This window comes from Rhinolophus sinicus, chromosome 14 (assembly GCF_057876585.1).
Source record: "Rhinolophus sinicus isolate RSI-liver-muscle chromosome 14, RSI-T2T, whole genome shotgun sequence".
Lineage (NCBI taxonomy): Eukaryota > Metazoa > Chordata > Mammalia > Chiroptera > Rhinolophidae > Rhinolophus > Rhinolophus sinicus.
In genome coordinates this window covers 18574098-18715276 of record NC_142514.1, presented here as the reverse complement: position 1 = coordinate 18715276, position 141179 = coordinate 18574098, and the positions used below count along the sequence as shown (strand labels likewise).

General features: G+C 47.3%; 6 protein-coding genes across 23 annotated transcripts; 3 read left to right on the top strand and 3 right to left on the bottom strand.

Annotated features, from left to right (window-relative positions):
• Positions 1-139: 139 nt before the first annotated feature.
• On the top strand, positions 140-4061 carry CD164L2 (CD164 molecule like 2). 4 transcript variants are annotated; one of them, XM_088790686.1, is made up of 6 exons: positions 140-319; positions 765-932; positions 1032-1103; positions 1644-1685; positions 3056-3200; positions 3476-4061. In XM_088790686.1, exons 1-6 carry the CDS (start codon positions 232-234, stop codon positions 3489-3491), a joined length of 531 nt encoding a protein of 176 aa, XP_088646812.1. In that variant the 5' UTR covers positions 140-231; the 3' UTR covers positions 3492-4061. The 4 variants fall into 4 exon arrangements, with proteins under 4 accessions (XP_088646812.1, XP_088646811.1, XP_088646814.1 ...); XM_088790685.1 differs by having other exon boundaries at positions 141-319; positions 1641-1685; XM_088790687.1 differs by having other exon boundaries at positions 142-319; positions 1641-1685; positions 3751-4061.
• Positions 4062-6547: 2486 nt separating this feature from the next.
• On the top strand, positions 6548-11682 carry FCN3 (ficolin 3). Its single transcript, XM_088789762.1, is given in 10 exon segments — positions 6548-6580; positions 6669-6870; positions 7161-7254; positions 8406-8460; positions 8953-9071; positions 10175-10268; positions 10270-10321; positions 10395-10468; positions 10470-10525; positions 11345-11682. Coding segments are annotated over 10 exon segments (1017 nt in total). The 3' UTR covers positions 11583-11682.
• A 486-nt stretch (positions 11683-12168) lies between these two features.
• MAP3K6 (mitogen-activated protein kinase kinase kinase 6) lies at positions 12169-24420 on the top strand. Its single transcript, XM_088790668.1, has 30 exons — positions 12169-13043; positions 13134-13682; positions 14989-15128; positions 15214-15237; positions 15515-15705; positions 15823-15991; positions 16338-16444; positions 16865-17035; positions 17123-17235; positions 17615-17774; positions 17981-18140; positions 18237-18344; positions 18463-18512; positions 18602-18697; positions 18854-18941; positions 19022-19155; positions 19524-19651; positions 19873-20009; positions 20314-20419; positions 20913-21070; positions 21173-21365; positions 21473-21611; positions 21910-22069; positions 22210-22386; positions 22650-22755; positions 23013-23175; positions 23267-23379; positions 23479-23549; positions 23831-23907; positions 24115-24420. The coding sequence occupies exons 2-30, from the start codon at positions 13322-13324 to the stop codon at positions 24203-24205; spliced, it is 3891 nt and encodes a 1296-aa protein (XP_088646794.1). The 5' UTR covers positions 12169-13043; positions 13134-13321; the 3' UTR covers positions 24206-24420.
• Positions 24421-24588: 168 nt separating this feature from the next.
• SYTL1 (synaptotagmin like 1) lies at positions 24589-32942 on the bottom strand. 4 transcript variants are annotated; one of them, XM_088790671.1, is made up of 16 exons: positions 32805-32902; positions 32568-32632; positions 30478-30700; positions 29349-29497; positions 29058-29130; positions 28930-28975; positions 28404-28473; positions 28059-28156; positions 27808-27921; positions 27419-27585; positions 27047-27143; positions 26586-26744; positions 26190-26268; positions 25995-26094; positions 25016-25221; positions 24589-24818 (listed from the first exon to the last, which is right to left on the bottom strand). In XM_088790671.1, the coding sequence occupies exons 3-16, from the start codon at positions 30660-30662 to the stop codon at positions 24679-24681; spliced, it is 1683 nt and encodes a 560-aa protein (XP_088646797.1). In that variant the 5' UTR covers positions 30663-30700; positions 32568-32632; positions 32805-32902; the 3' UTR covers positions 24589-24678. The 4 variants fall into 4 exon arrangements, with proteins under 4 accessions (XP_088646797.1, XP_088646796.1, XP_088646795.1 ...); XM_088790670.1 differs by lacking the exon at positions 32568-32632 and having other exon boundaries at positions 32805-32942; XM_088790669.1 differs by lacking the exons at positions 32568-32632; positions 32805-32902 and adding an exon at positions 31668-32552.
• A 3626-nt stretch (positions 32943-36568) lies between these two features.
• On the bottom strand, positions 36569-47932 carry TMEM222 (transmembrane protein 222). Its single transcript, XM_088790683.1, has 6 exons — positions 47692-47932; positions 41558-41642; positions 40395-40426; positions 39012-39108; positions 38799-38929; positions 36569-37661 (listed from the first exon to the last, which is right to left on the bottom strand). Exons 1-6 carry the CDS (start codon positions 47883-47885, stop codon positions 37574-37576), a joined length of 627 nt encoding a protein of 208 aa, XP_088646809.1. The 5' UTR covers positions 47886-47932; the 3' UTR covers positions 36569-37573.
• An 8543-nt stretch (positions 47933-56475) lies between these two features.
• On the bottom strand, positions 56476-118785 carry WDTC1 (WD and tetratricopeptide repeats 1). 12 transcript variants are annotated; one of them, XM_088790677.1, is made up of 18 exons: positions 118361-118776; positions 117728-117868; positions 116204-116326; positions 103059-103206; positions 101571-101654; positions 76645-76691; positions 75964-76075; positions 73045-73232; positions 70267-70449; positions 69463-69557; positions 68940-69055; positions 67564-67639; positions 66835-66940; positions 65882-66055; positions 62578-62813; positions 60897-61074; positions 59720-59954; positions 56476-58459 (listed from the first exon to the last, which is right to left on the bottom strand). In XM_088790677.1, the coding sequence occupies exons 4-18, from the start codon at positions 103104-103106 to the stop codon at positions 58262-58264; spliced, it is 2076 nt and encodes a 691-aa protein (XP_088646803.1). In that variant the 5' UTR covers positions 103107-103206; positions 116204-116326; positions 117728-117868; positions 118361-118776; the 3' UTR covers positions 56476-58261. The 12 variants fall into 12 exon arrangements, 10 of the variants coding, with proteins under 10 accessions (XP_088646803.1, XP_088646799.1, XP_088646808.1 ...); XM_088790673.1 differs by having other exon boundaries at positions 66835-66943; positions 118361-118775; XM_088790682.1 differs by having other exon boundaries at positions 59762-59954; positions 118361-118774.
• Positions 118786-141179: the final 22394 nt, after the last annotated feature.

Here is a 141179-nt window from a genome sequence, read left to right as displayed (position 1 = left end):
CCACCTGCCCTCGCCCACTAGCCCCGCCCTCATCCGGCTCCGCCTTCACCTGGCCCTGCCCTAGATCACCAAGTCCCGCCCCCCTGGCTGAGCCACTGGCCCCACCCCGATGTGACCACGCCCACCGACCACGCCCCCGATGCCCTGGTCTGGTTCCCCACACCCCAGCGGAGCCGAGTCCTGAAGGGACGCGCCACACCAGCTCTCCGCAGACCCCGAGTCCCCGCCCCCATGGCCTCGCCGGGACCCCGCGCCTTACGGGCTGCGCTCTGTGGCAGCTGCTGCTGTCTCCTCCTGTGTGCCCAGCTCGCTGTAGCTGGTAACGCGGGCCAGGGTCTAGTTAGGGGCCCGGGCAGAGGCAGGTGGCGTGTGCCCTTCACCCAGCGGCTTACCCAGGAGCAGTCAGGGTTTGGGGGCGGGGCGGGATGGGGACTTTACAGACCTGTGCAGGGTTCCAGAGGTGGGTGAAGGATCCAGTGTATGTATGGAGGCTCCAGGTGTGGGGGATTAGGGAGCTTCAGCTGTGGGGAGGAAACAGCCTCAAATGTATCTGGGAGCCCCAGGTGTATGCAAAGGGAAGGGACCTGGGTGAATGTCAGAGAGGTTCTAGGTGTGCGTAATCATGTGTTTGTGGAAACTCCAGGAGTGTAGTGGGGATTAGGGGATCCACTGAATGTGTGCATGTGCAAAGGGATGTGAGCCACAGTAGTGCAGAAGCGGGGCAGCAGTTTGGGTTCAAGGAGTTGCTCCTACCCCACTCGCAGGTAAAGGAGCTCGAGGCTTTGGGCGGGGAGCCCTGCTCCGCATGAACATCTGGCCAGCTGTCCAAGGGGCCTGCAAACAACTGAAGCTCTGTGAGCATTGTGTGGAGGGGGACAGAGCACACAACCTCTCTGGCTGTGTGTGGGAACAATGTCAGCCGGAGGAGCCAGGTATGGAGTTCAGCCCTCCCCAAGTCGAGTGCCCCAGGTCTGAGCCTCAGAGCCTTGGCCCCTTTCCCCAAACCTCTCCCCTGTACCTTCTCCCACCAGGACACTGTGTGGCCCAAGCTGAGGTGGTCAAGGAAGGTTGCTCTGTCTACAACAATTCAGAGTCATGTCCAGGTAAGGGGACTCCCACTGGCCTAAACCAAGTTGGGGATAGGGGGCTGAGGTGTCCCCAGCCAGCACCTGCCCTCCGGGAAGGAATCTGTGTCTGTCAGGGATCAGACCATGCCCATGAACACTGGGTCCAGTGTCAGTTCTGCCTTTCGCTCACTGAAAACTCCCTTCCCCTCTCTGGCCTGTTTCCTCATCTGTAAATTAGTACAGCTGGAGCATCCAGGATAGGTATGTGGAGGGACTGGGGGATTAGCTCTTCTAATTTAAAGCATAGTGAGGACTTTGGGAGTTCAGAAGGGAATGGGGGGTGGGGGAACTTTCTAGAGGGGGTGGCATCAGAGATGACCCTTAGAGATAGAGATGGAAAGAGGGCATGTCTGGTGGAAGGAATTGTGAACTAAGGCTTGAACATATATAGGGTGGATCTGAACCTGAGACAGAGGACCTGAGCTGAGTCAGAAGTCCAGCTGTTGGCCTTGGGTCTTGATGGGAGTCAGGGCATGGGAGGAATGGTTTATTATTGATTCCCTGTCTCTTTAGCAGCCCACCACCACCCCACCTATGAACCGAAGACAATCACAACAGGTAGGTACTATCTGGGGCGGGAGGGGGGGCGCTGAGGTGGTGGGAGGACTAGAGGTGCAGAAAAAAACAAAGCTGAGCTCAGGCACTGATCTGCTCTGTGACCTCAGCCCTGTGACTTCTACTTTTGAGCCTGTTTTCACATCTGTAAAATGGGCTGGATACCACCTCACAGAGTTGCTGTGAGAATTATATGCGAGGGTGTATAGCACCTAGGTCAGTGTCTGATGCAAGGAAAATGATCAAGAAATGATGGTTTCCATTCCTTCTCCCCAACACTTCTGAGAACTCAGGGTGACCTGGCCCCTCAGGAACTGCTCTTGGTGCTGAGGGTGTATGGCTCAAGTTGCCAATGAGATCAGTGGCCACCTACTGCAACCTCCAGGTTCAGAGAAGCTCACACAGGGGTTCCCGGCAGGACAGAGGCAAAAGCCTCACCCCTTGGTCTCCACTGCCCCTCAGGGCCTGGAGGTCAGAGGCTTGGCAGGGATGGCTGAAGAGACTCTTGGTTAATTAAAGCCAGAAACGTGATCTCGGAGGCTGAATTATTGATGGCTCAGCTCCCTCCAGCTCGAGCCCCAGATCTGTCTTGTGTAACTCGTTTCTTCCCTCTTCTGCTCCTCTTCCCCCAGTGTCCTTCTCTGGGGCTCCCTGAGCTGCAGCTGAGACCACTGTTTGCCCTTCATATTCTCAGACCCCCTTATGCAAGCTACACCCTCTGGGAGGTAGATCCAGCTCCCAGCTGGGCCCCTGTCCACTGCCCCATATGATCTCCCACCACCAGCCCTGCCCTGGGCTCTGGGCCCAGAGCCTGAAATCGAATCCCTGGTGAGAGTTGATGGCAAACGTGGCACAGCTGGGAGCCACCCAGACAACCTGGGGCCCTATGGTGGGGAAGGGGTCAGGGGACACTGTGACATGCAGTGACCCCAGGGTCTCAGAACTTAGGAGTCCTGAAAGGGGACCACATCATCTAAATCTGGGCTTTGAACCCCAAGACCCAAGGTTGAAAGCAAGTTGAAGGGATCTGATGCCCAAGTTCTGGGTCCCTCCTCATCCTATTGGGGAAGTGCGGGAGGGGGAGCTGGAAGGGAGCTCAGTTGCCACTTGGTCACAGAGGATGTGGGAAGTATCAAGCCATGAAGCAATTTAGGAGCAGAGCCAGGGCTGGAGCCAAGGCCCTGCCCTCCCCAGCTGGGCACTGTCCCTCCCACCAGGCACCTCCCAACTGCCCACAAGATCCAGGTGAACTTTTGAGCCTGCTGTTCCAGGCTCCCGGAGTGAGGACTGGGGCCTCCAGGTGACCTATGCCAGTTACTGGGGTAGGCCTGGGATGCTGGGCCTCAGGGGCTTGCTATGATCTCACCCTGCAGGGATCCCCTCTGTCCCTGAAGCCCACAGCCCTGGCTTTGATGGGGCCAGCTTCATAGGAGGCATCGTGCTGGTGCTGAGCCTGCAGGCAGTGGGCTTCTTCATCTTGCGCTTCCTCAAGGCCAAGGACAGCACCTACCAGACACTGTGAGTACCTGGCCAGCCAGCAGAATACCGGCTCACTTCCCCACCCCACTTTTGCCCCTAGGGTCCCCTTAAGTGCCGGTGTACTGTCTTAGTGGGATAGCCCCAAGGGCAATGACTCCTTCCCAATGTTCCCCATGTGAGACACACACCCCTTCTCCCTCCTCCAGCTGCGGGGTTCTCTGCTGGGTATTAGCTGGGGCCAGGACTCAGCCTGGGCTTGTTGTCTGAGAGCTCAGCTGAGCCCACCTGTCTTTGTCCCCTCATGCTGCCAGCAGGGAGGAGAACCAGTAGGTGACAGCCAGGCGAGACTTTGGCCTGCAGCTGTGTGGCCGCGGGCAGGACCTTGGCCATGTGTGCGGTTTGGTTTTGCTCTGAGAAGGGGAGCTGCTCAGAGGCCCCTGTGTGCCGTGTGTGCTGTGGGGCGGGTCACTGCAGCCTCAATTAAAGTGTTTGCTCTTCCAGCTGCTGCCTGCTCTCTGGGGGTAGGGGTCCTTAGCCTGGCTGAGGCAGGGCCACTGCCCTGACTGCCCTCTCTATCTGGCCTCTGCAGAATCTGACCCCCTTCAGGCCTGGATTCCACACTGAGGGGAAGAAGGATGAAGAGGCTGCTTTCTTGCCCCCCTTGTGGGCACTGGGGGTGGGAAAAACTTTAGGCACCAATTTTTGTCCCCTGCAAGCACCGAGCAATCCCAGTGCCCAGTGCTGACTTCCCCTCCTGCCCTGGGCCTGGTACCTGCAGCTGGCAGCATCCTTCGACCACCTCCTGCCTCATCCGTCATCCCTGCGAGCCTCCTGCTTGGCACTGGGTCTCTGCCTGCCTGGGCACTACCCCTAAATAAAGGAACTCTTTCCAACACTGTGCTTTGTGTCCCATGTGGTTTAGATGGGGTGGAGGTACGCGCACTGTCCCTTCCTTAATGGGAATTCAGCCTTAGACTGTCGCTGTCACCTTTTAAAATACTTTCATCTGTTATACATATTTAACCCCCTCCCCGCCCCCTTTACAGATGAGTGTACGGAGACTCAGAAAGCTAAGTACACTTGCTCAACATCACAGCGCTGGGTCAGGGCTGGGGTTTGAATTCAGGTTTTTCTGGCTCCAGAGTGAGCAGAACTTCAGAACTCCCCTGCAGAGGTATCTCCAGACTCTCTTGGCTCCTAAAGTTATGTCTCTGCCCCAGTGCCAAGGTGGAGACACCCCTGGGGCTCCCACAGCCATTTCTGTGCTTCTGGCCTTTTTCACTCAGGCCCTCCTGGAAAGCCCCACCCATGCCTACCTTTCACCCTTCGCCTCTGATCCCTGGGCCCAGAAGTCTTCCCTGACTAATAACATCTCCCACCGAGGGGGCACTTGCTAGAAACCATCTATGTTGCTGAGTCTGACATTTAATCCCAGGACTGCCCTAGGAAACTGAGAAGCCATAGAGAATAACAGTTGCAAGTTCAGCCTGTGGAGCCCAATTGCTCTGCATGAACTGGAGCGAGTGATTTAACAGCTCTGGGCCTCAGTTTCCTCATCTGTAAAGTGGGATGTGGGGAAGGTTCAGAACAGGTGCGTGTGCTCCGTCTGCTTCATGTCAGGGTACCCATCTACCCTCCCAGCGGTGCAGCTTGCAGCCAAGCTTCTGCACCTCTTCCTCCCCGAGGCCTAACCTCCCTGCAGGGTCTCCAGCTGCAGCTGGAAGGGCTCTGAAGAACCTTGGGGTCCACAGGGAGTTCCAGCGACTCCTTGGCCTCACTGAGGGCTCACCTGCTTACACATCACTCCACCATCAACAATACCAAATAGTCTACCTCCTCGCCCCTCCCTCTCACATTTCCATCAAAGCCTCCCCTCCTCTCAGAAAGCCTCCCCTCAAGCCATTTCTCTCAACTACTTGGATCTACCTCTTGTTACCCAGCCTGCCTTGCTGTCTCTGCTCCAAGCCTTTTTACATGCAGTTTCTCCTTCTGGATCACCCTCCCTTGGCTTCTCCAACCAGCACTTAAGCGCTGGCAGGGATAACGCCCATTCTCTTTGGGGCCGAGGGAGGAAATGCCCCTGCTTCTTGCTGGCTTTCCACTCAGTTAAGGAAATTTCTTTAGTGGATGTTTTCTTTTTCAAAAGTAGTAAAATTCTGTAAAGAACAAAAGGACTATATAGAAGTTTATATAGTGAGAATCACTTCCCCCCTGGTCACACTCCCCAGAAATAACTGTGGTTCATAGTATATTTCAGACCATTTCCTGTGAATTTACAACGTTTAGCTGTTTAAAAATACAAAGTGGGATTGTATTATACTTTGTCCTTTTCATTGTCGATCAGATTTGCCCTATGACTTGTCCACATGGTGATAACTTATTTGCCTGCATCCCATCAATGTCCAGTTATTTCCACGTTGATTATTATACACAGCACCATGATAAACAGGCTTGTCCACAGATCTTGGCACACCTGTGGGAGAGTTTGCGGAGGACAGATTCCCAGAACTGGAATTGCATGGCCTTAGAGCGTCCATCCCATGGGTCCATCTTGGTTGGCAAACTCGGCCTCCACCTTTCCTGATGTCCGCTTGCACCTCAGCCCTCCTCACCCCCATACGTTTTGAGCCTGGCATAGAGGAGGCCCTCAGGGAGGGTTTGATGAATGAATTAATGAACAAATGAATGAACGAATGAGGCTTCCCTCTCCTCCCCTATCACGTGATGTCCCTCTCCAGCTCAGATCTCACCCCTCACATGTGTTCATGGTGCTGCCTCCTTATTGGCCTCCCAGCCTCCAGGCCTGCCTGTCCCGGCTGCCCATGCCATCGGCCTATATTAGCAGCTGTTTCCTAGGCCCTGCCAGGGACTCCCCAAGGGACTTGAGGGTGGGCATGAAGTCACTTTGCTAAGGATGCCTCTCCCTGGTGGTGGGCATGGGGCTGGGGCAACAAATCTGCGGCTCTGGGGATATATAAGTGCCAGAGAGCGCACAAGTCATGTCCTGTCTCTGGGCCTCAGTTTCTCCTGGTTTATTCCTTCATTTGACCAATATTTATTGAACACCTGCTTTGTACCAGGCCTATAACCCAGGGACAATATTAACGACCATGAGCAGGGCTGTGTAAGGGTCAGAGGCGACATACTAACTGAACCCAGCGTGACTTGTGGAGTGCAGTAAGTGCCCAACAAGTGGTAGCAGTGGTCATTAATACTGTTGCCGGGACGGGGAAAGATTCCTAGTGGAGACGCCATTAAGGTTGGACCTTCATGGACAGGTGGAGCTTGTCAGTAGAGATGAAGAGGAGGACATTTCAGAGAAAAGGCACAGAATGAGCTAAGTTTCAGAGGGGGAGAAATGCTTAAGAATGCAGCGGCCTGGAGCGATGGCTCAGGAGCCCTGGAGGCCAAGATCAGAAGTTGGACTGCATCCTGGAAAGGGCAGGGGTAATGCCCATTCTCTCTGGGGCTGAAGGAGGAAGTGCCCCCACCTCCTGCTGGCTCTAGCTTGCGTGGGGTGTCCCTGAGGAGGGACAATGGACAGAAGTCTTGCTTCATGTCCTTCCACCAGCCTGGCCCCCTTATAAATTGGCATCTTCTCTCAGGGGCACCAGCAAGCTGGGCTTCCTGTGGATCCCACTTTCCATTTTACTCCTCTTGCTCAGGAAGCCTGCCTGCCTGAGGACCCAGGACAACTCCAGCTGTCCAGGTAGGGGCCGATGCTGTCCTCCCCGCCAACCCACCCTCATATCCTCCCTGGGTGTCCTCCCACCCAGGCTCACTAGCCTCAAGGAGCAGGGTGGGAGTTTGATAATCTGGGCTCTGCACGTAAATAGATGCAAATAGATGCAAACAGTACAAAGCCTTGAAAGCTCTGGAGGCAAAGGTCCTGACAACTACAATCTGGGAGATAGAAAGAGAACTGCAGAGGAGTCTAGGGGAGACATGCTTACTCCCCCTATAACCACTCTGCCCACCCAGCCCTGCATTTCCCTGCAGAACCCAGGGAACTGGAAGCCAGCAAAATTGTCCTCCTGCCCAGTTGTCCTGGAGCCCCAGGATGTCCTGGGGAGAAGAGAGATCCAGGTCTTCAAGGGAAGAGATATCAGGGGTAGGCAGAGACCTGGGGTAAACTGGGAGGCTGGGTGCCGCATTAACTGTCTGTGCTGGACAGCCCAGTGGCTCAAGCAGTTGGAGCTCTGTGCTCCTAACTCCAAAGGCTGCCACTTCGATTCTCACATGGGCCAGTGGGCTCTCAACCACAAGGTTGCCAGTTCAACTCCAGCAAGGGGTGGTGGGCTCTGCCCCCTGCAACTAACAATGGCAACTGGACCTGGAGCTGAGCTGCGCCCTCCACAACTAAGATTGAAAGGACAACAACTTGACTTGGAAAAAGTCCTGGCAGTACACACTGTTCCCCAATAAAGTCCTGTTCCCCTAAAGTCCTGTTCCCCTTCCCCAATAAAATCTTTAAAAAAACCCAAACCTGTCTGTGCTGAGGGGTGACGACAAAGGGGCAAGGAACCAACCATGTGCTGGGCTTCAGGCTGGGTACCCAGCATCCTACATTGACTCTGTGAAGTAGGAGGAGAGCTTTCTTCTTTTCTTTTTTTTTAAAGATTTTACTGGGGAAGGGGAACAGGACTTTATTGGGGAACAGTGTGTACTTCCAGGCCTTTTTTCCAAGTCAAGTTGTTGTCCTTTCAATCTTAGTTGTGGAGGGCGCAGCTCAGCTCCAGGTCCAGTTGCCATTTTCTAGTTGCAGGGGACACAGCCCACCATCCCGGGAGTCGAACCAGCAACCTTGTGGTTGAGAGGACGCATTCCAACCAATTGAGCCATCTAGGAGCTCAGCGGCAGCTCAGCTCAAGGTGCCGTGTTCAGTTTTAGTTGCAGGGGGCGCTGCCCACCATCCCTTGTGGGAGTCAAGGAATCGAACTGGCAATTTTGTGGTTGAGAGGACACGCTCCAACCAACTGAGTCATCTGGCACTGGCCCATGTGGGAATCGAACAGGCAGCCTTCAGCGTTAGAAGCACGGAGCTCCAACCGCCTGAGCCACCAGGCCAGCCCCATCCCCCATTTCACTGAGGGACAAAGTGAGGCTCTGAGAGGATAAGTCATTTGTCCACAATGACGGCCAATTAAGGGTGCAGCTGGGATTTGACTTCTGGCTCTGAATCCTGTTGTTTTTTTGGCCCTGTGTATGGGGTGGGACTTATGGTGTCACTACCTCTGGGATTTCAGGGCAACCTGGACCACTGGGCAAGATGGGTCCCAAAGGTGAGCCTAGTGAATGTGTGGGATCAGGGCCTCTTCTCTTTTTGCTCTGTCCCTGGGCTAGAGAGGGGGAGGTCTCTGCTCAGCTGCTGTTCAGCCATTGGCTGTGACTGCCCTCCAAAAGTGGGAAGGAAGGCTGGGAGAAGTGGGGAGGATTAGAAGGTCCTGGGCACCCTCCCCTCTGGTGGTTTGCGGGCATCCCCTTGGGGGTACCCAGACCTCAGAGCTAACACTCAGTCTTTCCATGGGGTAGGATATCCTGTGAATCTGCTCCGGTGCCAGGAGGGTGAGGCAGCCTTCGCAGGAGCCAGGAACTTGGAATCAGGCAATGCTAGGGTGTTGGTGGACCACCAGGCATTGCCTGGTCCTCCCTAGAACCCCTTTCAGGGTTCTGAAGGAGCCAAGAGGGCTCCTGGGGTCCCACACTTAGCCTGTCTCATTGCCCATGGGGTGGGGGTTGGGGCATAACTTGGGGGCCCCCTCAGTTCATCTCCCCTTTCTTAAGACCCAAGAGCTGCCAGGAGCTGCTGAGCTGGGGCACCATCTTGAGCGGCCGGTACCATCTGTGCCTACCTGAAGGCAGAGCCCTTCCAGTCTTTTGTGACATGGACACCCCAGGGGGTGGTTGGCTGGTGAGTGTCAGGGAAAAGGGACTCATAGGCCAGGCCCAGTGGACACTTCTGCTCCTTGGCCCCTAGGGGGAGCCAGAGCCCACTGGAGCCAAGGCATACCTTAAGAGTAATTCACTTGACAAATGTTTACTGAGCTCCCAGGGAGTCTGGCTGAAGAAGTCTGAGAAGGCTTCATAGATGAGGTGTCATTTGAAAGGGTTTTGAAGGCTGTGTAGAAGTTCTCTAGACAGATGAAGTTCAGAAGGGCAGGGAAAGACAAATGCAGGAAGGCAGGACAGCACAAGAGGGTTTCAGGGGACCATGTGAGTGAGCTGAGAGCAGGTATAAGTGGTTGGCTGAGGTCTACTGGTGTGAGTCAAGCATGGATTTAAGGCCTCTGCAAAGGCCAGTTCATGGAGGGTACAGAATGGCTGTGGAGCATGGAGGGCAATGGGGAGCCATGGAAGAGTTTTAAGCAGAGAGTAACCAGGTCAGACTTATATTTGACGAAGATGATAACACGGAAGATGCATTGCATTGGGGACAAGAGCAGAGGCAGGGATGTGGCGTAGGAGGATGCAGAGGTCTGCGCAGAAGCAGACAGTGGGCAGTGGCAGCAACAGGAATAGAGGCACTTGGGTGGAGAGATATTTAGGAGGGAAACTCTACAGGGCCTGGGGACTGCTTGGCTTAAAGGAGGAAATGGGGGGGAGGGGTTGTTAGGGGAAGGCCAGGAGTCTCGCTTGGGCCTCTGGAGGTGACCTCTCTACTCTAATATCTTGGTTCTTATAGTAAATTAAAGAAGGCTATTCTGAATCTGACTCCCAGCAGGACTGGCCATCTCTGGAAGGCAGGAACAATGTTTCCATCATTTCAGTCTACCCCAGGGCTTCCAAGGCTTTGGTGTGAAGTTGAGTGTCAGTATAAGTTAATAAGAGAATCTAGGGTTCATCAGTATACGCACAGGCAAAGCTCACTTGGACTCACAGTTTATCAACAATCAAATAGAGGGGGAGTGTCCCCCCGTGCCTCACAGTGCACCCACTCTTGCCACTGGCCCTACTTCTCCTCATCCCATGCCCAGCCTGGAGTAATGGCTGGTACGCGGACCTCTGTGTCCCTCGGTGTTCCAGAGGTAGCAGGATGGTTTCGTGGATTTCTTCCGCTCCTGGTCCTCGTACAAAGCAGGTTTTGGTAGCCAAGAGCCCAAATTCTGGCCGGGGAAATGAGAATTTGCACGAGCTGACTCTCCAGGGTGGGTCCCAGCAGAGTCAAGGGACCCTGAGGGGTATTCCTATGGCATTTTGGGGTCTGAGGATTCCTCCTCCTTGCCCCCTGCTCAGATATCTGGGAGCTACATGACTTTAATGGCAACTGTAACTTTGCCCATTACAAGTCCTTCCACCTCGTTGGGAAGGCAGGTCACTCACTACCAGCTGGTACTGGATAAGTTCTCAGAGGGCAGTGCAGGTGAGTGACCCTAAGGTGGCTCTGGAACAGGGGAAGAAGGTGAGAGAGACTGGTTCTTTCCCAGCACTGCCATTGCCTCCATAATGACCCAGGGCAATTCCTTCCCCTCTGTAGGCGTCCGTGTCCTCACCTGAGAAACAGCAACCGTGAGCCAAGGTGGGACAGGAGTGAAGAATTTGGGCTCTGGAGGCAGACCTGAGTTTGAACCCAGCGCCGTTGTTTACTATGTGACCCTGGACCAGTCTCTTCCGCGTCAGAGCCTCAGTTTCCTGACCTGTAAAATGGTCAAGGAGGCAGGGAAGGAGGCCATGGGAGCTATCTGAGGCTCTACGGAGTGTTAGCATTATCTGCTTCAGAAGAGGAACCAGGGAAGACTTTTTTTCTTTCAGAGAAACAGCAACTGTTGAGGAAAGACTTGAAAGAGGGAAGTGGTTATGAGGAGTTACCTCAGGGGAGCCCCTTTTCCTGCCCAGGCATCTGAGAAGTCCCTCCCAGCTCTCCCTGACAGAGTTGCTCAGGCTGCTTGCTGATGGGAGCTGGGGAGAGACAAAGGAACTAAAGGGAAGCTGGGGATTCTGGGAGAGGACAAGACAAGGGGAGGAGCTGGCGGCTTTGGAGCCACAGTCCTGAGTTCAAGTCCCTGTGCTCCTGTGACTAGTTGAGTGACCTTGGGCAAACACCCTGGCCTCTTGGCACTGCTGTTTTATCATGGGGCTTGATAACACCCACGTCTCAGTTGCTCTGAGGCTCCTGTAAGATCATCTCTTCAAGGGTGCCAGACATGGCGCTGGCATCAATGTGTCTCCCATCCCCTCCCTGCCAGCGGACTCCTGAGTTACCACAATGGGAAGTCCTTTACCACCTACGATGATGACCATGATATAAGTGGGAGCGACTGTGCGGTGACTGTCCATGGTGCCTGGTGGTGCGGATCCTATCAATCCAATCTCAACGGGCGCTATGCGACGTACCAGACCACTGCCCTCACGTGTGGCATTGACTGGGTCTCAGGCCTCGGTGTGGGCCTCCCTTACCACAGGGTTCGCATGATGCTTTGCTAGGCCACCCTGGCAGCCAGCATCCTTATCTCTCCTGTACAGTTTCCGGACCTTTGGCTACCCCTTCCCATTGCTAACTGCTTCTGCTCTCCTGTCCACATTTAAAAATAAAACCATTTTAACCCTTTCCTGGCTTGCAGGATTCTTCCAGTTCCTGGGAAAAACTCAAGAGGATAGAGTAAGGACATGGGTTTTAGCTCCATTCAAGGAAGACTTTCCTTCCAGTCTCATAAGGTAGTGAGGCTTCCATCTCTGGAGCTGTGCAAGCCAAGGTCAGAGAAACATTTTGTGAAGGACTTGGAAGGGATTCAAGCATCCACTGACAATGCCCTTGGGACCTCCAGGAATTGCAAGTGGATGGTTTTGTGGTGAGGATTATACAGCTTTCTCACCCTTTCTGTTGCCCGTGCCTGTCTCTTCTAGGTTGTCTGTTTTCCACCCTAGCCTCTGTAGTAAACCAAGTTCTCACCCTCTGCTACTTCTTGCCTGTTCTACTAGGGGCTGGTTTGAACACAGGGTCAAATGAAGGAGGTTACATTTTTCTTCCATGGGGCCACAGGATAGTAAAACAGCAGTTATTGAGCTAGCATTTATTGAACAGTTAATTTGCCAGAGCCACATTCTAGAAAGTAGCAGAGCAGTCAGTAGTTCAGAGTCTGATATCCGCAGTCTGACAGGGAGTCCTGGGATTGCATCCCGCTCTGTCATGTGGCTGAGTGATCTTGGATGAGTTACTCAACATCTCTAAGTCCCCAGTTCCTGATTTCAGAGTCCACCGAGGTTTACACCAGATTGCTGCCTCATCAATTCACACTAAAAGGTCAGGGATTCTTGGGAATTTGGAGCTGGGCAGCTCAAGGGCTGGGGTTCTCCTTCAGGTGGGTAGAGAAATGTTTGTGTGGGGACTCTTCTCAGATCCTACCGTCACGTTCTGGGTGGAGGTCAAAGGTCAGTAGATTAGATTCTGGGGAAAGCATGCCCCTGGCAAGAGGGCAAAGGTGGGGGCTCAGATGCCAAGTTGCATACTAGGGATGATGGCGTCCTTGCAGGTAGAGGGGCAGACTTCCCCCATTCCAGTCCCTCCCTGGAGAACCCACTCTTCACCCAGCTCTGCACACCCTGTCTCTGGAGATCCATTCATTCAACAGATCCTGCAGGGCAGGGCCTGCAATTCATGCTCTTCCCTAGCCTGGGCACACCTTTATGATCTCCTGCTGTGAGCAGTCCACAGCGGTTGGCCTGCACGGGGGTACAGGCTGTTCCGGAAGCGGCTGGACTCAGAGATTCTAGCAGGAGAGGAAGGAGGGGAGAAGCAGAGTGCCGAGCCGCTAGGGAGCGGTGCAGCCCCAGGGCCTAGGGTGGAGCTTTTCCAGTCCGCCGGGAAAGGGCTGGGCTGGCCTACATGTGTGGACAGGAGAGAGAGACGGAGGACGCTCTTCCGCGGAGTTTTGCGTGGCAGACAAGGTCGGTCCGATTCCCGGGATCTCCCAAGTGACTCTGAGCCGCGGATCACTGGATGTCCCTGATTCCTGGGACCCAATTCCCGATCCTCAGGACCTTTCAAGTCAGAGTTCGGATTTCTCCCTGGACTCCCGATTCCGGGCACGGGACCTCCAGCCGGACTTCGGACCTCCAGATCCCTTAGGAGATTCCCGGTCTCCACCGGATTCCTGATCTCGAGATCCCTGGATCCGTCGCCCCTAGCTCCTGCCCCTCCCTGGGTCCCTAGAGTCCGGTGCCCGATGCCCGAGCGCCCCCGCATGGCGGGGCAGTGCTCGCGGCCGGGGGCTCTAGAGCGCGCTGGCAGCTGCTGGCAGGACCCGCTGGCTGAGGCGCTGAGCAGGGGCAGGTCGATCGCGCCGCCCCCGGACCGGGGTTGCATGCGAAGCCGGCCGCTCAGCGTGGTCTACGTGCTGACTCGGGAGCCACAGCCCGGGGTAGAGTCGGAGACCGGAGCCGAGGCGGAGCCACGGCCCCTCCGCTGCCTGCGCGAGGCCTGCGCACAGCTCCCGGGACCACGGCCGCGGCCGCAGCTGCGAACCCTGCCCTTTGGGAAGCTGGCGCTGGGAGACACCGCGGCGCTGGATTCCTTCTACAACGCGGGTGAGTGCGCACTGGGGGCGGGGTCGGAAGCCAGAGTGACTATTAGGGCCTTGGGCGGGGCCGAAGGGGGCGTGGCTCAGCGACTTCGGGGGACTCAGATGGTTGCGAGGTCTAGGAGGGTATAAAACTGAGCTAAAGCTGAGGAACTCGAGTTGGGTCCTGACAAAAGTGGAATTTAGGGGATCTGGAGCGCGGCCGGGCTCAGGCCGGGAGTTAGCAGATTTAGGCCCAGCTCCGGGGTTCAGGGTTGGGACTTAAGCACTCTGGAGTCGGCACGGTGCCTAGGGAACGTGGCTAGGATTGGGCCAGCGCTGGAAGCGGGGCTGTGTGCGGTATCTCGGGAGTGAGGTTGCAGAACTCCGCCTCGGGATGATTTTGCGCGGAGTTTATGAGGGCGGATCCTGGGAGGTAGAGCTTGGACCAGAAAAGGAGCCCTATATGGGGAGCTGGAGTTCAGGGGTCCTAGTATACTATTTCCGAGGCTAGAGAAACAGAAAGGGAAGCGATGGGACCTGACGGACTGGATTCTGGGCGACGGAGCTTAGGTGATGAGGCCCCAGTAACCGAGACAATGGGCGAGTCTAGTGGCCGGGCCAGGTCGCTCGAGGGCGGGGCCAGAAGGCGGCTATTCCCGCGCGGGTCACCCCTCCTTTCCGCCAATTTGACGTCCCGCCTTGGATACTTATTTGTTTATCCAAGAGTCCCGGCACAGTGCTTGCCGGAAGTCCATAAAATCGCAGCCTAAAAATGAAGGCTGACTCGCCCTCGAGGACACAGACACATACAGAGTCATAGACAGACTCACAAATCACATATATGTCAATACACAGGCCCTCACAGACGCTGTCACAGAGATCCAGTCACAGTAAGCTACACACACACACACACACACACACACACAGCGCGTTATCTACACACACTGCTGGTGCTGGCCCCTTTGAAGGACTGGGTTGAGGACCTAGGGAAGGAGACTTACCGTGTTTGCCCAACTCTTGCCTCTCAAATGGCCTGGAACAGGCTCTGGGCTGGGGCACAGCCTCCTGTCCTTCGTGCCCAATGCTCACGGGCTGTGAACAGTGGGATGAGGGTCCCAACCCATTGAGCCCAACTCCTCTCCTGCAAAACCACAAATACCAGTTCTGTGTAAGAGCCAGAGGGACCCTAAAAGGGGGAAATTGAAGCCAGGAGCAAAACTGGATGCTGCTGGAGTCACAGAGGAAGGCAGGTGGAATCAAGGTGAATCCTCAGCCTCCTCCCCCACCAAACTGGGCTTCAGAGCTTCGGGCCTCCACATGTGTGCCCGCAGACGTGGTGGTGCTGGAGGTGAGCAGCTCCTTGTCACAGCCTTCCCTGTTCTACCACCTTGGTGTGCGTGAGAGCTTCAGCATGACCAACAACGTGCTTCTCTGCTCCCAGGCTGACCTCCCTGACCTGCAGGCCCTACGGGTAGGTGGCTAGGTGGCTGGTGGGGGCAGGTACAGGATGTGTGTGGCACCTACCCAGAACAACAGTATATGTCTGTTCTCTGCAGGAGGATGTTTTCCAGAAGAACTCAGTGAGCAGAATCCACCCCTCACTCCAATGTGCCCTTTGACCTCCACTATGACCTCTGACCCCTCACTACCTTGTCTGTCCTCCTCAGTCACCTCTGATCTCCCTAATACACCATGACATCTGTATGACCCTCTGCTCTCTGTTGCCTCCCTTCCTGAAGTGTGCCCCTTACCTGCTATTTCAGTCTCCACTGGTGCGGACCTCTGACCCCCTCACTACCCCTCTGTAACCTGGTGCTGACCTCTGACCTCTACTGATTCCTGCCTCCCTCCCACCAGGATTGTGTTGGCAGCTACACGCTGATCCCCTATGTGGTGACAGCCACTGGTCGGGTGCTGTGTGGTGATGCAGGCCTCCTGAGGGGCCTGGCTGATGGGCTAGTGCAGGCCGGGGTGAGCACTGAGGCCCTGCTCACACCCCTAGTGGGCCGGCTTGCCCGCTTACTGGAGGCCACACCCACAGATTCTTGGTAAGGGACCCACAGAGAGGGTGCACCAGGAGGAGGCTGGAGAGGGGGTGCAGTGGGCTGGGCTGAGGGACAGGCCCCACCAGTCCTTCTCCCTACCTCCCCTGTTGCGGGTATCAGTGGCTATTTCCGGGAGACCATTCGGCAGGACATCCGGCAGGCCAAGGAGCGGTTCAGCGGGCAGCAGCTGCGGCAGGAGCTGGCTCGCCTGCAGCGGAGACTGGACAGCGTAGAGCTGCTGAGCCCCGACATTATCATGAACCTGCTGCTCTCCTACCGAGATGTGCAGGTGTGCTCAGATGGTAGTCAGGCCATAGCATTTGGTGTCAGACAAACCCAAGGTCAGCTCCTGGCAGTGCTGCTCAAATTGTCTGTGAGTCTCAGTTGGTAGTGGGGGTGATCATGTCACTGTCTCCCAGGGCAGTTGTGAGATTGGGGCACACAGTGGGTTCCCCGTGTAAGGTGTGGTGTCTGCACTACCTGCCGGGCCTGAAGGAGGTGCGCAGAGGATGGTGCGGAGGAAGGTGGGGTGTCAGGGGTGGGAGAGGACCCTAGCTCAAGGTTTTCCACAGGATCTAAAGGCCTATGGGACCCACTGAAGCCATCATGTAGGTGTGTGCTGTTCTCTCCTGCAGGACTACTCGGCCATCATTGAGCTGGTGGAGACGCTGCAGGCCTTGCCCACCTGTGATGTGGCTGAGCAGCACAATGTCTGCTTCCACTATACATTTGCCCTCAACCAGTGAGTGGCAGAACAGGGCATGGGTCATAGCCACATGGGAACATGGGTCCCTGCTGTGCGAGATCATTGCTGTGTGGGATCGTGCTGTTCAGGGAATTTACTGACTAGGGTCACGCTGATGCCAGATGGTCCTGTTGTTCTATTACTGCTGCCCAGGGTGGGGTGGGGTGGGGTGATGGTACTGCCCTTGGAGAGGTCACAGCTGTCCCAGGTCACCTCTCCTCAGAGTCACTGCAGTTAGGAATCACTTCCATGTGAGATCAGTACCTCTAGAAAGGTCAGTGCTGACCACGTCACTGCTATTCTGGGTTCATTACTATCAGGCCCCTGGAAAGGTCCCTGCTGTTCAGCGTCTGGGGGTCCCTAGACAGAGGGGGCAGGGCCATCAGGCAGGTTTCCAGCCCATCTCCTTTCCCCTAGGAGGAACAGGCCTGGGGACCGGGAGAAGGCACTGGCTGTGCTGCTGCCACTGGTACAGTGTGGGGGCTCTGTGGCACCTGACTTATACTGCATGTGTGGCCGTGTCTACAAGGACATGTTCTTCAGCTCTGGCTTCCAGGATGCTGTTCACCGGGAGCAGGCCTATCACTGGTAAGGGGCACAAGCAAGAGGAAAGTGGGCTGAGGGGTGGGGCTGTGGGCATCAGTGTAGCCCTGCATCCCTCCCCCTGCCCCACAGGTATCGGAAGGCTTTTGACGTTGAACCCAGCCTCCACTCAGGCATCAATGCCGCTGTGCTGCTCATTGCTGCTGGACAGCACTTTGAGGACTCTGATGAGCTCCGGCTCATTGGTGAGCCCCTATCCCTCACCCCGGGCCCCCCCAACAGGGGCTCAAGGCAGGGAGAGAGAACACTAGACTAGAGCTGGGACTGAGCTTATCCCCTTTGGACTTATTCTGCCTGAACCCACATGTGGTCCTCATACCTGTCCTGGGCCCTCAGGAGCCCTTAAACCCACAACTATAGCTAATCCCACACTTGTGTTCCTTCCACATACTCTTGTTTCCAAACCCTCACCTGTGCCTGAACTCCTACTCCCACCTAAAATCATGCCATACCTACATTTTCACCCATATCTGTGTTCCTGCACACATGTATATTGTGGCCCACACCTGGGCTCTGTCCACACCTGCAACCACACTCATTAGGGCCCATGCCCCTCTCTCCCAGGCATGAAGCTGGGCTGCCTGCTGGCCCGAAAAGGCTGTGTGGAGAAGATGCAGTATTACTGGGATGTGGGCTTCTACCTGGGAGCTCAGATCCTTGCTAATGACCCCACCCAGGTAGCACTGGCTGCAGAGCAGCTGTACAAGCTCAACGCCCCCATATGGTAGGTGGCCCCCTCTGCAGTCTTGGCCTGGTTTGGGAGTCAGCTTCTATACCTATGTCCACTGGCACTTTAGACTGAGCCCTGAGCCAGTGACCTGGCCCCTTCCGAACCAGAGCCTATGACACCCACTGCCCATGTTCAGTCTACTCTCCCTGGCTGTGCTAGCTGGTGCCTGGGCTGAGTTGAAGGCAAGGCTGTGCCTACAGGTACCTGGTGTCCATGATGGAAACCTTCCTGCTATACCAGCACTTCAGACCCACGCCAGAGCCCCTTGGAGGACCCCCACGCCGTGCCCACTTCTGGCTTCACTTCTTGCTACAGTCCTGCCAGCTGCTTGGTTCCAGTCCCCAAGAGAACCAGTGCTCCGTGAGGACCGGGGGTGGCGGTGGGGGTGCAGGATCTGGAAGAGGGGCAGGCCCCTTCTGACCTATGTACGTCCCCACACCTCCTTTTCATCTGCAGGTCCTGGTCCTAGAGATGAACCAAGTGCTGCTGCCGGCGAGGCTCGAAGTTCAGGGCATGAATCCCGTGAGCTCAGTGACCCTGAGCCTGCTGGAGTCTGAGACCCAGGTGAAGTCACCACTGAGTCCGCCCACTCACTGCTAGGCACCCCTTCACTCAAGACTTTCTTCCATCCCCAAACCCCTCTTCTGCTCACTGGCATCCCCCTCTAACTCTCTTCTCACAGGATGTTCCTTCCAGCTGGACCTTCTCAGTCGCCTCCATCTGTGGTGTTAGGTGCGGGGCGAGGCCTAAGGCGGTCCCGGGAGAGGCGGCTCTGCGGCTTGCCGGCCTGGCGCTCACTTAGGTTCTTCTTGCCTTCCCAGCGCCTCCAAGAGGGACGAGCGCTGCTGCTTCCTCTACGTGCTTCCCCCAGCTCAGGACTTCCAGCTGTGCTTCCCCAGCGCAGGGCACTGCCAGTGGTACGCGCAGCCTCTCGGGGTGGGGGTACTCTGAGGGCCAGATGCCTAGGGGAGTGAGGAAAGGAAAGGACTTGTACCTTAGGTGCTCTCGGCACAGGAGGGGACAGTTTGCGACCAAGGTACCCCTCCTGCTGGCCTGATCTCTCTCACCCGCAGGTTCTGTGGCCTGATCCAGGCCTTGGTGACCAATCCGGATTCCACGGCGCCTGCGGAAGAGGCGGAGGGCGTGGGGGAGGTGCCAGAGGTGAGGAATGGGGGCTGGGAGCTCGGGGAGGGGGAAGGGCTGCGAGCCCTGCTAACCCCCCATCTCACCCACCCTTGCAGTTTGATTACGAGTACACGGAGACAGGCGAGCGGCTGGTGCTGGGCAAGGGCACCTACGGGGTCGTGTACGCGGGCCGCGAGCGGCACACGCGGGTACGCATCGCCATCAAGGAGATCCCAGAACGGGACAGCAGGTGCAGTGCGCCCTTGCCCGGCGGAGGGCTAGCGAGGGCCCAGGTGGGCGGGTCAAGTGGGCGGGACCACGAGTTGGGAGTGCTGTGTGGGCGGGGCGGTAGGCAGGGAAAAGCTGATGCCCTAGTGGTTGGGCCCAAGTGGGCGGGCTCATGGACGCGAGAGTCCCAGCCCAGTGGGCCTAGGCCTACAGGCAGAAAGTCCGGGACCAGACCGGCGGACTATGGTCTGGAGGGGCCTGTGGGCTGGGTAATAAGGTGAGGAAGGTCGGAGAGAAGCTTGTGGGCGGGGCAGATCCTGGGGGCGTGGCCTGGCTTGTGCCAGAGTTGAGTAAGCATCTCTGCCCAAATTGGCCTATTGCTGCCCATAGGTTCTCTCAGCCCCTGCATGAAGAGATCGCTCTGCACAAGCGCCTGCGCCACAAGAACATTGTGCGCTACCTGGGCTCAGCTAGCCAGGGCGGCTACCTCAAGATCTTCATGGAGGAAGTGCCTGGAGGTACTTGCCCAGCTGGGAATGGAACTAGAGGTGTGGGATGTAGGGATAGAGCCAGGCAGGCGTGGAGAACCCTTGGGGAAAATGAACCCTAGCGTGTGTGGGTGGTGTAGCCCAGAATTAACTGACAGTGCAGTTGGGTGATGGAGTCTGGGCCATGGCATGGATGTGCTTGGGCAGAGAGCTGTGGGCCGCTATGATAACTTTGGACTGCACCTGCCCAGGCAGCCTGTCCTCCTTGCTGCGATCAGTGTGGGGACCCCTGCAGGACAATGAGAGCACCATCAGTTTCTATACCCGCCAGATCCTGCAGGGACTCAGCTACCTGCATGATAACCGAATTGTGCATCGCGACATCAAGGTAAGCCCTGTAGCTGGCCCACTCTGGCTTGCTGGTAGGGGGGAAGGAAGAGCTATGGCCCCAGACAAAGGCTGGCAGTTTAGACTTAGTGGGCAGACCCTTTGCAAATGGTGGGGAATTCATCAAGAAGATTTCCTAGAGGAAAGAAGTTCAGATCTGAAGCCAAACCATGTGCCAGCTCCCAGAGGGGCATAGTGGGATGGCAGGGTGAGACAGGGTCAGGTTGGGATTCCCAGGAGATGGGATCCCAGGATAGGGCACAGTTCTGGCATCAGGAGCCCAGCCTGAAGTTCACTCTACTCAGGGGGACAACGTGCTGATCAACACCTTCAGCGGGCTGCTCAAGATTTCTGACTTTGGCACCTCCAAGCGGCTGGCGGGCATCACACCTTGCACTGAGACCTTCACAGGTAACGGGGTGGGGTGGTGAGTGGGGATGTGGACTTGGGGCAGAAGAACTTTTGGGGCCTTCCAGGGAATGGTGCTTCTCCTGGGCATGGAGTTAGAGTCCTAATAGGGGATAAAACCCAGGGCAGGTGATTGAGCCAGGGGTGAGGGGATGGAATCTAGAATTGGAGCTTGGATAGCTGATGACACTGAGTTTAGTACCTGAAATGGAGCACAGAAGTATTGATGCAGGCCGAAGTGGGTGATAGAGTTCAGAGTGGATGATGTAATCCAGGATACATGATGGCACCTACTGTGGGTGAAGGAGTCCATGAACGTGATAGAGCCTAAGATAAGTGAGGAAACTCAGATGGATGTTTGATGAGCAGGGTAGGTGATGGGAAGTGTTTCGGATAATAGAGTTCAGGGTGGGTACAGCCAAAGGGTGATAAAGCCCCTGCTACCTCCACATTGATAAAGCCTAAATGAACGTTATTGCCATTGCTCCTGTCCTAGGGACCCTGCAGTATATGGCTCCAGAAATCATTGACCAGGGCCCACGAGGGTATGGGAAGGCGGCTGACATCTGGTCATTGGGCTGCACTGTAATTGAGATGGCCACAGGTTACCCACCCTTCCATGAGCTAGGGAGCCCGCAGGCTGCCATGTTTCAGGTGAGACCCCCTTAGGGCCTGGCTCCTAAGGGGAGGTGGGGACAGACTGGGCCCTGGATAAACCTCTATGCTTGACCCTTATTGTCCTGCCCCCCTTCCCAGGTGGGCATGTACAAGGTGCATCCACCAATGCCCAGTTCTCTGTCAGCCGAGGCCCAAGCCTTCCTCCTACGAACTTTTGAGCCAGACCCCCGCCTCCGAGCCAGTGCTCAAGCACTGCTGGGGGATCCCTTTCTGCAGCCTGGAAAGAGAAGCCGAAGCCCTGGCTCCCCCCGACATGTTCCACGGCACTCAGGTACTGTGTGGGTAGAGGGAGTGAGCACACAGAGGTGAGGGCAGAGGAGCTGTGGAGATGAGAGGCCTGAAGAGGTGCCCTGATTGACAGCCTTGTCTCTCCCTCAGACGCCCCTTCAGCCAGCCCTACTCCTTCAGCTGACTCAACCACCCAGTCCCAGACATTCTCGCACCCTCAGGCACCTTCTCAGTACCCGCCAAGTCCCCCGAAGCGCTGCCTCAGTTATGGGGACCCCAGCCAGCTCCGGTGAGAGCCCAGGGTAGTGGGGTGGGTTCGCTTCATCTGTTTTGCCCTTGTACTCCCTTCTGAAAAAGCTCTCCTTAGAGACCTGGGCATCTTGACCAAAGGATGACATTTGGTGCCTACCTCCCAAATATTCTCACTTGTGTTAAACGTGCCCCCCCCCCCGTGTCGGCTTTATTTCTTTTATCTCTATGAGGTAGGCATAAAAGTCAAAGAACCAGGATTCAAACTTTGGGGCGGAGGTGGCTGGATAGTGTTGTTGCCCCCCCCCACTTTATTGGCTGCTCTCCACTACACCCAGGGTGCCTGAGGAGCCCGGGGCCGAGGAGCCCGCGTCCCCTGAGGAGAGTTCAGGGTTGAGCCTGCTTCATCAAGAGAGCAAGCGCCGGGCCATGCTGGCCGAAGTGCTAAAGCAGGAGCTGCCCACACTGGCGGAGAATCTGGGCCTGGAACAAGAACAGGTGGGCGACCCGCCCCAGCGCCCCCTGGTGGTCGAGTATGGACAGGACTCCTCCTGGCCTCCACTGCAACCCCAGCCCCCAACCAGCATCTCTTTTGGCTCAGGTGGGAATACCGGCTGACGACCCCTCTTCCTTCTCAGGGTCCTCGTCTGGGCAGAAATCATGTGGAACAGCTACTGCGCTGCCTCGGGGAGTACATCCACACTCCCAACCGCAGGCAGTTGGCCCAGGAGCTGCGGGCCCTGCAAGGGCAGCTGCAGGCCCAGGGCCTTGGGCCTCTGCTTCTGCACGGACCACTCTTCTCCTTCCCTGATGCGGTAAGGGAGCTTTCTCACAGGGCTGCCCAAGAAGAGGTAATGAGCTCCCTGTGCTTGGGAATGTGCAAAGACTTGATATTGAAAGATTCCATGTCTTCTCCGTGAAGATAGAGCCATCAGGGAAGGGACATCTGCTCAGTCCCAGCTTCCCAGCCCCTCTGACCCCAAGCCGGCCCAACTTGCTTCAGGCAGAAGACTTTCTAGGCCTTTCCAATTCAAGCCCCACATCTGAGGCTTAGCAATCTCCCGTCGTTCCTCTCCAGGTGAAGCAGGTCCTCCGCAGGCGCCAGATCCGCCCACACTGGATGTTCGTGCTGGACTCGTTGCTCAGCCGTGCTGTACGGGCAGCCCTGGCAGTGCTGGGCCCAGGTAGGCTGGGGAGTGGAGCCTGCCTATGGGCGAGGGTGTGGCCCTTGGGGGCGTGACGAACACAAATGAAACCAGCAAGGGGCGTGGTCACCAGGCTTGATTAGGGCAGGAAGGAGTGGGTGGGGGCGTGACTAAATGAACGTCTTCCAGACTGACACTGCCTAGCCAGTGCGCAGAGCTCCGTGCCCTCTGCCCGTGTCTGGGGGTCCCAAATGGGTATTGTCGCCCTGTCTAAGCTCACCCTACTTGGTTGGTAGAGGTGGAGAAGGATATTCTACCAACACCGGAGGCGTTGAGTAAAGAGGAGTCCCAGCCAAAGCATGAGACCCCGGTCCAGCAGAACCTGCTCCCAAGGGAATCCGAGCAGGGCTCCCCACCTCTGATGGTGCAGCTGGGCCTCTTGCGAGCAGAGACTGATAGGTAAGCCCCCTGGAACCCACCCATAGCTTCTGGTGAGCTTCATCCCCAATACTCCCACCTTTCATTCTACTTGCTTTCTGCCTTTCAACAGGCTGCGAGATGTCCTGGCTGAAAAGGAACGGGAGTGCCAGGTCCTGGTGCAACAAACTCTACAGCTGGTGGATAAAAGAGCCAGGACTTGTGCCCTGGCCTCAGAGCCCCCAGGTGAGCAGGACCTGTCATCTGGCTGGAGAACATTAATGGTGGTGTGAGACAGCTTTGGGCAGAAGGCACCCCTGGATTTACCTGGTTTTTCCTTGATAGCTGGTGCAGTGGACCAGGGCCTGGTGCAGTGGCTACAGGAACTGAATGTGGATTCAGGCACCATCCAGACGGTGAGGAGGAGAGGGCTGGCTTATCCCTGCCCCCCACCAACCAAAGGCCACCTCTGCCCATCTTTCAGCTCTTCTTTTTCCCTCTGATGCAGAGAATCTTAACATAGGAGTTTAGTATATGCCTCCCATTGTACAGATGAGAAAAACGGAGGCCCAGAAAGGGGTGTGGTCTGCCCTAGCATGTTGGTAATAGAACAGAACTAGCCCCTGGGTCTCTGGACACATCTTTTTCTGATTTTATTTCTCCCTGTTTCTCTGTATGGGTCTTTGTCCACAACCAGCTGCTGAACCACAGCTTCACCCTCCATGTTCTACTGACCTGTGCCACTAAAGATGACCTCATCTACACTCATATCAGGTATCCTGGGCCCTCCTGGGATGACCCATTCATATGGCCTCATGCCAGATCCTGACCCCTAGCTACAGGCCTGCCTAGGTTTCTCTTTGGAAACTATAGGGACACCAGGGTCCCTTGGGGACAGAGGGGGCATCAGGCAGACAGTGGATACCAGAGATAGCCCAAGGCCTTCTTCTGGCTGAACCACTTTGAGCCTGCTACCCCCAGGGGAGGGATGATATGCCGAATCTGGAGAGCCATCTTGGCACAGCGAGCAGGATCCACGGCCATTATCCCTGGCCTCCAAGAGGCTGAATGAGGGCATCAGAGGCAGGAGGCCAGACCCAAAGATGGATGAATGGAGAAGACACCAGCAACTTATGACATACCTGCCCTAGAACCCAGGGGTAACTAGAGGAGGCCCGGTGGTTGGGGGCTAGGGCCCAGACCTAGCCCCAGTGGGGCAAACCAATAACAGAGATACCTCAGGCTCACTGAGCACCATCAAAGACTATTAAACTGAACACTATTGTACTCTTGGGTCTTGGCAACTTCTGAGGTATTAGGAGAGGGTGGTCCTGGGACCAGCTCTTTAGTTTTTATGTCTGAGTCTAAAGTGCCTTCACCTGGTTTCTTTAACGTCCCTGGTTTTTTCTTTCCATCACCTCATCCCCCCTACCCTAAGCAGACATCAGCCCATTATTGCCCTTAGAATAGACTTTACTGACTTTTGCCAAGGGCAGGCCCTGAGATGGGGTTCCAGAGAAGGGTTTGGTAAGGCTTGTCAGGCAGCTATGTCCTGGGTGCCAGGTTGGTTCTGAGGGGCAGAAAGCCATCCACCCATTCACACGGTCGCTCCAGGAGTGTCTGCCACAGCTGCTTCTCCTCAGGTGTGGAATCCATCCAGGGAACCTGGAGCCCATAGCTGCTGCCTGGGCAGGGGTGAAGGGTGTGGTCACGTTGGATACCCCAGGTCCCAAGGAACAACTGACTAGTCCCAGATTATGCACTGACACCCCCAGTTCTCAGTGGACACCAACGCTCACAAAAGGGCAGATAAATGCCCAAGGCCACACATTGAACCCCTGCCTCCTGGCATTGGCTCACCCCAGGGCCCTGCCCTACTCACCAGTTCCTAGGCTGAGGCGTGTACCCCCCAGCTGGCGGTTGGCCAAGGCTCCATGTTCCCAAAGGGAGATCTCAGCACAGGCCTGGCGCAGGTCAGCAGGCCCAAAGCCATCATAAACCATGGTGTGGTTGAATACAGGGCTGAGGCTCTTTCGTACCACCCTTGTCCGTTGGCGGCTGGCCCTGCTGTCATCAGGCAGCACCGAGCTGTGGGGGAGGTGGACTGGCATCAAGTGGCCACCGCTTCACATTCCCCAGAACCATCCAGTCATTGGTTCCTACCTATACTCCCTCACAATGTCCATGTCCTCTGGCTGCTGCCTGAGATCTGGCCTCAAACCCTCACTACCCTGGGACCTTTACACCAGCCTCCTCTCAGGTCTCCTGCCTTTAAAAGTTACAACTGCTATTCACAGGACCCCAGAGTAATATCTCTGAAATGCAATTCTGCTACTCCCCAGCTCTGTGATCTTCATGGGCACCCTGTTGTCCCCCAGAGTAGTTTCCAATTTTTTTTAAAGCCTTGGAGCCCTTTCTGCAAGATAAATACTGCTCAGAAGTACAAAATCTAAGAGAAAAACAATGTCTGGTTGAATCATGGCTGGAAACTCAGAATCTAATCTCAGGGTGAGGCACCATGAGAGGTCCCCTGGCGCTTACTTTGAAAACCACAGAACTGCATCCCCCACAGCCTGGCCTTCCAGGTCTTCCATGGAAGGGCCCCTGTGACCTCCCAGGTCTCAGTCTCAGCTCTGTAACAAGTCCTATAGGTGCCAGTCACTCTGAAGTGCAGCTCCTCAAAGGTGTCCTCAACTCTCCCGACTCCAGGCCTTTGCTCAAGCCATCCGCCTCACCCCTGCTCTGTGGTCAAAGCCCAGACTGGGGGATCAAGGGTGAATGACTAGAAGGGGTTTGTCAGAGGTGGGAAGCTCCACTACAGGCGTAAGGAAGGGAAGCAGGGAGGTCCCAATGCCCCTCACCATTGTACGTAAGTATCCAGGGATCCTGAACGAAGAGGAACGAGGTCCTGAGCTTCCTTCACCCAGAAGTGCAGCTCCCCGCTCTGGGGCAGTCCGGCGCCTGCGGGAAAAGCTCGGCTCCAGGCCCCGCCCCAGACAGAGTCCCCCCATTTCCCAGGGCCTGTCCAGGTTGGCCTCTCGTGTGCGGTCACTCACCCTCGGAGCCAGCTGGGATGTACTTGAGGGACAGAGAGAGCTGACCACGGCTGGGAAGGTCGTCGGGTGAGGGCGGGACCTGTGAGAGGCGGTCTTGTCAGGGGGCGGAGGCAGAGCCCAAGGGAAAAGGGCCACGAGGGAGTGGAGTCCACAGACACAGATAGGCAAGAGAGCAGGGTCTGTGGGCGGGGCCTCGAAAGAACGGCCTGGGGGATCTGAATGCTCCCACGAAACCCGCTGTCCCCGGCCAGCCATGGCTTTTCACCGGGTGGTAAGGTTGTGAGGCCGAGGGGAGACTGCCAAAGGCGAAGTGCGAGGGGCGTGGGGGGAAAGCCCGATGGGGTAAAGGAGGGAGATATGTGCCGCGTGTTCTTCCACGCGGGCCAGCTGCCTCACCCGGGGCTGCAGGGGGAGCCAGATGGCCTCGGAGTCCCAGTCCCAGGTATCCAGGGGCACTTCGACTTCGCCCAGAAAGATGTTGCGACCCAGGCTTTCGCGGTGCCACACGGACAGGCTCAGCACGCGACCCCGGATCTCAGCCTGCGGGACGGAGTACTGGGGACAGGAAGTGCGCTTTAATGGAGCACCGCTGATGGCCCCGGTTTCGGTCCTGCGGAGTGTTGACTGGGGCTTGTCCTACTACGCTCCTTGCAGGATGCAATCCTGGGAAGCCCCGAAGGGCATTAATGGGGGTCTGGACTAGCGCCGTGCCGACTAGACTCCCTGTCGTTCCTTGGGCAGAATGGAGGAGCGGAGCGACGAGTAAAGATATATTATGACTGCCCCTGCCACCCGGCCCCCGCAGGAAGGGACGTCCGGTTCATGAATGGAAGTCCGGCCCGTCCTCGCAGCCTCACCCGGAGAATCTCGTTGAAGACCGGGTTCAGATTCCGTTTCTTCACTGCTGTCTTGCGCTTGCTCTGCTTATCCGGGAGGAGGTAGCTTTTGACGTAGCTGGGGCAGGAGAGGTAAGGACCGAAGATACAGGTGGAGCCTCTTCTGGCGCCTCCTCCCTTGCCCAGGGGCTTCCCCAACACTGCCCGGATCATAGCTTCCCGTGCTTGGCCTCGTACAACGCTTTACAGGAGTCATCTTACTCAACCCCACTCCTCCCAAGACCGCTGTGACTCCCATTTTGAAGATGGGGAAACTGAGGCCAAGACAAGTGGTGGGGCTGGCCGGTGAGAACGGCACCTTGGAGCCCCCGCCCGCCCGGGTGGGGCACTCACGGGTCTGAGCGGCGGCGCCGCGTGGCAGCCAGGCCCTGACACTGTATCACGTGCACGCACAGCTCCGCTGCGTCCGGCTCGTAGCGTAGAGCGAAGTGCACGGAGCCGCGCACCTGCACCGCGCCCGCCTCCGGGTCCCCGGACAGGCTCATCTGGCTGCCGCTCAGCTGCGGGCGTGGCGGGAGGGGAGGGAGGTCAGGGCTGGGTGCAGGCTCACGTCGCGGGGTATGCGGGGCAAAGCGAGGTGACGAGGTTAAAGGCATTGCCAGGTAGCTTGCCTGGGAGCTGGAGTGTCAGGTCCCGGGGCGAGGAAGGGGTCAGACAGGGTCTACGCGTCGGGATACGGGGAGGTGACGCCCTGTCCCCCACGCTGTCCCTCTCCCCCTCACCGTGGAAGAGTTGAGACTGGACACGGAGGAGCTGCTGCTAAGCATGCGGTCGAGCGAGGGGCCGGGCCCCAGGGCGTCCTCCCCGTTCTCCAGGATCTCGGACGCCGCCTGGATCTGGGGAGGGGGGGAAAGTGACAGGGGCATCCCCTTTTCCCAGCCCATTCCCCGACCGCGCTCGATCCCGGACGGCTCCATCCCTGCCCAGAATCCGCTCCGGGTCTTGAGAGCAGCCGCAGGCCGCTACCGCCTACCTGGGCTGGGGGGGGCTGCGGCTCCACCTCTTCCCTAGACCGCGGCTTGGGCTCCGGGTCCGCCTCCTCGTAGACCTGTTCACCCCTTGGGCCAGGGGCTGGGGTGGGTCAAAATTTGTTGAGCCAGCCCCTTCTCTCCTGCCCTGAGCAAATTTGGAGGGACTGGTTTACAACCCCTATGGCCTGCAGATTGGGGCCCCAGTGCTGCCCTGGGCTCATCCACATACCTCTGCTGACCCCCAACGCAGGGGAGGAGGAAGATCACCACAGGTGACTGGGTCACTTAAAGTTGCCTCTGATCCTCACAACCTGTCTGTACTCCCCAACACACATCCTCCCACTTACCTTCCGGGGCCTGGGGCTCCTCATGATCTGAAGACTTTGGGGGGACATATGGTGAGGGGAAATCAGGTCCCTGAAAGAAGCATGGGGTAGAGGTCACAGTGGGGACTAGAGATGAAGGGGTAAAAAGTAATGATGGGGTCAGAGGTCATCGGTTCCAGCTGGCTGCTCCAGCTTCAGATTTAGTGCAGCTCTCAGGGCAGGGCTGGCAACCAGCTGCAGGACCAGTTGGGCTTGTACTTCACACCCTTTCACACTTCAGCGCCTGCCTTGCCTGACTCCCAGGTGGGGGACAGTAGTATGTGAGTCCTGTTCCTCACCCAGCTCAGTCTCCACTTCATGAGTAATAGCCGGATTCAGAGATTCCCTTAGAGACCCACATTCCCATGTGACAGAAGAGGATGACAGAGGCCCAGACCAGGGTCTCCTGATTCTTGGTTCTCAGGCTGAGGTTCTTTCCCCAGCACATCCCACCTCTACTCCAGGGGCACTGTGTGCTCATTAGTTCATTCAGTCACTCGTTACTCACCTCAGCATTGCTGAGCGTCTCCTGGGGGGCCTCGTCTATGGGGAGCCTAGGAGTAGGGAGAGGTAATTGTCAGGGAGGGGACCCAGGTGACTGGTAGGTACGCTCCGCTCCCTGCCACACCTCCTCACCTGGGCTCCAGCTTCTCTTCAGTCTCTTTCCCAGCAGTCTCAGGCTCCTTATCGCTGTCTAGAGCCTGGTCTCCTGAATGCAGGTGAGAAGTTCTGTGAACCCCCTTCACAGGAAGTGTGACCCTGGGAGATGCTACCCACCTCTTGTAGCCCACAGAGGGGTGGTCCCACCCAAAGGAACATGGTACCAGGGGCAGCCAGGACTGGAACCCATGGGCTCTGTCTCTGTCCACATACACCCGGTACCCCAGGGCATGTGAGGCCTGCCCCGTTTTGAGGATCTCCTCTCACCTCTGGAACTCTTCTTCCTACGGATAGAGGCTCGAACAAGGTCAGAGCCAAGGTGGGTATGGCGGTGCCGTTGGGCACGTGCTTCCTGGAACCAGTCCCCCGTCAAGATTTTCAGCTGCCCAGGGTCTGCCAGTGAGGCCCGGAGCTTGCTGGAGGATAGGGGAGGCCGTGGCTGTCACCACTCACCCAACCAACATTCCTGCCACCCACTTAATGCCAGGCCCTGTATCTGGGGCCAGGGACACAACAGCAAAGCAGACCTGAACCCTGCTCTGGAGGAGCTCAGGCTGGTGGGGAGACTGAGTCCAGAATAGACAAGTACACTATAGTGAGGTAGGTGCCATGATGGATGTAAGAAGGGCCAGCTTTGTCTGTGGGAATCCAGGAGGGCTTCCCAGAGGATGCAGCATTTGAATTGCTTCTTAAAGGACAAATTGGAGTTCTCCAGGTAGAGGAGAAAAGTTATTCATTAAAGTGACGGCTATGCACAATCCCTCCTAATTCTATAAGGTAAGGCTCCATTTTATTAGATGAGGAGAGTGGTGCTGGGGAGCTCAGTGCGTTGCCCAAGGTTACATAGCTAGGAGGTGTCTGTCTGTCTCCCAGCACTACTTGTAAGTCCCATACTCTGTCACTGTGCTCTTCCAGTGAGAAGGAATGACCTAGAAGTGAAGGGTGGGTGTGTTCAGGGACAGAGGCAGGTGGCTGTGGTGGACACTGTGTACATGTGTCAGGAGTGGGGGTTACTGTGGAAGATGAGATGGGGGAGGCTGGCAGGGACCAGTCAGGGAAGCCGTGTGGACCTCACTTAAGAGCTTGCCCCTAACACGAGGTGCTGGGGAGCCATGGGGGGACGGTTGTTCAGCAAGGGATAGTAAGGACAGATCTGAGGAGCTCCAGCTGCGGCATGGCAGGTGAACTGGAGAGGGGAGGAGGCTGGCAGGGAGCTGATGCAGCCTCCCTGGGAGAGGTGATGAGCTGAGTTGGCCAGGGGTGGAGGGTACCAAAGGGCAAAACCATGAACTACCCAGATAGCTGACAGTCCACACGTTGTGGGAGCAGGGTAGGGGCCACCTCAGCCCTCCCAGTGCCTGAGACCTCTCCTCCTGGGCTCCCTGCCCTGCCTCACCTGACCCGCCCCTCTTCCAGCTGGCGCAGGTGGGCATCTCGCTTCAGGACTTCAGCAATGGCCTCCTGCTCCTCCTCTGTTAGGAAGCTGAGGTCCAACAACCTGTCAGGCTCTGGCTCATGTGCCATTCGGAGGCAAGGTGGGGCCCAGACCCCCTCTTGAGATGGGTAGCCCCTCTGGGGCATCAGTTGGGGCAGTGCCCCCACTGGGCACACATGGATCCCTGAGGGCAAACCAGGGGTCAAGTCAAGCCCTGCCCAAATGCAGGGCACATCCTGGAGCCAATTGCCCTTTCAGCCCAAATAAATACCAGTGATGAGCCAGGTATATCCCCTGGAAGGCTGAGGTCAAGTTGGCATAAGATGCCCCCGTGGACACATGCATGTCCTAGTCCAGAAACACACTCAGGGTCACACTCGGAGACATGCAGGCACACACACTGATACACACGTGGACACAACTCCCCACAGTGAGACGTACACTTGGTCACATATACATACTGATAACTGTATAAAGACAGGTACACACACACCTGCTCCTCCATGAAGGGCCCCATTCAGTCATAGGCCTAGGTCCATGCCCAAACCAAGAGAAGGACCTAACATATTCTTAAACCTGCATACAGGCCTGTACACACAAATGAAGGCAGGACACATCAGGTGGGTTCACCTGTACAAGATAAATCCTGGAACAAAGACCTGTCCCTAGATATACACAAATCACACAGACTTTGCACATGCACACTGCCCCTTGCCAACCGGACTGTGAGCTCCCTGAAAGCGGGGACAGGTCCTCACCCCCAAAGCCAGTACATTGCACACAACAAATGGTTGGTAGAAGTTTGATTAATTAAAGACAGAAATACATCTGCACACACCTCGGGAATGCACACACACAAATGTTCACCCAGACTCACAAGCACACATACATATCTGCTCACCACCCTTGCCCTGGAACCTCCCAAGCTGGGTCCCCCTCCCTCCACCCTTCACCTCCACCCTGCCCTGGCCCATTTGGCCTTCCTGTCTGAGGCAACCTCCTCCCCAGCCCGTACCCCCAACTTCCTCTCCCCCTCCCCGAGGTAACCGCTGCACCCACTCCCACGGGCCTCAAGCCCAGGGATGCCCTCTTATCTGAACCCCTGGGCCCTTTGCTTTGGCCACATGGGTCCCCCACCCCCGACCCAGGACCTGGCTGGAGTCCCGGCGGTGGAGGCCCAGTGCTGGCAAAGCAGCTCCGGCTGCTAAGGTACCACGGTGACTCCGGAAGCAAAACATTTGCCCAGCCCTGAGGGGCGTGTGGGTGTGTGGACGTGGCAAAGGGCCCATGACTGAGCCATGGACAGAACAGAACCGCGGCCTGAGCCCACTGGGAGGTCTCTCCTCTCCTCCCTGCCCCTCCTGTCCAGGGCACCAGGCATGGCTGCGATGGGAAGGCAGGTCCTGGCTTGTGCGTGCCCCCTGTGCCCTGTGCCCTCCCAGCTGAGTCAGTGTCCAAGCCCAAGCGAACCCTCTCCCCTGCTGCCCCACGCTCACCCGGGAGCCTGGGGTTCCTGCAGGTTTCCATCATGTGTAGTGCTGTGTGAATGCCTGCATGCTTAACACTAACATTAGTTCCTGCACACCCGCTGGGTGTTGCAAATGCAAGATTTGGGGCTCTTCTGTGGCTGCTGCGTGAGCCTAGGGTGATATCCCTTGAGCTGTGCCATTTCCAGAGCCGGTCTTGCAGGCATGTCTTTGTACTGTGGATCTATGAGTCTATATTTTAGGGGTGTGACTATCATAGCACTGCATGTGTCTGTGTGTGTCATGTCACGGTGTGATGCTGCATGGACGACTATCTGTGTGGTGTGTGCAGTGACTTTCTGGGCGACAGCATTGTGTGGTATGTGCTCTGTGTGTATTTCCTCCTGTGCTGATGTGTGACTGGACTGTGTGTTGTGGTGTGTCCTCTGGTGCCCAAGGGCCTCCAGCTGTATGTGTGTGTGGAGGTGGGGAGACATTCTGCAAAACTGACCCTGCTCTTGTCCTGCAGGTCTGCCTGGGGCTGGGCTGTGGGCTTCTGAGCCCAGAGTCCCCAGCAGCACCCACCTTCCTGAAGTCACCTCTTCCAGAAGCAGAATCAAGTGTCTGGTTTGTCCTGCTCTGTTTCAACACTGTGGGATGGACTCATTGGTCAACATAAGGGTCTGTCCATCTGTCTGGCTGTTCCAGTCCTAGACACTCCCGCCTGCCCCACCCCAAGGTCCCAGAGGGTGTTCAGGATACCAGGTGGCAGTGCCTGCCCCTCGGGACACTGGCAGGGGACCCCATCCCACGGTGTGTTACCTGTAGGGGTCCAGTATGGAGGGAACACCTTCGTAGGCTGGTCCTGGCTCCCCAGGCAGTTGAGTTTCAGGGACCAGAAGAGCAGTGAGGGACTAAGGCTGACTCAACCGGCAGCCAGCCGGGCAGAGTAGCTGCCCCACCAGGAGGAGGAAACACCTTCTCAGCAGGGCCTGATACAAAACCAGGCCTGGATTTCGGCTGCCCAGGGGTGCACCTCAGCCTCTGCTTTCAGAAAATCTAGAGCTGATTTGCTGGGTGGGAGATGCCTGAGGCCTGGCCCCAGCTCCACTGCAGACTTACTCTGTAACTCCTGTCACCCCTCAAGGCCATGGCTGCCCCATCTCTAGAATGGGGTGCAGCCCCAGCCTGCCTGCTGAGGAGCTGATAGGAACTTGCTTTGAAAGCAAAGTCAGAAACCTTTCTAAGAACCAGGGTAATGGAAGGATTGCAGACTGCAGGCAGACAACCCAGAGTGAGTTCCTGCTCTGCCACTGTGTGACCTTGAGCAGGTCTCTTTGCCATCCTGAGCAGCAATTTCCTCCTATACAAACTGTAGGCAGCAGAGCACGAAGAGCCTATTATAAGGGAAATGAAAGTGCCCGGGGCACAAGCTGGAATAGAGTGGGTACCAGGTGTCCCCTCTCCAACATGGTCCTTTTTGACAACCACTGCCCCGCCATGTCCATATTCACCTCCTGGGAAGTGCTGGTCACAGCAGAGCTGCTCTCTGTGCAACCCAGGGCCCCGTCTGTTTGAGGAGGCCTGGACTCTTCCAGGGCCAAAGTGAGGCTCCCACACCCTAGGGAGCCCCTCTGAGCACCCCATTCTGCTCCCAGATCCTGCCCCATCCTAAGAATGGGTTTGGGCTTTAGATTATATTTGCTTTGGAACATGAATTGAAGCCATACCAAATCTGATTCCCCCAAGTCTGCTTCATTCCACTCTGCCTGTCCTGCTGGTCACTCTTCCAGCCATGGATTAAAGATCAGAGAAGCTCCCAGAGGAGGTGGAGCAAGTAGTGGCCTCTAAATGAAGCCCCTCTCTTCCCCCCCCATTGGAACTGGCTCCTGAATATTTCCACCACTCTGAGCACCTGAGGGTCCCTCCTCTTTCCTTGACCCAAGGTCCAGCTTTCCCCATTTAGTTTTTTTGTAAGTCAATCTTATTTTCTGAGCCTCATTTTCCTCATCTGTTAAATGGGGGTAATAATCCCTCCTCAGATGGTTTTCACTACAATTCCATGAGATCCCCGCAGGTCCTTCATAAATATACATACGCATTTGCATACACAGTATCAGTGGCTTGCCCATGCAGCAGGGGATCCTGTGATGCCTGCCTCCTCCATCGTCTCCCAGAATGGAAGGAGGGTGGCCAACATCATCCGCACCCCTTCCCATCCCGGTCCCAGCTCCTCCCAAGGATGCTTCTCTAACCCCCAGCGCTACACCTCTCAGCAGCCCTCACGCCTGAAAGGCATGACATTTTCTTCCTTACTCTTCCAGCGTCTGAATTTCCCTTCCTCTCTCTGATCTTCTATCTTTATAGCTCTGACTCTCCTTGACTCTGATATTTCTGTCCAACTCTCCTGCTGCCAACTCAACCTCAGCACTGGCCCTTCCACATCTGAAACCTTACTTTCAAGTTTCCACTTCTGTGAACAGCCCCCATGTCCCGGTCCCTAGGCCTCCTGCTGCTTCCTGCCAGTTAGCAGACTCCCCCCACTTCCCTGGGGGGGGGCACTTTCCCATCCGTCGTCCCCCAACTCCCTTGCCCTTCCACTGCCTGGGTCTCAGTCCCTGGATGCTGCCCCCTCCCTGTCTCCTGGACACCACTTTCAGCCCCTCCATCCCTTTATTGCACAGCTGTCAGAAGGCCCTGTTAGCACCCCACTTTGTCACTCAGCTCCAGAAGGTGTCAGCAGGCAAGCAGGGTACAAATCTGCTCCAAACCAGTGCAGCTTCCATTAGATACTTCCACTGACAGAAGTCTCATCGTTTCCCAAGACAATCTATCCTCCTTTTGGGCTGACCCACCCCTCAGCCTGACTCTCGGGACCCCACCTGGCTCAGAACACCTTTGTTGGCTACATCCTTGGAGCTTTACCATACCGCTCCCTGTCCCTTCAACAGCCCAAGCCATCTGTGCTCCCTACTCCACCACTGCACAACGCTTTCCCCACCTGTTGCCACCTGCTGAGGGGGGCCTCAGTGCCTCTGCACTGTGGCCAGTCTCTAGGCAACTCCACAGGCAAGAGGCCCCAGATCTGGGTTAAAACTGGGGCTCTGCAACATGGCCCCCTGTGGCCTTGGATCAATGACTGTCTCTTGAAGCCTCACTCTCTCCCTCTATAGAGCAGGGACAATAACGGCCATCTCACAGGGCTGTTTTCAGGTGTGTTTCCTTTTCCTGGCCTCCAGCATCCCTTCTCTTTTTGTTGGTCCCAGGGCCCCAGTCCTTTGGAGAAACAGCCCTTCCCCTTTCCCTCCTTGTGCTCCAGCGAGGCCATTTCACAGGGTGGTTCCAAGCGTGGGCTCCAGAGTCCCTGTAAGCTGCTGGGTTTGAACACGGTTCCCCTCTTTCTACCTCTGTGACCTTGAGCAAATCAGTTTACCTCCCTGTGTTTATTTCTTCATTGGTAAAATGGGGATGGTACACCTACCTCACAGGGCTGTGGTGAGGATAAATGATCGATACATTATGACAAGGCCTAGGACATAGTAAGCACTCTAATTGTTCGGTGATTTTCACGGCACTTATTTATGCCCTGTCTCTGCAAGGCTAATTGAAAGTTCTGGAAGGCTGAAGCAGTCCTTAAAACTTTTCTATCCATTTTGCTGTGGTTGTCCTCTGTAGTGGAACATTTTCTTTCCCCCAACCAACTCTCAGACAGACCCCAATATGCAAAACAGATTTTTAGAAATGGAATTGCTGACGTGGGGAGGGCACACTTGTCTAGAGAACCCCCAGGCCTGGGAACCACAGTACTGCAGGGTCTGTACTGTGATGAGCCGACAGACACCGACCAGGGCGCTGAGGGCTAGCAGCTGGGGCTGTCCTCACGGCATACTCAGGAGAAACACAACGGGCCCTCTGGATTCACAGACCAAATCCTTTGCTAGTTCAACTGTGACACCTGGCATAGGGCAGGGTGAGGAAAGACTACCAAGGCAGTGGCTTTTAAGCTGGGCCTCGGGAAGAAAGGCCACGATGCTAACAGGTGGAAAGCAAAGGACCAGAAGTGGGAGGTGCTACATCGTCTCACTGGAGAGCTGGGTGTAACGAGAGGAGAAAGCCAGAGAAGTGGAGGCGCCGTGGACCAGGACAGTGACCCGATCAATGGGGCTCAGCATGAAGAACTTGGCAATGTGACCGACTTGTGGTGGGGGCCAGGGGCTGGGGCAAGTCTCTTGGCTTATCCCACGCTGTGCACTCCTGTTTGAGGGCAGGTCCGGGGCTCTGGTCTGCCCAGCCCCAACTCCCAATCCTACTGCCAAGTTCCTCCCAGCAGGGACTACGGAAGGGGTTTCAATACTCACTTGCCTCAAGGAGAGGAGAAAGCTTTGGGACGGTGGATGAGGAATGGTGGGGAACTCCTAGAGCCTGGGCCCAGAGCAGGATATATCTGAAGGATGCTGACATCCCTGTAAGCTCCAGGTACTGAACGAGGACTCAACCAGATCCCTTGCCGGAGGAAGAGGTACCCAAGGAGATACAAACTGAAGAAATAAGGGGACCACTGAAGGAAGAAAACAAAGACAAGGCACTGACTGGAGTTAAAACTTTATTGTCCTGCCCAGGAAGCCCCGCACAAAGGGATCCATGGAGCAGGGTGAGGGGGCAGCACAGGCCCTTCCCACAACTTGAAGAGAAGGGAGACGTGGTGGGTGGGAGGAAACAGCTGCCCTTCAACTCCCTGGTGGCGCTGGCTGCTCTGACGGCACCCAACCTCTTGGACCCATGGGGTGCCATCACCAGTGCAAGGCCCACACCGGGGGCCGGGGCCCAGCTTTGTTTATATTGCTCTGATCTACAGGGGGTTACTCTGGACACATGAGCGTCACTCATCTCTCCAGCCTGGCTGGGGAAGCCTAGGCCCCCACTAGGGGGAGAAGTGGGCCCAAGTGCTCGGAGGCCCTGGGAAGGTGGACAGAGGTGGCTGCGTGGGCTGGAGGACCCCAGGAGGTGGGGCACAAACTACCCATAGTGCAGCTTCTGGCAAACATCAGAAATGGGGGCCCACCCAGCCCTACTGAACCATTCTAGAGGCCAGTGGTAAAAGCCCCAGGGCAGCTTAGCTTATGGGGACTCCTTAGTGTACCCCACCCACCCCAGGACCGGAACCCTGGCAGGACAGGCTCCAAATCCAGCTCTGGCCCCTGTGTTGCCTTGTCTGGTGGGTCCAAATGTCTTCCCATCCCCCACCAGGCATTGGGCTGAGGCAGAGGGAGCCCAGCACAGTGGCAGGAGCAGCTCTATAAAGGAAAGCTAAGGCCTTTCCACCAGATGAACAAGGAGGGTGCCCTCAAGGCTGGGGTCACAAACCTGGGAAGGAGGGACAGGGAACTTCTGAGTGACCAGTGAGACACAACACACCAACGCCCCAGCCCCACGCTCATCCTCAGTCCTGTTCCGTCCCACCTAGCCCACACCCTGCGTCAAACCCAGCAGGTCCATCCCTGCCTTTCGGGGTAAGGAGAAAGGATCTGGAACCTAGAGGGGCGGCAGGTGCCTCCTCAGGAGGCTGGTGGGTCCAGGGCCAGGGGCAGCCATCACCGCAGGTTAAAGACCAGGCTGACAGTTAAGATGATGCCCAGGAGGAGGATGAAGGGCAGCCAGGTCTTCACGAAGGCTCCGAGACTGTCAGAGGAGAATGGCGGGAAGGCCCCGTCGGTGGGCGTGCCACCCAGAGCCCCATCTGTCCAAAACCGGAAGGGGCTCCTGCCCCTAGGGAAGTGCCTGGAACCACTCCCTCTCCCCCAAACTTGGTCAACCAATGGACTGGGCCAGGCCTGGCGCCCACTATGATCCTGGGCAGGAGCTAGTCCAGGCTCCTAGTGGAGATATGACACCTCTCTGGGTGGGTACGGAAGACATGCCCACCTTCTCTAGGCTTTATTGGCTCCATCCACAATCACCCCTCTCTCTGGGGAGAGGTCTCCAGTGAGAGGACCAGGAATTTGTTGGGCATGGAAGCCAGGAGCACTGTCTGCCCACAGCCCTCATGTGGGCCCACTGGGAGGCGACGAGTAAGCAAGAGTTAGCACAGTGTTAGGGCTGGAGTCAGGGCTCTGGGTTCAATCCTGCTTCTCCTCAGGCTGTGTGGCCACATTACAGTCTTCTCAGGGGACCTCTAAAAGCCCTGGACTAAACAAAGACCCCTGAGAGTATCCTTTTCAGAAGCTCTAATGATGAGAGCAGCTAGAGGAACGCTTGGCGAGGTGGCTGGGCTGCCCAGGTGTGCTGGCTCCCACGTGTGCGGGTCACTCCACCTCTCTGAGCTGCCTTTACCTATGAATTGGGACTAATGCCTTTGATCTCACAGGTTGTGAGGCTGTGGCTTCAAAGGTCCTCCCAGGTCACAACTGGGGCCCACCTGACCGGAACCCCACCTCACACAAGGGATAATGGGAAGGGACCCTGTGGGGCAGGCTACTTGTTCCTCTGACCTGAGCACAGGGCTCAGCACTCAGTTTCCCCGAGGAGCCAGAATCATTAGCAAGGACATAACCAAGAACAGCTTCAGCTTAGAGAAGCCAAGGCAGTTACCTTACATCTCAGGGTGAGCCAGTGACAGGGCTGGGGAGGGACCCAGGTGGAGTTGGACTTCGGCACAGCTACCTCCCTCTCCACCAGGAACTCAGCTAATTGTTCTAGAACCTTCATAGCTCCAAACAGCATCTGTTTTGTCCCTGCTGGCTGAAGGACTCCAGAAACAGCCCTGCTCGGATCCTTGGGAGAGCAGCCCCAGGGGAGGGTGGTGGGCGGGAGGCTTACCTGACGTACTTCCCGTAGAGCAGGCAGAAGAAGCAGAGCGTCACCATGTTCCAGTTGGTGCTGTTGTTGTAGCGCATCAGGTTCAGAGCCAACGCCACGTGCGAGTGGCAGTTGTCACAGCAGAGATTATGCTGGAGATGCAGGAAGGGCGGGGTCAGGCTGGGCTCCCCCACTGGTTCCCGCCCTGGTGCCCCTCAGGAGCGGCTCACCCACCATGCGGTGCTTGTACTCCTCAGAGGCGTCATGCACAGCTGTGTCCCATGCATTGGGCCCGCTAGCGTATACGTGAGCAGGGTCCAACTTCCAGTACCTGAAGGGAGAGTGTGGTTCTGGGCACTGGCTCAGCCCCACGAATGTTCCCTGATGCCTGCTCTGTGCAGGTCCCTGAGCTGGGTGCTGGGGATGCAGGGGTGAGCCAGGTGCAGGGAAAGAGCCACAGAGCAGACAACACAATGTGACACGTCCAATGCCGTGTGGATCCTGGGAAGGACAGGAACTAACTCAGCTGGGGGGTGTGAGATGCTTCCTGGGGGTGACACCTGAGTCTACTCTGAAGGAAGAGGGGTTAGCAGGAACAGGGCAGGTAGTAGGCATTCTAGGCAGAGGGAATAGCTTGAACACAGGAAGAGGCACAAAACTGTAGAGCACATAACCGCGAACTGCTGGAGGGAGGAACAGGGTGATGGGATGCCAGAAGGTGAAGCTGGAGATGCAGGTGGGGCCAGATCGTAGTGGACTGGAATGTCACCCTGAGGAGTTTCTCCATCAGAAAGCATTCTCCTCATCTCTCCATATGGGAGACTAGGCTGAGTGGGAGAGCAGCCCGCGGAGCCAAAGCTCAGAAACCTCAAGCTGGGAGAGACCCCAAAGGTTCTCAGGCCAGGGAGAGCTGGGAGGTCAGAGCGCCCTCTGGCTGCGCTGAGAGGAATGGCTTGGTAGTGGAGCCTAGAGACCAAGGACCTGTGAGAAACCAAAGTGGCCTGAGCTGAAGCTGCTCAGGGGGTTCCTGCCTGGAAACAGGTCCCCTTAAAACTGGCCTCAAAAAGCAGCCTAGCAGCAGACACCCAGCCCAGAGGCCCTTTGCCCACATTTCCACTTGTCCAAGGAAGCCAGCAGGCTGTCTCTGCTGTGTGGGACACCAACTCCTTGGGTCCCATCCTCCTGGGCGTAGCCTCTGATAACAGAGCACCTGCTGCTGTTCTGGCACTGTCACCAGAACCACAGCTAAGGTGGGTCCCCCAAGACAGAAAAAATAAAGTCTCCAAATCCCAAGCACACCAACCATAGCTCCCAGAGGGCTTGAACTTTGCAGCGGAGTTCCAAACAATGCCTGCCTTACACCATAAATGGCACTTTACTCCTGGAGGGGCAGGAGAGAGAGTCTAGGTTTTGGAGGGAGACAGACGTGGGTGTGAGTCCTAGCTCTGCCACTTCCTATGTGATCTTGACAAAGTCTCTTCCCTTTCCTCACCCTTCCAATGGAGCTGAAAACACGACCTTGCAGAGCTAAGGCAAGGCCTACATGGCCTGTGGATAAAGGACCCCGCCAGGAGGAACCTGGCCGTACGGCCGGTCACATGGGTGTTCATCACTTACTTGGCAGGCTTCCCAAAGGCCATGTTGTCTTCCTGTTGAGGGACAAGAGTAGAGGTCAGTGGGGAACCTGCATGTTGCCCAGAAGACAGAGCTGGGTTGGTGGTGGAAGTGCACTGACTTAGGAGGTATGTTGCATGGGCAGAAATGGCCCCAGGCCCTGCTCTGGGATTGGCTTGGTAACTGAAGTGCCAGCAGCAGCTTTTCTGTGGACAGAAGGCAGTGTGGCAGGAATGCACAGAGCAACAAACTCTGAGACCAAAGACTCCGGATGCCAGCCAGGAGTGCCCCTTGGTATGGCTCCTAGGTAATTCTCTCACCCTCTGGGACTTATTTTCTCCACGTTCTCTGATCAATCGCTCATCTTTGATCCCAGGGAGGCAATTTCCTCTGTGGTATCAATGAGGACAGCCTCTGACCTCCTGACCCGACAGTGCTGTCCACACGGAGAGCCCTTCTCTGCATCTGGCAGTCTGACTGCATTTAGAGCAGGACAGGGAAAGGGAGGGGGGCTTGAGAGGCCTCCCGAGTCCTAGACCTGCCACATAGGATGTGGGGTATGCTGACAGAGCTGGTCAAATTATCATAAATGTATATGCCAGTGAAAGTAATGGATATGAAAAGACATTTGTCATGTTAAGAGGATCATGACGACTATTAATATGACAGGCTGGTGCTACCACACCTTCATTCCAGCCTTTGATGATGATGCCTGTGCATCTGGAGCGAGCCCACTGACCCCATCTTGGGCACAACCCCAGGAACAGACCTGAGGACACAGCTGATCCAGTCTAGAAGGCCCCCCCCAGGGAAGCATGTCAGCCTCCCCTGTGCCCCCACATTGTGACTCCCACCTTCTGAAGGTCCAGAGATGTGGTTCCTGGGTGGTCTGACTCTCCACTCTTGCCTCTAACCCCTACCCATGTCTCGGTACCCAAGGGGTGGGCAAAGGGCTGGGTCAGTTACTTAAGAATCCTTCTGGCCACACTGCCCTCCTGGCCTGTCCTAGAGGCAAGAGAAGGGGTAAAGGGGTCAAACACTGGTGAGGAGCAGAGGGCCAGGGCCAGGGCTGCGTGCTGTCTGCATTCTCTTGGCTTCGGGGGAGATAAGGCCAACCTTCCATGTAAGGCTGGGAACCCTCCAGAGGGTGTGGAATGGGGACTCACCGAGACAAAGTAGGGGCCAGCGAAGTCCCGAATGACTCCTGTGGATGTGCAGATGCCCATGTGGCCGATGATGGGGAAAAACCACCTGTGAGGAAAAAAGGACAAGGAAGGACCAGAGCTTATGGGGGTCTTTCAGTCGGTTAGATAACACTGGGACACTCTGTCCAGTGTGAGGGCCGTGACTGTAACATTGTGTGATGAATGCCATTAGGGTGGCCGGAGGGGCTGGGGAAGCAAATAAACAGCGCAGTGGGCTGCCCCCTCCCCTCAGTCCCGCCCCCACCCCCAGAATGCTGTAACTGAAAGGACGGAAACACCGAGGAGCAGCTGGACCTCTCATTCACTGCTGGTGGGAGTGTAAATTGTTTCTGCCACTTTTGAAAACTGGCCGGGTACTCTATGCCTCAGCAATCCACCTCAGAGTACACACCCAAGAGAAACGAATGCTCACCAAAGGCCTGCACAAGCATGTTCATAGCACCTTTGTCTAAAACAGCTGGAAATGTTTGTCAAAACTCATTGACCTGCACACTTCAAATACGTGCACTTTATTATATGTAAATTGTATCTCAGTAAAGTTGATTTAAAAAATAGCTGGAAATAATCCAAATGTCCAACAATAGTAAAACGAGTAAGTAAATTGGGGGTACAGCCATATAACGAACTATCAAGTAATAATGAAAAAGAACCTTCTGCTACACACAACACAGATTCTCACAGATATAAGTCAGTGAAAGAAACCTTACACAAAGGTTCATATATATTATTCTATTTATATGAAGTTCAAGGAAAGGCAAAAGTACTCTATGGTGCTAGAATGCAAGCGGGGTGACCTGTGTGATAGAAGTGACCGGGAAAGGGAGCCCTTTGGGTACCAGAAATGTTCTCTATCTTGAGCTGTGTGAGGTAAGTGCACACATATGCAAAAATCCATTGCGCCCTATACTTAAGATTTATATGCTTTATGATATATGTTATGTATCAATAATTTTTTTTTTAAGGTGTGGAAGGCATTTAAACCAATCTATGGGTAGGAGGTTGGTTAGGGGGGAGTTCAGAGGTTTCCCTGAGGAAACAATGAAGATACAAGATGTGCAAGGGTAGAGTTCAGGACAAAAACACGGCGCATTCCAGGAACTAAAAGTTCAAATTCTTAAAAGGCATGGGGATTTTTTAAAACCCAAATCTCAGATGGATCCCAATATACAAAACACCCAGGAACCCCAGATCTGTCTGTCGTCTGAGAACCATGGCTCGAAAGACCTAGGTGCTGGAGAGGCTGATCCATTTAAGGATTCACAGGGCCGGTGGCCAAGTGCTGGTCTGGTCTCCAGCCTACACCCTGCTAGGGAGGTGGAGGCAAAATCCAGAGAGATGCAGCTCAAGAAAGCTATTATGGGGGGCTGGGGCAGTCAGCAAAGACTTCACAGAGGAGCTGACTTTTAACCTTGACCTGTGAAAAAACAGGATGTCAACAGGCAGAAAGCAAAACTCCGAAGCAGCCAAGTGCTGCACGTGCTTGGAGCATGGGAGGGGGGACGGGAATGGCGGGAAGGAGGGCGGCCAGTTCAGAGGCTATTCTGGAATACTGGTAAGAGATGATGGTGGTCCTAACTAGAGTATTGGTGATGGGGTGGTGAGAAGCAGATGATTCAAAAGGTCTTTAAAAGAAAGACTGGGCAGTTGTATGACTCTCTATAAAGACAGGTCTTCCGGGTTGGCAGCTTGAGCACTTGAGAGGATGGTGGGGCCAGAGTGGTCTTTTGAGAACATAATTCAGATTCCATCATTCCTTTGCTTAACATCCATTAATGGCCTCCTATTATACTCCTAACAGTTTGACCTTGAAATCACCTCATGCCTCCAGTTAGCTACACTGCCTGCTTCTGGTTTCCCAGACACATCAAATGCTCATCCCATTTCAATGCTTATTTTGCATTTGCCTCAGCCCAAAACACACCTCCCCCAGAGCTTTCCAGTACTGGCTGTCTCAGTGTTCAGACCTCAGCTCTACTGTAACTTCGGAGGTCTTCCCTGACCGTGCCTTCTAGAGTAGCCACAAACAAGCCCAGGCATCTCAGATCCCATTACTCTGCTTTAATTTCTTCAGAGTATCTACTACTTCCTACAAAGATCTTGTTTACTTACATGGTTACTGTCTTTCTTTCCCTGCTAGTATGTAAGCTCCAAGAGAGCAGGATTTTCCTCTTATTAGAGTATCTCCCAGGGCAGTGCCTGGCCCACAGCTGGAGCTAAGTATTCACTGACTAGATCATGAATGGATGAATGAACGAATGAATGCCCTGCATTTAAGAGTAGAGGAAGGCTCTGAAGTCAGACCTGGGTTGAGTCCTGACTTTGTTTTAAATGAGTTTCTCATTCCCATCTGTCAGTAAGAGGTGGATAATAATTAATTATCTCAATGGGGGCTACTGTGAGGATTAAATAGGATATGCTTGCAAAGTGCTTTGCACACTTTCTTGTACTTGGTAGTTGTTCAATGTTGTTATGAGATGTTCAATAAATACTTGTTATTTGATTGGCTGGACTGGCATAGAGTAAGTTGATGAAGACCCACAGTGGCCACAGGATGGACTCTCAGAATTATGGGAAATTAGCTTCTCTGGCCCTGACCTCAGGACCCCTCCCCCACCCTAATTCCTTTCATCTAGTTGGGGAGGTCTGGGTTTGACCAGTCTTCCACATCTCACAGCTGTGTTGGCAGCTGCTGATGGAAATTAAGAGTAAAGGCTGGAGGGGCCGGCCCGGTGGCTCAGGCGGTTAGAGCTCCGTGCTCCTAACTCCGAAGGCTGCCGGTTCGATTCCCACATGGGCCTGTGGGCTCTCAACCACAAGGTTGCCAGTTCAATTCCTCGAGTCCCGCAAGGGATGGTGGGCAGCGCCCCCTGCAACTAAAATTGAACACGGCACCTTGAGCTGAGCTGCCGCTGAGCTCCCGGATGGCTCAGTTGGTTGGAGCCTGTCCTCTCAACCACAAGGTTGCCGGTTCGACTCCCGCAAGGGATGGTGGGCTGTGCCCCCTGCGGCAACTGGACCTGGAGCTGAGCTGCGCCCTCCACAACTAAGACTGAAAGAACAACAATTTGAAGCTGAACAGAACCCCCCACAACTAAGATTGAAAGGACAACAATTTGACCATTGCTCCCCAATAAAGTCCTGTTCCCCTTCCCCAATAAAATCTTTAAAAAAAAAAAAAAAAGAGTAAAGGCTGGAGACAACAGCAGGGTCCTGTGCCCGGGGAAGCCCCAAAGAAGAAACTCTTAAAGTACGTATCAGTCTGGAAGCTTCCTGAAGGTAAGCTTCATGAAGGCAAGCTGCTTTGTGGACTACTGTCTATGCACACGTAGGACATAAAAGAATGAATGAATGAATGAATGGAATTACTGATCCTGGAACTTCTATCTGGAAAGGTAGAATATCTCAGTAGAAAAAGCCCCATGCTGGCTTCTAAGCCTTTATTTTCTCATCTATAAAGTGGGGGTGACAGTATCTATTTTCATTAGGTTGATGTAAGGACTGAATGAGATAGTGCATATAACATGTATGGCCCAGAACAGAGTAAGTAGCCATCCAACCTTAGCTGTTTTGATTAGCAACAGTAGCTATTATCTGGCTTTTCATGCAGAATTATTGGTATCTCTGAGGGGCTGGACAGACCTTTGGATTCGGCTCTCTTCTCTGATTCCCCCTCCAAAGACAGAAGGCAGTTCCTTGTGCCACATCTTTCCCTCGTATTGCACTCTAGGTCAGCAATCATCACGATGCACGATGATGGTTAGTTTACATGTCTCTCTCCCTCCGGCTGGAGGGCAAGTCCTTTGACAGGAACATGAGTCCTTTGACGGGGTGCTACTATGAACATCTGTACATAGATCTGAATAGAAATGGGGTGTGAACTTCTTTAAGCCCAGATGAATGGGGATGTTACCAGCTTTCTAAAGAGCAGAGGGCTCCATAAATGTGTTTTTGAGAATATGAAAAAACCAAAGAGATGTTAGGCTAACAAGACAGGTTTTAGCAAAACCAATGCATTCTCTATCCCTCCCAGTTATTCATTCTTCCATTAACATTTTATTTTCTTCATAGCACAAACCACTATCAGAAGTTCTCTTATTAGTTTACTTGTTTACTATCTCTTTCCACCATGATTTAAACTCTATGACAGCAGGAATCATATCTTCTTTATTCACCACTGTATATTCTTATCACCGAGAACTACTCTGGGCACATAGAAGTAACTTAGCTAATTCATTAAGAGAACATTGAATGAACTAATGAACATACTTTCTTAAAAAATTTATTTTTAAAAGAGTCAGATTTGGATGTTTTTAAACAAATGCATAAGCATTTGAAAACACAAAACAACTGAAGTATTTTAATATAAGACAAAAATTAAGGTCATTTTAGGACTGGCAGCATATAAAGCCAAAAATAATCCCTTCTCCACACCAATTGGCTGCTTTTCATAGAGAAAACAAATCTATCCCATCAGGTGGGAGGGGACAGGATGCAGTCAAGAGTGCAAGTTATGGAGTCAGAAGACTGAGTTTGCGATGCCTTTGCTTATTGGTGTGTGAACCTGATCAAAACATTTAATGATAGAAGAAGCTCAGCTTCATCATCTAAGATAATTCCTACCTTAGAAAGTGGCTGTGAAATTCAGAGAAAATGGGTGTGAAAGAGATTGGCCAACTGTCCAGCACTATGAGGAGTGGTTATTATCAGCTGTCAAGGCTGAAGCAGGAGGGCAAACCAGCTCCCCTGCCCAGAAGCTCCTCGCTAAAAGGCAGCAGCACTACCTGAGCACCTGCTTTGTCTCCTGATAAAGGCTAATGCATTGTGTGTAGACCACCCCTGGAAGCTGTTAGAATGAGTTTTGTGTGAGCAAGACTGACTCCATATTGAATGCAAGAGTAACTCCATTTTGGACATGTGCAGAGAACTTAGCAGACAATGCTCAGGGAGCTGCTTGGTTGCCCTGGTAATTGGGTGTAACCAGCTACACTCCAAAGGTCTGCTACTGAAGATAAGAGGACAGTCAGGGTCTCCGGCTGGCTGCCCTGAGAAGGCGATGTCAGAAAGGAACTCAGAACTGCATTTAGAACTGAAGACATTTGCAGCTCAGACAGCTGGTCTGGACTGAGAGGTGACCACGCTGTCACTCTGCTCTGAGAACCCTCCACTCTGCTCTGCTCTGCTTGTACAGAACCTCTGCTGGACTGACCTCCCAGACCAGCCATTCTTCCTCGCTCCACCAGGACTCTGATTGACTTTGGGACTGGTTTGTTATTCTATTTGACCCAATTATTGTATTACTCTGTGTGCTTTTACTGTTTGGTGTGTTGATGATTAATGGCTAAGTAAAGAACATACTGAAAGGCATTTAAGATCTTGTGTGCTCTGTTCTTCGCTTGTGCCACAGCTACTGCCGAGGCCTCAGTCAGTGCCAAGTAGATCCTGAGGGTCTGGGAGTCTCTTGGGGGTTAGTCCCCCTGACTTGCAGGAAGAGACTGCAGCATGGACTGAGCCTAGCAGTCGCTTGTGACACACAGAAAGAACCTTGGTCTGGGAGGCAAACATCCTAGGACCTAAACATGCTTTGCAACTGAGATGAGTGTAGTCTCCAGTCTCATCTGTGAGACAAAGGGTTGGACGCGCAGATCTCTGGGGGCCCTTTCAATGTTGACATCCCAGGAGCCGGTGTGGTCCCAACTAAACTCCTCCCGAATCGGCAGGACGTCTTATTGCTCACTTGCGTTTAGGAAGTGATCAGCAAGCATTTGCTCAATGAATGAATGAAACCAGTGAATGAATGAAGATGTCTCCTCAGACCGGGATAAGGGCCCCTCTTCGGTAGGAGCTTCCCAGCCAGAGCCTTTTCCGCAAGTCTACAACTGTCTTTCTCCCTGACTAGCCCTGTGCAATGAGAGCGGGGAGCGTGTCCCATCGTCAGGAGAAACTGGCACCGCGCGGGTGACTGGGCGAGGCCTACGTGTCGGAATGAGGGACGGGCTTGTTGCGCGTCGGGGCCGGAGGCTGGCCCGAGGCGGGCCGAGGACGCCGCGCGGGCCCGGGCTCTCCCAATTCCCGGGCAGACGCCGGAGGAGACTCACGTGAGCACCGGGATAGGCGTCCACACCACGCAGTAGGGGAAGCGGCTCCGCTCCACGTCCATGGTGCCGATGCCGGAGCAGTTAAACTGCTTCTTGTCCGTCTCGGCCGCCGTTGGTGCCTCCACTTCCGCCATTCCGGGCGGGGGTGGAGGCGGCGGCAACAGGAGCGGCGAACTCCCTTCCGCTTCCGCCATCCCGCGCGTCCCGCTCCGGCGGCACCTACTCCGGCGCCACTTAATCCGTGGCGTCACTTCCCGGAGGTGGAGTCCGCCTGGCTTGGCCTTCCCCCCGGGAATTGGAGCCGTGGGCCTCTGGGCCCGGCCTGCTTGTCGTTCTGCGCCCCCCCACCCCGCCCCCGCCAGGCTCCCCCGCCGCCCTTGTCGCCTGCCAGCACCGCGCGGGTTTGCGCCCACACTGCGTGGCTGCTGAAGGGATGCCCTCAGGCAGCGCACAATCTAGCGCGGAGACCCGCCAAGAACTCTGTACTTCAGTACGCTGAGGGGTCCTAAAAGGTGTGATGCAGTCTCTTTATTGAGCACTTCTTCGGTGTTTTTAATGCCCATAAATTGGTTAGACTTGCGAATTTAGGGATTTCCCCCAGGTTACAAGTAAGCGATTAAGGCTCCGGGTGAGGTGAGTGGCCACGACACAAACCCAAACCTAAGTCTGTCTTCCTTGTGCTTTCATTTTGTGATTTCTCACGAGATAGTGGTCGCATAAAGTAAGGACAGACTAAAATATTGTGTGTGGTGTGTGTACAGAAGTAGGGGAGAACTGCCCTAAGATATCTGAGCTGAGTCTTAATGTTTGCCAGGTGGCACGGTGGTGGGAGTGGAGGGCTGCGTGCAAAGAAAGGCCTTGCCCAGCTCAGTGTGTGAATATCACCGTGGCTGGAGTAAATCACGAGGTCTACGTGTGATTCGATCTCTTCTCATTATACAAATGGGGAAACTGAGGCTCAGGGAAGTTAAGTAATTGTCTGAGACCACACACAACCATATAAAGAAGCCAGTCTCAAATCTTGGATTCTTTGGGCTTTTTAAAGGATGCCAAGATAGAGAAAGAAAATAGAATCTGCTGGGGTAGAAAGTGAAAATGGGGGGACAAATAGGAAGGCAGCAGCTGAAAATCAGGCCGGAGGGAGATACTGGACAAATCCATTCAGGAAGGTGAGAGCTATGCCTTGTTGGGAAGGTCTTTCTTCCACTGAAATACCCTCCCTCAATGCCTATCTACAGAAAGGCTGCTGTCCTGTTTTTAGCACCTAATATTTTAATGCATTGGGGGGGGGCATGTCTGTCTCGTTTATAAAACTTGATGTCAGTAGCTAGCATAGTTCCTAGTACAGAGCAGATGCCCACTAGATGTTTATTGGTTTATTGAAGGATTGAACGGATGTTTTATAAAGACCTCATAGATACCACAGCTGAAAATGATTCTAACCCACTCAAAATTCTTTGAGTATGTTTGTGCCTCTTCTGTGACCCATGTGTAATGTATGATCCTTGCAGGGCAGCAACCAGCACCTAGCACAGTGTTTGGAATACATTAGGTGTGCAGTATATGTTTGTTGAATGAATATATTACTTACCTATTCAATCATTATAGCTGTCCAATCTGAATCACAGGTTCTGAGGAAGGTTTATGCCTTAGACATTCCTCTACCATCACCGTCAAACCATAGTTCTAACACAGGGCTATTGGGTGCCCTTTAAACACTGTGTGTATGGATGAATAAACAACCTAAGTTTTTCTTAGGGCCTCCCACTAATTTGGTAATACTAACACAAGTATTGCATTTAATCTGACAACCTTCAGTGGCTTCCCATTACACTTCAAATAAAATACACAAATCCCTGCTTCTGGACCATGCCCTTTTCTTATTTGTTCACTGTTACAGCCACCCTGGCCTTTTTTCAGTTCTTCCCGTGTGCCATGCTCTTTCATACCCCAGGAACTTGGCACACACTGTTCTCCTCTGATTGAAATCCCCCCTCCCTCCTGCCCCCAACACCTAACTGGCTAGCTTCCATTTATCCTTCAAGTCTCATATTAAATGTTGCCTTCTCAGAGAGCCTCTCCCTGGCTGCCAATCTAAACTAGAAAGTCCCTGTTAATCTCCCTTGGAACAAACACCCTGTTCTTTTCCTTCACAGCACATTTGTAGCTGTGTATTGTTAGACTCCCCCACTAGGCTGGAAACTCTTTGTTCACTTCTGTAAACCCAGTGCCTAGTAGTGTCTAGCACATAGCATTTGCTTAATAAATATTTGCTAAACTGAATGAATGGCAAATACTTACTACCTTGGTGTCACTTGCTGCCTACAGAAATTCTAAGGGCAGGAACCTAGCTTTGTCATCTGTTGCCTCTCAGTGCCTCAGCTTTTTTAAAGGGCCCATGGAGGTTGGTGGGCACAGGGCTCAGGAGTAGGGTCTGACCAGACAGCCTTAGCTTTCTTACCGATGGCCTCCACCATCCTACCCTTGGCCTAGGCGGGTGCAGAAGCAGGCACATGAGGAGGGCCAGGTCCCTAGAGGGAGAAGCCAGTTCCTCCTCTTGCTCCTCTGGGGCCCCTCCCCCAGGCTTGTTCCCCACCACATACACATCACCTTGGTTCTCTCACCCAATGTAAAAACCTTCCTGGCCTGTGCCCTTGCCTCCTCTGCTGCCGCCACCCCTATCACCCACAGACAGATGGGAAATCTCCATCAAAGATTAACACTTCCTTCCAGGCTCAGGATCACAGCGGGGTCCTGGAAGAAGTTCCTCTAACAGAGAGCTCAGGATAGGATTGATAGGGCTCATAGCTACCCCTCCCCCCAACACACACATACACCACCGAGACCTAAAATAGGAATGACCATCTGGATCCACTCACAGGGCTGGCTGGGGGAGGGAAGGAGGGCAGAGCTGGAACTGTCAAACTGGGAAAGCTTCGAGGGTAAGATGTTGCTTGTCTGAAGGGTGAACTCAGGGCACCCCCTCCATTGGCCCCATGTATGAATCCCCAGGGCTCATATATCACCTTCTTCAGGCCATCTCACTCCTCATCCTGGCATTCAAGGCCCCCATGGTCTGGCCCCAAATCCCAACCTTCTTTTCCAGCCTCATCTCTCACTGTCTTTCTCAGGACTTCACCTCACTGTGATGTCTGCCCTTGAGAGAATGGAGCCCCGCGCTACATACCTCATGTCTTTGCTCACACTGTTCCTTCAGCAGAATGCCCTTCCCCTACTCTCCTACACCACTTTCAAGGTTTCTGGCAAATGCTCCCTCTCTGCTCCCAGAGCACGGAGCCTGTGTTTCTACCTATTGAATATTCATGTGTACTTGCATTAGCATTAGCTGTTTACATGTCTGTCTCCCCCAAGGAGACTGTGAACTCCTTGAGAAGGGGACTGGACCTATAGGTCCCTGTACTCAGCACAGCACCTGGAAGAAAGGAAGTGCTTAGGGAATGTCACTGGAGCTATTTGTTGGCCCTAGATTGTCTCCTTTAAGGCTCTGGGGAAGAATCACCTCAATCAATAACCCGGGAAGCAGGGCTGAGTCAGGGCAATCACCGCTGCAGATTGGCGGAACTGCTGGGCGTGATGTAGTGTGTGTGGTGTGTGGGAGGACCGTGTCCTCTCTCTTGCAGCCTTCCTGCTTCTGTTCCATTCATTGCCTTCTCTGGCTCCTGGAGACTGGCGGTCACTCCATGAAACCCTAAACTGTCTTCCAGCATGGCTCCAAACTTTCTGTGATAAAGAGGGGACCATTTGAGAACAGACCTTCTGACCCCTTAGACATCAGAGTTTACAAAATGACTTCCTTTTCCATTCCATTTTACAGATGGGCAAACTTACCCAAGATTATCGAAAACACAGCGAAGCCCAGAATCTAAGTCTCTTATTCCCAGGTGGGCAGTAAAGCACCACGGTTAAATAGGTGAACTCATGAGTGAGCCAGCAAGCCCAGAGTTTGAACCTCTGTCAGTGGTTGTCATACGTTAGGAAAGTAATTGAACCTGTTGGGGCATCAGTTTCTTCATCTCTAAAATGGGAAATGGTAATTCACGTCTTGTGAATAACAGTTCCTGGCCCAAAATAAACAGTCAATGTTAGCTATTATAGCAGTTAAAACCACACATTTCCATTGTAGGACTCAAAAAGCACTTTGATGTTCATAATCTCACTGTGATTTGGAGCCTCCTTACAATGTGGTGAAGTAACTAGAGCAGGTATCGTAACACCCATTTTACCGATGAGGAAAATGAGTCCGAAGAGGTTTAGAAACTTTCCCGAGGTTTAAGCACGGATTAGGCAGAGCTGGAGTTCTGAAACTTCACCCCGGGTTTCCTCCGCTGGTGACCTCTTTTTAGGGCCATTAAAGAGTGAGGAGGCCAGCCTGAGATTCTGTAAATCACCATAAAATAGGTGCAAACTATGGCCTCATTAGGACCAGGACCTATTTTGTATATAAAAACAGGAATGGCTTGGGAGCAGGAGGCAGAAGAACAAGGCCAAACAATAGAAAGTCTCATGCCTGCCATTGTGTCCCTCAGAATGCCTTCCTCCCACCTGCCTCCCCTGCCAGACAGAGCCTGGCACACAGCTGGGCACTAGATGGCAGAATGTACAGGGGAGGACTCAGTTCCCAGTGAAATCCAATGTGCAGGGACCATGCACAACCTCCATTATTTTCTATTCCCCATCTTCCAGATACGGTGCATGGTCCAGGAGGGCAGGTCTGTTGTGTGCATTTTCATTAAGCCAGAGCCAGACATGTAGGAGGAGCTCAAAAAGTATGACATTAAATGATTTTTAAGGAATTGGACCAGGACTCAGATTAGGGATCCAGTCCTGGTTTTGCTTCTAGTTCACTGGGGTCCTTAGGCAGCCCATCCCTTTTTCCTGCCCCTATTTGTACAATGCGGGATAGGACTAGATCGGTGGTTCTCAGGCTGTGGTGGTAATTAGAATGCGATGCTTAAAACAAGGGATGGAAGCCTGGGCCCCACCTAAGACCAATTAAAACAGACTCTCTGGGGTGGCGCATGGGTAGTTTTTAAAGTATTCTGGGTGATTCTGATGTACAGCCAGGGCTAAGAACCTTTGAGCTAGATGATTTCTAAATGCCTTTTAAGTTCTGCAAACACATTTCTAAGCATAAAGACCACCAGCCGCAGGCCTCTGGGGCCACACCTGCCCATCACAAACATAGGGTCCCAATTCTTATGTCTATTTTGCTGTACACTCACTGTGTGGGTTTATCAGAGCCCCAGGCTCCCTATCAGCATGGCTGGTGAGAACTTTGGATGAGTCACACATGCGGAAGCACATTAAAAATGGAGCATCACGGATCTTTTCAGTCTCTACAGTATTGCCATTTCCAGAATGTCATGTCATGGGAATCAAATAGTGTGGCTTTCAGACCAACTTCTTTCACTAAGTAATATGCATTTAAGGTTTCTCCATGTCTCTGTGGCTTGAGAGCTCATTTCTTTATCATTAAATAATATTCCATTGTATGGCTGTACCTTTTGAAGGACTTCTTGGTTGCTTCCAGATTTTGGCAATTATGAATAAAGCTGCTGTAAACATTCGCATAGGTTTTTACGTGGATTTCAAATTTTCAATTCATTTAGGTAAATACTAAGGAGAGAGATTACTGGATCCTATGGTAAGACTATATTTCACTTTGTAAGAAACTGCCAAACTGTCTTCCAAAGTGGCTGTACCATTTTGCATCCCACCAGCAATGAGAGTTCCGGTTGCTCCACATCCTCACCAGCATTTGGTGTTGTCAGTGTTCTGGATTCCAGCCATCCTACTAGGTGTGTAGCAGTATTTCATTGTTGATTTAATTTGCAGTTCCCTAATGACATAATGGCTGAGCATCTTTTCATGTTTATTAGTCACCCGTATAGCCTCTTTGTGAGGTGCCCATTCAGATCTTTTGTCTTTTAAATTGGGCTGTTTTCATATTGTTGAGTTCTTTGTATTATTTTGGATACAAGTTTTTTATTTGGTATGTTTTGCAAATATCTTCTCAGTCCTTGTCTTTTTCATTCTCTTAACAGTGATTTCCTAGAAGATTTTTATTTTCTAGATGATGTGCTTTTTAATTTTTAGACCATAGAGCAGGTTTTTAATGAAGTCCAACTTAACAATTTCCCCCCCATAGATTGTGCTGTTTACATTGTATCTAAAAACTCATTGCCAAACCCAAGGTCACCTAGGTTTGCTCCTGTTTATCTTCTAGAAGTTTTATCCCTTTGTGTTTTACATTTAGGTCTATGATCCATTTTGAGTTAATTTTTGTGACTGGTGTAAAGTCAGTGTTTAGATCCATTTTTTTTTTTTTTTTTTTTTTGCATGTAGATGTCCAGTTGTTCCAGCACTACTTGTTGAAAAGATTATCCTTTCTACATTGAATTGACTTTGCTCCTTTGTCAAACATCAGTTGACTATATTTGTGTGGATCTACTTCCGGGTTCTCTATTCATTCCATTGATTTATTTGTCTATTCCTTTGTCAAGACCACATAGCCTTGATTATTGTAGCTTTATGGTAAGTCTTGAGGTCGGGTAACATTAATCCTTCGACTTTGTTCTTCTTTGACTCTGTTATTTGCGTTGGCTATTCTGGGTCTTTTGCCTGTCTGTATAAACTTAAACATCAATTTGTCGATATTCACAAAATAACTTGCTGGGATTTTGGGATTTCACTGAAGCTATAGATCAAGTTGGGAAGAAATGACTTCTTAATAATACTGTGTCTTCCTATCCATGAACATGGAAAATCTCTTCATTTATTTTGATTTCTTTCATTAGAGTTTTGTAGCTTTCCTCATATAGATCTTGTACATATTTTGTCAGATTTAATCCTAAATACTTTTTTTTGGGGTGGTGGTGGTGCTTATGAATGCTGAATAGGTGGCGGACGGGATTTTTAGGGCAGTGAACTCTTCTGTATGATACTGTAATGGTGGATACATGACATTATGCATCTGTCAAAACCCACAGAACTGTACAATACAAAGAGTGAACCCTAATGTAAACTATGGACTTTAGTTAATATTAATGCATCAATATTAGTTCATTAATTGTACCATATACCCCACGAATGCAAATGTTAATCATAGGAGGAAACGAGCCAGGGACAGAGGAGGTATCTGGGACTCTCAGTACTATCTGCTCAATTTTCTGTAAGCTTAAAACTGCTTTAAAAAATAAAGTCTATTACTTAAAAAGAAAAAAAAAGGGGGTACTGACTCCAAATGAAAAGGAGCCCTTGGTGAACTCTTCCAATGGCTCCTCCTTGCTTACAGGATCAAGCCTACAGTCTCTGACCAAGCACAAGGAGTCCTCCACAGCTTGGGTGCCCCTTCAATCCACGGGCCACCCCACCCTCTACAACGCAGATGAACTGAAGGCTCCGTGAGGGATCTGGGACTTTACACTACTCTCGGCCTGGAACATTGTCCCTCCCTTGCCTAATCTGCAAATGTTTTGAAAAACCTTCTGCAGACTTCAATTTAGGAACAGAGGAATGACACCAGCCCACGGCACCTGCATCATACCACCACCTATTCTGCTTCTGCCAGGGCCTCTTTCCTGTCTGTCTCCTGCACTAAACCGAGCATATCCTGCTGGCCCCAGTCTGGTTCTTTCCAAATGTACAAACAGAAGAATCACAAAGTTTCAGTAGTGAAGCTATTGTTCCCACAGTACTGAAACACAATTCCCAAACGGTGCATCAAGGCACCTTAGGGTGCCACAGCAAATTCACAAGGGGCGCAGTAGGATATTTTAAATTTGAGAGATATTCAGCATCTGTTGGCTACTGAGAGAACTACTAGCTCAAGGTAGTTCACAGTTTCATCATTAGGTTGTACTACATTCATTTGATTACAGCACCTCAAAGAAGCTGGGTTTTTAGTGGTTTCTATGACAAAAAGCAAATGAGTCAATGTGGAACAGGAAATGAGGGTGTTGGTTTCCAATCTGATTAGAAAGTTTGACAAGTTTTTCAATGCCCCACAAGCACACAGATCCCATTCGTTACTGTGGTTATTTAAGAAATAGAAATATTGTCTCTTCTAATTTAAGTGACAACTGACTTAACGGGACGTAAATTCTTATTAAAAGATTTGGGTTTAACTACTTACTAAATTGAACTGTGAGGTATTTCTTTTGGCTTAGGGGCTCCATGAAAAAATTACTGAAGACACTAAGAGTGGGGTGAGCGCTGTGAGCTGAGAAAATCTGGGAACCTTTGGTCTAAGAAATCCTCTAATCCAGGACATATAAGAAAACTACACGTTGTGAAATCAATTTTGTGGGTCATGACCAGCATTTTTTCTCCTTAATAGAATGGTAAATAGAACACATTGCATGTAGCAAGAGTATTATTGTGTAAAACTTATGTTCATTATATACATACAAATAAGTATAGGTATCTTGGGTCACAATGTAAAGTGTGTCCATTTCTTACTTGGGTTCTGATTTAAAAGTTTGAAAAAACCACTAAGACCCCAACCTCCTTATTATATAGATGAGAAAGGAGCCTGGAGAGTGAAAGCTGGTTATGATAAGTCATCGCCACCAGTGCCAGATCTGGACTCAGTCCTACCAGGCTGGGGGGCCACCGCTCACAGGGACCCTTCTAAGGCAGGCCTCGTTCTGCCTGGTCGAGATATGGTTACTCAAAGTCACAGAACCACAGAGGTGAGGTATCAGGTACCCTCACTTCGGTCCCAAGACCCATTTGTACCCCACAAATGCCACCAGCCACACCTAGAACAAAACGGTTTTAATCAATTGCGTCACCCTCACTCTCCTGGGAGCGGAGCAACAAAAAGGCTCGGCTCCTGCCCCCAGAGAACAGTAAGGCTTATGTGTCTCTCCACACTGCAGGGCTCGGGCTGGACAGGCGGGGGGCGGGAGGCAGGGAGGGAGATGGGAGGCAGGGAGAGAGGAAATGGCGGGCAGCTCGAACACAGGAAAGCAAAGGGGCCCCTGCTGGTCCTTGGGCCCCAGGGCCCAGCCCCAATACTCCAGCTCTCCCCTCCCTGGCTAGAGAAAGGTCATGGAGAAGAGACAGGGGAGCAAGTCCCAGCAGCAGGAGAAGCAGCAGCAGCTGTTTCCTTCACCAATAAATATACTTCATTACCAAGCGAGAAAAGAGGGGTAGGAAGAAGGACTGGGGTGGGGGGAAAGGGGGAGAAGCTGCCACCTGTGTTGCTGGGATTAAAGCAATGAGGAGATGGTGCCAGACCCCCCACCACTATCCTCACCCCTCTGTCTTCTTAAAACTGTGAAAAAGCTTTTAACATGGCCCTCCTGTCTCCAGGGCTGCTCTGAAGCCTGACTGAGAGGAGGCACCTGGCAGAGACAGGGCGGAAGGAAGAAGGGAGGGAGGAGGGGGGGAGAAAAAGAAGAGGGAGGCTGCTTCTCCCCAGAGGCTGCAGCTGGAGGGCTGGAGCCAAGTAAGCACTGAGGGGAGGGAGAGGGGAGGAAGGATGAACCATCTACCAGGAGCAGCTCCTGAGCTGAGAGCCAAGGGGGCAGAGAGGGAGGCCTGGTGAGTGGTGGGGCTGCATCCAGTGTAAAGCTGAGGAGGGAGGGGGCTGAGTTGAGGACTTTCCCATCTAAGTGGCTCAGGAGACTCACCCTCCTCCCCCCAGAGCAGCAGGGGACAGAGAAAAGCCATCACTTCTTTGGTCTTTGTGGCGGCTCTGCTTGTGGGGTTGGAGGGAGGGCAGAAAGGACGAGAAGGGCCCTCAGCAGGGAGCGCCACCTCAGCAAGAGTAGGCCTGGCTGGGCGCTCTGGCAGAAAGGTCACAGTGAGGCCAGGAACGCCTGAGAAAGGAGAGTGGCTGTAGGGGCTGGCTGGCAGGGGAGGGGTGCAGTGGGGTATGGTGCGGGGCCCCACCCTCTGCCAGGGCCCAGGAAAAGCTGAGCCCCCAGAGGCGGCTTAGGGGGAGGGTGCCCCACTGCAACCAGGCAGTGGCCTGGACTTGCCCGCTCGCTCCGCTCCGGGGCTCCCATCCTTCCTTCTCCTCCACCCTGGCACAGTGGCTCTGGAGGGAGGGTGGGACCCCATCCTTTTTCAGAACCTTCCCTGAAGACCACAAGGGAGTTAGCCTTGCCAGTCCGGGAGCAAGAGTGGCAATAGATCAAGGCTAGCCCTTACAGCCTGGGAAGCCCACTCCCCTTCCTGCTGCCCACTGAAAGGCAGGGCAGTCCTGGGGGACAGTTTCAGCCCTTGCCTCCCCACCTGAGGCAGGCCAGAGCCCTCCAGGGACCGGAGGCAGGGAGGCAGGAGCTGAGCGGCAGAAGGAGGGCCTTCCCCTCCTGTTCTTCTGCTCAGGGCTGGGCTCAGTCAAGAGGCAATCTGCCTAAAAGTCTGAAAGCCTGCAAGTTTTAGCAACCCCCACCCCAATGCCAAACTAACAAACAAAACAGGGGAAATGAAAAAAATGGGGTGGAGGGGAGACAAACCAAAACAGAGCCCCCTGAACTCCTGCCCAGAGTGGAAGGTCCAGCCAGTAGCAGGGGCTGGGGACGAGGGCTGGGAGGGCCTAGCTGGGCCGGCACTGCACCTGGCCCTCAGAGCTGTCCTCGTCGTCGGAGGCCCCCGCGCCCCCGCTGCTCAGGCCCGTGATCCGGTAGCCCATGTTCAGCAGCATCACCTCCAGCGGGTCCGCGTTCATGCGCCGCTGGTTGGCCTGGGAAGCGCCCTCCATGTCCTCCACCACGCGGCCTGTGAGGTCTTCACTCTGTGGGGAGGCACACAGACTGGTGGGATACACGTGCGGGGCCACACAGACGGAACTGCACATATGGAGGGGGCCGTGAACACCAGCTGTATGTGGGTTTATATCGGTTTATCCATATGTGTACACGGGTAGAGGGAAAACACATACTGGGATACGCACAGGACACCCCCCCATCCCAGGACATATGTCAGGGAGACCACATACCACACAGGGGCCCAGGGTAATACACACTGGGAGGGGACACAACATACAGGGATATGTCAGGGATACACATGCTGGGATAGATATTGGGGGGAATACACACACCGGGTTACACATGGGGTGGGGAGCCGCACCGGAAAATGCTGGGGACATACCACACCAGGACCTGTACACAGGGACCCAGACATGGCCCATGTGAGGGAGGACACACACCAGCCTATGTTGGGCACACGGACTGGATAACACGTGGGGTGGGGGGCTGCAGACACAACTCCCCCACCCCACTCTTTGCTGTTGCCATTCCCAACACCCCTTCCTTTATCCTTCTTTTCCTCCCCCTCAGGGAGGGCTGAGTAGGATCTCTCTTTAAAATTCGCAGCAAATTGCCTTTGGAATTAGATACACCACTTGCCTTCTGTTTTGCCAGCTGGGAAGAGGGAGGAGGTGGGGCAGAGGGCACAGGAGGTGTCAGGCTGGCCCACCTGGCGACCCACCCTGGGAGTGAAAGGGACCACACTGTCCTAAGTGTCCCTGTGGCCAGACACTGCACAGGCATCATTTCTTTAATCCTCAAAACAACCTTTTATCATCCAGTGCAGAGACGATACAAACCTCAGGCAGTGAGTGAAGGGACCAGGATTGAAACAGGCCCACCAGACTCCAAAGTCTGAATACCTCCCGTGTGCCTGAGGGGCCAGCCTCTGGGTCACACCATGGTGGTGCAGGAGGGGCAGGGTGCCTAGGGGACCTGAGGTCCCATTCTCACGACGTGCTGGAGCGGTCTGGTTCCCTTCCTGCACCCGTCCTTGGTCACTGTGTCCTGTATGCGTCCCGTCTGCTCAAAGACATGCCCCTCGGAGGCAGAAGCCAACTCTTGTCCCCAGAACTGCTCACTGCATTTGGAACTTTCAGAACTCGATGGTCCCCATCTTGACACAGCCTTGGGCCCTCGAGTGAGAGCTCACTTCCCCTAGCTGCTTCTACCCTCCTTGTGACTCGTTTCCCTCCCGGCCCTCCCAGGCTCAGCCAGAGGAGGCCTTGCGTAGGGCCCATGCCTACCTCCTCCCCGTCTGGCTCTGGCCACCTTGTCTGCGCCCTCACCTCTGGCCGGGGATTCCAGAGCCGCACAACGGGGTCGATGCCGCTGGTGGCTAGGAAGCAGTAGCTGGGGTGTGGCTGCAGGCAGTTGACGATTGACTCATCCCCCTGGAGCACGCGGACCAGGTTGGTGGTCTCCTTTTCCCAGATGAAGAAGGAGCCATCGTCAGAGCCACTGACGATGTATTGAGCGTTGCTGGCGGGGGGGCAAAGGGCAGGGAGGTCAGGTGGGGTACTGCCCTACAGCCTCAGGTAGAGGCTGTGTGGCTTAGGGCAAAGGGGAGCAGGGAATTCTGGAGCCGCCAGCTCCCCAAACTTCAGGGTCTTCACTTGACTCAGCACATGGTGTTCCTCTCCATACCGCAGAGCCCTGGTCACTATTCTACCGGTCTCTTAAACTGAAGGTCAGGGACTGCCTGGGTCTTCCCAAGATACTTTCCCCCAAAGTACATCCTAAGCTCCTTGGGTGCCAGGATGGAGTCTTGTGTCTCTTACGTCTCTGGGAACACCCATGTCTAAGCCATCCCTCAGGAGTCCTAGCCTTCCTGCCTCCAGACCCCTAACTCCTACAGAGCACCTGCCCTACACACCGCTGACAATTAGGGGGATCTTGGTGGATAGATTCTTGATTCATGTCCATGCGTCTTACCCACCCAAAAAACATGCAACATTTGCAAGGGAGGGTTGAGGGTGATGGTATCTGAGACACAGCTCTTTCCGTCAGTACCTGGGGCACAGTTCTGGGCACACAATCGATGTGCTAAGATTGCCAGCCTCTGAGGGCCTTTGCCTCATACCCCCAGCAGAGGGAGGCTCCAAGCACCCAGATAATGAAACCAAGCTCCAGCACATGGAGACAGAGGGTCAGAGGAGGTGGGGAGATGAACGAACAGTCCAGGGACTGCACTGGATGCTTTAATGGATTACGTCATTAGTCCTCGTTATGGCTCCATGAGTGGGGGTAGCTGCTTTCATTTTATAGATGAAGAAACTGAGGCCCACAGAGGTGAAGCCATTTGCCCAAGGGTACAGAGGCAGAGCTGGGATTTGAGACCTTTCTAAAAGCATTATGCCCCCACGCCCCCCAACCTCCTGCTGGCAACCAGGCTGTGCCCTCCTCCTTTTCAGGGCCTCAGACCTGCCAAAGAAATTGGCCTCCTTGATGTCCGTAGTGGTGTTGCAGTGGCCACAGTAGCGGAACTGATAGTCGTAGCTTCGTTCCCGCAGCACCATCTCATCCTCTGAGATGGAGTCCTTGCGGCTCGTGCTGCGGAGGCGGACTGCGCCGCCGCCACCACCAGCTCCCTTCTTCTCCTCTGGGGGCAGAGAGCAAGGAAAGGTGAGTCCAGTCTCTCTCTCCTCCCCCATCTGTCACCCACCCTTGGCCCTGTTTTCAGCCCAAGTATTAGCAATGTAGGGATACCTGCCTCTACCCCTACCCTGAAAAACTGGGAATGACTGTGGGGGAGAAGCACCTCTGGACCCAGCCTTTGAGGATATTCAAGAGGAGACCTCTGATGCCAGGTCTGTGAACAACGACTGGAAGCCCCAAAGATGCACAGATCCAAGGTCTGTTTCTGCGGAGGGGAGTGGAAAGCACAACCAGGAGAGACTTGAGGGGGCGACTTTTCTAAATAGATCCACAGCTCTGAAGGCAGTAAGGTCCAAGCCCTTCCTCTCTGGAAGACAAGTTATCACGGATCCCAACTGAGGCACTGGTGGGCTACTGGCCTTGGGTAAAATCACACCCGTTTTCTCAGTGCCTTAGAAGTGTGCTTTTCCCTGCCTGCTTCAGGGCCTTTGCATGTGCTGGTCCCTGTGCCAGGAACTCTTCAGCTCCCACAGCTACTCTCTGTATCTAGTTAACGCTTCCTTCTCATCCTTGCGGTCTCAGCTTAAACGTCTCTTGCTCAAGAACCCCAGACTGCCGTCAAGCCCTTTCCCATACACCTACACCGTATCAGGTCCTCATGGCACTTGTCACATCACACCCTTTGTTTCTCCTTCATCACTTGGTTCCTTCACTAGGCTATACACTCCATGAATACAGAAATCCCAGCTGACTTGTTCACAGCTATATTCCCAGGACTCAGCACAGTGCCTGGCACACGGTAGGTGCTTCGTAACTTCCAACAAATGACTCAATTGCATGGTTGGTAAATTGCAAAGGAGAGAGGTGGGAGTCCATGTCTGCCTCCAGTGAGCTCACTGCTCGTCCACAGACCACACTACAAGCACCCAGCTTGCTCTCCAAAGCTACGGAGCTGAGCTGGGCAGGGCTTTGATGCTCTCTGAGCAGGTAAGTAAGGCAGCGGGTTCAGAGATGCAGTGCTTTGCCCAAAGTCACATGGTCACCAGATGGCCGAGCTGAGATTGGAACCTGAGGCTCCACACCCCGTACCTGAGGCATTTCTACCACCCTGTGCTGCAAACATGCCAATGGGAACAAGCACAGCCCTTGCTGCTGCTCCTCACTGAGACGCCCCACTGAGCGCCCCACTGAGGGGGTCAGACCCTGCGAGCCACATGGCCAGACTGGGTTTGACTTACTTGTATCCTGAGTCCTGGGCACTACACCAGGTGTTTTAAACAGGCTACTGCTAATCCTCAATAGAAACTGAACGGAAGGTGCTATCCCTCCTCCTTTTCAGATCAAGAAGAGTCTCAAAGAGACCAAGTGACTATCTCAAGGTCACATGGTTTCTGAATCAGCCTCCGAACCCAGGCCTCTCCAATCCCAGAACCATGTCCTCTCCAGAATGTCATGCAGCCCCTCAAACAGAAAGAGTGACAGCAGCCCCTCCTTAGTGCCCACTCACCACCATCGTTTTTGGAGAAGAGGGCGGCCGTGATGTCACGGCCCAATGCGTCACACGCACTGCTGTGGGCCTGCTCCGGGAATTTCCCTTTGAAGTCATCGAGGCACTCCAGGGCCTCAGCCACGTACTTGAGCTCAAAGAGGCAGCGGGCCAAGCGGAAGTGTGCCTTCAGATGGCATGGGTTTAGGGAGATGGCCTTGAGGCAGTCCCTTAGGGCGTCGTAGTGGTCACCATCCCTGGGAAGACAGGACAGTGTGGCTTGGAGGTGGGGCTACAGAGCAAGCGAGGAGTCCCCACTCAGTGTCTGCGTCCTGTGGCCACCCCAGCCCACCTCTGACAGATCTCAAACACAGGATACTTGGGGATGAAGATAATCCTGGCTCAGCTCAGGCCTCGCTCCGCTGGAGAAAGAGTATGTTAAGGAGGCAAGCTAGGAACCCTGAGGTCTTGGGGGTGGGGTGGGAGGTGGGTGTGTGGCAAAAACCAGTGTTCGGCTGCCCTCTGCTGGCCATAGCATGCAACTGCATACCCACTCACCCCAGGTACCCGCAGCTCTGCAGCAGAAGGCCTGGCATCTTGCCCGCCTCAGGCTCCCCAAGCCCTCCTTCTCTCTTCCTCCATCCACCTCCTCAAATCCCCCTGACTGGCCTTCAAAGCCATGTCCGAGGCAGGGGGCCCTCAAGGACAGTTCTGTGGTCTGGGGAAGCCAGAAGTGCCAGGCTGGGGATTCAGGGTCTGACCAGCAGGCAGCAAGCTCTCAGCCAGACCCCCCTCTGTCCTGGCTGACTGATCCACAGCAGCTGTGGCCTCTACCTCCCGGGGCTGGAGGATGGGGCCTGACAGACTGGCAGAGTCAGCTCTCTGGAAGCTGATGGCCAGCGGGGAGGGAGAGGGGGGTGTGCACGCCAGGAGCTCCAAATCGTCCCCCACTCACGTCTCCAACCTCCCGAAGCATGCATGAAGGGAAGTGGGAATGGTTTTTTTGTGGGGGAGTAAGTGGGGAGAGGGCAAAGGAAGAGACCCTCTTTCTCCCACCTGTGCTAGAATATATAGGACACACACTCTCCCGGCACCCAGAGACTGCTTCCCACCTTTCATCTGGAGAGCCAGACAGGTCACAGGAGCCACTGCTCCTTTGGGAGCTGCTTTTTTTCCTGCTGGGCTAAGACCCAACTGTGCCAAGCAGCACTCCCCAGAGCTGGTGGCCCCTCCACCAGGGCACAGCTCCCAACCCTCCTGCACAGGGTAAAGCAGGCCCGACATGGGAACTACCCTACCAACCCTCCTCTCCTACAGCACTCAGAGGGAGCATCCAGCCCTTGGAGCAGCCACGCTCAGACCAGGAACAAGCAGCTCAGCCAGCGTGGGGGCAGGCAGGAGACTGAGTGCTTCCATGGCGGGGCCTGTGTCAGAATGAGTGGCCGTGACGAGGGAGCAGGCGCTGTTTGGACACACAATTACCGCCTGCAAGGTGCCCCTCAGAGCTCCTGGGGAGAGCCAGACCAGAGACCAGCCAGGAGCCAGAGGGTGACATCTCCCACTGCCTGCAGGAGCAGATGGCAGCCCTGGGGAGACTCGCCTGGGACAGAATGTGACATTCTAGGGGTCACTGGCAGGCATGTGGGGATGAGGAGAGAGCAGGCTGGCCCCAGGGCTCACCCATCCAGATTCACTGCCAGATCAATCTCCCTGAAAGGACAGCCCTCAGCATATCCCTCTCCTGCTCACAACTCTTCAGTAGCTGCCCATCATCCACTGAATCGAGGCCAAAAACGCTGCCACCGCTCTGCATTCCAAGTCCTTCCCAGGCCAGCCCCAGGCTACCTCACAGACTCATCTCCTGCCAGTCCTTTCCAGAACCCTCTGCTCCAGCCAAATGGATTTGTTGTTCTGCAAACAAGCTCTTCAGTCAGTCCCCCACCCCCACGCCTTTGTTCATACCATTTCATCTCCCTGGGAATGTCCTTCCCCCACAGTCTCCTCCTCTTTTCATATCCTTGTCTAAGCCTGCCCACACTTCGAGCCCATCTAGCACCACATCTTCCTGAAGCTTCCCTGACTGATCTCGAGCTAAAGTGACCCAACTTTTCTCTGAATGGTCAGCACTTCACCTGACCATTCCAAGACCTACCGCTTCCTGCCTCTTCAGTGATGAACCACGTCCATGTTTTTATCCCGTCCAGAGGCTGGGCGCTCTGGAGCACAGGAACTCAGAGCAACAGAACTGTGTCCCTAGTACCTAGCACATAGTAGGAGCTCAGAGAACATGTTGAGGCCACCCATGGATTGGGAATTCATCAGCCTCTCTTAGCAAGAATGCAGCAGTGATACAGCTCTCAGCCTGGATGAGGACCCACCCAACTGCTGGGACAGAGAGGCAAAACACCTCAGGAAAACCAAACCGTCATCTCCTGAGTTTGGCTGCCATCTGAGCCCTTGGCAAACTCCTGGTGCCTGAGCTAAGGCCTGTGGGGGAAGCATCTTCCCAAACCCCCATCTACCATCCTGCTGACTTGGGTGGGTTTCTTAAGATTCTCTCTCTGGCCTGCCTAGTTGCAGCCAGACGATGGCACACCAGCTGGCCTGTCTGTCTGGGCAGAGCCGACGGATGCCAGACGGAGCAGGAATGGCTGTGGGCCCAGCTCTATCCATCTCTAGTCCTGGCCCGGGCTGGGGGATGGGGTCTGCCTGTCTGCTTGCCTGCTGGTGCTGCAGGCAGAAGGGCTAGGGGCCCAAAGATAAAGGGTTCTTCAGGATATGGACCCACTCCTTTACCACTAGCCACTACAACCCCGCATGACACACAGCCAGCTTCAGATCTCTGGGGTCTTGTTTGTGCTTGGTCCAAAGGGTCTAAGATCACAGGAAAGCACTCCCCAAGGTCAAGGAGCCACAGAATCATTTCAGACAAATACAAACTGTATTCACCAAATGCTTCATTCCGATCTAGTAAGATTCTGCTCCTTCAAAGTCTAATTCAAGGCATGATTCTCCAAAAGTTGGGATTAACCATTCTCTCAATTCCCTACTTCGCCACTGGCCACAGCACTTGATAACAAAGCACTCTGTGGACGCTACTTGCGAACATGTTCCACTTCACTGTAAGCTTCCTTGGTGCTTGAGGCTTCCTGAGAGTGGGTCAGGTGCCTGCTCACCACCAGCCTGGAGGTGGGCAGGACAGGCTTGAGCCTAAGAAGGCCTAAGAGGCAGCAGGACGTCACTGCCACCTTCCCTGGACGCCTCAGCAACTTGGCTCCACCAGGCCCACTGCCTTCATCCCTCACCCTGGCCCAGGCCTACTCACCACTTGCGTTTCATGTAGGCAGCAGCTCGATTCCCGTAGAGCATGGCGTTGTGAGGGGCCCTCTGCACGGCCTTGCTGTACAGCTGAATGGCCTGGGTCCACTGCTGGCAGGCAAAAGCCTCATTGGCTTGCTGTTTCACACGCTCCAGGTAGGGGGGCAGCTCTACCTGGGGGCTAGGTGAGAAGCAGAGCCAAGTCAGGCCAGCCACACGTCAGAGCAGCCCCTCAGGAAGTGTGCAGCCCTGCCTGAGGGTCACCCAGGTTTTCTTGGCCCTTGGTATCTGCACTGTCGCCTAGAAGAGGGGACCACTCCCATGCTTGGCCTGGGTTGCTGTGGGAGGTCATGGGTACAATTACTGATACTGCGAGCCAGTGAAAACCAGAGAGGCAGAAAGGAAGCTGTCCTGGACAGGTTTAAGGCAGTCCTTACCCAAGCTCCTGGGCATCATACTAGCTGATACCAACTGCCTTCATGCTGAGCTGACCCTGTGACCGCCCAAGTCCCTCCCATGGAGCCCTCCAGAGAGAATGCTGTTTCTCTCAAGGGCTACAGGATTTGAGCACCTTTGTGTTCAAAGGTCAGCACAGGGCCTGGCAGAGAATAGAGGCCCAAATATGCCACAGGATGGACAAAAATATAATGGGAGGGACCCATCTGTGTGGAACCGCGTTAGGAGGGAGCTTGGTGACGAGAGGCAGTTAGCCTCTGGGTCCTGACCACGGTTCCCGGTCCAAGGGACCAGAACTTCAGTCTGAGCACGACTGGAGCACTCCCGGGTAGGAGTGGCATTGGGACCACGCGCCACTCCAGAAACCACTCTGCCCCAGCCCCCTGACTCCAGGGCGTGTGCCTGGGCTGGAGTCAGGAGGAAGGTTTGTAAAACATGCCTCTCCCTCCAATCCATACGATGTCATTGGTTTTGGGAGGGCTGGACAAGTGAGGCTGGCCTCACCTGACATGTCCCCTACTCTCCGGCAGCCGGAAGCCATTGCTGTGAAGGTGCAGGCCATTGGACACACCGTTGGACACACCATTGGTGGACATCTTGCCATTCTGAACTTCTGGCAGGGGATGGGGAGAAAGGAACAGCAACAACTGAGGAAGAGGTCCTCATTTCTACTTGGCAGCCCTCCAGCTTCCTTCACAGGGTCTGACGGTGGCATTGTGGGGCCATCCTCCCAGGGTAAGATCCATTCCCAGAAAGCAAGTTCTGGCAGAGCGGCAGGCAAGGGCATAAAGAAAAGTCTGTGCGCCCTCTGCTGGCTGAAGAGGGACACAGCTTCAACTTGGCTTTACCCTTAGCTGGGGTTGGGGTTGGGGATGGGAGTGGGGGGTGAGGAGGTGCCTAAATCAACTTTAGGCCCCAGGAGGAAGTCAGTGAGGAGACTGATCCAGGATGATAAGGGAAGGGCAACTACTTCAGGTCCTCAAGAGCCAAGCCATGGAAAGAACCTGCTTTTTCAGAGGGAAGAGAAAAGGGTTATGATGCAAACCCCTCTGACAGATCTCTGTGACCTATTGTTATTTTCCTTCTTACTGTACGGTGTATTTCAGAGAATCTACTCCTTTTGGAGGATCGCAGCCACAGCCCAAAGTAAGGGGCAGGTCTCTCAGGAGAGGTGGCACACACTCAAGGTTCCCAGAAGAGATACCCTAATGGAGACTCTAAGGGCGAACTTACCCCCTGAGGAGTGGCATTTTCTAGGCAAGAGGAAGGTGTACGGCCGCTGCTTGTAAGTCAGGTCAAACAAATAGACCTAGAGTGGAGGGGTCAAGAAAATAGATGGAGGCTGTGAGGTAGGACTGTGGCTGAGCAAGACCGGGGAGGCTCTCAGGAACACAGGGAACCATCGAGCGAGGCCAGGAGAGCTTTCTATGGAGCAAACCTCAGGCAGGAAAATCTTCCCAGTTCCTGGCCCCTAGGGTGGGCTGCCTGAAATACTGTCATTAATTAGAATCACATGTTTAAGTTGAAAAGGTCCTCAGAGGTCACAAAGCGAATAGTCTCATTTTCCAGATGGGAAAACTGAAGTCTCAAAGAAGAGAAACAATTTGCCTAAAATAACACTGCCAGTTACTTCCCTTGGTAAATAGTATCTATTATTACATAACATTTATTGAATTCTTACTTTGATCCAGGAACTCTCCTTCGTGTTTTATATGACTTATCTCATTTCATCCTAGAAACCGCCCCATGAAGAGGTACTACTATCATCACCCTCTTTGCAGATGAAGAAATGTACGCTCAGAGTCTCATTTACCCAGGGCCATAAAAGCAGCATGTGGCACAGCCAGGACCCCAAACTGTGTCTGGCTCCAAACCACTCTGCTCGACCGCTTCTCCACTCATCCCCGCGCTACCTTTAGGCCAGGGGTGGCTCAGCAATCTGAAGCCAGAGCTCTGCTCTGAACTGAGCTCACCGATTCCCCATCCCACTTCTTTTGTACAAAACCACACCTTACCTTGTAATGTCATCAACTGTTTCACTTGCCGTGTCTTCCCTGTTAGTCTGGGATGGGTTATATTTTACATTTGTCTTCCTCATGTTTATGATAATGCTAGTCCCAGAATATGTGCTCAGTGAGTGTTGGTAGAATAAATTAATTTATGCAAGGCTTAATAAATCTCCTGACTGAGACTATGCAAACAGAAGGTTTAGCAACCTGCCATTATCAAAGAACACTTCCCAAAGCTAGCCCCTAAACCACAACCTGGTCGCATGCTCTGAACCCCAGGATCTCCTCCTAGGAAAATAGAGTATGAGGAAACCAAAGTTTAGAAAAATGAAGAGACCTGTTCAACATCACAGAGCTAGTAAACAGAAGGTCAGTCTTTGAAGACAGGTCTGTCGGTTCTAAAACTTATGCTCAAGAAAAAGATCAGGCCAGGGCACCTCTCTGGGAATTCCAATGATGCCATGTCACTCCCACAAGTCACTCTAATGTCATATATTACAGTAAGGCTTCTTGTCTGCTTCATAGCAGAGAACATGACATACCTGGCTGCTGGGTATGAGGTGGTGCTGGGGCAGAGCCAGCTTGGGCAGCCATACGTACCTGCTCGCCTCCCATGTTGACCAGCAGCTCTGTGCCATTGGGACTGAAGGTCACGTAGGTGGCAACCAGCACTCTTAGGCGGTTGTTGTAGTCAGGCAGTTTCACAGGCAGGTGACCTGCAGGGAATGGCCCAGTCACCCTAGTGTGAGGCTACCAGTACTCCCAAAGGGAGTCGTGTGAGGTCAGCTGTATCAATGATGACAGCAATCACCTTCCTCATAGAAACAGCGACATGTGCTGAGCCCTTACTGTATGTGCAGGGTCAACTGCTTTCTATGCTTTATCTCATTTAGTCATTACAACCCTATTTTACAGAAAATAAATTAAGACTCAGCAAAGATAAATAATCTGCCAAAGGTCACGTGATGGCTGGTTAATGCCAGTCAGTCAGGGTTAAAGCCCAGGTCTGTCCGACTCTAAAACCCTTGCTCCTAACCACTGTGCCGCACTGCCTCCCTGCATTGCCCCAGAGACAGCCAGCACCCCACCAAGAGTTTGGGGCCAGAGCTAGGCTGAGGCCTACCTGCTACGTAATACTGGGCTGCACCATCCGGAAGGGGCTTCTGCCGGTCACAGAAGGTGTGCACACCTGCTGGAGGGCTCTGCTTCATGCTCTTTCTGGTGGGAAGGCAAACCACATAGGTTACAACGGCCAGACCAGACCACACTCCCTAGGGGAACACCCAAGTCTGTATTCCTGCGAGATATAGGAGGTACGTTTCTTCTTTACCTTAGCAACCCCAAATGTCCACCCACAAGACAGCTAGACACATACATTATAGTGCTTTACACGGAGGTCCTACCAGCTGTCTTGGGCCTCACTACATACCATCACCCTCATTTTACAGATGAGAAGCTAAGGCTCCAGGCCTAATCCAACTCGTATTGTGTGTGAGGAGCAACAGGGGTCACCCAAATCCATGAATGATAGTAAAGCAGGCCAGACATTCCTACACCTGGCCCAGGACTCCATTTGAAACCCAGGTTGGCGGAGCCGCTCGGGGCTGGGAATTCTGTGGAGGTTCTAAGTATATTCTACTTTTGATTAAAAAAAAATTACATGTACAAAAAAGAAATTACACATACAAGGTTATAACTCTGTACAAATACTCATAGTAAAAGAACAAGCAGAAAATACTATACATAGTGATTCTTTCAGGTGGTGGATTATGAGTAACTTTTAAATTACAATTTTCATATTTCCAAAATAAGCATGAAATAAAGTTGTTTTTTAAAAACCCACCTCAGAAAGAAGAGGGCACGGCAATGAGGGAAAGAGGCCGCAAGTTCCCCGGGACTCGTCAGCAGGAGGCTGAGCTGTTCCTACCTGTGGTTATGGATCATGCGAATGTCGTAGAGCCTCACGAAGGGTCCACTGGCCCCCACGGCCAGGCAGTTGTTGTCCTGGGGGTTGACGGTCAGGCACTTGGCCTCCACCAGCTGGCCACAGTACTCCGTCAGGTCAATGAGCACCTCCGAGTGTTTGCTGTTCTCCCGAAGGTCATACTGGCTGTGAGAGAGGACAGAGTTAGGGGACTGGGGGCCCAGGATGGAATGCAGAAGAGCAGCCAAGGCCTCATTATGTGTGGCAGAGACGGGGGGCACTGGGAGGGGCTTTGGACCTGTCTGTAAATAATACGAATGTCAAAAACCACACCTATTTCTTGAGTGCCCACTCGGTGCCAGGCTCCTGTAGGAGGTTTCTCACACACTCTGTTTTATTCTAACATAACTCCTTAAGATAGACACTACTGTATCCCTTTAAAAAAACCACACACACACAAAACCAGATGTCAGTATTATTGCTACTGAGTACTATTACTACTGATTACTAACACTTGGTGAGAAATTGCTTTGTATCCAGTATTGTCCCTAAGTGTTGCACACGTATTATCTAATTAAATCCTCACACCATCCCTAGGTACCATTAGAACACTGAGGTTCAAAGAAGTTAAATAACCTGCCTGGGACGACACTGCTAGTAAATGCAGAGCTGGGATGGCTTTCTAAGGCTGCTCTGCTCCTTAATTCTAATTCTTCATTGTAAATCTAGTTCCTTGCAGGAAACAAAAGAAGTATGAAGGTGACAGAAAAGAGGATCTGGAGATCATCTAAAAGCTACCTAGAAACACCAAGAGCCAAGAGGAGCCCAAGATTCCCATCCAGGTGGCAAAGGTCATGCCAAACGTCCACCTGGCAGCAGCAGACACCCATTGCTGTAGCGGGGGGAGCTTTTTCTGGGGCCGATAACACCAGCACATGCAGAGTGTGGGAGGGAATTCAGTGTGCTCACCTACCGACTGAGCCTACACATCTGCAACGATCTCTTCACTGTTCACCTTATCTTACTAAGCCAACTCTGCAGCTCAGAGCTGCAGTGATTCTTCAATATTTTTAGCATGAGTGTACTTTTAATGAGTGTATTTTTAAAACCAAATTCCTCAGTCTGGATTTCAAGACCTGATTTCACATCCCTCTCCAATTTTGTTCTTCAGTTTTCTAAACGTGGGTCAATAAAAACACAGAAGTCTTTATTCTGAATGTGCCACGTCTACCCCTGCCTTCACAAGCTCTGCTCAAGCTGGAGTCCACTCTGCTTTTCCTGGCCCATCCAAATCCTGTCCATTCTGGAAGGCCACTTTATGTTCGCCTTCTACCAAGACACCTTCCCTGACTGCCCGCACCTCAGTGCTAAGGCTCTGACCCAGTGCCCAAGATGCTGCCCTAACACAGCCTCGTCAGTTAGGCCAACAAGTACAACACAGTTGGACTCGTCACTGACCAAGCGCTTCCCATCTTCTAATCTTCTAAGTCCAGGTGCTTGAATGGTGTCTTTTCCTCCATTCAACGTTGTTTCATTATTATGTTGATGAGATGCTGTAGGAACTCAACTTTTGTTTATAGCAGCCTATGGTAAAATTGTTTTCATGATACGTCGTTTCGCTTCAAGTCGCAGAACGTTATGTGAGGATGATGACGTTAAGTGAGGATGTATTGTACTACGCTAAGGTTATACAGGCACTATCTCAATTTCAAAGCTCAGACCAACAAGGGAGATACTATGATAGTTCCCATTTTATAGGCAAGGAAACTGAGGTGCAGGCGTGAAGTGACCTGCCTCAGTCAAACACTGAGTGACAGAGGTAGGACTTGACCTCAGGTCTGCCTGGCCTCAGTGCCCTGCTTTAAAAGCTGCTGTGTTCCAGTTCATACCTGACTTAGATACCTCTCCTCCTGTGTAACAGGGAAGCGGGCACAACGTCCTGTAGGACTTTAAGGGGGGCAGTTAAAGCAGGTTGGGAAGACAAAGAAAAATTTCTAAGGTCACATCTGAACAGAGGCATTAAAGAAGGGCATGAGACCATTTTAGAATGAGGGGAAGTAGAGGCAAAGGTGTGACAAAACGGGCCCTTGGAAAGGGGACGGTCCACTTGTCCATTTCTGGCTGGCTCTCCCCCTCACAGGCATACGCCCACTGACCAGTTGTTCAAGAGAAATATATCAAGTGCCTCCATGTGCCAGGCACTGTGCTGGGCTCGAGGGACCCAACCCAAGGGCAAGACAGACACGGAGCTGCTCCGAGAGAGTTTACTATTCAGTGAGGGAGCACAGACACAAAAGTAAACCAACAAGTAACTAAAATAAAATAACTGGATGAAGATTAAAGTGACAGAAGATACAACAGGGTGCTGAGACAAAGAATAATGTCTATTTTAGACAGGGTGGTCAGAGAAGGTGCTTCTGAGGAGGTGACTCTTAAGCAGATCTCCTTCAGGTGAGAGAGAGTCAGCCACAGAAGGAATTGGGGACAGAGAAAACCAGGTAGAGAGAACAGCAGTGTGAAAGCCCAGAGGAGGCAGACTGCATCTGAGGTGGGGAGAGAAGGTGGGTGGGCCGGGACATAGTGCAGGAGAGGGTAAAGAGCGGGGAAGGTGAGCGGAGGGTAAGCAAATGTTCCCAGCTGTGCTTGTCCACAGACCGCTGCCCTGGGCAGTCTAACAAGGCTGGACCTCTGCTGGAGGGAAGGTGCCGGGCCGGGGGCAGGTGGGCGTGGGCAGCCAGCACGCAGTAGGAGGCACAGGCCCCATCATGCGTCGGCACTTACCGGATAAGCCCATCCTCAGCAGCACTCCAGAACGTGTTGGGCCACATGGGTGCCGTGGCGATGCGCTTCACCCGGTTTGTGTGGTCTCCAAACATGTGGATCGTCTCCTTCACCGTCAGGTCGTGGACGTGCACCTTGGAGTCGGCTGCCCCCGTGATCAAGATCCGGTCCCCAGCATGAGGCAGGAACTGCTCCAGAGAGATTGAAGACGAGGTTGGCAGGAAGTGGGGGTAGGGCTGGGCCCCAAAGGGACTGGCCTGGATGTTAGCACCCTCTTTCCTTCTCCACATCAGATAAGAAAATAAGCCCACCCAAGACGACCCGCTGAGAAAACTTTGGATCCTGAGCATCAGTCCGCAGGCCTAAAGGTCAAAATTGGGACACACACCTTGACTTTGGGCCTGACCTATGTCAAGTTGGACTCCCTAAGGAAAACTTTTCCTCTGATTCTTCCCCAGGTAAGAGCTGAGTGGCTAATAATCATAGCTGTTACCATTTATTAAGCATTTACCAGGGCAGGTGCATTATCTTATTGGTACTTAAAATAATTTCTAACCTCATTAAAAATTGAGGTTCAGCACTAACATTCAACAGAACTGTGTTCAAACTTTGTGTGACCCCCATACGCCCTACTGCCTCATGACCGCTTTTAATAACCTGGGGGTTAGGTAATAAATTAGTCTTAAAATGAAAAGGACTTTCAGTATTTTAAGGGAGCGGGTGTTTTAAACTGATTTAAGTATTTCTGGAGAACGATCTGGCAATAGGTAGCAAAGGTAAAAACTATTTCTATTTTTTGACCTAAAACTTCCATTTCTGAGAAATAATTCTGAAAGAAAAAAGGGACCTGTGCATAAATGCTCAGAGCAGCACTCGTTATAATGACAAATGTTGGAACTGGCTCAAATGCTAGACCTTGGGGGAGGGCTGAGTGTCAAAAGGATACATCCCTATGTGGCTATTAAAAAGAACAAGAACCCCACCTTTGGATGAGGTCGAGAACGAAATACTCCAGATGATACATGGCAAGAACAAAACAGCCATAAACAGCTTTTAATAATATTTTTTAAAAAGTATGCTGTTCTATCATCTCGTTTTGAGGGAAGAAAAATATTTGGGTGTGGTGTTGAGTTCTCTTCTTTCTTGAGTTCAAAAGATTGAATTATCTTTCTTTCTGAATTAAAAAGTTTCTCCCAACCCACAGCAAGGTTGAATGGGTGCTGGGGTACGGGGGGCTGTTTTTCTGCATTTAAACTATAGTCCCACTTGACTTAAATGTTCATGTAAGAGCAACAATTCACTCTTCCCACACTCTAATGGCTCACTGGGACAAGGGCTAGATGGAGTTGATGGAATTTAATACATTTTAGAGGCAGTTAGTAGTCTTTAATCCTGTCTGGAGATAGCATGTATTCCATGCACAAAAGAAATAAACAGGTGAGCCCTTGAGAAGAAGAACCTGTGGCTGCGCCACACTCATCACACACTGTAGCTGCCACCAGGGGGAGCTCGTGGGTTAAGTAAGTATAATGTTTTACTACCAGGAGAGAGAGGAATCCTTTCCACACTTTTTTTTTTTTTTTACAGAAGAGGAGGTTGAGGGTCTGTGAATATAAGCGCCTTGCTCAAGGTCTTACTATTAGGAAGTATCAAAGCTATCTCAAATTCTGGTCTCTGAACTCAACGGTTTGTGCTCTACGATGCCAAACTGATGGCTTAGGTCCCTTCCCCAGATGTGACCCCACATACTCAAACTGGACCTATCGCTTCTTAGGGGCAGAAAACAGTCTCTGTTTGTCACGAAAGAGGCGAATCAGCATTGTTCTGTTTCTAAAATCACAGAAGTTCACCTACGATTGGTCCCTGGGACAGGAGACGAGAATCAGAGCTTGGGTTTAGGGAAATTAGTAGGTTTTGAGCTCTTGAATCTGCCTTCTTCTTCAGGTATCTTGTAATTCCTCTTGATATTAATTAGGAAGATATTTCTTAGATTAGTGAGGCTTTCCAAAGGACAGCCTCACTCTTACATACATATATCTATCATAGCATTTCAGAGCTGGAAAATTCCTTAACGGTCATTTCCTCCAACCTTAATCTTAAACTTGGCAACCTGAGTTCCCAGCAGGCAGAATACCTCAGAGCTAGGGTATTTACTACATCCTCAGAGGGCCCCTTCTATCTTTTGCAAATTGCTCTAAGCGTCAGACAATTCTTTCCTTCATCAGGTCCACAGTTGCTTTTGTGGACCTATGTCTGTTCTTTGGGACCAACAGGGACACGTTTCATGTCATTCCCACATAATAGGTCTTCAGAGGTCTGAAGACACTTGTAAGTCCCCTTCCCACCTCTCCTTAGCTCAACTCCCCTCCACTAACAAATCAGCAGACCCATTTCCTACGAAAGGTACAACAGCTAAAAGCAACTGTGCCAGACACTTTTTTAAATCAATCATCTCATTGAACTGTATCATCAACCCTGTGGACTGCTACTTCCTTTTTAAAAATTAAATGATTTATTTGCTTATTTATTCATGAATCCAGGGGATTTTCCTTAGCTACTTCCTTTTTACAGATGAGCAAAAGGCTCAGAGAGGTCAGGTGATTTGCCTAGCTCACACAGCTTTCAAGAGGCAGGTAAGGAAACCACACAGGTCTGCCTGCTATCTAAATTCATGCTCAAAACCATACCTCCCACCCTCACCACTCACATAAATATAAATTCATCTAGACCTGGCCTGTTGGCTCTAAGAGAGGAAGTCGAATATGGACAAGAGATGGGGTTTCAGGAATCACCATCAGAGGCATCAGATTACAAAGGTGTCTGTGACCCCAGGGAGTACATGGGACACACACATGCAAATACGACCACGTGCACAGCCCCGTCACCCTGTTCACTTGCTCTGTGGCTTATCCTGCTCACCTTGACAGAGAAGATATTTGCAGTGTGTCCCGTGTGCATGGAGAGCAGCTTCTTGTGGTGCAGTGGGTCCCACACAATCGTGTGCTGGTCATCGGAACCAGAGGCCAGCAAGCTGCAAGCAGAGTGAGGGGTTCTGACCTCTCCTCAAGTGCGTGGGTCCCTTTCCCCTACCCCACATTCCCAGATGATAAGGAGTTAGGCCATACAGAACTTGAAAAACAGTAGATGTCACAGAATTTAAGGTTATCTTGTAAACATTAGTTGATTCTCTTCTATTTTATCTGGAGAGTTTCCCACTATTCCTAAACTTTGCATTAGCGCATAAACAAACAAACAAAGAAACAAAAAACAGGGTTTGGATGGTCATTCAACCTTCCATCTATCTAAGCTTCACTGTTTAAGTACACACCGTGTTTCCCTGAAAATAAGACCTGACCAGAAAATAAGCCCTGGCATGATTTTTCAGGATGACATCCCCTGAACCTAAGCCCTAATGCATCTTTTGGAGCAAAAATAAGACCCGGTCTTATTTTCAGGGAAACACGGTAGCAGAGAGCAGCAGTCTCTTTCCACTTGGGTCCACTCTTTTCCTTAGATCTAGAAAGAGGAAGGAAAGCCCCCTTCTCTCAGCCTCCCCGCTCCCTTCTCCAGCACCCCCTAGGTGTTTTAGCTCATACTTACTCTCCTTTCTCATTCCACTCCAGACAGTTGACACATCCTGAGTGACCCTGGGGAAGCAAACAGAAAGGGACAAGAAGAGAGCAAGTTAGAGGTTCTCCTGGGGAACTCAACACTAAGAAGTGGAACTGAACAGGTAAACTAACCTTTCCATCATCAATGTTTTCCAGGTGCATGTGAGTGACCGGAACTGAATTAAACTGCCTAGTATCTTATAAAGTACTTTCCTATTCATGGTCTCACTGGATATTGAACACCCGAGTCATAAAGGGCAGGTGTCATTGATCCTATTTTACAGAAAAGTAAACTGAAGTTCAGATAATAGTAAGTAATGGAAGTGAAATCCAACAAATCTGCTCCTATCACTAGAAGGGACATGTCAACAGTCCCTTCGAGGGTCATCACCTCAGTCACGGAAAATTTGCCTAGAGGAGCACCTGAACCAAGGGCAGCCAATTAACTACAAGGCTGATCTTTCATTCATTCGGCATATATTTAATTTATCGAGCACTCACTGCGTGCTAGGTACTGTTCAGATGCTGGGGGTACAGCAGTGCACAAAGCAAAGTCCCTGACCTTCTGGAATTTACTTCCAGTATGTGGAGTCTGGTATAATAAGGCAGATTGGGCCAGAGTCTTGAGTTTGGGGATTTGACTTGAGAAACATGGAGAGAGAGAGGCAGTTAACAGATATTGAAGTTGAAAGCCAGCACAGACAGAAATCATGGCAAAGCTAGAGTTATGAGGAAATAGAATCCATGAAAAGCAGAAGGTCTGAAGAAACAAGTCTTACATGGGAGAAGGAGAAAACAGGTTAGAAGGCATTCCTGCATACTCTTCTTTCTGTTCTCTCCCGGTCCCTCAGTCCTAATGGTACCTTGATTTTCATTTAATTATCTCCTGCCCCAAGTCAGACCATATGTTTCAGGAAATGTAAATCCATTGTTCTTTCAACAGTGATCGGCTGAAAAACTTAGCCTAAGCCAAAGTGGACACAGCATTCACTTGGGCATAGGGATTGGCTCAAAAATGAGCCAGTGACCCCAATCAGATGCAAGGGGGACAGTTGCTGGGAGCTTCTGGAAAAGGAGTTTTCTCATTCTCAGGAGAGAGTCTATGGAAGAGATGTCTTTCTTTCTCTGGATGCTGGGTGTACTGCTGTGACACCTGGAAGTGCCACGATGAGGGAAGCCAACCTGAGAGTGAAATCATCATGGGGTGGGAGGGAAGCCCAGCCAAGGGAATCAGAGAAAAGTGAAGCCAGAGCGACCAGTAACCAACCCAGATGCCTCCTCTACTCCTGGACTTCCACTTCAGTGAGCCAATCAGTTCATTATTGTTTAAGGCTATTTGAGTTGGGCTGTTACTTGTGGCCCAAAGTCTCCTCACTGATAAACTCCAACTCATTCTTCAGGTCTCAGCTTATAGGCACTTCCTTCAAGATGCCTTCCCTGTCATGTCAATTTGGGAGGAAAGCATACCCTTCCTGTGGGCAACTACTGTCACATTGTATTATGGCTCTGAGTCGACATGGTTATTTGCTTCACCAGACTGGGCCCTGAGAAAGCAGGCTTTTGTGTATTGTGTTCATTGCATCCCCAAGGCCAGGTACAGTCCCTGGCACATGTATCTGTTGCACAAATGAACAAATGACTTCAGTGGGACTAATAGGAAGAAGCGAGAGATATAAACAAATCTAATTCCCTGACTGTCTAGTCAGAAAAGGCCTTTTCTCTGCCTTCTCCCCTCTTACCCTTTGTTCTATAACCATTCTCATCTTGGTTGAAACTCATTTCCCTCCAGGTTCTGCACTTACATGCATCCCTGACACATTTACTGTTCAAACTTGTCAGATCATTGCTGACCTGAGGCCTCTCACTTTCCTATGGCAGCTGGCTTTGGTCACTTCCTGGATTAGAATCATTTCTGTCCTCAGCCCTCTCATTTTCGCACCAGGCTGTAAGTTACTTGTGCCTGGGGGCATATCTGCAGTTGGCAATTTCCCAGAGTACCAGGGCCTTGAATGACTGCCGCCCACTGAGGGCTTACAGAGCTAGGCACAGTGCTAAGTGCTTGTGGGAGGCAGAACAGTGGCCCCTGTAGCTATCCATGTGCTGATCCTTCGGCACCTATGAATATGTTGTTAGGTGGCCAAGGGGACTTTGTAGATGTGACTAAGGTTAAGGTCCTTGAGATGTGAAGATTATCCCAGATTATCCAGTGGGCCCAAGATAATCACACAAGTCCTTAAAGTCAGAGCTTTCTTAGTGGCAGAGAGCAGAGAGAGTAGGTGCAAAAGGGACTTGATCTGCTAGCTTTCATGATGGAAGAAGGGGGGCAGGAGCCAAGAAATGCAGCAGCTTTGAGAAGTGGGGAACGGCAACATAGCCCTGTCAAGACCTTGCTTTCAGCCTGGGGAGACACCTGTTAGACTTTTGATCTACAGAACGGTAGGATAATAAATTTGTGTTGTTTTAAACCACTAAGTTTGTGGTAATTTGTTATGGCAGCAACAGGAACTAATACAGCACTCTACATCCATTATCTTGTTTAAGAAACAGGTATCATTACTCATTTCAAAGATAAGAAAAACAGTGCCCAGAGAGGTTAGGTAACCTGCTGTGATACTGTGATTTATAGTAAGAAATACATATTTGGTCTTCAACCCTGTTTCTGGCACAGAGCTCCTAAAATCCTTGGAATTTCCTAAGTGATAAGGGTGATAAAGATGACTTGATATTTATAACAAACCCCTTTCAACCATACCTGAGTTTATTAATGAAGTGATTTTTGGAAAGCTCCTAAGGATGGAGGCTGGTTGCCAGGGGGACCAACCACATAATTGGAGGGTTGAAACTTTTAGTTCCAAACCCCTGAGGTCCGGGGAAGTTGAACAGATCACCAATGGCCAATGATTTAATCAACTGTACCTATGTAATGAAGCCTCCATAAAAAAGGACAGAGTTCAGAGAGCTTCTGGGTTGGTAATAACATGGAGATTTGAGGACAGTGGCATGCTCAGAGAGGGCATGGAGGCTTTCTGTGCCCCTTCCTACATACCTTGCCCTATGCATCTCTCCTGTGTGGCTGTTCCTGAATTACGTCTTTTAAAAATAAACTGGTAATCTAGTAGGTGAAATCAGTAAATAGCGGTTGGAAGTCTGTGTATGGGGAGGGCTGACTGTATGCACTGAGCTACGCCATTTTATACAGGGGACTTGAGTATCCACGGGTTTCAGTGTCTGTTGGGGGTCCTGGAACCCATACCCCACAGATACTGAGGGTAGTTAAGTTTTTAGGGAGTCAAAAGTTATACAGATATTCAACTGTGTGGAGGCTGGCACCCTTAACCCCCTGTGTTGTTCAAGGATCAACTGTATTGTCAAAAAAATATTAATAAAAGGCTTTATAAGTTAGAATACGTGTTTGGGCAGCTACTTTACAAGGAACAGAGTGCTTAAGACGGGTTATTTTGGCCTTGATAGGTAAGGCTGGTTTAGATATAGGTGCACGATTTATAATTATGTTGAAGAATATAATGGAAGAAAACATGCGTATGACATACATATCAGAATTAAAAAGTGGATAAAAAGAAGGGGAGAAAAACCTCAAACTTTTTTTTAAATTTTTTTTTTTAAGGAGAGCGCAGCTCACAATGGCCCGTGCGGGGATAGAACCAGCAACCTTGGTGTTATTAGAACCACGCTCTAACCAACTGAGCTTACCGGCCACCCCTAAACCTCAAAGTTTTAAGGAACTGAAAGGAGCGTTCCTAGAGAGCAATAGACCTCTGGTGTCTCCCTGGAATCCTGGAAATGTTTCTAGAGTGAGCTTTGTACACGAGGAACCTGGAGAAAACAAAGTATACAAGGAAAGACTCTGCAATAAAAGCTCCAAATCTCACTTAAGTTCCAAATTACAACCTAATTCTTAGTTCCTGTTTAAGTTTATTAAATATTCATAATTACTATGTATTCTAGATAGCGGGGAGAAAGAGGCAAAGAGAAGCATTTTATCACTGATACTGCGTAGAATCATAGTGCTTGTGATAAAAAGCAAATGGACTTTCAGTTGTTTTGTTTTGTTACTGCTTTTCAATTCTTTATAGGGGGCTATCATTTTGTGAGGGGTGTACATAGTTTTGTACACCTGAGACTAATAAAAAAAATCCTTTACAGACTGTGGACCCCCTTAGAGCCTGCACTACGGTCCCCACCTTAGTGTTCCACTGCTGGGTGGGATATTAGATATTCATCTACACGATCTGATTACCATTCCTTTTTACAGGTAAGACCAAGTCCCAGATATTAAATAACTTACCCAGGGTCACACAAATGGCAAACACCAGAGCCCAGCTGGGAACCCAGGTTAATATGACTCCAAAGTCTTTGGCTGTGCGGGACTACCTCAAATGCCCCCTATTTCCACCTGGATTAAGAAGGGATCTCATTGCTACCATCACCTTAGAGAACTGTTTGGCAGTTTCATATAAAGTCGAGCTTTAATCTACCTTATGACACAGTAATCCCATTTGAGGGAAATGAAAACATTTGTCACACAAAAAGTGGTATAAGAATATCCATAGATGCTATATTTTTAAAAGCCCCCGACTGGAAATAACCCAAATGGTCATCAAGAGGGGAATGGATAAACAAAATGTAGTCCATCCATCTCCGTGTATCACTACACAGCAATAAAAAGGGAAAGAACTATAGATACGTGCAACAACATGGATGAAACAAAAACATGCTAAGCAAAAGAAGCCAAACACACACAAAAATACAGTATATAATTCTGTTTACATAAAGTATAAGAACAAACACAACTAATTCATGGAGACAGAAGCCAAAAAGTGGTTGCTTGAGGTCGCAGGGTTGGCTGTAAAGGGCACCACTGGAACTTTCTAGGGTGATGGAAGGATTTTCTATCTCGTTGTGGGCGGTAGTTACACAAGTGTCAACTCATCGAACTCAATACCTGAGACCTATGCACTTTATTTATATGTAAATCATGCCTCAATAAAGAGGGAAAAAAAAGATAACAATAATAGCAGCAATAGTAGTATTAATATATATTAAGGACTTCCTCACCATGAACCAGCGACAAAATGGTGCCCTTCATCTATGCTTTTAAGTCACCTTTGCAACTACCTTGTGATGGAAGCACCATTACCATTCTCATTTTTCAGGTGAGGAAAAGGTTAACACCCCATATTGTGTAAACAGTACAGCCAGAACGTGAGCCCAGATCTGACAGACTCTAGAGCTTGGCTCTTAACTATGCCACACTGCCCTTTTAAATTCTGGGCTGTCTTAAAACTTCAGTTCCTGCCGTGTGCCTGCCAGTACTGTACTGGGTTCGGAGAGTGAGGCAGACAGACACATCTCCTGTGCTCACAGAGCTGATGCGGTTTTATTTTCTCTTCTCCAAACCTGTAACATTAGCCCTTCCCCACGTTATTATGATCTCCTCATAAACATCACTTGAAATGGCTATAGAATACTCCTCCAAAGGTTAAACCATATTCATCTCTACCTTAGTGTTGTACATTTAGGTTCATTCCAATTTTGGTGAGTCGATGTATTGTAAAAGTCCAGTGTGGGTGTGGGAAACCTTTACAGGTAGGTGACTGGGCAGCCCAGACAAGGCGTGAGGTCATGGTTTTTTGCCTTTGACTGGAAACATATAAAATCTGGAGTTCAGATTAGCAGTCATGGTGTGGAAAAGTGTATTAAAATGGGAAACATTATTAATAAATACAATTTAGTAGCTAACAATCTACCAAAAATGTGGAAATTGCAGGGGTAAAATAATAAAAGTTATTCTTGCTAGGGGAAAAAGGCGGGACCCACTGCATTAAGGGAATACAAAAAGGGAAGCAAACAGCTAGGAAGTCTGCAAATCAATGTGTATCCTGGTATAACCAAAAAGACTAGAGATCCTCTTTTCCAAATTTACTTTTTACAAGACTAAGCTGAGGCTACAAGGCTGGTCAGCGAGAGGCAGATCTGTAAAGTGGAAGAGCTGTCTGGGGTCAGCTCTGGCTTGGCCGCTTCCGAAGTGTGTGGGCAGTCTCTTAAGATTCCCAGAGCCTCAGATTTTTTCATTTGGAATGGGGATGATGAGAATGTCAACCGGACAAGATCACTGTGAAGATAAAATGATGTAACATATGCAGGGTGCCGACCACACTTGGGTCAACGCTGGCTTCCTGGAATTATCTTCTTTTGCCAACCTGTATGTGTTCTTTCCAGACCCCGCTCTCAAAGACCCTTCCGCACGGCCAGGATACTCACAAAGGTACACAAAGGCTACTGTGGTAAATAAGACGGATTCTTTCCTTTTACTTATTTTTTTAAGAGTTATTTCTGCAGCTATTAAATCGCTACGCAAAGTTCTGACCAAACAGACAATTCACTTATTCAACACCCGCTATGTATAAGGTCCTGGGAGAAAAGGGAACGAATCGTAGGACAAGGACATGTCTATGGCAACAGGAGACAAAGTTCTACCATCACAGGGGAAGGAGAGAGGTAGCCTAGAAGAAGATAGGAACATCAAGCTTTAGGAACAAGCTTAAAGGATGTTGTAGGACGTTGCCTGGCTTGCCGACCAAGCCTGTGGCCCAGTTTGCACAACTACAGGTAAGGACCCGCTCTTAACTGCAACCCCATCATGTACACGTTTACCTTACCCACTGACTTCAGACTTAAACCCTTGTGTAGAGAAGTTCCACTTAAAAGGTCAATGTCAAAGAGCATGGAAGTTAGAGATGTTCAGTGGAGCCTGCGCAAGAAATGCCAACTAGGAAAGATGGGAAGCAGATGGCCAGTGCTTCTCTATAACTCCTCAACAGTGTGAATATGAGTCTGAAAAGCAAGATTTAGATTAAAATCCAGCAAACATTAATTGAGCACCTACTAAACGTCAGGGTAAGTGCTAAGCTTTCACATGTATCAATTCACTCAAACTTCACAATACATGTTCATTAGCATGTATTAAACTCACATAAATGTAATATAACAGAATGGAGCGAGTCCTGAAGGCAAACAAAACTCTTTACTCACCCTCCATTCACTTAATGATTTGATAGTTATCTTCAAGGCAGAATGATCTGAATATCCAGAAATCTCCATAAAATCTTTCCTTTGTTGCTTCTTTAATTTAGCTCAATAGTTTCTCAAATTTTAGTGTGCCTAAGAATTACTATATGGAATAGCAACAGTAATCAGAATAACTAAAACTTAAGAGCATTATGTGTCAGCCCTGTCCTAAATGCTTCACATAATTACCCTTGAAAATATGTTAAATTGTCCATAAAGTACAGTAACTGTGGTTTCATGTGTACAAGCTGTGTTTCCTTGAGCAAGTTCTTTAACTTCTCTGTGTCTCAGGTTCTACATCTGTGAAAAAGGAGATAATAATTATACATAACCTCATAGGGCTATTGTGGGAAACAAGTCAATATTTGTAAAACACTTTGGCCACTTTGACTGTTGAGTGGAGGAATTGGAAATCAAATCCAAGTATGTTCTTTCCATTGCACTGTGATAATTCCAGCCTTACGGTATAGCCTGATGTGAACTATGATTACTGGGGGAGGAAAAATCCTCCTAGAAGTCATGAAAAGGAGCAATTTAATACATATTTAAACTTCTCTATGTTTTGCCTAAAAATCTAAGTATAAGTATAGTGGGGCAAGTCAACAACCATGATTCATATTAGAAAGTTTTCCCTTATAGTGAGCCTGTATCTGCTATATATCCCTGAAAATTCTCTTTATTCATTCAATCTTTTTTCATTCAGTCTTTTTATTTGAGCATCTACGATATGCTAGGTACTCATACATGCAAAGGCTACTGTGGTAAATAAGACGGAGAACTCTAGTGGTGGTAGGAAAGAAAAAATAAACACATAAATTAGTAAGATGAGTTCAGAAAGAAAATAAAACATGGTAATGGGATACTCCTTAAGCTATAGTGGTCAAGGAAAGCCTCTTTGACGAAGTGATGTTTGAGAAGGAGCAAGTAACAAAGATCAGGAGAAAAAGCCTGCCAGGCATAGAGCAGAACAAGTACAAAGGTAGCAATAGGCTTGGTAAGCTGAAGAAACAGAATGAAGGCCCATGTGGCTAGAGCACAGCGATGAAGGGAGTAGAGTAAGGCATGATGAGCTCAGGGAGGTGAGCAGAGGCCAGCTTCTCAGGGTGTCTTATAGGCCATAGCAAGAAGCTTCATGAGGCCAGGACCTGTGTTGGTCTCATTCACTGCTGTATTCATCTCCCAGAGGCTAGAACATTCCTGGCATATTGTAGGCACTCAGTATTTATTTGCTTGAACATATGTCTGAATTAATGAATGACCCCTAGATCTTCCCTTTGGTGCTTCAGAACATGAATTTACTCCATCATCTAAAGCAGAGGTTGGCTCTTTACAGAAAAAGTGCCAACATTTTAGGCTGAGCAGGCTATATGGACTCTGTTACAACTACTCAATTCTGTTGTTTAATCACTAAGACAACCATAGACAATAAATGAATGAGTGTGGCTGTGTTCCAATAAAATTTTATTTATAGAAATAGGTGGCAATAGATGCAACATATTCCCTATCAAAATCCCACCTAACTTCTCTGCAGAAATTCACAAGGTGACCCCAAAACTCATATGTAAATGCAAGGGGCAAGAATAGTCAAAACAATCTTGAAAAAGAAAAACAAAGTTGGAAGACTCACACTTCCCAATTTTAAAACTTACTACAAAGCCACAGTAATCAAAACAGCATGGTACTGACATAAAGGCAGACATTTTGATAAATGGAATAGAGTTGAGAGTTCATAAATAAATCGTTACATTTAGGTCAACTGCTTTCCAACAAGACTGCCAAGACAATTCAATGGGGGAAAGAATAGTCTTTTCAACAAAAGGTGCTGGGACAATTGGATATCCACATGCAAAAGAATGAAGTTGGACCCCTACCTCACATAATGTATAAAAATTAACTCAAAATGGATCACAAACCTATATATAAGATCTAAAACTATAAGACTTTTAGAAGAAAACATAGGTGTAAATCTCCGTAATCTTGGATAGGCAATGGTTTCTTAAATATGACACCAAAAGCATAAGTGACAAAAGAAAAAAAGAGATAATTTGGACTTCACTGAAATTAAAAACTTTTGTATATCAAAGGTGCTATTAAGAAAGTGAAAAAACAACCCAAAAGAATGGGAGAAAAAAAATTCAAAACATACCTGATAAGGGTCTAGTATCCAGGATACATACAGAACACTTACAACTCAACAATAAAAAGATAAATAACTCAACTAAAAAATGGGCAAAGGATCCAAATAGACATTTCTCCAAAGATGATATACAAATGACCAATAAGCACACAAAAAGATGTTCAATATCATTAGTCATTAGGGAAATGCAATCAAAACCACAATAAAATACCACAACATACCCACTAGGGTGGCTATAATAAAAAAGACAGATAATAGGGGCTGGCCCGGTGGCTCAGGCGGTTAGAGCTCCATGCTCTTAACTCCAAAGGCTGCCGGTTCGCTTCCCACATGGGCCAGTGGGCTCTCAACCACAAGGTTGCCAGTTCAATTCCTTGAGTCCCGCAAAGGATGGTGGGCAGTGCCCCCTGCAACTAAGATTGAACACGGCACCTTGAGCTGAGCTGCCGCTGAGCTCCTGGATGGCTCAGTTGGTTGGAGCGCATCCTCTCAACCACAAGGTTGCCAGTTTGACTCCCGCAAGGGATGGTGGGCTGCGCCCCCTGCAACTAGCAATGGCAACTGGACCTGGAGCTGAGCTGCGCCCTCCACAACTAAGATTGAAAGGATAACAACTTGCTTGGAAAAAAGTCCTGGAAGTACACAGTGTTCCCCAGTAAAGTCCTGTTCCCTTCCCCAATTAAAAAAAAAAAATCTTAAAAAAAAAAAAAAGATAGATAATAATTATTGGGGAGGATATGGAGAAATTGAGTCGCTCATACATTTCTAGTGGGAATGCCAAATTGAAAAACAGTTTGGCGGTTCCTCAAAAAATTAAACGGAGAGTTACCATATGACCCAGCAATTCCATTCTTAGGTATACACTAAGAGAACTGAAAATACATGTTCATATAAAAACCTGTAAACGAGGGATATAAATGATAAATGTCTATTACATTGTTTTGTACACCTGAAACTAAAAAAAAAAGATATCTCTCTATATATGTATGTAGATATATGTATATAGGTATACATATATACATAAACGTATATTATGCATATATGTGATATGTATATAAAACGCATGTGTGTGTATATATATACATGTATATGCATATATGTGTGTGCGTGTGTGTATATATATATATATATACACACACGCACATACACATCCTATTGATTTGGCTTCTCTAGGTGAACCCTGAATGATAAATGATATAACAAACCACATAAAACTATGAGGTTGAACCTTGTTCCCACTGAAAAAGGGGCAACTCTACAGGACTTTAGTCCTCATATTCAAGTTGTCATTTCCAAGGGAATCCTGACATATTTTTTTTTTCTGAGAACTGTGAAAATATGGATTGGATTACAATTTCAAACAGCTGTGTAATTATGTGCTAGTTACTTAACCTCTCTAATCCTCTAAGCCATTGGAATTGGTAGACTTCAATGAGAAAATGTGTGGAGTGCATGAAAATCTGGTATTCTTTATATGTTAGATACAAATACATGTTATGATTTTAGCAATCTTAGAAAAATGCAAATTATAATAAAATGTAAAGCATAAATATTTCCAGAGAGGAAATAAATAAATAAATAAATACCCGTACACAAATGCTGATAGCAGCATTATTCACAATAGCCAAAAAGTGGTAATAACCAAAATGTCTACCAACTGATGAGCGGATAAATAAAATGTGGTATATCCATATAATGTAACGGTACTTGGCCATAAAAAAGAACAAAGTACTGATTCATGCTACATCATGGATGAATCTTGAAACCTTCATGCCAAGTAAATGAAGCCAGATACAAAAAAGCCATATATTGTATGATTCCATTTATATGCGATGTCCAGAAGAGCAATATCCACAGAGACAAAAAAATTAGTGGTTGCTAAGGGATAGGGAGGGAGTAACTGCTAATATGGATAAAAGGATTTCTTTTTGTGGTGATGAAAATGTCTGGAATTAGATAGTGGTGATGGCTGCACAACTTTGTGAATATACTAAAATCTACTGAATTGTACACTTAAAATAAAAAATAAACTTAAAAAAAAAACCCCAACAAACAGCCATAATTTGCTAATCTAAAGGCTAGTCCTTAAAATCTCTCACAAAGTCAGATCGCCCCTCCATCTTTTTCTTTGAGGGTGACTTGGTATCTAATTTACTTCTCTAAACTGATATTGCAAAAAAAACTCTTGACAAGTCTTTGTTGGAATTAGGTTATCCTATACCTGTTAGAATCAGGTTACACTACGAGACTGCCCTGGTCTATAAACTATATTAAAAAAGAAAACCAATCTAGTTTGATCTGACTTGTTTCCAGTGAATTTATGTTCAACTTAAACAAGAAACAAAAAGCATCAAGCCAGATTGTGAAGGTGAGATATATAATGCTTGCTACTTGTTTAAGGAAAATATTAAGAAAACCAATAAGGCAAGAGAATAAATCCACCAAGACAAGAATACATGCTAAGTCCTTTAAAACAGTAAACACATGGCTGAGGAGGAAAGAATATGAACTATGGATCCAGACAGGTCTAATACAAATCTTGTTAATCTTATTTTTACCACTATATGACCTTAGAAATGCTCGGTTTTACTCTTCTTATTTGCAAAGTCAGGTTCTTTTCCTCTCTCTCTCTCTCTCCCATGTGTCCAATACTGTGCCAAGAAATCCCACAAGTGAAAGAAGTAAAACGGATCAAAGTGTGATCAGGACTTTAAGGCAGACTTGGAAAATCCTGGTGATGCAACCAAAAATGAAAGCAAGTGCCCCCCACCCCCAAAAGTTAGGACTGTAAGCCACAAACTGGAATCCCAGGACATTTGGCTCTTGTTCAGTTATGACAATAAAACTCACTGAGAGGAGACGAGCTAGTGCATATAACGAAAGGGGGATACGGAACACTCAGCAACGATGTCCAAGGAATATAGAGAAGAGGTTTGGTCTATATACCAGAACATCTTAGAATTAATCCTAATAAATATTAAATTTAAATCCTCTAATCTTGACCTCCCTCTGGCTCTTGCAGTTGCTGTCGCTACAACAGTTCTCATTTTCTTTTTTAGTATATGTGCTGCCGAATTGAGCACAGTTCTCATTTTCTTAATGGACATTTGTAACTTTCTATGTTGAACTAATTTCAAACATACAAAATGCTACAAAAACACCCATATACAGAGGGTGCCAAGAAAAGTATACACATTTTAAGAAAGGAAAAAAACTGTATTAAAACTGTAATACTCAATATATACCGATAACAAAAGATGAATACAAGTCATGTGTATACGTTTTTTGAGCACCCCCAGTATATCTTTCCCCTAATTCATTAATAGTTAACATTACCACATTTGCTTTCTTTCTCTTCCTCCCTCTCCTTCTCTTTCTCTCTACACACACACACACACACACACACACACAATTTTTTTCCTGAACCATTTGAGAGTAAGTTGCAGACTTCAGGACCCTGAACATACTTAACTACTTCATATATTTCTAAGAACAAGGTCATTCTTTTATTTAACCAGAATGCATTTATTAAAATCAGAAACTCTGACACTGATACAATACTATTTTAATATATAGTCCATATTCAAATTTCACCAACTGTCCCAATAATATCCCTTTGATCTTCCTGATCTTGGATCCAATCCAGGACCACTCAGTGCATTTAGTTGTCATTTTCTTTTTAGTCTCCTTTAATCTGGAACAGTTCCTTAACCCTCTGTGTTTTTTATGACATTGACATTTTTGAAGAATGTATCAGCTGTTCTGGAGAAATGTTTCTTGGTTTGGATTTGTCTGACTATTTCCTCGTGATTAGTGTTAGGTGAGGTATTGTGACAGAAATACTACCTACCTAAGTGATCATGTGTCCTCCTCGGTGCACATTATCAGGTGGCATATGATGTTTATTTGTCTTGGTTAAGGTGGTATCACCAGGTTTCTCCACTATAATGTTACTATTTCTCCCTTAGTTATCTGTGCAAATATCCTATCCTTTATCAAACTTCCACCCAGTGGTTTTAATCACTCATTGATTATTCTTGCCTGCATCAATTATTGGTATAGTGTGGTATAATGGTTACAAAACGTTGATTTTTCTAGCTCTATCATTTTTTCATTTTTAGTGACTGGCAATCTACTAAAATGAAGTATTTTTTTTCCTCTCCGCCCCCCCCCCTTTCTTTTCTCCCTCCCCTTATCTCCTATTAATGCAATCTCAGATATTTTTTATTTAGTAGGTTTTAATTCATTACTGTCATTATTCATCCTAATGCTCAAATTGTCGTGGATTTGGCCAGTAGTATGCCCTTCGAGCTGGCTCCTGTGTCCTTATGATATATTCCTATCATCTTCTGTATTATTTCTTTACTTTTTGTTTATCTTCTGCCACAGGATGTTGTAGGCTCATCTTGTACACTCCTGTCCCAGACCTGGAACCAGTTACTTCTCCACACACCCCTGGTTCTTTTTAGTGGGGAGTGGTATTTAGAAACCAGTAAATCATAGCTATGGAGGTATCATTGCTCTGAAACTTTTCAGAAAACAGAGCTGGAAATAATATATAAACATTAATATTTATGTATTTTTTAAAACCATGAATTCATACTGATAGTGCTAATTCCAATCCAATACCTCAGAGTTCTTCTTTGCCTTTCCCTATTCCGTATTTGAATTTCTGTTCTTCCACAGTGAGCAGGGAACAACACTGATATAGCTATTATATCAATATTATAAGTATTATATTTATTATATATTACTATTGATATATTTATCCCAACAACACTGATATAATTACTCTTTTGCTCAATTTTATAATACACACCAAATAGTTATGAAATTGCTAGAGCAATACCACCACAAATGACAAATCTACTAACCAGAGTTCAATCAAGATTTTCTTAAAGTTTATTTTATCTTTAAAATATATATGGTCGAAGACAATACATATAGTCAAAGTATTATGTTAAAAAATTACTTGGGTTAATTGGCATCCCTCTCTATCTTTGTTGATTTCATTTTACTTTTTGAATGTGCAAAACCTCAACATGGTTTTAAAAGCAAAAACTCTACAAAAAGGTCCAGAGAAGGGTTACTCCCCTTCCTCCACCTTCCAGCCCCCTAGACGTGACCAGCTTCATTAGTTTCGGCTTATCCATTCTGTATCTGTGTTTGCAAAAATATGCAGGTACATATATAAATTTATTCCCTTCTTTGTTACACCAAAATTGGCAAAATTATATTAAAATAGCCCTTAAACATAAGGAAAAGATATTCAATTTCACTCATAAGCAAAATGTAACTTAAAACTATGTTGAGAGAAGCGGCTGCATGGCTCAGTTAGAGCGCGAGCCCTTAACAACAGGGTTGCTGGTTCAATTCCCTCATGGGAGGGTGGGCAGTGCCCCCTGCAACTAAAGACTGAAAATGGCGACTGGACTTGGAGCTGAGCTGCGCCCTCCACAACTAGATTGAAGGTCAATGACTTGGAACTGATGGGCCCTGGAAAAACACACTGTTCCCCAATATTCCCCAATTAAAAAGAAACAATGTTCAGATACCATTTTTCATCAGTCAGAATGGTAACAAAGTCAAAAGCTTAACCACACAGTCTGTTGTAGAGTTGTGGAGAAACAGGCACTCTCACGCTCATGCATTGCTACTGTGAAGGTAAAATGGTACAACTCCCATGAAGGGAAATTTGACAATATCTAACAAAACCACACGTACATTTACCCTTGGCCAGCACTCCCGCTTCTAGATTTTTACCCTAGAAGATACATCTCCAGCAATACTAAAATACATATGCACAAGGTCATTCATTATGGTACTGTTGTAATTACGAACTATTAGAAAAAACTCTGAGAGCCCATACATGGGAAATTCATTGAACACATCTTTATTCATCTACATAATAAAGTACTACACAGTGAAAAATAACTCTATGAACTGATATGAGTGATTTCCAAGATATACTGGTAAGTGAAAAAAGAGAACATATATATACATATATATGTTCATCATGCCTCAATGATTCTTCATCCTCAACAAGTCAAGTCCATTCAACCTGTCTATTCTCTCCTTACATGCTACTTCATGTCTTTACTTCCTTCCCTATCCCCCCCAACGATCCACGATTCATTACGACAACCATTCTCTTGCAACATTCATCTGACAAAACCCCAACCCCAGATAATCTTCTAGCTTTCCTGTATCTTCAGCTTTCCTTTTTCTCTACTGATTTTTTTCCTCTTGGGATTAAACATGCTCAAATTTCTCTAATCTAAGAAAGTCCTTCCTTGAATGCCAAGTCCATATCTAGCTATAGCCTTCCATTTCTCTTTCCCTTTGTAGCCAGACTAAAAGAGAAGCCTGTACTTGATATTTTCCGTTCCTCACTTCCCAATACAGTCATGCGCTGCTTAATGATGGGGACACATTCCGAGAAATATGTCAGTAGGTGATTTTTGTTGTGCAATGTCATAGAGTGTGCTTACACAAACCTAGATGGTACAGCCTAGGCTACGTGGTATACCACCGTTGTACATGCAGTCTGTCGTTGACTGAAACATCATTATGTGGCCTATGACTGTAATTCCTCAACCCACAGCACAAAAGTAACCTCTTGCTAAGGTTACTGTTGTCACTCCCTTGCCCTAAATCAATGGATACTTCTTAGTCCTTATCTTACTTTGCCCCAACAGTATTTGTTAGTGCTGAGCACTTCCTCCTCAATGAAACTTTCTTCATCTGGGTTCTGTAACATTACCTGCTGTTTTCCTTCCTATTCCTCTAGTTGCTTTCGTGACACCCTTTGCATACTCTTCTTTGTCCATCCAGCCCTTATGTTGGTCTTCTTTATTTCTCTATCCTAGGCTTTCCCCCACTCACTCTACACACTTCCCAAAGGTAATCACAACACACTTTTACTGTTCCAATCTACACGCTACTCACTGCTCCCAAATCGACGTCTCCAATGTGTACCTCTATCCTAAGCTCAGACCCAAATATTCGAACTGTCTATCCAGAAAGCGCCAGACAACACAACGCCTACAGCTCCAGAACAGCCATAATCACGCTCATCATGTTCCCCCTTAACCCTAGTCCTTCTGCAGTGCTCCCTAACTCAGTGAACGATACTACCATTTACCCTGCCACTCGAGCCCAGAAATTTGACCTTCATACTTGACTATTCTCTTTTCCTAACTTTCCACAGTCACTAAGAATTCTATTAATTCTACCTCTTAAATTCTTTCAAAATACTGACTTCTCTCCATCCAAATTACTTGTTTTTTGTTGTTGTTTTTTAGTTCAGGCAACCCATCACTTCTTCCGAAATCACTGTCATAGCCTCTTAACTGGTCTGGTTGTCCCAGTTGAAACCTCAGCAGTCTTCATTTTGAAGCCAAGATTAAATTCCCCCCCCCCCCTTCTTCCGCCTCTCCCAGCTCCGTCCGGTTCAAGCCGTTGTTTCTCAGTCTAGTTGTGTAGGACGCAGCTCCCCGGCCCATGCTGGTATTATGAGCCTTGCGCTTCCCCCGCTGAGGCAGTCGGTTGCCGGTTGTTGGTCGGCTGCTCACAGCAGCTCAAGGCAGCTCTCGCCGGCTGCCAGCCGCTCATGCTGGCCGCCGGCAGCTCCTGGTAGCACATGGTAGCCCACAGCAGCACAGCAGCACATCAGCCCAAGGCAGCTCACCGTGACCTCCAGCTGCTCACCGCAGCCCAGCTCCAGGGAGAGCCGCTGTTCACAATCTTAGCTGTAGAGGGCGCAACTCACTGGCCCACGTGGCAATCAAACCAGCGACCTCGGCATTAGGTGCACGGTGCTCCAAACACCTGAGTCACCGGGCCAGGCCTAATTTTTTTTTCAACTTTTTAAAAAAATTATTTAAATGTGTTTTTCCAGGACCCATCAGCTCCAAGTCAAGTAGTTGTTTCAATCTAGTTGTGGAGGGCACAGCTCACAGTGGCCCATGTGGGGATCAAATCAGCAACCTTATTGTTAAGAGCACTGCACTCTAACCAACTGAGCTAACCCGCCAATTCTTGAGATTAATTTTTTTTAAAAAGCTTAACTCTGATTATATTGCTCCCTGGTAAAAACCATTCAATGGCTCTCCACTGCCCTTAAGGATAATAAAGTCCACAGTCTTCAACAGACTCGTAGCTCACAATGTCCTTTATTATGAACATCCTACCCACACTAACCTCATCAACCTCATCTGTCATCTTTCTTCCACTTGTGTTCTGTGTTTTCTTGAACTGAGTGCCTCTATTTTCTCTTGCATCACTCATATGCTGTTCCCCCAGCCTACAACTTCTCTCTGTATACCGCCCCCGCCCCCAACATATCTAGCTAGTTCCTTCCATCCATCGTTCATTTATCAACCTAGACTACGTTTCTTTTAGGAAGCCGAACTAAGATCTCTCCAGCCCATCATGTTTCATTCATTTGTGAAATTGCTCAGAATCATGAGGGAGAAGAGACTGGGATTAGGGAAAGAACAAAAGTTGCTGAGCATTATGTTTGAAATAAGAGTGAAGGAGTGTGATGGGGTATAAATTGGTACAAACTCTATGAAAGGCATTTTGGTACTAATTATCAAAATTTCAGATACATATACCCTGTGACCTACTAATTCCACTCATAGGTATTTATCTTACATTTACACACCCACATGTGCCAAATGATGTTGCAAATGATAATGTCATACATAGAAAAGATTGTAAATAATCTACATGTCCATCATTGAGGCAGTTTAAATAAATTATGGTACATTCACACAACAGAATACTCTGAAGCCATGAAAAAATTAGAAATTAGAAATATATTTATGTACTGATATGGTAAAATCAAAAAAGCGTATTTCTAAATCCAAAAAGTAAGGTACAAACCAGTAAATATGTTAAGCTAACATTTGTGAGAAAAGGTGAGAATTTTATGCATAACATTTCTCTGGAAGGATATTAAAGCTGATTAGTTGATTCTAGGGAGGTAAGTTATGCGTAGGTGGCTGGGAAAAAGAGTGGGAAGGAGACGACGATCTGTCAAGCTTTCAAAATTAGAACCACATCAATGTTTACCTAATCAAAAATAATAAAAAAGGAAAGGGCCTAACAGGCATATGCTAGGTTAAATAAAAAAATGTTTAAGAGATATCATTCATGTCACTCATCCAAACCTCCAGTCAAAGAAGAGATGCGAGTGGAGTTTTTTTTATTCTGAGTGGTTTCAGATCATGATTTAGTTTAAAAACCTAAAGTACCAAGATTTGAGAGTGCCAAGGACAATTTCTTAATATAAAAAAGGGAAGAATGCAATGGGATTGATATATTTCTTGATTCAGATCTTCCTTACGAAGAAAGAACTAGGGACAAAATAATTAAAGACCTAAAAGTGTATGCAAACTGGTCATAGAAAACAGGAAGACAGCAACTATCAGGAAAGAAATATGAAAATTAAAGAGCATTAGCTCAGAAAAGTAGATTTTTCAGAAGGTTGGGGAACTGTAGGATGAAAACAATGGAAAGAATAGATAAAAAATAAAGTTATCCTAATTAATTTGGATGCTTTTTAAATAGGCATCTCTGTGAGTACAAATTCTACCAATATGCAGAAAAGGTAACATGATACCAGACTGGCTAAGCTCTGAAATTTAAAGTAACTCAAAATGGATAGTAGGAGTCAAAAAGTAAAAATCAGGCCAGATTATTAAGATGGAAGGTAGAAAAATAGTATGGTTGAGTAAGGTTAAGAAAGCTAACTCTAATACAGAAAATAAAAAAAGCCAATCAAGCCAACAGGTTTTTAGTGAGCATCTACTAAAAGTTTAGCACTCCGTCCTATAAGTTCTCAGTTTCCTTTTGCATTTTTCAAAATCACACAAAGTAGTAAATTAGGAAATCCAGGAAAAACGTTTCCCCCAGATAATAAAGAAGAAAACATTATACTCAATAACCACAAACAGGTAGGAGCTTTTACTGTTGACTTTACTTTTTTTATGATACCTCCAACCCTCATTAGTTACCTCTTCTTAATGCCAAAAATCAACTGTTGTTAACCAATATGGGGTTATGTGACAATGGGTAGGAAATAAAACAAGGGAAGGAAATGACCCTAAAGTGTTTTTAAAAGTTAGCTGCCATCAAATAAGCATCTGAGAACTGGCATCTTAGGAAACTTGAAAAGCTTTCTATAAATAACAATAATAATAGCTAATATTTGAGTGCTATATACCATGAATTTTACAATATGCTGGGCACTATGCCAAGTGATTTACATAAATTAACATTTTTATTCCTCTTCATAAATCCTAAGAGACAAACAGGATATATATATATAAAATTATACATACACATACATATATATACATATATGTATACATATATATGTGTATATATATGTATGTGTATAATTTTACAGATGAAGAAATGAGAGCTAGAAGTTAAAGGACTTATCCAAGGTCATATGGCTTCTAACAGCATTTTCATTACTATATTGTGTGTGTGTGGGGTCACAAAGAGGTCTCCCCTCCACCCTCAAACTAGAAAAGAGGAAAATAAGATAGCCTTTTGGGGGTTAAGATTATAAAAATCAGTACAGTTGAGCTTTCCCTCCTCCTTGGCTTCCATGATATCATGTTCTCCTCAGGTTCTCCCACCTCTATGCCTATTCTTTCTGTTTCCTGTGGGTAGAAGCAGAGAAGAAATAGGTAATCTCTAAATGCTCAGACACCTTGGCTCTTGGTCTTGGGCCCTCTTCTCTCTCCTCCTACTGTCTCTCTAAGTAATATTATCCAGTCATCTAATTTCATGGCTCTATAGACCACTGGCTCTCAAACTTTTTAGTCTCTACATATCTTTACACTAGTAAAAATTATTGAGGATCCCCAAAGAACTTTTATTTACATGGGCTATATCTATCGATATATTAGAAATTAAAACTGAAATATTTCATATTACTAATTTCATTTAAAATACCAATAGAATGATAAGTTAACACATTTTAAAGGAAAAGTAACTACATTTTCCAAGACAAAAGGATTTAATGAGAAGAGTGGCATTGCTTAACATTTTTGTAAACCTCTTTAACGTCTAGCTTAATGGAAGACTACTGGGTTCTCATATCTACTTTTGTATTCAGTCTGTTGCAATGCATTATTTTGATTGAAGCATATAAAGAAAATCCAGCTTCACAGAGATAAGTAGTTGAAATAGGAAAGAATATTTCAATAGTCTTTTCAGGTAATTGTAGATATCTTTCTTTGATACTACACTAAACCTTGGAGAAATAATGGTTTCTGAAAGTTACAATGTAGAATCTGAAACCACATAAATGAACTATTGTTACCTTGCTACACTAAAATGCATTGGTCTATTTTGCATTATATATGGGTCTTTTACATGTATGATTTTGTTACATCGTACATTGGTCATTTTTCAAAACAGCAACTCACTGAATTTGAAGATCTTCAAATGTTAATGTTCATTATACAAAATTGTTGACATTTGTTAATAACACCAAAGAAAGTCTGTTAACTATTGAGAATCTATCAAGCTTATGGTAGCAGATACACATTTTCCTATATTCTTTTTTTTTTACTTAAAAGTTCAAATTTTGTCCTTAGCAACACATACTGTCAGTTGTTTTTCTTGAAGGGGTAATTCATTTTATTAATTTTTATGAAACTGTCTGCCAAATACCCACACTTGAATAACCATAGTTTTCATTGCCAGTCATTCTTTCAGACAGTGTTCATGAAAAAAGTGGCTAGTTGAGCTTGCAACTCAAATAATTGCACAAGTACTTTTCCTCAAGACAACCATCATAGTTCAACATGCAGCAGCAGTACTTTATGGGTACTTCCCACCCCATAATACAGAATATTAAAGAGATGTGTACTTAAGGGTTGAAATTTAATAAAATTAATAATTTTACTGCTTCACATCAAGGTCATTTTAAGTAAAACTAGTTTTGGGGAGGTCATTTCATGTGCATGGGGTGAATAATTCAATGACAGTTTGATGCTACTTGCCTTGATTCATGTTAAGGTGACAGTAGTTTTAATCACCACTTTTTTGAGGCAAGTTTTTTAATGAATTAATTTTTGTGTTTTTGTTTTTTTTCAGATAATGCCTCAGTATTACTACGAAAGTAGTTGGACCCCATGGATTTCTTTGAAAAAGTCATGGGAATCCCCAGGAATCTGCAGACCACACTTTGAGAACTGCTATTATAGACTATCTCTATTTCAATGACTCTCCAGGTTTTATCCCAGTCTATGCCTCTCTCCTGATCTCCGACCTCCTGAACCCTGTAACAATGACAGCTGTCTTTGCTTTCATCAAAGGCCAAGCGCGCTGCTTGAACTCTGAATCTTATCTCAGCCAGCTTTCCCCAGGACTGTGGGCTCCTTCAGTTATTCTGTCCTTCTCCTACATCAGCAATCCCTTTCTCTCTCGTCAACATACAAACATGCTCTAGCATTTCTTCCCATTCTTACAAATCCCTCCTTTGATCCCACAGACACCTCCAGCTACTGTCTCATTTCTATGCTTCCTTTTGTAAACAAAATTGTTCAAGAGTTGTCTACATAACTCAATAAAGCTGGGGAAAAAAACAAACAAAAAACAAGCAAAAAGACTTTATAAGGAGGAAGCGAGGGGAATAAAAAAAGATGTCATTCTTTCTCTAATCTCCTGAAGTGACTCCCCATTGGTTAAAGCCAACCAGAAGACAAAGGATAAGAGAAAACGTTGATATATCTGTGCAAGTCAGGTGCCCTGGTAGTTAGTTAGCTGAAGAAAGAAAGGTAAAGAGTAGATGAGGAGGGACAAGAGAACTTTTACAGTTTACTCTTTTTAACCGCTTACATCCTATCTTTCCTTTCATCTGGGGAAAAAGTTTGTAATAAACAAATAAATTCATTAATTAATTTCCATCACCCTCCTAAAAAAAACAAAGAGAAAAGAGAGTTGTCTATACTTGCAGTTGCTGTTTCTTTACCTCCAATCCACTCCTCAACCCTCCAACCTGGCATCTATTCCCACCATTCCAATAAAACTGCTCTAGTCAAGACCACAGTCATTGTTTTGTCCTCATCTTACCCAGAAGCACTGAGTACAACTGACCACTCCTTTCTTGAAATACTATCATTACTTGGCCTTCACAATCTCCTGGTTTTGTTTCCTTTCTACTTCACTGGCTACTCTTTCTTGATTACCTTTTTAAAAATCTCCTTAGCTTATAATCAACTTCTGAAAGCGGGAGTGCCTCAGAAGTGGGTCTTGGACCCTATTCTCTAAGGCTCCATGGACATCTGAAGTCTCCAGTTTCTCCCTATAGTTCAGAGCTCTCTCCTGATTAGCACCATCCTCCCCGACATCTCCACGAAGCTATCCAACAGGCTTCCAACCTTAACATGTCTGTTTCCCAAACCTATTTTTTATCTCACTCTTCCTTCCATCTGCTCTCACTTCTCTAAGTCTCATAAGAGACAAAACTGGGATTTAAACTAGGTCTTTTTTTCCCCCAACACCTAAACCTGTGTACATTCCTTCATACAGTGCACTGCTCCCACAGGTCCTGGGCAAGTGGGCCTTAGGCAAGTGCAAATCGAAACGGTTCACCTTAACGTAATTGGTTCTGAGTTCCAGACTTTGGAAAACAATACATGGGATCCGGTTTGTAGTCATCAAAGCTTCCAAGTCTATTCTGGACAAAGTTATCAAACAAAGAAGAGATGGCAAAGATAATATGGGTTGGGTGAAGGCGCACCTAAAAGGAGAAGCTAGACGGCCAGGGATCACCATCTACTCAGCATCCCCAGAGCAGGGTTTCTCAGCCTCGGCACTATCGGCATTTGGGGCTGCAAACTTCTGTGTGGCACATTCTTTGTGGTCCTGTGCATTGTAGGAGGGTTAGCAGCATCCCTAGCCTCTACCCACTATGTGCCAATAGCACCCTTCTAGTTTTGACAACCAAACTGTTTCTGGACATTGCCAAATGTCCCCTTGGAGGTAAAATCTTCCATGCTCCACCGCCCAACTGTACTACAGGGATGTACTCTGAGTTATGTTCTGAAGAAAACATGGAAATTCAAAAATGTAAAGGATAAATAATAAAATGTATCAAAAAATTATGTTTTCAAAGACTTTTTGGAGATATGGGAAAATAATCATGATATAAAAGTATAAAAGGGTTTACCAAACTATGTAAATGGTATGAGCCCCATTTTGTAGGGAAAAAATTTACATAAGCATGGAAAAAACCTGGAAGATTTAAGAATCATGATTGCTATTTTATTGAATTAGCTTGCTATGAGCCAGGCACTGCATTAAGTGCTTCTCACAAATCTCACTTAATCATCGCAGCAATTCTCAGTTATTGCTCTCTTTTACTGATCAGGAAACTAGACTAACTTGCACAAAGCTATATATCTGTGGAGAAGATAGGTCTTGAAACTAAATTTACCAAGTTCCAATGCCCATCTCTTAACCAGTATTCTGCTTCATAATACCCAAAGGTAGTATATCAAGTATTAACAATATTTATCTCTAGATGGTTGAATCAAAAGTGATTTTGTTTTCTTCTCTATATTTTTGTGTCTATTCCATATTTTCTACTATGATATTTATTACTTCTATAATCAGAAAAAAATTTTAAATAAAAATTAGGAAGGCTACTTAGTAACATGGAGAAAAGAATTATTATATGTTAACTTAAAAAAGATACAAAATTCAATGTAAAGTATGATTACAATTATGTAAAAATACACAGAAGATAAAAGGAAACATACAAAATGCTAATAGTAATTGTATTAGAAGGTGGCACTAAGAAGTAATTTTGACTTATCTTTTCCATATTATTATTAATGTAGTTATATTTTATAATGGATAAAAGTTTATAATTAAAAGAAAGCAATAACAATCATCTATAATCTCACTACGTTGAGATAACACGGTTAACATTCAATAAATGTCTTTCTAGTCTTTTTCTGAGACCTACACGATTACTTACAAACACTAACCTGAAGGAACCAAAGAGAATTCTTACTCAACCTGCAGATAACGCTAAGTGGAAAGGACAGCTAAAAGTTGGACTCAAAACATGATTTGAGGAAGAAAACGAAATGGAAATAACATTACAGAGTGTCTATGTGTCAGATACAGTGAGAAAGCAGACTTCCAGACTGAAGGCCTAGCTCTCCACGGATTGGACAGGACAACACTGGACAAGGTGCTTGGCCTTTCTAAACCTGTTTTTTGTTTTTGTTTTGCTTTGGTTTTTGTCATACCTATTCCCTATCTACCTTCCCACAGCATTTCTTTGAAACTAAAATGAGAAAGAATGTGTGCGTGTGTGAAAACGCGTCGTAAACTCTAAATTCCTATACAAAGGAAAGACATTATTGCCCAGGCCAATAGTAAAAACAGTGGTATGCAATTCAATAGACTTTTTCCAAGCACAAAGCAAATAATATAACACCCCCAAAATTTCTGTGTGACCATATCAATGACTAATCTTGATTCAGATTTACCTGCTTAATAAAACTGTTGGAAAGGAGATGTAACCTTTAGGTATGACTTCTAGAGAAAGACTTGTTTATGACTTGAAAAATGCCAAGCGGAGTCTCTGTAGGCAGAGGATGGAGAGCTGGCCACCTGCATCTAGGGCAGAAAACTGGATTTCTTACCTGCAGCTCTGCTTCCAGGCCCAGCCGTCTGATAAAGGGGTCAGTGACATGGTAGCGCCGTTCAAAACTCAGGGCACCCCGCTCCTGGGGGACAGAAACAAATGCATAGTTTCATTGATTTAATTCAACATGATTTACTATGTGCCTATTATGGTATATATCCAGCACTGTGCCAGGCACCACAGGAGCCAAAAAAGATAATAAGAGATTGGCCTGCAGGAGTGTACTATATTTGGTCAGGGATTAGAGAATAGGAGAGTATATACTTAAGCACTAAGTTGTGTCTGTCGGGTTATCAAAAAAAAAAAAAAAAGAGCAAAACTGAAAAAAAGGAAAGAATAAAATTGGAAACAACAAATAGGCAATGTTTCCACCTTTAGGTTGGAGAGGGTGGACGTGATATTTAGGACCCATACTGTACGGAATATATGAAGGAAAAACATAACTTGCACAGTTCCTCCAACTCTATGATTCTGTGCCTCTGGGAAATGGTCCTGTCTAATGAAATCACAAAAAACCCCACAAATGGACAAAGTTCCAAAAAGATTCAGGGATGCAGAGAAAAACATACAGAACACAGATTATAGAGGCATACACTCAATTGTTCTGGTGGAGACCACAGCTGAGGTTGCATACGCCACTTAATTTTTAAAAGATTTTTAATTAAAGTTTTTTTTAGCACTTAACCTTTTCAGAGAACTTTCTCATGTTCTTTTGGATTTCATTCTCAAGATCAGCCTGTAGGCTGACAGACATTGTTATCATTTAACAGAAAATGGAGACACAGGAAGGTAAAATGACTCAAGTCTTACAGGTAGTTAATTAGGGCAGTGGTGAGATTAAGCTACTGACCCCAGCTCAGGGTTCTCACTAGAGAAGCGTGTATTGTCTTGGTCGAAGCTCTTCCATTAAACCCCTATACTCCTTTACTGAGGGTTTCCCTGACAAAGCCCGGGCTACCTCGTTAAATGAACTTGACTGACCAATCATCCACGCATCTCACAGTATTGGAGTGTCTTCTACGTATATCCTGCAGAGGTCAAGTGCAGGCTTTGGTACAGGAGATCCTCAAAGAAGAGAAGAGAATCTAAACTGAACTGGGACTACGACTCTCCCAGGTTCTGTTATATGTTCAACTTAGCAGCTGGAGCAACACTAACAAGCTACAGCTACTCCTGCTGCACGCCCCCCCCCCCCCCACAAATGTGCACGCACACACATAACACATTGATGGCTCCCTTTCACCAGCCGCCAGTAATCTCTGCAGCCCAGGTACAATCACTTGGACAGAGGAATCGCCATGAATTGCACGTTTTTGGGTAAAGGAATACAGGAGTCAAGAGACTTTGATTCTAGTCTGGAGTCTGCCACGAATTAGCTATGTGACTTTAGGCAAGTCACTGACTCTAGACCTGTTTCTTCAGTGTAAAATGAACCTGTGGGGAAGAAAGGATTTCACGCTCTGGTTCAGAGGTCTGGGTTGCTTACCTTGATCTGCCTACAGATGAGGTCTCTAGTTATGTTGACTTTTGCCATCTTCTCTTAATGGATTCAACAGCAGGAAGCTATAGAAGGATCGTCAGGACCCTTGAGCATTCCAGCCAAGCCCAGGTCCACACGACACACATTTAATTACCTGGGGGGGGAAAACATCATCAAACCTTGTGGGATGGAATAAGGTGGCTTCGGAGACCCGATTCTTCCCCTAAAACAGCCCACTGGGCTTCCCAGTGAACTGGCTACTGCCTGTGATTTATGACATGGTGGGCTGGCCCTGCTCTACGGTGTTGAAGAACCTCTGGATGGTGAAGAGGGTGGGGGCGGGAGGAGACAATGACTCACTCACTGCCACAGGAAGTATTGGAACAAACACTGAAGGAGTCCTTTATGCTTCACCAGAAAATGGGGAGGTTGGATATGAGTATGAAGATAGAAGCATATCCTGAAAACAAGAACAAGGCACACAGCAAGAAAGATGTCGTTTCACTTGCTGAGTATGCATCTGCAGCAAAATTCTAATTATGCTTCAAGTCCCTGACCATCAGCTTGGCTCTCCCCAAAACCACATCAGTATCACAGACAGAACATGCAACCCTCTAACAGAATCACAGAATCAAAGAGTGGACAGGAGATGTAATGGTGACCATGACAAAGATCCAATCCGGTAAGAAATCCCTCTTCCATATCCCGATAGTTAGGCTTTCAATTTCATGACCTCTTGACGCAACCTATTCTTGTTCTACAACTCTGACAGCTAGAAATCCTAGTAATCTAATTTCTGATAATTTACCATAAGAAAACACAAAATACAAGAAATAAAAAACTTCCATACCCAAGCGTATTCATCGCAGATTTTGTAAAAGCAAAAATATGAAAACCACCTAATTTCTAATGATAGAGGGAGGGTTACATAATGTATAGCCATATGACATTATGCAGAATTAGGAATGCTACTTTTGAAGGAAAAATGCTTGTATCACATCAAATGTTTATTTAATATGATGTCCTTTCAATAAACAATGTTATCAGTTATGTTTAAAATGGAAATATTAAAAATAGTAATAGCCACTTTTGTATAATAGTATGACTGATTTTTCCATCTACTTTCTCAGGTTTTCACATTTTTTCTATAAAAGTACATTAATTTTTGCAATTAAAAATAAAACACTCGATGGGCCAGCCCAGTGGTTCAGGTGGTTGCAGTGCCAGGCTCCTAACACTGAGGTTGCTGGTTCGATTCCCACATGGGCCAGTAAGCTGTGCCCTCTACAGGTAAGATTGTGAACAACGGGTCTCCCTGGAGCTGGGCTGCTATGAGCAGACAGCCGGAGTTTGGCATGGGCTGCTGTGGGCTACCGTGTGCTGCCATGAGCGGCCGGTGTCCAGCGTGAGTGGCCAGTGTCCAGCGTGAGTTGCTGGCAGCCGGCAAGAGCTGCCATGAGCTTCTGTGAACAGCCAACCGAGGACCAGTGACCAACTGCCTCAGATGGGGGAGGAGCGCAAGGCTCATAATAGCAGCATGGGCCAGGGAGCAGTGTCCTACACAACTAGACTGAGAAACAACGGCTTGAACTGGAGAAGGGGGGGAGAGGCGGAAAAAGGGGAAAATAAAACAAAACACTAGAGAAAAACACGAAATCACTAGATTTTAAAAGCAAGTTTTGCCTCCTGTTATTTCTACTTTTGGTCCTGGTTCCACCTCTGGAGCCACACAGGAAGTCTAGTCTTTCTTCCCCTTGATGGCCTTTTGTGCTGTGATGATGGCTCTCAGGGCTCACCAGGCCTCGCTGCCAACCCCTCCAAGCCAGCAGGACCTCCTGAGGCCATGTCTGGAATCTCTTGGCCCTGGCTTTCCATCAGCTGGCCTCCTGAAGATTCTTGCACACTCTCCTGAAATCACACCTTCTCCACCTGATCTGTTAGCAGACTTTTTTCTTTCCTTTGGCATCTAACCACAAAAGGAAACTATATAAATACTATGTTACTGCAGACATGTTTTTTCCTTAATGCAAGGCACACAGTAGGGCAATGAAAAAACTTGCTGCCTGATTAGATGTTCCCATGTGGAGTTCTTTGGGGCTTATGCCCCCGTAATCTATTTTGGGATCAAAAGCTCTTGAATGGTCAAGAACCTTTCCTGAAGATGTGGAAGCCATCCAGCATTGCATCTCAGTGAGCATTACTAAGGATATGGAAGTCACTGGCACTGTTTAAGATCACAAAACCTGCGAGCACGAAGAATATCTAGGGATGCCAACTGAAAACAATGACAATTTCACGATGCCTTTTCCAGGCGCCTCTGGCCAGCAAATTAAAAATGTGAATTTGAACAAATTAATATAAAGTAAACACTGGCCTGCAACTGTGTTTACGGCTCTAGCTTGTGATATAACGATCAGAGCCAAAACAAAACCCAGCAATTTCCCCCACAATTACCAAGAATATGAGGTGAGGCTAATTATAATGGAAAGAACACCAAGTCAGCAAGTACATCAGGTATTAAGTAAGACTACTTAATGTGGCCCTGACCAAGGCTCTCAACCTCTCCAGGTAAGCACTCATTCCTGTGACTCACAGGCACAGGAAGCATTAGAACAAACACCGAAGGGGCCATGCACACTTCACCAGAAAAAGCCTCATTCATTACCCACAACACCCTTTTCCTTGGAAGACTGCTGGGAAGGTCAAATGAAATAATATTACGTACAAAATCTTTTCTTTAATTTTTTTAAAAAAGGAATATAAATATTAATAATTTATTTTTATTAAGAAATAGTAAGTTGGCAAATATTATTATGCACTTACTACATACCAGGAATTGTGCTAAGTGCTTTACATTTATTCATTCATTTATCCATTCAAGAAATGAGCACATGAAGCTTCTGTTACATGCCAGGAACTATTCCAGGCCCAGGGAATATAGCATAGCAGTGAACAAAACAGGCAAGTTCCTGACTCTCACAGTACTTACATTCTAGCAGGAGGGAATAGATAATAAACAATAATACAAATAAGAATATATCCAGTAATGAAAAGTGTGATGATGAAAAACAAAACAAGTTGATATGAGAGTGACTGATGGGCTACTTTTAGACCTGAGGTTAAAGAAGATGTAGTGCACATTTGTGGAATTTTCTGGCTGCTCAGCATCTGAACCCCTTCCTATATTTTGGGAATTCCCCATCTAACGAGTCTGGTGGGAGGCAGAGTGCCCTCCCACTATGAAGTAAGAAAGGTGGAGACTAAGGTTCTCTTTCTGAGCCTCCCGTGACGCTAAAGGGTATGCCTATGGTCCTGGCTAAGCCAACCTGACACATCAGCCCCAGACCTTAACTGGGATCTGTTATTAAAGAATCCGAGGGAACAGAGTCCATGCTGGCGGCAAGGGGAGGCTATAGTGGCCCTGAAGGTCCAGTCGCTGGTGGTAGCGGTGTAAGCTGTGTAAGTGACAGCACAGACCTCCTGGACAGGTTCTGTAAGTGACTTTGGCTGCGGCTCCTGGCTGCTACCCAGCTTCCCTTGTCCCAGCCCACTCCTCAAGCCTGGCTTTGTGGCCTTCCATACTTTGTGAGTTTCCCTAATATCCTTTCAAGAATCAGCTGGAGTTGGTTTTTGTTGCTTACAACTACAAATGTTGCCCAATACAGAGGGGCTCTCTGAGAAGGTGACACTTAAGCTGAAACATGAATGACAAGAAGTCTCAAAGAACTAGAGGAGGGCCCTTCTGAGGAGAGAGAACAACTTACACTAAGGCCACAGAGAAAGACCGGCTCAAAAAGCTTGTATGGCAGCTGCTATTATTATCATTTTACAGCTGAGGAAATAGTTACAGACATGAAACAATTTTCACGACGTCACACAGCTTATTAGCTGGAGCCAGGGCAGGAACTCAAACCCAGAGCAGTATGCACACTCTTAACCACTATGGGATGTAATTTCCTAGAGTAATGATCACCATGAGAATCCACAACAGCCAACTAAATTGTCACTGCACATTCATTAATTTTCTCAAAACATTAACTGAGAATTTACCAGGGGGGAACAGTGAGATGAAAGACATGGTAGCCACACTAAGAGAGCACAGACTCGAAAGTAAAGGGCTTTAGCTAAGATTGGTGTGGGGGTTGGAAATACTAAAAGGAACAAGAGAAGGAAAAAGCGGAGAAATCAAACAAGCAATAAAACCACTATAATGCAGGTAAATGGGAAAATGGAAACTGGGATTTAAAACAATATCAGACTAGTATACAGAGGTTTAAAAAAAACAAACAACAAATTTAACATATCTAAGTGGGTATTTTGGTGAACATTTCTGTTGCCATCCTGAGAAGAAGTGATAGCATACTGGCAGATAGCTCATTCTGGAGCATGGCCCACCTTCTCCCCTCTCAAGGAAACAGTAATCAGTGGCTTTCCACAAACTTCTATAGGGAGACAAGCATAACTGGAAATATTTCTAACTAGAGATTATTTAAAACGTTAACATTAGGAGAGAAATACCCTCAAATCTACCAAGAGGCATAACTACTTGTAATTTAATACTTCAGTCCAAAAGTCTCTCAAATATAAATAATCAGGTCAATACATGGTTATTTGAATATGAGAAGATTTAATCATGGTCATATTTTAAAAGCATTATTTTAGGGAGGGCTCTAAAATAGTTCTACAGAGTAAAGAACTCATAGATATGGAATGATATGAATGAATGATTTGGAATTGACAAAAGGAAGTTACTATATGATTAAACACTAAAAAAGACTACATCCAGGGGATTTCAATCTCTGGTGCAGCGAAGTACATAGTAATGTTCAGTTCTGCCGAAAGGCAAAAAGACTTAAAGTAAGTGACTTCAAGAATCTATAAGATAAAATTTTCAATGCCTATTATGACAGGTACTGAGCTAGAGTTTGAAAATATGGCAAAGAACAAGCCAATCACAGACCCTTCCCTTCAAGAGCACACAATATAATTGTCAATGATTGACTATCAATGGCCCCAAGGCTATTGTAATCAGAGCTCCATAGAGGGACCGAAAAAGGCTAATTTAACTGAATGACCAAGATTAATAGCTAGGACAGTAAATTTAGAAAGAACAACATGGAATAAATTAAATATTGTTTATACTCATTTATTCCTACATCTTAGAAGAAAGCATAAAAACAACAGTGGGGAAAACAAACTAAACATGTGACAGTAGACCAAGAAAAACAACTTGGAAATCACTAATGAAAAATGAGGACTTTAACAAACCACAAGCAACTTTTAATGTATAGTCTTCATTCTAAGATAGCTCAGTTAACTGAACATACCCTTATTCTCAAACTTAAAGCTCTGATAACATTGAGGGCTAATTTGTTTGCAGAACATGAGAGCTCAATAAAAACTTTCGCTAGTTAGAGCACAAAGGTTTAAGAATGGCATCTACTGTAATTTAGAATATCGCAGGCCAGCTCTAATTGATACCCAGTGAAAAGAAAAAACCAGTTTCAGGGAGCTGGGAATATGAAAAATATAAAAATACCTAAGGCACTGAGGAAAACATATGATACAATGTTATAAAGAAAATATGAGCTGCTATGCGGATATTACACCTCCCAAAAGGTATTCTATTCCTGGAGCTCTAAAATGCCTAGCATGTCACCACTTAACCCCATCTCTTCCACAAACTTTGAACTTAGGCTACTGGGATACTTTCTTCAATGGACTCTGCTATTATAAAGGAAGCTAATAAGAAAATAAAATGCAATTAACAGCTCAATTTGGAGGAATTAATCTACTTCATAATGCAAAGGGTACCAGTAACATAATAGCCTGAGGTCAACCAGCCTTAGAACAAAGTACACCCGGGGAAGATCACTCATTTGGAACTAAGGATTGACTGATAATATCCAAACAAATATCAGGAACCACTCATGTCAGATGTGCCATAGGCCTTGTTTGGGCTCCAGATAATGTGGCAGAAAGAGACACAGACTTAAAATACTTGCGCCTGAATTCCAGCCAGCTCATTGTGCCAGTTAGTACCTGGTACTCAGACAAGTTACTTAACCTTTCTGAGTTTCAATTTCCTCATTTGTAAAATGAGGGGTGCTAACCTATTTCAATGGGTTGTTTTGAGAAAAAAATGATGAAATATATATGAAAGTACAAAATAGTACCAGATCATAGTAGGTGCTCAAGAAATCTGAATTCTGCTAAGACCCGACAACCCCTGATATCTATGCTCAGCGGCATGGTTACCACATTTCTTCCTTACTTCCTACCCTACCAGGGAGACAAAGCTGAGACTGGGATTCCACTCTAGGACGGTGGGGCACAGAGAGTTGGATGTCTTTATCACCTCTGCTAGCTGTGAAATGCAAAATCAGAAGGGGAAAAAAAGTGACTTTGTTGAGAACAAACTCCACACAAAAATATGTAAAGAATATTTATAGCAGCATTATTCATAATAGCTACAAGGTGAAAACAACCTAAATGTCCATCAACAGATAAACAAAATGTGGTCTATCCATACAATGGAATGGTGTTTGGCCACAAAAAGGAAAGAAGTACAGATAAATGCTACAACATGGATGAACCTGGAAGACATGCTAAGAGAAAGAAGCCCACATTATCATATAATTCCATTTACATGAAATGTCCAGAATAGGAAAATCTATAGAAATAGAAAGTAGATTTCTGGTTTCTTGGAGCTGGAAGGGATGGGGGATAGAGGGGTCATAGCTAAAGGATATGTGTTTCCTTTTTTAAAAAACTTGAAGTGAAATCCACAGAACACAAAATTAATCATTTTAAAGTATACAATTCCGCGGTATTTAGTACATTCACAATGTTGTGCAACTAGCACCTCTAGCTAATTCCAAAAGATTTCCATCACCCCAAAAGAAAACTCCATACCCATTAAGTAGTCAGTCTCTATTCCCTCCTCCCCCCCACCCCAGCACCTAGCAATCACCAATTTATTTTCTGCATCTATGGATTTTCTGTGTCTATTCTCGATTTTTCATATAATGGAATTCTACAATCTGTGACCTTTTTGTGTCTGACGTCTTTCACTTACATAATGTTTTGAGGTCCATCCATGTTATAGCAGGTGTCAGCACTCCATTCCTTTTTATGGTTGAGTTAGTACTGCTCTGCCACATTGTGTTTGTCCATCATTCATCCACTGGCTTGTTGTGAACAGTGCTGCTATGAACATTCATGGTCAAGTATCTGAGTACCTGTTTTCAATTTGTTTGGGTCTAGACCTATGAGTGGAATTGCTGGGTCATATGACAATTCTACGTTTAACATTTTGAGGAATGGCCAAACTGGTTTCCATAGCAGCTGCACCATTTTACAATGTCACCAGCAATGTACAAGGGTTCCAATTTCTCCACATCCTCACCCACACTTGCTTTTTTAAAAAAAAAATTACAGCCATCCTAGTGAGTATGAAGTGATATTTCATTGTGGTTCGGGGTTGCTTTTTGAGGTAATGACTACATTCTAAAACTGACTGTGGTGACTGTTGCACATATCTGTGCATATCTGCGTATACTAAAAACCATTGACTTGCACACTTTAAATGGGTGAATTGTATGATAAATGAATTATATCCCAATAAAGTTATATGAAAAAAATACAAAAAAAGAAAAGAAAAAATACAAAGGAACTATTAATACAGACAAAAATATGGATGACTCTCATATGCTGAGCAACAGCTGTCAGACATAACAAAATATATACTGTATGAGTCCATTTATATGAAGTTCTAGACCAGGCAAAACTATAGTTTAAAAAAAAAAAGTGTGGCCTGGGGCATGGAGATTGACAAGGAAAGGACACCTGAGAACTTTCTAGAGTAATAGGAAGGTTCTATATATTGATGGGAGTGTGGTTACATGGGTACTGAAGGTGTGAGTTACATGGGTATAGCCACGTGTCAAAATTGTACAATCAAGATTAGTGCATTTTAATGTTTGTAAATTTTACCCAACAAATGGAATGGGGTGGGTGGAAAGCAGGGGAGATATAGATAAAACAAGAATGGGAGAATGTTAACAGTTATTGAAATAGGATGATGGGTGCATGGGGGTTCATTATTCTGCTCTATTCTGTTTACTTTGTGTATATTTGCCATTCTCTCTAATAAAGTCCTTTTGAAAATCTTTCTTATTATAGTCATTCAAAACATGGAAGACTGATTAATGAAATGGAAAACCATTAATCATATATAGTTTAAAAATCAGGTTCAAGACATACATATGGCCATCTCAGCCTTGGGGGGAAAAAGACAAACCAAAAAGTGTGCATATCTATAATGCTGTAAAAAGGATATGCGCCAAAATCGTTAGCCAGTGGTCATCTCTTTGTTAGGACGAGGGGTGATTTTTCTTCTTTCTGTTCCTCTGTACTTTCTAAGTATTCTATTGTAAGCATTTAATTCTTTTATAATAATATAGAAATAGCTGTTAGGAATTAGCTTTGGACTGAAGGAAATTTGAGTTTGAATCTGGCTCTATTACATACTAGGTTTTGTGATCTTGGGCAAAACTATTTACCTTTAAGGTACTGGATTTCTTTCTTTCTTTTTTTAACCTACTATATAGGTATATGTAATATACCTACATATATCTTATGGGGTTACTTGGAACCCTATTTATGAGATAATGCATTGTAAAACACTTAGCACAATACCTGGCATGTGGTAAGTGCTCAAGAAACACTAGCAATTTCTTCATCTGTTATATAGAGATAACAGCACCTACCTTAGGGCTACTGTGAGATTTATATGGGATAACTGGCACGCTGTAAATACTAAGTGTGAGTGACAGTATTATTTCCAATAAGAAAGAAATTGTTTAAGAAAAGCCTCCTCTCAAAAAGTTAAGCATAGAGTTACCATATGATCCAGAAGTTCCACTTCTAGAATATCCTAGCAATATACCCAAGAGAAATGAAAACATTTGAAAACTGTATATGAATGTTCATAACAGCATTGCTCATAATAGCTCTAAAGTAGAAACAACCCAAATTGTCCATCAATGGATAAATAAAATGTGGTATATCCATATAATGGAGCATTATTCAGCCATAAAAAGGAATGAAGTACTGCTTCATGCTACAACATGGATGGAACTTGAAAACATTATGTTAAGTGAAAGAAGCCAGTCACAAAAGGACACTGTAAGAATCAATTTATATGAAGTGTCAAGAACAGGAAAAGCTGTAGAGACAGAAAGTAGACCAGTGGTTGCCTAGGATTGAGGGACAAAATAGGAGTGATTGGGACGGATGGTGACAGCTAAAGGATATGGGTTTCATTTGGGGGCGTGGTGATGAAATGTTCTGGAGTTAGAAAATGGTGATGGTTGCACCACTTTGTGAATGTATTAAAGACTGCAGAATTGTATATGTTAAAAGGCTAGATTTTTGTGAATTATATCTCAATATAAAGAAGTCCCCAAACTTTTTCTTCTTTTCTCTCCCTCAAAATCACAACTTCTGAAAAGAAAATTTAGTTGTCACCCTTTCCTTTGTCTGTCTTCTACCTTGAACTGTAGTTATGTATGTGGCTTCTCTTTCTTAAAAGACTGAAAGCACCCTGAGAGCCAGCTCTTCATCTGATTCATGTACTGATCCTCCTAGGTCTCCAAGGGGTGACGTGGGCTTAATAGGTGCCAGTAAATACTTGCTGAATGACTATTTTACACACATACAGTGTTTTATACCTACTAGAGTGCTTTCGTACATGCTTTTAATTTGAACTTCACACAGTTCTGTGAGGAAGCTTGAAAGCTATTATCATCCCCACGTAACAAGGGAGAGCTGAAGCATTATGCTCTGTGGTACTGAGGACAAAGTACTGGATGGGGGTCTAGGGTCTTGTGCTTCAGGCCAGGCTCTGTCTCCAACTGGCTGTGTGACCCTGAGTGAGGCATGTCACTCTCTCAGCCTATTTCCCCATCTGTAAAAGGAGAGGCAGACTCTGAGATGAGCTACAAACCCCCTTCCAATGCTACTATGCTATGATTCTAAGGACACACTGCTAGGTAGCAGTGGAGTGGAGGTGGAACCCAAGTCATCTGTATTCTCTTTCCTCCGGACATGCTGCTTTCCACTGCAGCGAGCTCCCACCAGCAGGAGTGACAGCTGACCCCTTCTCAACATTCTGAACTATGCAAAACATGTATGCAAGTTTCCTTTCACTCTATTTGTGGTGATTTTTCTATTGGAGTAATCCTATAGAAAAGAAAAAAAATTGCATTTCCAATGCATAAAGGTCATTGGAACTAGCATAATCAAATAAAAACAGTTGGGCTGTGGAGTCCGACAGACCTAAGGTTCAAATCCCAGTTCTGCCACTTACTTTCTGTGTAACAGCATGTCTATCTCGGTTTCCTAATCTGTAAAATGTGAATGATAATGCCTACCTTTGCAGAGCGATGAGGAATGGAAGAGCCACTCATGTCAAATGCCTGACATGGAGCCTGGTAAATAACATTTATTGAACATCTAAGCATCTTACAAGTGTTCTCTGACAAGACTCCTCATAACAAACCTACGAGACAAGTACTATTATTATCCTCATTTTACAGATGAAGGATCTGGGGCATAGAGAAGTTCATTTGCCCAAAGTGAGAGTTATTAAATGGAAAGTCAAACTAGACAGTTTAACTCCAGGACCCAGGCTGTGGGCCATTAAAAAATAGTTACTATTACTATGTTTAATTAGATGATGTCCAAGTAGTCTTATCTAAAAGAAATTTTGCCTCTGACCATTCCTTACGAGTTAAGCTAAGGAATCACAATCACCTTGACTCTGCTGGCCTCAAACACTAACTTAAAGAGCACATTTCAGGGACGTAGACTAAGTTGGTACAAGGACAATATCTGCGAATGTTGGGGTTGGTAGGAGAGGTAGGAAACGTTCTTTGCCATCTTTGAGGCTCATATGGGGCTGACTGAACTCTCTGTGGAAGTCCATCCTAAGAAATCCTGCACTTTGTGAGAGGCTCTGGATGAAAATTCACCTTGATGTCTTCTCTGCCTGAACAAGTTCTGTTTTGCCATTTGAGTTTTGCGAAAATTTCCTTGATGTTTTCAGAACTTTGCTTTTCAGTGATCATAGCTAATTTCCCTTCTTTCTCCTAGGGCCACAATTACCTTACGGTAGTGGAAGGGAACAGAAAGAGAAAAGGGAGCATATTTTGATAATACTGGCCTCTCTCACCATTATTTAAGAGCATCCAGTCTTGGATTTTGTCTTCAACTTCTATCTTTCTGAATCCTGCCACAATTCAAAGTATGTCTCATTAGGAAGCCTTTGAAGTTTCACCCTCTAACTTTACTCCTAGCAGAAAGGTCAAGGAAAACTAAGCCAATCAATTTGGAAACGCTTCCTTCTAATTTAGCTGCAGCTGTGTTACATACAGATGTCTGACTCAAGGGGGAACAGGTAAGCCAACGGCACCCAAACACTCAGACATCAACTGATGAAGTTACCTGACCAGAAATGCCTGACTCCCATTCTGAGAAATCCTCCCTAAAACGTTCAGGGATAAGCATGGTTTCAGGCTTTTCTGAAAATAGAACCTGGGGGTTATGAACGAGGACAGAATTTTACCAAGGTCCTGATACTAACACTGCCTCTAGAGAGCTGCTGTATACCTTCTGCCCTCCCCCCCCAAGAAATACCTCCCCAGATGGTTACAGGGAGGATTAAAGGTTATTATTCTTGGCATCCAGCTCTGTCAAAACTCTAGCAGTTGTGACCTTGTTCATCCTAAAATAAGACATTAAATACAAAAATGCAAACAGTGATCTCTGAATCTAACTCTACAGTAGGGTGAGAATTTTCTTTCCACAAAGCCTCTGGCACTGCCTCCTATACCCCAACCTGTTGGCTGAATCCTCCTCTTATTCAGTCCTCAAGTTTTTAAGGTATTAGTCACTAATGTCACAGAGCCCTTTGAGGAGTCAGCAGCTATTTCTAATAGCACAAAGAATGAACCCTAGAACTCTTAGGGTTTCAGTCAGGTCTGAATTCACCCTGAAGAAACCAAAGTGGTCCCCTTTTACCCCTAAACCTGAACAATCAGTGAGGTCTAGTGGAAAGTGTATATTACCTCATTTAGTCCTCATAAACCCATTGTAAGGTAGGAGCTGTCCTAAGTCTCATTTCACAGAGGAAACTGTAGCTCAGAGAGGATATATGATTTGCCCTAGGTCACACAGCTAAGAAAGTACAGACCATAGGTTCAGAAACCAGCCCTACTACTACTAGCTGTGTAACATCCAGAATATTTTAAAACTTTCTGGAACCTCTGTTCCCTCATTTGTAAAGTGGGGAAAATGATAATACCTACCTCATAGGGGATTTCAGAGGATTAAATGAGATATTATAGGAAAAGTGTCTAGCAAGTCTGGCACAAAGTAATATTACATACATTTTAGCTTTTCACAGATCAAAATGATAGTAGTTTGATATAATTTTCACATAATAACAGAATTTAAAATACTAACAGATCACTTAGTCCAATTACCTACATAAGTATGAACTCCTCTATCACATCCTTGATAAAAAGTGGCAAAGCCTCTCCTTGAATACCTCCCATAATGGGTAACTCACTCCCTTACAAGGCAGCCCATTTCGTTTTTAGGAAGCCAAATACTCTCCTATCAAGCTGTCTACCCTCTTGGAATTTCCATCCTTTGATGCTAGTGCTGCTTTCCAGAACCACACAGAAAAAGTCTAGTTCCCTTTCTGCAGGATAGTTCTTCAAGTATGTGAAAGCAGTTATCATGTTCCGCCAGGCTGTGAGCTTTGGTCCTTTAAGTTCTTCCTCATGTGCCACAGTCCCAGAGGAGACAGACGTGGGTTTGAATTTTGATCCTTTCCCTTACTAGCTGTATGACCTTAAGTAAGTTACTTAACATCTCTGAACCTGTATCTTCATATGTATAACAGGAAAAAAGATTTTAACTTCACAGGGCAGTCAGGAGGGTTAAATTAGATAAGGTAAGAACACTACATAGGACATAGCCCAACATATACCAGGCTTTCAATGAACATCAGTCACTTTATAGGATGTAAGCCAATTAGTACATATCTCTCAAAGTATATTAGTCAGAATTAAACACAATACCAAGGGGTTGGTTTCTGATGGCAGCTTCTAGGGCTTGGGGTTTTGAAGAGCTTTCTTCTTAGTTGTCTAAAAAGGAATTATGTGGGCCATCTGCAATGGCAGCCCAAAGATGCAGTGGAGAATCTGGAAAGGTAAGGATGAAAGAAGAAAGAAAACAGGACATATCATTAAACCAGTGACCCAAAAGAAAATCTAAGTATCACCATATTACATGCTGTCTATGGTGCCCTCTCTAAGACCCAGGACTCCACATGTGGGCCACATTTCCTAATTCAAAAAGAAGAGAAGAAAATAAAAATAATTAAAGTCACAGTTCTGGGTCTTCCCAGCAGTTGGTCCCTCAAGATCCACAAATGTTTAGTGTGTGTGTGTGGGGGGGCTTCAATATCTTCAGTTGAATCTTTCCAGATCCTTAAGTCCAGGTGTGTGAAAATACCCTACACAGGATGTTCCATAAGTCAATACTGAGTTCCTTCCAGCTAGAAAAATTGTCACCTGTGTGACAACTCAAACTCAAAACTGGCAAATCGTAAATGTTAACACCATCACCATAATCGTTACACATATTTTCTTTCCTTCAGCAACCCCAAAAGAAAGGGTCCCAGGCAGAAATACAGACTGTTGTTCAATTATTCTGCAGTTGACCCAAAGCACTGCTTCTAGAAATTGAGATGTGACTTGAAAATAAGTGCCCCCAAAATAGGTCAAAAGAAGGATTAGCAGGACCCCAGAATTAAAGCAGCCTGATCACAAGCGGTGGCAAAGAAGGATGTTTCCCACCTGCCAATGAAATACAACAATCTACGATAAAGAAATCCATTGTTAGTTTCCGACTCAGCTCAAAGGAGCCCTACTAGTTATTCCTTGGTCTGTGTGTGACAGTTGATCTAGCAACAGCCAAGATTCAATTCAATCCCTTTAAAAATATAAGGAATTACAAAGAATAAGCCAGAACTAAAACCAGAAATAGCCTTAAGTAGTTCCTCACCTTAGTGAACAGAGACTAGCCACTCAAGAAGGACCGTAAGGTACAGAAAAGCTTAGGGCAGGCCACTGGGCATACCTGTGCCCTAGGTGGGGATTTCATAATGTCTCTTGAGTCAAGATGTGCCCTCAGAAGAATTTTCTTCTCAAAACTGTTGCAGGCTTTGTTAAAAGGGAACACTTAAGCACTGTCACTGTATCCTTGGGAAGAATGGGGAAGCTACAGCCATCCTACCGGGCTTCTAAACTCACAAACTTTAGGAAAACTTTAAACTCCTCCACTACCTCAAGAGATAAGTTCCAGAAAGTCACAAAAGAAAAAGACTTTGGGGGAAATAGTCAAATGAGGCTATTAGACATTAGTCATAAGTACCGATACCTCCTTTCTAGAGAGGTGGTAGTACACCTGCGGAAGAGAGCCAGAGGGCACTAAGCAAATTCAACTTGGCTGGCAAGGGGGCGTCCCACTACAGCTTTCAGTAAAAAGAATTGGATCCTGCCGGTTCGCAGTCTCTCTTCTACTCCACACTTCCTATTTACCCTTTGAAGTGGGTGCTGAATAGCCCGGTCCCAAGTAAAGGCCCTTTGTACGGGCGCTACAGTCGCCTGGTGGAAACACCTTGGCAGAGTTCAGTTTGGTGCCAGGATGGGTCACTGAAGGCATCTGCGGCTGCCAGAAGCCTGAACACGAACACACACACAGAAAGAGAGAGAGAGAGAGAGAGAGAGAGAGAGAGAGAGAGAGAGAGAGAGAGAGAGAGAGAGAGAGAAACTAAGAGAACAGAACAGATCAGGTCAAACGTTGCCCTCCCGGCACTTCCACCTGCGTGCCCCCTTCTTTCTGAGACCCGCGCCACATCAGATGTCAAACAAAAACTCCGCAAAGTCCCGGGATGGGACGATTTCCATCTCTCCCACGGCAGAGCCTCCCCGGACTCCCTGAGCTTTCTCCCCACGTCCCGGTCAGCCCTCCACCCAGGCCCACTCTGCCCTCCGCCCCAGTAAGGCCTGAACCCCTTTCGGGACACCCCGAAGCCCCGAGGCGGGCAAGCTCAGGCCCCCGGACCGGCAGGGCTGGGGCCGGCCCAGAGCAAGCGGGCCGTGTGCCGGAGCTGCGGGAGCCAGTCCTCGCCTCCGCGCCCGCGGAAGGCAGGGGGTGGCGGCTACTCGTACCTGTCAGGCCTCTTCCCAGGACCCGCGACGGCGCAACTTCAGGAGCCCATGTCCGTCTGGGGGCCCGGCCCCTCTCCCGGGAGGGGGGGCACGGATCCCGGGGAGGGGGCTGGGGGGCCCGGGCAGCTCTAGCCTCTTCCCATGCTCTCCGCCCGGCGCCTGGCCGGGGCCGGACAGCGCCTCCGCCCGCCCCTGCGTACCGCCTTACACCCGCGCTCACACACACTCACACTCCCTCGCGCGCTCTCATACACGCACTCCCCTCCCTCCTCCAGCACTGTTTATCTCCTCCAGCTGTCTGGGGACCCAGGAGAAGCCCAGCTCCGCGCCTGCGCCACGCAGTCTCCGCCCCCGCCCCGCGCTTCACAGCCAGCGGGAACGCTACGGAGAGAGCGCCTGGCCGTTTCCAGAATGGCGAGCCGGCCCCCCCGCCACCCCTCTCCCTCGCGCCCGGTCAACGTCTGCTGCCGGCGTCGCCTACTAACCTGCTAGTGGGGGAGCCCCGCACCACCGCGACCAATCCGCTTCGCCTCTCGCCGAACCCGCAGCCAGTGGGCAGGCGGGAGAGCCGGGCTGAGCCCTGGGGCATCCTGGGAGTTGTAGTTTTTCTCCGTCGAAGAGCTGCGGCAGAGTGGGCCCACCCCACCCAGTTGCCATTAGTTACAAAGACGCATCTCCCACCCTACATCCACGTAAGATGCTCCCTCACGTCTCTTCTGGGAGAAGCCTCACACTCACCCATTGTCCCGCAGAGCCCGACACAGTCTCCTAAGAGCCTCCTCATGACTTCCTGAGAGCCCCAGAATTGTGGGACCCTCAGGCTGGGGCCCCAGGGCTCCCCACAGCTAGGCTCAGCTTACTCCTTCCTGCTCTGGGAGGCTGCACATTCCAAACTCTTGTCTCCTAGGCTTGAAGGAAGAGAATAAAAGGGAATCAGTTCTACACGGAGTAGCCTGGAGGGGAGCCAGCCACACACTCTCTGGGAACCCTCAGGCTGATGGGAGAGACAAGATACATGTGAAACTGGTAGAGGCACTGCTGAGGAAGAGGCTGTTCCAACCTTTTAACCTCCTTTCTAAGGAAGTTCCCGAGGTGACAAGGGAGGCATCATGCTTAACTTCTGAAGGCAGAGACCAGGCCGCACCCACGAGGAGTGTCAAGTCAGAAAAGGAAGACAGTGAGTGCCATCTTCTAAGATTGGAAACTTGTTACTCACCTATAGGGTGAAATTTGTTGGGTAATAATAATAACTTGCTTTTATTGAGCATTTACTATGTCAGCACTGTAATGCGTACAGTTCCTTAGATAGGTACTGTTGCTGTCTGTGTTTTGCAGCAGAAGCTGAGGCCTAAAGAGGTTACAAGCAACTTGCCCAGGGTCATATAGCTGATAACATCCAAGTCCAGATTCAAACCCAGATTTTCCTGACTCCAGAGTCTGAGCTTTTGAACACTATCTTTCCCTCCAGTGAGAATCAAGCAGCACCAACCCTCAGGAAAGATAGAATATACAGTAATGTGCTACTTAATGATAGGGATATGCAGCATTGAGAAATGCAGCCTTAGGTGATTTTGTTGTGTGAACATCATAGAATGTACTTACACAAATCTAGATGGCATAGCCTACTACACACCTGGGCTACAAGCCTATACAGCATGTTACTGTACAAAACAACACAAAATCAAGCACAAGAGAAAATAGTGCAATCCAATCAAGAGGCTTGTTAAACACAAGTCTACCGGTGCCAACACGACATACTGTTTTATAGCAAACATTTTTTTTTATAAATAGAGTACAGTCTTGAATAATAATAAAGAGTATAATATAGTAAATATATAAACCTGCGACATAGTTGTTTATTGTCATGATCAATTATTGTGTGCTATACTTTTATATGACTGGCAGTGCAGCAGGTTTGTTTACACCAGCAGCACCACAAACTCGTGAGTAATACTTTGCACTGCAATGTTACTGATGACCTCACTAAGCCGTAGGAATTTTTCAGCTCCATTATAATCTTATGGGAGCACTGTCATGTATGGGGTCCATTGTTGACCAAAACATCGTTACGTGGCTAATGACTGTACATAGTTAGCATTTATAGTGTTTGTCCCATGTTTATCACTCCATGAGTTGCTTGTTTTTTCCTGCTCTGCTCATATCAAGAGTGTGAGTTAAAAAAAAAAAAAAGAGTATGAGATAGTCTGTGAGTGCCCAAACGGTGATTTCTCCCCATATGGATGACTTAGAACCTATCCTTGTGAAGTTAGCTTTGTGAAATGCCTTTCTCCTAAAAATGTTGTGGGTCATGCTTCCTGATCTCTCCCCTCATATGTTCCACTGAATATACAAAATCATAAACTTGGGGACTAGAAGAAACTTTCAGATTATCTATCCATAGCTCCTTAGGTTCAGGCTGATACCCTGGTTAGGGTTACTGGGTCAATTAAACTGAATTAGCTAAAATTTATTGAATATTTACCATGGGAGTTAATGTTTATCAGTGAATGAAGCAATACTCTCACAAATCACATAGCTAGGAAGTGGTATAGTTGGGATAAAATCCTGGATTATTTGAATCCACAACCCCCATTTTAAACCCTTGTTCTATGCTGGCATTGTCACAGAGGATCTTGGAAATACCAACAGAGAAGTGTGGGTGAGGTTTCTGTGACTCCTAGCACAGTCTTTGGCATAGAGCAGACACTCAGTAGATATTTGTTGTCAGAATGAACTTTTTTGTTGGGAGTGGATGACAGGAAGGAGAATATTAATAATAGCTGCAGTTATTATTTATTGATTATTTTCTACCAGGAGCTCACTTGTTCTCTCATGCACTCTTTCTCTTTTCTGCTACCCATGTTTCCCTGAAAATAAGACCTATCCCGAAAATAAGCCACAGTTAAGATCGTCAGCCAGACGGGTGCATTTTAGTACGTTATGACGATGTTCCAGAAGAAGATGACATGACTGTATTTGAATACACGTTGATTGTTATACATGAAAAAATAAGACATCCCCTGAAAATATGCCCTAATGCGTCTTTTGGAGCAAAAATTAATATAAGACCTGGTCTTATTGTCAGGGAAACACGGTAATAAGAGTATGTATGCATATATGACATATGTGTATATATATGTATATGTATGTATTTATATACACACACATATATACATTCACACACACACTAACTCATTTGATCCTCACAACCACCTTATGAGTCAGGTATTATTCTCACTCCCCTTTTCCGTAGAAGAAACAGAGACTCACAGGAGGGTTAAGTTTAGAATCAGACACCCCTCTCAGCCATAGGTGTTTTCAGATTAATCTAAGGAGAACTTTCTAACCAATAGAGCTGGGCTACTTTGGGAGTTTGTGATCTCTCTGTCTTTGATATATTCAGGTATAAGATGTGTAATCATCTGTCTAGGACACTCTAGAAGCAATTATTATATTGTATAGATATTTAATTCAGTGACCAGCTCCAATATCCTTTGATTTGGCTTTTGGAAGCAGACAAAGATTATTCAAATAAGGCTTGTGGCAGTGAACGCAGCTCCTTTTTCTCTCCTAAGAGCATCAGATGTTATCCCAACTGATCAGCTCTGCAGAGGTAGTCCCTGATACCATCGTTTTTATCTCCTGATTGGACTTCAGGGCAAAAGGGGGCATATTTAATCTAAAATTGAATATGCTCATGGGCGGACGGGTGGCTCAGTTGGTTAGAGAGCAAGCTCTGAGCAACGGGGCTGCCGGTTCGATTACCACATGGGCCAGCAAGCTGCGCTCTCCCCAACTAGAATGAAGTCAATGAGTTGCCGCTCAGCTCCTTAGTGGCCAGATGGCTCAGTTGGTTGGAGTGCGGACTCTCAACTATAAGGTTGCCGGTTACTCCTGCAAGGGATGGTGGGCTGCGCCCCCAGCAACTAACAATGGCAACTGGACCTGGAGCTGAGCTGTGCCCTCCACAACTAAGATTGAAAGGATAAAACTTGACTTGGAAAAGTCCTGGAAGTACACACTGTTCCCCAATAAAGTCCTGTTCCCCTTCCCCAATAAAATCTTTTTTTAAAAAAATTAAAGATTAAATGAGGGGGAAAAAAATCCATCTTTTCACAGGCCTGTCTAAAAGTAAAAGGTTTATACCTATACTGTGGTAATTATTATCCTACAAGAATCTCATTGTTTAGGGGAAGGGGGTTACTTTGTGAGGGGTGTAAATGTCTAACTATTATGTTGCTTTGTACACCTGAGACTAATAAAAACAAAAAGAATCTCATTGTTAAAACAAACAAATAAACAAAAAACAGGTACTACTTCCTTTCACTTCCTTTAGGATTTGGGAGTACAGACTAGGTCACTGTGAGAAAAGGTTGAGATGCACTGATTTCAGCTAGTCCCTTCATGTTACCAAGGAGAAAACTGACCTAGAACAGTTTGGTGACTTGTCTAAGGTCACAAATCACCAGGGGCCCACACTGTCCACTCCAGTCCAACTGGTCCATCGAGAATATCCAAACTCATCTGAGCACACTGCACTTGTATTCAAGCTATTCCCTTCCCCTCGGAATCACTCTCCTACTCCCAATTATCTTACTGATCTTCTGTTCCTTCTCTAAAACTCTACTTAGCTAGACTAAGAAAGAATTAGTCAACCTCGTCAAACATGGGTCTGAATCTTAGAGTCAGGTGGGCCCTAATCTGTTCCCTATTCAGCACTTTCATTCCTCTGCTCAGCCCTTACCAGAAAAGCAAGTTCTCTGTCTCAGAGGGCAACACATTTCCTTGTTGGCACTCCTCTGATCATTAGGCAGTTCTTATTAATAATAAAGTTCTTACTTCCACTTACTTGTCTCAGCTCTGCTCTATGTGGCAACATAGATTTGTGTATTAAATGAGGTGATATTTCTGTAAACTGTAAAGGCCCTGAGCCAATTTGGTGAGAGTTAGCAGTCGTGGTTGTCATAATGATCCCTTTTGCTCTTAAAGCTTCAGATAATGAATACAGCTCTCCTATCCCTACTGTGTCTTCGCTTTCCTAAATGAAATGTCTCCATTTCCTTCCAATCCAGCCAAAAAAGGGGCAAAGATTGCCACTAGTGGGAATATTCAAGAGACTATGTCAAGGAATTCCATGGCGTTTCCAAAAGAAGCATTCCAAAAATGTCTATGCAATGATGGCCCCACTAGAACAGTTGGCAGATTGGTTGAGACTGTTTTCAGTCACAAGTAATACTTAACCTGACCACTGGTGGCTTTAACACGAGTTTGAGTTTTCTCACGTAACAAGAAGTCCTGAAGTAGATGATGTAATTAGTTCAGCTGTTCAACATAATTCATTTCTATTTTTTCTGCTCCAGCATCCTTAATTTTAGTTTTTCACTGTAGTAACAATGGCTGCTGCAGCGCCAAGCATTATATCTAGTATGTTCAAAGGAAGAAGAATAAGGAGAAATTCTAGCTGACTTTACAAAGAAAGCAAAAACTTTTTAGGAGCCCCCGAAAGATTTCTGGTTATATCTCACTGACCAGAACTACATTTTGTAACCATCTATAAGGTAGATCTGAGAAAGTCTGAAAAGTGATTTTTTAGCACGTCCAGCCTCTGTATTGCAAGAGGAGACAAAGGAAAGGAGATCAATGAACGGATATTGGATTACCCAATCAGGAGTAATCTGCCATAGAACTTTTTAAGGTGAGAGTTTTGGGCAAAACTCAGAGTCTGGGGGCCACATCTAGTTCCATGTGGTTAGATTCTAAGTGGTGCTAGAGTTCCCAGTATCAATCAAAACCAGGGAGAAGGCTTATGCTAATCAAACTCACAAAAGACAGATCAAATAGAGTCCCAGTGTTTTCATGTGTAATGGGGAATAGTTGCAGGCAACAGAGCAGTGTTCCTTCCCCAGAGAGCCAGTTATTCTTGAAATAACATTGAAAAGCCAATATTCTGTGACGTGTTGGGTAAGCAGGTTATTTAGCCTCTTTATGCCTCTGTAAATAGAGTATACCATATACCAACATCTACTTGGCAAGAAATTAGCAGTATGCGTGTAGCACACATTGAAATTATGAAATTCAAATTTTAAAACACCAGTGAATCAGAAGACTAACACTACCAAACTTCGAGACTTACTGTAAAGCTACAATAATCGATACACTATGGTACTGCTAAAAGAATAGACAAATAGATCAATGGAATGAATAGAGAACCCAGAAATCGACCCACACAAATAGTCAGTTGACAAAGAAGCAAAGACTATTCAATAGAGAAAGGGAAGTCTTTTCAACAAATGGTGCTGGAATAACTGGACATCCACATACAAAAAAAAAAAAATCTAGACACTGCCTTTACATCTTTCATGCAAATTAACTCATAATGGATCATAGACCTACATCTAAAATATAAAGCTATAAAACTTCTAGAAGATAACAAAAGAGAAAATTTAGGTGACCCTCAGTCATGTGATGAATTTTTAAATCCATGAAAGAAAATTGATAATCTGGACTTCATTAAAATTAAAATTTTCTGCTTTACAAAAGGATACTGTTAAGAGGATAAAAAGACAAGCCACAAACTGGTAAAAAAATATTTGCAAAACACATATGACGTATTAGACTTGTATTTAAAATATACAGAGATTCCTTAAAACTCAATAATAAGAAAACAAACAACCCCAATTAAAACATGTACAAAAGATCTGGACAACACACCAAAGATATACAGGTATCAAATAGTCATATGAAAAGTTGCTCAACATCAGGTGTCATTAGAGAATCGCAACTTAAAACAATGAGACCACCACACACCTATTACTAGAATGGCTAAAATCCAGAAAACTAACAACACCAAATGCTGGCAAGGATATGGAGCAATGGTAACTCTCATCCATTGCTGGTGGGAATGTAATATGGCACAGCCACTTTGAAAGATAGTCTGGTGGTTTCTTATGAAGCTAAACATAGTTTTACCATTTGATCCTACGATTGCAATACTAAGTAGTCACCAAAATGAATTGAAAACTTATGTTCACACAAAAACCTGCACACAGATATTTATAGCCGTTTTATTCATAACTGCCCCAAACTGGAAGCAACCCAAATGTCTTTTGAACAGTGAGTTGGATAAACAAGCCATGGTACATCCATATAATGGAATATTAATCAGTGATACAAAAAAGCTATCAAACCACAAAAAGATATGGAGGAAACTCAAATGCATATTACTTAGTGAAACAAGCCAATCTGAAAAGACTACATATTAGCTGATTTCAACTAAATGATATGCTGGAAAAGGCAAAACTATAGAGACAATAAAAAGATCAGTGGTTAACAGGAGTTTGGGGAGGAAGGAAGAAGGGAGGAATGAAAAGAGGAATTCTAGGGCAGTGAAACTGTGCAGTATGAAACTGTAAATGGTGGATATATGACATTATATATTTATTTTATTTTGTTGTTTATTTATTTAGTTTTTATTGGGGAATATTGAGGAACAGTGTGTTTTTCCAGGACCCATCAGCTCCATGTCAAGTCGTTGTCTTCAATCTAGTTGTGGAGCTCACTGGGCCCATGTAGGAATCGAACTAGTGACCTTGTATTATGAGCGCTGCACTCCAACCACTGAGCCAACCGGCTGCCCACATTATGTATTTATTAAAACCCCTATTTCTGTACAACACAAAGAGTGAAGTCTTATGTAAACTAGGGACTTTAGTTAATGTATCAAAATTGCTTCAGTTATAACAAATGTGCTACACTGATGCAAGATGTTAGTCATAGGGGAACTTAGGAGAGGATAAAAAGCGGGTATATCGGCATCTCTGTACTATCTGCTCAATTTTCCATAAATCTAAAACTGCTCTAAAAAATAAAGTGTATTAATTTAAAAAATGACAATGAAATACTTTTGGGCAAAAGTTTCTTTCTTTCTTTTTTTTTTTTTTAAGATTTTATTGGGGAAGGGGAACAGGACTTTATTGGGGAACAATGTGTATTTTCAGGACTTTTTTCCAAGTCAAGGTGTTGTCCTTTCAATCTTAGTTGTGGAGGGCGCATAGCTCAGCTCTAGGTCTAGTTGCCGTTGTTAGTTGCAGGAGGTGGAGCCCACCATCCCTTGTGGGAGTCGAACTGGCTACCTTGTGGTTGAGAGGACGCGCTCCAACCAACTGAGCCATTTGGGAACTCAGCGGCAGCTCAGCTCAAGGTGCTGTGTTCAATCTTAGCTGCAGGGGGCACATCCCGCCATGCCTTGGGGGAGTCGAGGAGTTAAACTGGCAACCTTGTGGTTGAGAGCCCACTGGCCCATGTGGGAATTGAACCGGCAGCCTTTGGAGTTAGGAGCACAGAGCTCCAACCTCCTGAGACACCGGGCCCGCCCTCGTTTTTTTCTTTTTAATCAAATTGCATTTCAATGCTGACAAAGATGGGGAAGAATGGGCAACCTCATTTACTGCTACAATAAAAAGACAAACCACAAAGGGGAGAAGATATTTGCAACACACGTAAATGAAAAGTGCTGTGTTCACAATGCATAATTACTATAAATCAATAAGAAAAGGACAGATGACCTTCAAAATAAAGGGCAAGGTAAAAATGTATAAGATGCTTGAACAGGGAGGGACATACTGAAAGAGGAAATTCATATGGTCATTAAACATATGAAAAGTTGCTCAACCTCTGTCATCAGGGAAATACAAAATAAAATGACATGAGCTCTCACTACTCACCCACAAAAAATATTTAAAATTAAAAAGATTGATACTACCAAGTTTTGGTGAGGGTATGAGGCAACTGGAACTTTTATTCACTGTTGGTAGGAATGTAAAATGGTACAACCACTTTGGAAATCCATTTGACGGTATCAAGTAAAGCTGAACACACATGCGTATTCTGCACTCTAGATGGACTTTGAATGTAAGTTACTTTCATATATATATATATATATATATATATATATATATATATATATACTAAGTTATGCACAAAAATATTCATAACAGCCAACAAAATCGTAACAACCAAAAACTGGAAACAACCCAAGTAGTCATCAGTAGTAGAATGGATAAATAAATGGATATATTCATACAGTTTGATACTGTGTAGCACTGAGAAGGAGCAAACAACCTCACAAACATAGCACTATAGAAAGAAGCCAGGTACGCAGCACGATTCCATCTAAAGTATATTCAGATCAACATATCTAGGTCCGTCTCATGTAACAGTTGTATAGTATATGACTGAGTAAAGATACTATAATGTTGTTTAACCATTCCTATATTGGTAAACATTTAGGGTACTTCCATCGCCTTTTGCTGCTCTAAACAATGCCGCAAGGGGATTGAGTTCATTCAAGTTTCCAAACCAGACAATTTCTTGCGGGAAATATTTAAAATTTACATATTGGATAAACAAATAGATAAATTTCTTGTTTGTAGGAAATAGCACATGACATCATGTAATATTTGATTTCAGAATTTCAACTGATGGTCAGCAGTAGGACAGAGTGTGGTGGACATGCTCTAATTAGGACACCATCTTGGCTACAGCCAACTTTCCCAGGGGATCAATTGGGATAGGGGAGTTAATGTTTAATGGAGAGCCTTGGAAAGCTCATATAAGGAACATAGACTATATCCCCACAGGTACTGGAGAGTCTTTGAAAATTCTATTTTTAAAAAAATAATTTTTATTGGGGAATATTGGGGAACTGTGTGTTTCTCCAGGGCCCATCAGCTCCAAGTAGTTGTCCTTCAATCTAGTTGTGGAGGGTGCAGCTCAGCTCCAAGTCCAGTCGCCATTTTCAATCTTTAGTTGCAGGGGGCGCAGCCCACCATCCCATTCGGGAATTGAGCCAGCAACCTTGTTGTTGAGAGCTCACGTTCTAACCAACTGAGCCATCCGACCACCCCTCTGAAAATTCTTGATCGGGGAACTACATTCAGTCATCAGAGATTCACTAAACACACATGCTGCATTAATCACAGAATGTGTAGACATCGGGCTTTCAAAGGCAAAAGGAATTGTTCTATTCACTCATAATACAGAGAAAGATAAAGGCACCTATGTTCAAAGCAATCAATTTGGTAAGTTTTGTAAGGTTTCTGTAGAGTTTCCCAACAGGAAGGAGCAACAAATTCTATTTTGTTGGGGGAGAGCCAGGTAGGGGCTCCAGGTGTGCCTGGAGTTTGACAGGCAGAAAGTTAAGAGAGACTCTGAGAGCTTATATTCAAGAAATGGCTACACCTTAGGTGAGGAACAGAGTGGCCCTGGAACAAAGGTGGGAAGGTTTACTTTTTATTCTATATATTTCAGTACTTTTGAATTTTGCCCACATGTTAGTTACTTGCCCAAAGTTCTACAGCAAGTTCTGTGTAACTGCAAGCTATGCTCTTAATCGTTACACAAGGCTGCCTCTCAAATAATAATTCCAGGCCTTGTCCACTTGGAAGACAGAAGAGAAGTAGATGAGATTTGGTGGCACTGACTCTGATGGATGAAGGAAACAGCTCAAACAGAATCCTGAGTTTGAGTCCTGGCTACTGAAGAAGAGTAGTGCCAATGACCAAAAAGGGTACCCTGGGAAAGTCTATTGATTTGGGGTAGAAAATGATGAATTTATTTTGGGAACAGTGAGTTAGAAATTTGGCAGAAACATTTAACCAGAAATATCTTGTAGACCATTCTCCAAGGCCCTTTCAGGGGGTCTGCAAGTTCAAAACAATATTCATAATAGTGCTAAAAAATCATTTGCCTTTTCCACTGTCATTTTCTCATGAGTGTACAGTGTTCTCCAGAGGCTACCCGGCATATGACAATGACAATCTGATGGCTAATGGCATGTATGCTTATGTACTCCTGGGAGTAAAATTTTTCTGTTATAATTTCTAATATGGTAAATATCAATAGATATAGCCCACAGAAACAAAATTTTTGAGGTTCTTAATAATTTTTAAAATTGTAAAGGAGTCCTGGGACATAAAAGTTTGAGCTCCTCTACTAGTCAATGACTTTCAGCTTTTTTAACAAGGCCTCACAGAGGGAACCAATTCTATTTTACCTGTGACCCAATATCCACATATATACACAGATGTGTAATTGAAGGAGAGTTTCACAAACCAGCACGCAGGCTCCCTATTTGGGATGCACTCAGTGTTTTTTTTCTTTCATGTTAAAAATTCAAATGCTGGTAAAAGTTTACTAAATTGATTTCATGACCCACTAATGGATAATGACTTGCAACTTGAAAAACACTGCTTTAGAGTCTAGATAATTGGGAATAGGGAAGGAAGCTGGAGCATTAGGAGAAGCCACTCTCTATAGGAGGTGATGTATACTTAGTCTTTGTTGAGGAAGTGAACGGAGCTTCCAATTCTCCAAATATGTAACATTTCAATAGAGTAATTGTTACTGTAAGGATTAAGTAAGAAAAATGTAGGTGAAGTCTCTGTATACTATAAAATGCTATAGAGATAAGAGGGTTCATAAAAAGCTGATTGAAACGTGTAAAGATCACTAACCTGAAAATCAGAAAACTTAATTTTAAACCCAAGCTCCGCCATTACTACTAACATGGGTATTATCAATAATAATTAATATTTATTGAGGGTGTACTGTATGGCTGGTATGGTGCTAAGCTTTATTCCATGTTTATCTCATTTAATCATTTCCATAACTTTATTCTGTGGGCACTGTACTCAGTTTGCATACATGGAAACTGAGGCTTGGAGAGCTTAGATATTTACAAGTTTGTTTAGTATAGAGGATTTTTTTGTTTGCTTGTTTGCCTATCCAGTATCTAATCCCTTTATTCTTTGAGGAAAACCTGGAATTTCCTTCAGGAACCATCCCTCCCCCACATTTAGTCATGTGGTTTGGGGTGACTATCTCCACAAGAATTCAGGTCTGCATATGTAAGTAGCTTGGCCAAGCAGCATACTCCTTCCTAAAGGCCACAGTGATTGGTTGAGGTATGGTCATGTGACTCAAATAGGCCCAATTTAGAGCTAATAGAAGGGCTTTTCTTATGATGGCAAGGAGGTATTTCTGTCCTCTGGACTGGTAGCTATTTCTAGTTCCTCCAACCCTAGAGCTGCAGTGGCCACATTGCCAACAGTAGGTGAGCAGTTGCCTGAGGATAGATGAACACAGAGCAGAGTAAAGCTGAGATGGGGGCGGGGGGGGGGGCGGGGGAAGAAAGAGAGAGAGAGAGAGAGAACACTAATGATACACTTTGAGCCCCAGGATCCAGCCTGAAGACAGATATCCAGGAATTTTCAGTTATAAGAGCTAATTCATTCCCTTTTATGCTTAAGTAAATTTAGTTATTTAACAAACATTTATATAGCAGTGCCAGGCACTATTCTAAGCATTTTACAAATATTAACTAATTTACTCTTCCTGACAACCTTATGAAGGGAGGTAATATAATTATTTTCATTTTTAAAATGAGAAAACTGAGGCACAGGGAGGCTAAATACTAACTTGCCTGGCTCTTGGTATGTTTGCCTTAGGAACCTGAGGAAGCCCAAATTGGCCCATGTGGAGTAGGGCTGAGCCCCGAGCCAACAGCCTGCATCAATCACTGGATAAGTGAGTGAATGAGCCTGTAGATGATTCCAGGCTTTAGCCTTTAGATCTTCCAGCTGAGGCTCCAAACATTGGTGCAGAGACAGGCCATCCTGAATTCTTGACCCAGAGAACTCATGGTCATCATAAATAATTGTTTTATGCCAATAAGGTTTGGGGGAATTTGATATGCACCCATAGTAACTAGAATTCCTCTTCTCTTTGCTTGGCTAACTCCTACTTACCCTTCAGCTCTCATCTGAAATGGCTCCCTGACCAAGATTAGGTTAGATCCCGGGTCATAATCTCCCATAGCATCCTCTACGTCCTCTTTTGTGACACCACACCTGTGATGATGTTTTTCACTATCCACTTTGGCTACACTGTGAGCCCTATGAAAGCCAGGACCATGTCTGCCTGCAGAATCTACAGCAGTGGTAGCCTAGTGAATACCTGCCCAGAAGATGCTCTCAGTAAATATTTACTGAGTGAATGAATAGGTATTTTGCCCCACAGTGTCTAGCACAAGTGAAGCAAAGTCGGACCCAGGAATTATTTTTGGCAACATTCCTGTGTATTGTGGCCAGAGTGGTCTTGACTTACCATGTAAATCCTTTATTGTTATCATAAGAAGATGTCCAAGATACATTGATCAGTAACAAAAAAGCAAGTTTCAAGAAAGTTTATAGGCTTTCACTTCCACTTCAGATGAAGGAAGTGGCAAAGAATATCACTCCCACCCTAACAACAAGAAAAGGGCAGATCATCTACAAAGTCATAATTATTCTTGAGCGCATCGGAGAGCTGAGTTGCAAAGCAACCAAGTCAGTAGAATACCAAAGAGGAAGAAACCTCTCAAAGGTGAGATGGGACCCACAAATTGTATCACATTTGTCAAAGCACAGGAGAAAGAGATGGCTGTCAGACAAGCAGGTGAGAAGAAATTAGCTAAAATTTTTACAATTTTTTTTAAGACCAAGCATGAGCTAGCATGTCAGTTTAGTATAGATTGGGGGTCCAGGCAAGGGGAGTTTTCGCTTCCTCCAGGTTCTTTTCCACAGGCCTCTAGTGGGTGCTCACAAGAAAGATTGGAGACGTAGCGGGAGACCAGAGAGAGCCCCTCAGTGGTATAGGCGTGCAGGAGATAACTGGCTGCTGCTGAGGGATGAGTATAAAGGTCCTCAGGCTTCTCCAGATCCTGCCTTTTTTTTCAACAAAGCAAAGGTGATAAGACGGAAGCAGACCCTCTCATCCCAGGTCTTTCTCAGCAAAGATCTGGTTCTTCTGGGGGAGGAGCAAGAGCAAACTTGGCCTGGGGTGGTGGGTGTATAGAAAACTCATCTCAAGACACAAATGAGGCCCCACTGCAGCTGGAGGAAGGGCAAAAGCAAAAACCTGCTACATTCCCAGGAGGAGCAGGAAACCTTCTTGGGCCCAGGATCCTATGGCAGTAGCTGAGGTCAGTGAATACTGTGGATGACCCACAAACACGGGCAGAATTTGGTTGCCACAAGGAGGAGGGGCAGGGATGCTGAGAAGGCTCCAGCCTGAGGGCCAGACACATAGAGCCTGCCTAAGACCGAGGCTGGATCAGGATAACAGAGAAACCCACCCCACTCCTTGCCACCATGACCAGCACAGTGCCCAGTAACGAGCAACAACAGGCTACCACAGGAGAGGGGCAAGAGTGTAGACAAGGGCCTCCTCTGTGGTGCAGGTATGCAGGATTGCTGAAAGCTGAGAGGGCAACAAACAAAAGCTGGGAAAAATCCACTGGCAGCAGACCTACAATGAGAAAAGGGAATGGACGTTCTTTAGGCAGGAGTATGATACCAGAGGGAACTTGGAGCTACACAAAGAAATGAAGAGTGATTGAAAAGGGTAAAAACAAGTAAATATAAAAGGCATTTTTCTTATTTTCAGTCTCTTTAAAAAAAAAAATTGACTGACTAAAGCAAAAATAGTCAACAATGTCTTGTGTGGTGTTTATAACATATTTAAAAATAAAGTGCATGACAATAATGGTACAAAAGATGTAGGAAGGAACTCTAAATATACTATTATAAGGTTTTTACAGTACATGAGAAATGGTAAAATATTCTTTGAAAGTAGACTGTGATGAGGTAAATATATATAATAAATCCTAGGGTAACCACTAAAATGTTAAATAGTATACCTAATAACTAATAAATCAATAATAGAGATAGAATGGAATCATTAGAAAATACTCAGTTGATACAAAAGAAGGCAGGAAAAGAGGAAAATAGGAACAAAGAACAGATGGGAAAAATAGAAAACAAGTGGCAAGACAGTTTAAATTGAACCACATCAAAAATTACATTACAAATTAAATAGCTCAATTGAAAGGCAGAAATTATCAGATTGGATTAAGAAACCAAGACCCAACTACATTCTTTCCACCATAAATCCATTCTACCATCAATACATTCAAAGCAATTTCTACCAAAATCTCAGCAGGATATTTTTAATAGAATTTGATAAGCTGATTCTAAAATTTATATTGAAAGGCAATCCTTTGCCAGAATAGCCAAAACACTATTGAAAAAGAACAAAGATGGAGGAGTCACATTACCTGGTGTGATATAGGTGAAAGGATAGATATTAAAATCAACATAACAGAATACAGACCCATATACATATGGCCAGTTGATTTTCAACAGTGTTGCAAAGGCAATTGAATGGAAAAAAGATAGTTTTTTTCAACGAATGGTACTGGAACTATTAAATGTCCATATCCAAAAGTATAATTCCTGATCCATACCTTGTATCATATATAAGAATTAACTCAAAGTGGATCATACACTTAAATGTAACACCTCAACTATAAACTTCTAGGAGAAAATGGAAAAGTTTTATAACTGAGTTAGGCAAAGATTTCTTAGATATGACAACAAAAGCATGAAAACCATTGATAAATTGGACTTTGTCAAAATTAAGAACTTCCGTTCTTACAAAGTTACTGTGAAATGAACAGACAAATCACAGATGGAAAAAATACTTGCTAATCACATATCTGATAAAGGACTTAAATTGCGAATATATAAAGAAGATACCTATATAACTCTCACAACTCAAACTGGTATTGCTATTGGGCTAAGTGCTGGGAGTATAACAGTGAATGAGACTGACAGAGGTTATAGCTCCATGGGGGAGACTGAGACAAAGATTTAAAAAGGAAAGGCAATGTAACATGAATAGCCCCAGGCTAGGGAAAGTGTGAGGAATGATTGCGGCTCACAAGAGCCTTCTAACCTAGTTAGTTTTGAGGATCATGAAGAAAGGGCTACCCAGGAGTGAGATTTGAATGCAGGCCTCCCAGGAAGATCCACAATATAAACACATTATTGTAGTTGACTCACACATACCAATTTTGTCTTTTCACAAAATTCTCCAAATCCTTGCTATTTAAAATGTGTTCTGGGACCAATAACACTGGCATCATCAAGGAGCTTGTCAGAAATGCAGGTTCATAGGCTTCACCCCAGATCTACTGAATGAGAAATCGCATTTCAACTAGAGATGTATACACGTTAAAGTTTAAGACATACTGTTCTACGGTACCTAATTGAAGAAACTGTGGTTTTTGGATTCAGTACCTTAGGCCCATTAGAAGGTCAGCTCCATGAAAGGAGGGCTTTTTTTCCATCTTATTTTCTTCTGTATGCCCCAGTGCTTGTATGTAGTTAAAAACTCAGGCTGAGAGCTGGGAAACCTTATGCATTTAATCCTATACCCTCCAATGCTCTCACAGAGGACCCATAGGATACTAAAGCTGGAAGGACCTTAAATACCAGTCAACGCTATTAGAACTACCGGCAGTTAAGGAAATGTTCTATACCTGTGCTGTCCAATATGATAACCACCATCCACAAGTCTCTGCTGAGCACAGGAAATGTAGCTAGTGTGACTGAGAACTGAATTTTAAATTTTAGTTAGTTTTAACTAATTTAAATTGAAATAGCCACATGGGGCTAGTGGTTACCATATTGACATCACAGATCTAGACTAATCCTCTATGGACAGGAAGACTGAGGCTCAGAAAAATGTCACCGACTTGAATAAGATCACACCATGAGTAGATGGACATCTAGGTGTGATCTGATGAGCATTAGAGGTGAAGCGTGCTGAACTTAGAAATAGACAGTTAACCAAGGATGTGACAGACCTATATGCTGAAAACTACAAGACATTTTAAAAGAAATTGAAGAAGACACAAAGAAATGGAAAAACATTCCGTGTTCATGGATTGGAAGAATCAACATAGTTAAAATGGCCATATTACCCAAAGCAATATACAGATTTAATGCAATCCCCATCAAAATCCCAATGGCATTTTTTAAAGAAATAGAACAAAAAATCATCAGATTTGTTTGGAACCACAAAAGACCCCGAATAACCAAAGCAATCTTAAGAAAAAAGAACAATACTGGAGGTATCACACTCCCTGACTTTAGCTTGTACTACAGGGCTACAATAATCAAAACAGCATGGTATTGGCAGAAAAACAGACACATAGACCAATGGAATAGAATTGAGAACCCAGAAATAAAACCACATAAATATGGACAGATAATTTTTGACAAAGAAGCTAAAAACATACAATGGAGGAAAGGCAGCCTCTTCAATAAATGGTGCTGGGAGAATTGGAAAGCCACGTGTAAAAGAATGAAACTGGACTGCTATCTGTCACCATGTATCAAAATTAATTCAAAATGGATCGAAGACTGAAGCATAAGACCTGAAACAAGAAACTGCATAGAAGAAAACATAGGTACTAAACTTATGGACCTTGGGTTCAAAGAGCATTTTATGAATTTGACTCCAAAGGCAAGGGAAGTAAAAGCTAAAATAAATGAATGGGAGTATATCAAACTTAAAGGATTCTGCTATAAATGTCTAACCACTATGCTGTACACCTGAACTAATATAAAATAATATTGAATGTCAACACTAATTGCACAATGAAAAAGGGCAGGGGGAAGATAAAGAAGAATAAGAGGTTCAAAGTTCCAGATATAAAACAAATAAGTCTTGGGCATGTAACATACAGCATAGGAAATATTGTCAGTAATATTGTGATAGCGCAATATAGTGTCAGATGGTTGCTGGATTTATGGTGATCACTTCTATAGCACGGGGAATATAATCAATAATGTGGTAATAACTCTGTATAGTGCCAAGTGGGTACTGTTGAATAACTATGATGTACACCTGAAACTAATATAATATTTTATGTTAGCTATGTTTTAATAAAAATCTTTAAAAAAAAGATTCTGCACAGCAAAAGAAACCATCAACAAAATAAAGAGGCAACCAACTGAATGGGAGAAGATTTTTGCAAACATGTGCCTCCGATAAGGGGCTAATATCCAAAATATACAAGGAACTCATGCAACTCAACAACAAAAAAACAAACAACCCAATTGAAAAATGGGCAGAGGACCTGAAGAGACATTTCTCCAAAGAGGACATACAAATGGCAAATAGACATATGAAAAAATGCTCAACATCACTAATCATCAGAGAAATGCAAATAAAAACCACAATGAGATATCACCTCACCCCAGTTAGAATGGCTATCATCAACAAGACAAATAGTAACAAGTGTTGAAGAGGCTGTGGAGAAAACGGAACCCTCACACACTGTTGGTGGGAATGCAGACTGGTGCAGCCGCTATGGAAGGCAGTGTGGAGTTTCCTCAAAAATTAAAAGTAGAATTACCATATGATCCAGCAATCCCTCTCATGGGTATCTACCCAAAAAAATCTGAAAACATTTATCCATAAAGACACGTGTGCTCTAATGTTCATTGCAGCTTTAGTTACGGTGGCCAAGACATGGAAACAACCAAAATGTCCTTCGATAGATGAATGGATAAAGAAGTTGTGGTATATATACACAATGGAATACTGTTCGGCGGTAAGAAAAGTTGAAATAGGACCATTTGTGACAACACGGATGGATCTTGAGAATATAATGCTAAGCGAAATAAGTCAGACAGAAAAAGCAGAGAACCATATGATTTCACTGATATGTGGTATATAAACCAAAAACAACAAAAGAGCAAGACAAACAAATGAGAAACAAAAACTCATGGACGCAGACAATAGTTTAGTGGTTACAGAGGGTAAGGGGGGTGGGGGGTGGTAGATGAGGGTAAAGGGGATCAAATATACGGTGATGGAAGGAGAACTGACTCTGGGTGGTGAACACACAATGGGATTTATAGATGATGTAATAGAGAATTGTACACCTGAAAGCTATGTAACTTTACTAACAATTGTCACCCCAATAAACTTTAATTAAAAAGAAAAAAAGAAATAGACAGACCTGGGTCTCTGCTACTGGCTCAACCATAAAACTTGGAAACTTGAATAACTTCTGTGGGCCTCATATCTCTTCTGTAAAAGGAGGCATTTACTTTACAGTTGCTTGCTCTGAAATCCCTTCTAATCATTCAAGTTAAATGGTTCTACGCAGGTAATTTGTGTGTCCTCCTTGCATATCGCCACCTAGTGGTGCACTATGAACCCTGCATCTCCTCCTCCTGGATCAAATTTTTGGCAGAGAGAATGGAAACTCGGGCCATCAGATCCCACTCCCAGATGCTTTCCTCACACAGTCTTGGGCAGCAGTTCAGTGCTGACACTGTCAGATGTCCCAGGGCTTTTCCTGACCACCTCTCACCCTCTGCATCCACAGGACCAAGGCTTCGGGACTGTGCTCTTGGTGGAACCATATCTAATTTACATGTCACATGTCTCCTGTCCCTGTGTCTGGTCCATGGCGTGACAGCTGCTTCCTCTGCCAAGCCCCCAGTTTGATTTTTTTTCTTTGTCTAGACACAGCTCAGCTGATGACTGAGAGAAGAGCCAGTAGGGAGAAAGCCACGAGCTCCTTAACATTGATTGGAGACAGTACCAGAAAGATTGTCAAGGTCCCTGACCCCAAGGTCATAACAGTTCTGTGACCTTGGACAAATTATTTAATTTTTCTGAGCCTCAGTTCCATAGTGGAGATGAAAATACCTATCTCTTGGGTAGTTTTGAGAACTAGAAATAATAAGTAAAATACTTAGTGCATAATAGGTAATCAATAAATGGTAGTTGGTTACAATCGCAGTAACAACATACCCCGACTGTTTGCTCGTCAGCAATCTCTGAACTCTAGGGGATGTAAACGAGCTGTAGAAGATATGATTGCAGCCGGCTTCTGTACTGGTTGTAAACAGCAGGCTACCACACAGGACAGCAGCAGGTAATTGAAGGTAGGATATAATTAAGTGCAAAATGGTGGGTCGTAGCCTGTGAGTGCTGCAGGAGCACAGTGCCAGGAGAGATAATGACCATCCTCATAGTACTTCAGTGTTTACACTGTCCTGTAACATCTATAATTTTACTTATAACAACCGTGAGGGGAATATTAATGTTGTCATTTCCATTTCACAGAGGGAACTGAGACTCTCACAGGCAAAGTAACATGCTCAACATTGCACTAGGAAAGGGCAAAGGTGGGACTTGAGCTAGAAGCACCCTGGATCAGTGGCAGCCTTCTTTTTACTCTCCAGAAGGTTTTCTAGAGAAGTCTGAACTTAAGATGGGTCTTGAAGGGTGAGAGGCATTGCAGAAGCAATGGAGGGTGTTTAAGCAGTGACACCTATCAGGGATGCAACGGGAAAGGGTGGGAAATTGAACCAGGTGACCACTGGGATCCCTCTGAGTGGGGAGGATGTCCTGATTCTATACACCAAAGGTTCCTAACCCAGCCTGGTGGGGCAGAAAAGGCCGGAGGGCTTCCTGGAGAAAGTGGCATCGAGGCCAAGACCCAAATGATGAGCAGGAGTTGGCCAGAGCTCCCAGGAGAAAGAAATGTCATGAGCACATTTGGAGAAATGAGCACAGTTCAACCAGGCAAGAGCAGAATGTGGTTAAAAGTGAGGCTGTGGCCAGATAGGGCAGGGCTTTGTAAGTCACATTAAGATCTTGGACTTTATATCAGGCCACTCAGGACTCAATGGGGTGTTTACCCAGGTGATTTGACCTTTAGACCAATCACTCTGATTGTAATGTGGAGACTGAATGGCGGGGGCCAAACTGGAGGCAGAGACTGGTGAGGAACCTGATGCAGCAACCCAGGCAAGAAAGGAGGGCTGCCTGGTGGAGGGGGCATAGCACGGCTTGGAAAACATGGAAGATTGGGAGACAATGCGAGAAGTAGAATGGACTGGAGCTGGTGATTGATTGGAAACTGGGGGTGGAGGGGCAGGCAGAAAGAGTTGAGGATGACTTCTGGTTTCTGGCTAGAGCAGCTCCATGGGTGGCTATGTCAATCCCTGGGCTGCGGAAGATGAGGAGGAAGCAGTCTCTGAAGGGAGAGAAAAGGGTGAGAGGGGATTTAGCAGTTGATGGGGACTAGGGAGTGAAGTGCTCTTAGTGAAAGAAAGTGGAATTTCCCTTTTTATTCATTCAACACGCTAGGGGCCTACTATGTGTCAGACACTAGGATTACAGCAGTGAACCAAATTGACCTGGTCCTTGCCCTCCTGGAGTTTAGTGGGTGGAGACAGACAATAAGAGAAATAAGTACAGTTTAAATCCACGTATAAGTGGACCTGCGCAGTTCAAGTCAGTGTTGTTCAAGGGTCAACTGGAGTTTCCATTGGTGCTTGGGAATCTGATTTTGCAGAGGGTCGATTTAACTTACATGCAGATTTTTATCTGTGTGGTGGGTGGACACCCCAACCCCCAAATTGTTCAAAGGTCAACGGTATATAAATATGTCAAGTTGTAGTAGGTGATATGAAGACAAATGAGACAGAGTAAAGGGATATCTGTGATATAGGCAGTTGTTTAGATGGGTTGATCAGGGAAGGCTTCTCTGATTTTTAGTCAAAGACCCAAATGAAGTGAGGGAGTGATATGGGGGGATATCTTTCTGGAGACACCCTTCTAGGCTTTGAGGTGAGAGATTCTATGCATGCGGTGGCCACTCTAGCCATGGAAAGGGATGAGGTTGGAAATGGGAGCTGGATACCCAGTAAAAATTTTGGATTTTACCATAAAAACATTTCCTCCTCCCCAGAAAGGTGAAATTCCCTAAGATCATTTTCAAATCCATGCTTCTAAAGACTTACACTGGCTTTGCTCTCTCCTAGCTCTGCCACTTACCAGCTGCATAAGCTTTGGCACGTCACTTACTTTCCCTGAGCCTCAGTTTTCTCATCTATAAAATGGGTATATTAATACAGAGTTGCTTTTGAGGACCAAATGAAATTATGCATAGTGCCTGGCACAGAACAGATTACCCAATAGTGTTAGCCTTTCTATTTTTCTCCTATGGAGGGATCAAAGATGTAGGATGGATACAACTTGTTTAATTGAGGTGTGAGAATCTGATACATTCTAGCATTGAACTCTCATTGCTACCACTGCTGGCAGGAAAAGCATACACTGATACATTCCTTCACCTCTGAGAACGTCCAAACTTATAGAGAATTTTTATAAATGTTTATTTGAGCCAAACTGACAACACATGACAGGGAGCAAGATCACAAATGCTCTGGAAAATAACAGTTTGCTGCTTATAACGAGGGCACTAAGGAAGATTGGAGAAAGCAAGGCAGAGATTGGATGACGGGATAGTAATCTTGAGGGTTAATACCTGCTTCGAGGGGTATTACTTCTGGCATTTCAAAGGTGTGCTAACCTAGATGCACAAGAAAACGGACAGGGCTGGCTTAAAAACCTTCCACTAAAGAAGTTACAGGCCTGGGGCATAACTACCCACCATGACCTGCCCAGTTAGGAATTTATGGTCAAATCACCCTGTGAGGTTACTTGCCATAGAACCCCCTTTTTTATCCATACCTCCTTTTTCTCTCCCCTCTTTTCCTCCCCCCCGCCCCCAGCTTCTGACCTGGACATATTTGTTTCCAAGTAGGCCCGTTGAAGAGAGATTGATAATGGACAGTTTTCTGGTGGCACAATATCCTAGGTTCAGTCACGAAGCCTCCTGCTCTGCTCCCAAGCCCCCTTCCCCCGCCAATGGCCTGGTTTCATTTTACTGTGGAAGGAAAGAATGAGCAGAGGAGGTGTGGTGGAAGAAATGACTCAACCAAGAGCCTGTCCATTTTTATATAAGCTCCACCCTGCAACTCCTTGCCCTGGGGTATCTGTGCTGGGTGGGCAGAGCCAGGCATTACCAGGTGTGGCAATTTAAGATTCAAAATGATGAGCG

Coding starts and splice junctions, on each gene's coding strand:
- SYTL1 (XM_088790669.1), bottom strand. CDS start 32,046: ATGATGGAAACCTGCAGGAACCCCAGGCTCCCGGGTGAGCGTGGGGCA. Junction 28,474..28,929: donor AGACGCTCAGCAATGCTGAG/GTGAGTAACGAG, acceptor TGCTTCTTTCAG/GGACCTGATTTCCCCTCACC. Junction 26,095..26,189: donor CATCCCAGCTGGCTCCGAGG/GTGAGTGACCGC, acceptor CTTTTCCCGCAG/GCGCCGGACTGCCCCAGAGC.
- TMEM222 (XM_088790683.1), bottom strand. CDS start 47,885: ATGGCGGAAGCGGAAGGGAGTTCGCCGCTCCTGTTGCCGCCGCCTCCA. Junction 40,427..41,557: donor CTGGCCCCTACTTTGTCTCG/GTGAGTCCCCAT, acceptor GTCCCTCAACAG/GAAGACAACATGGCCTTTGG. Junction 37,662..38,798: donor CTCTACGGGAAGTACGTCAG/GTAAGCCTCCCG, acceptor CTCCTCTGACAG/TCTCGGAGCCTTCGTGAAGA.
- WDTC1 (XM_088790673.1), bottom strand. CDS start 103,106: ATGGCAAAAGTCAACATAACTAGAGACCTCATCTGTAGGCAGATCAAG. Junction 101,655..103,058: donor TCATCTGTAGGCAGATCAAG/GTAAGCAACCCA, acceptor TCTGTCCCCCAG/GAGCGGGGTGCCCTGAGTTT. Junction 67,640..68,939: donor TCAACATGGGAGGCGAGCAG/GTACGTATGGCT, acceptor CCTCCACTCTAG/GTCTATTTGTTTGACCTGAC.
- MAP3K6 (XM_088790668.1), top strand. CDS start 13,322: ATGCCCGAGCGCCCCCGCATGGCGGGGCAGTGCTCGCGGCCGGGGGCT. Junction 15,706..15,822: donor GCCACACCCACAGATTCTTG/GTAAGGGACCCA, acceptor TGCGGGTATCAG/TGGCTATTTCCGGGAGACCA. Junction 23,550..23,830: donor ATTCAGGCACCATCCAGACG/GTGAGGAGGAGA, acceptor GTCCACAACCAG/CTGCTGAACCACAGCTTCAC.
- CD164L2 (XM_088790685.1), top strand. CDS start 232: ATGGCCTCGCCGGGACCCCGCGCCTTACGGGCTGCGCTCTGTGGCAGC. Junction 1,104..1,640: donor CAATTCAGAGTCATGTCCAG/GTAAGGGGACTC, acceptor CTGTCTCTTTAG/CAGCCCACCACCACCCCACC. Junction 1,686..3,055: donor ACCGAAGACAATCACAACAG/GTAGGTACTATC, acceptor CTCACCCTGCAG/GGATCCCCTCTGTCCCTGAA.